Genomic DNA, 144,179 nt, shown 5'->3' with positions numbered 1-144,179 from the left:
ATTTATTTTTCACAGTGATCTGGTTGAGACCCCGGTAGTCGATACAAGGACGCAGGGAACCATCCTTTTTCTTGACGAAGAAGAACCCGGCTCCTTCCAGGGAGGAAGACTTCCATATGAAGCCCCTCTCCAAGTTCTCTTTAACATAGGCGGACATGGACAGAGTCTCTGGCAAGGAGAGAGGATATACCCTACCACGGGGAAGCGATGCACCAGGAATCAGCTCGATAGGACAGTCATACACCCGGTGTGGGGGCAGCGTCTCTGCTTCCCTCTTGCTGAAGACGTCCGAAAATACAGCATAATGACCAGGCAATCCTGCCAATGACCGAGGCAGGGGAGGCTGAGCCGAACAAATCTGTACCAGGCAACGGTGCTGACACTTGGGGCCCCACTGGAGAACCTCTCCAGACTTCCAGTCCAGGACTGCGGCATGTAGTAGAAGCCAAGGCAGACCCAGCACCACCAGGTTAACGGCCTTGGAAAAGACAAAGAACGAGAGAAGCTCGGAGTGCAGAGCTCCTACTTGGAGCCTAAGTGGCTTGGTCACAGCTATAACTGAGTCTGGCCGAAGTAGTCCATTTACAGATGCAACCATCAACGGCCTCTCCAGAGGGGTAGTGGGTAATTGGAGAAGATCCACCAGGTCTATATGAATGAAAGTAGCAGCGGATCCAGAGTCCATATACGCAGAGACCCGATGCCTTTTCTCACCAGACGCTACGGTCACGGGGATGGACAATTTAGACAAAAGTCCTTCTTTTCCCAAGGTTGTCTCTCCTACCAACCCTAGGCTTTGGGGCTTTTGGGGACATAGATGCACAAGATGGCCTCAGAGGCCGCAATATAGACAGTCCCAAAGTGTGTCTGCGTTGTCTCTCCTGGGTAGATAAATTAAACTGGTCCATCCTCACAGACTCCTTAGGAGGGTCGGCATCTGAGGACAGCAGGGGCTGCTGCAAAGTAGGCACCGGACTAGGAAGGACTCCCCCATGACGAGCTTCTTGGAGCCGTTCTCGGATCCTTATATAAATCCAGGCGGCCAGAAGGATGAGGTCATCCAGGGTAGATGGTAGATCTCGAGCGGCAAGCTTGTCCTTAATTTTAGGAGACAGTCCCTGCCAGAATGTAGCCATCAGGGCCTCATTGTTACACAGCAGTTCTCCCTCCAGGGTGCGGAAGTGGATGGCGTACTCGCCCACGGAGGTGTCTACTTGGCGTAGGATTAGTAAGGAGGCCGCTGCAGACGAGACTCGTCCAGGCTCCTCAAACACCGTGCAAAATTTCCGGAGGAACCCCCGGAAGTCACGGGTCTCTGGTCCTTGTCTCTCCCAGATCAGATTCGCCCATGCAAGGGCCCTGCCAGTGAGGAGAGAGATAATGAAAGCAACCCTTGCGCCATCAGACGAAAATGCCTTTGCATACAGGCTGAAGTGGATCTGGCATTGGTTCAAAAATCCACCACAGATCCCTGCGTCTCTATCATAGCGGTCAGGAAATGGCAAAGAAAATCGGGGATCAACACTGCCAGAAGGTGTAGTCTGAGGATCAACACTGCCAGGAGCTGTAGTAGGAGGAACGGCAGCTTAAACCTCCTGCCGACGTGCGATAATGTTCAAGGCCTGGAGGAGTTGGTCCTGTCGAGACCGGAGGTCTAGCATATCTGTCCAGATCTCTTGTGACGTCATCTTGGTCTTGGATCGACTAGCGGGGTCCATGGCCTGAGCGTACTGTCACGTTGAGTACGTGGACCCACTGGGCCGTACCGCCTTGACGGTATGGCAGCTCTGGAGTAAAATACAGGATATAACTCAGGATCAGTACAGGATAATAATGTAATGTATGTACACAATAACTCCACCAGCAGAATAGTGAGTGCAGCTCTGGAGTATAATACAGGATGCAACTCAGGATCAGTGCAGGATAAGTAATGTAATCTATGTACACAGTGACTCCACTATCAGAATAGTGAGTGCAGCTCTGGAGTATAATAGAGGATATAACTCAGGATCAGTACAGGATAATAATGTAATGTATGTACACACTAACTCCACCAGCAGAATAGTTAGTGTAAAGGACCTTTAACACTGGGCGATTATCGTGCAGACGAGCGTTCGTATAACGCTCTTTGCCAATAATTGCCCTGTGTTAAAGGGCCTTTACACTAACGTTTCTGCTGGTGGAGTTACTGTGTACATACATTACATTATTGCTCGATCATCTGCTGATTGTATAGTTTTAAAAAAGTTAAATATTATCGTTGTCAGCATCGTGTCTCCCTGTATAAGGGACTAGCGCTGCCAACATGATGATAATGTATGGGGAAGAGCAATCAGAGTAACGACCGCTCGTCCCCATCCATAGCTCCGTGTGACAGAAGTAAACAAACGCCGATCAACGATGTCTCGTTGATCGGCGTTCGCTGCACTGGCCAATTGTCGGCTGGTGTAAAAGGCCTTAAAGTCTGGAGTTTAACACAGGATGTATCTCAGGATCAGTACAGGATAAGTCATGTAATGTATGTACACAGTGACTCCACTAGCAGAATAGTGAGTGCAGCTCTGGAGTATAAAACAAGATGTAACTCAGGATCCCTACAGGATAAGTAATGTGTTAAAGGGTTGGTATAGTGGTTGGATTCACTATTCACCTAGTCGTGTCACCCACTATTACTACCTCCTTTATAATCAGGGTCACTAGGGTTATGCCTAGTTCCCGAACCTTTTTCTTGTATTAACGTTAGTCTACTTGCTTTGCTACTAAGTAAGCTTATACGATTGCATTGTAAATAAAGGGTAATATTTATTAACATACAGTAATCACACTTACATATATAAAATACACCAAACACAGAACACAGAAACTGATCACCGTATAGTATCAGTATACCCCAATACATATAACAAGTTAATATATACTGAGTATACTCATACTATACATAGTACAGTATAAACACGGTATCACAATACGTATATGTAATGTATGTACACATTGACACTGTCACGAAGGGTCTGTGGACCCACTGGGCTGCACCGCCTTGGCGGTAAGGCAGCTGGCCAACAGGGAGCAGGTGAAGGTCTATAGTTCGTATAGGTACCTGTCGCAGCTCAGACAGCAGCAGGGCAGGCTCGGCTGGGACTAGGGAGAAGGTAGACGTCAGGTGAGGTGGAGGAGGTCAGACGTGGATACAGCACGACACGACTTTGGCACAGCACAGTGCTCGACCAGGATGGTATGGAATGCAAGGAACAGGAATAGGAACTGGAACAGGTACAGGAACAGGAACTGGAACAGGTACAGGTACAGGAGCAGGAAACACCCTAGGAGGCCAGCACATAGACAAACTAGGAAACAACAACAACGCTCAGGCATAGAAGCAGGTCTAGTTTAGAAAAAATCTTGGTACCACGTATACGATCAAACAGTTCAGAGATCAGTGGCAATGGATATTTATTCTTCACTGTGATCAGGTTGAGACCTTGGTAGTCGATACAAGGACAAAGAGAGACATCTTTCTTTTGACGAAGAAGAACCCGGCTCCTGCTGGGGAGGAAGACTTTCGTATGAAGCCCCTCTCCAAGTTCTCTTTCACATAGGCGGACATGGACATAGTTTCTGGCAAGGAGAGAGTATATACCCTACCACGGGGAAGGGATGCACCAGGAATCAGTTCGATAGGGCAGTCATACGCCCGATGTGGAGGCAATGTCTCTGCCTCCCTCTTGCTGATTACGTCCGAAAATGCAGCATAATGACTCGGCAATCCTGACAATGACCGAGGCAGCGAAGGCTGAGCCGAATGAATCTGCACCAGGCAATGGCCTTGACACTCAGGGCCCCACTGGAGAACCTCTCCATAATTCCAGTCCAGAACTGGGGCATGCAGTCAGAGCCAAGGCAGGCCCAGCAACACAGGGTTAACAGCTTTGGATAGCACATAGAAAGGCAGAAGTTCGGAGTGAAGGGCTCCTACTTGGAGCCTCAGCGGCTTGGTCACAGCTATAACTGGGTCTGGCAGAGGTAGTCCCTTCACTGAAGCAACTGTCAACGGGTTCTCCAGAGGGGTGGTGGGTAATTGCAGAAGGTCCACCAGGTCTCTACGGATGAAATTAGCAGCGGATCCAGAGTCTAGATATGCAGAGACCTGATGCATTTTCTCGCCAGACACTTTGGTCACAGGTATGGACAATCTAGACGGAAGTTCATTCTTACCCAAGGTTGTCACTCCTAGCAACTCTAGCTTTTGGGATCTTTGTGGACACAGGCGCACAAGATTGCTACCGAGGCCGCAATAAAGACAGAATCCAGATGTGCGTCTGCGTTGTGGATAACTTACACTGGTCCATAATCACAGACTCCTTTGGAGGATCGACATCAGAGAACAGCTCGCTTTGCTGCTAAGTAGGAGCCAAACTGGGAAGGACTCCCTCCCGTCGAACCTCTTGGAGGCGTTCTCGGATCCGTATATCAATCCGGGCAGACAGAAGGATGAGATCGTCCAGGGTAGACGGCAGATCTTGAGCGGCAAGTACGACCTCAATTCTAGAAGCAAGACCATGCCAGAACGCCACCACCAGAGCCTCATTGTTCCATAACAGTTCTCCCTCCAGGGTGGGGAAGTGGATTGCGTACTCACTCACGGATGTGTCTCCTTGGCGTAGGTTAATCAAAGACGCCGCTGCAGATGAGACCCGTCCAGGCTCCTCAAACACCATGCGAAAAGTCCGGAGGAAGGCTGGGAAGTCACGGGTCTCTGGTCCTTCTCTCTCCCAGATTGGGTTCGCCCATGCAAGAGCCTTGCCGGTGAGGAGAGAGATGATGAAAGCGACCCTTGCGCCATCAGACGAAAATGTCCTACAATATAGGCTGAAGTGGATCTGACATTGATTAAGAAATCTACGACAGGTACTTGCTTCTTCATCATAGCGGTCAGGAAGTGGCAAAGAAACACGCGGGTCAACACTGCCAAGAGGTGTAGTCTGAGGATCAACATTGCCAGGAGGTGTAGTATTAGGAACAGCAGCTTGTGCCTCCTGCCGACGTGCAAGGATGTTCAACGCCTGGAGGTGTTGGTCCTGTCAAGACCGGAGGTCCAGCATATCTGCTTGCATCTCCTGTGACGTCGTCATGGTCTTGAGTCGACCAGCGAGTCAATGGCCTGAGCGTACTGTCACGAAGGGTCTGTGGACCCACTGGGCCGTACCACCTTGGCGGTAATGCAGCTGGTCAAAAGGGCACAGGTGAATGTCTATAGTTTGTATAGGTACCTGTGGCAGCACAGACAGCAGCAGGGCAGGCTCGGCTGGGACTAGACAGCACGTAGACGTCAGACGAGGTGAAGCAGGTCAGATGTGGATACAGCACGACACGACTTTGGCACAGCACAGTGAACCCTACGGGATCCAGCTGAGGTGAGTGGACGCGAGCACTGGTGTCTACTGAGGAGGAGGCTGGGGCCAGCGCTTGCCGACTCGTGGCTGCGGCTGTCAGGAGGGGATTGGAGCTGACAGCCCGCAGTGACAGACATTACAGACACCACTAGCAGAATAGTTAGTGCAGCTCTAGAGTATAATACAGGATATAACTCAGGATCAGTAAAGGATAAGTAATGTAATGTATGTACTCAGTAATTACACCAGCAGAATAGTGAGTGCAGCTCTGAAGTTTAATACAGGATTTAACTCAGGATCAGTACAGGATAAGCAATGTATGTACACATTGACTCCACCAGCAGAATAGTGAGTGCAGCTCTGGAGTTCGATACAGGATATAATTTAGGATTAGAACAGGATAAGTAATGTAATGTATGTACACACCGACTCCACCAGCAGAATAGTGAGTGCAGCTCTGGAGTGTAATACAGGATGTAATTTAGGATGAGAACAGGATAAGTAATGTATGTACACAGTGACTCCACCAGCAGAATACTGAGCACAGCTCTTGAGTATAATACAGGATGTAACTCAGGATCATTACAAGATAAGTAATGTAATGTATGTAAACAGTGACTACACCAGCAGAATAGTGAGTGCAGCTCTGGAGTATAATACAGGATGTAACTCAGGATCAGTACAAGATAAGTAATGTAATGTATGTACACAGTGACTACACCAGCAGAATAGTGAGTCCAGCTGTGGCGTATAATACACAATGTAATTCAGAATCAGTAGAGGATAAGTAATGTAATGTATGTACACATTGACTCCAACAGCAGAATAGTGAGTGCAGCTCTGGAGTATAATACAGGATATAACTCAGGATCAGTAAAGTATAAGCAATGTAATATATGTACACAGTGTCTCTTGTTGATGAATTTTATATGTGAACATTTGAAGTTGGACATAAGTGAGATTGTCACCACTTTTGACCCCTCCCCCCAAACCGCTAACACCACTAGTTAGAAAGTTGAGTGATGACTTATGGATCGCACTGCGTATGATGCCAAGTCCCCTTAGAGCCATCAATCAACAGCAAAGGGGAGGGGTTGGGGCAGGTTTTCAACACAGAGTGTCGGACAGTTCTCGGTTCAGTGGAAACTAGCCAGTTTATGTGCATACATTATATTGGCAAATAACACTACTCTCTACCAGTTATGTAAGGAATGGCCTATTTGTACATTCAGGGACAAACCAATTGAAGAGCTGATAGCCAAAAACAATTGGTTTAAATGAGAACCAAGTAATGAACTTGGTGCATTGACCTATGAAATCATAAGTCTATCCTATAGAGAGAGGTCAATTAACACACAGTATATTAGAAACATGAAACAACTTTATTGCACATAAATACACAGAATATATCCATAAAAATTAGAACCATGCAATGCAAAAACGTGTCCTGCAGGTAGAAGCAAACTACGGGGAGACATGATGACATATAATATAAAAACCAGGGAAATATGCTATATATATGATAAATATGTTAACCTGAAATGATAGTATTACCATATAGCTACCTGGAATAATTGTATGTAAATCCGATAATACAAGCTAAGGCCAAAATGTATGGCCATGTATCAGCTTACCCATGTGTAGTTGCTCCTGCTACCTGCAGAGACACCGAACCCGACGCGCGTTTCGGCAGGAATGCCTTCGTCCGGGGGTGGTGTCTCTCCAGCGGAACAGGATATTTAAAGGGCGGTGATCCAATGCAGGAGCGAGGGCACATAAGGAGGAATAATTAATCAAAAGATCAGTCACTAAAGAGCGACATGCGTGGGGTACAGAGCAGACTCGTGACGCACTTCCGGTCCCGCGTCATCAGAGAGGTCGGAGCAATGGTGCACTAGGCAACCATGCTCCGCCCCTCCAAACATAGACACGGAGACGAAAGACGCCCGAGACACTCCCCCCCGACGTAAGCGCTGGGCTGATCAAATCCACAGTGTATTAACTATATATACTCCGCCCTCCACTGGATCCATACAACGCCTGAAAGGACAGGAAAACGAGAGATCAAATGTGGAACGCAGATGAGACATCGACTTATGTAAAATATGTAAGGATAAGATCCGCATTGTAGGTATATTTACACTGCTTTCCACGTGACATAACTAGTGGTGTTAAAGGCCCAAATGTCAAATAATCACATTTCTGATACTGAAAGTGAAACATTTAAAGGCAAGTTAAAGTGTATGTTCACAAATGCCAGAAGTCTAGCAAGCAAAATGGGGGAGCTGGAGGCCTTGATACTGGAAGAAGATATAGATATAGTTGGTGTTGCTGAAACATGGCTGGACTCTTCACATGACTGGGCTGTAAATCTACAGGGTTTTACACTGTTTCGGAAAGACAGGGCAAATAGGAAAGGCGGTGGTGTATGTCTGTATGTGAGAAGCGATATGAAGGTGAGTGTAAATGAGACATTAGAGGGTGAAGATTGTGAGGAGGTTGAAACCTTGTGGGTGGATTTACAAAGGGAGGTAAACACTGAAAAAATTACTTTTGGTGTAATCTATAGACCCCCCAATATAACTGAAGAGATAGAAGGTCAAATATATAAACAGATGGAGCGGGCTGCACAGGCGGGTACTGTAGTGATAATGGGAGATTTTAATTATCGGGATATTAATTGGTGTCATGGTTCGGCTTCAACTGCAAAGGGGAGACATTTCCTCAACCTGTTGCAGGAAAATTTTATGGGCCAGTTTGTGGAAGACCCGACTAGAGGTGAAGCTCTGTTGGATCTGGTCATTTCTAATAATGCAGAGCTTGTTGGGAATGTCAATGTTTGTGAAAACCTCGGTAACAGTGATCACAATATAGTTATATTTTACCTATACTGTAAAAAACAAACACAGGCTGGGAGGGCAAAAACACTTAATTTTAAGAAAGCCAATTTCCCCAGGATGAGGGCTGCAATTTAGGATATAGACTGGGAAGAACTAATGTCAAATAATGGGACAAATGATAAATGGGAGATTTTCAAATCTACTTTGGGTAATTATAGTGCAAAATTTATTCCTACAGGTAACAAGTATAAACGACTAAAATTAAACCCCACATGGCTTACACCTTCTGTAAAAAGGGCAATAAATGACAAAAAAAGGGCATTTAAAAAATACAAATCTGAGGGTACAGCTGTAGCCTTTGTAAAATATAAAGAGCTTAATAAAATCTGTAAAAAGGTAATAAAATCAGCAAAAATACAAAATGAAAGGCAGGTGGCCAAGGATAGTAAAACAAATCCTAAAAAATTCTTCAAGCATATAAATGCAAAAAAGCCCAGGTCTGAACATGTAGGACCCTTAGGGTATGTTCACACGACAGCGTCCGTAACGGCTGAAATTACGGGGATGTTTCTGCCTGAAAACATCCCCATAATTTCAGCCGTAACGGCATGTGCAGGCGCTTGAACGCCGCGTCCATTACGGACGTAATAGGCGCTGCTATTCATTGGAGTCAATGAATAACGGCTCCAATTATGGCCAAAGAAGTGACAGGTCACTTCTTTGACGCGGGCGTCTATTTACGCGCCGTCATTTGACAGCGGCGCGTAAATATACGCCTCGTGTGAACAGACAAACGTCTGCCCATTGCTTTCAATGGGCAGATGTTTGTCAACGCTATTGAGGCGCTATTTTCGGACGTAATTCGGGGCAAAAATGCCCGAATTACGTCCGTAATTAGTGCGTGTGAACATACCCTTAGATAGTGGTAATGGGGAGTTGGTCACAGGGGATCAAGAGAAGGCAGAGTTACTAAATGGGTTCTTCCGCTCTGTATATACAACAGAAGAAAGAGCAGCTGATGTAGCCGCTGCCGGTGCTGTTAATATATCAGTTGATATACTGAATTGGATGAATGTAGAGATGGTCCAAGCTAAATTAAATAAAATAAATGTACACAAGGCCCCGGGACCAGATGGGTTACACCCTAGAGTTCTTAAGGAGCTTTGTTCAGTTATTTCTGTCCCCCTTTTCATAATATTCAGAGAATCTCTAGTGACTGGTATAGTGCCAAGGGACTGGCGCAGGGCAAATGTAGTGCCTATTTTCAAAAAGGGCTCTAGGTCTTTGCCAGGTAATTATAGACCAGTAAGCTTAACATCAATTGTGGGGAAAATGTTTGAGGGGCTATTGAGGGACTATATACAGAATTATGTTTCAATAAATAGTATTATAAGTGACAGCCAGCATGGTTTTACAAAGGACAGAAGCTGTCAAACCAACCTGATTTGTTTTTATGAAGAGGTAAGCAGAAGCCTAGACAGAGGGGCCGCTGTGGATATAGTGTTTTTGGACTTTGCAAAGGCATTTGACACTGTCCCTCATAGACATCTAATGGGTAAATTAAGGACTATATGTTTAGAAAGTATAGTTTGTAATTGGATTGAGAATTGGCTCAAGGACCGTATCCAGAAAGTTGTGGTCAATGATTCCTACTCTGAATGGTCCCCGGTAATAAGTGGTGTACCCCAGGGTTCAGTGCTGGGACCACTATTATTCAACTTATTTATTAATGATATAGAGGATGGGATTAATAGCACTATTTATATTTTTTCAGATGACACCAAGCTATGTAATATAGTTCAGACTATGGAAGATGTTTGTGAATTGCAGGCAGATTTAAACAAACTAAGTGTTTGGGCGTCCACTTGGCAAATGAAGTTTAATGTAGATAAATGTAAAGTTATGCATCTGGGTACCAACAACCTGCATGCATCATATGTCCTAGGGGGAGCTACACTGGGGGAGTCACTTGTTGAGAAGGATCTGGGTGTACTTGTAAATCATAAACTAAATAACAGCATGCAGTGTCAATCAGCTGCTTCAAAGGCCAGCAAAATATTGTCGTGTATCAAAAGAGGCATGGACTCGCGGGACAGGGATGTAATATTACCACTTTACAAAGCATTAGAGAGGCCTCATCTAGAATATGCAGTCCAGTTCTGGGCTACTGTACATAGAAAGGCTGCCCTGGAGTTGGAAAAAATACAAAGAAGAGCAACGAAGCTAATAAGGGGCATGGAGAATCTAAGTTATGAGGAAAGATTAAAAGAACTAAACCTATTTAGCCTTGAGAAAAGACGACTAAGGGGGGACATGATTAACTTATATAAATATATGAATGGCACATACAAAAAATATGGTGAAATCCTGTTCCATGTAAAACCCTCTCAAAAAACAAAGGGGCGCTCCCTCCGTCTGGAGAAAAAAGGTTCAACCTGCAGAGGCGACAAGCCATCTTTACTGTGAGAACGGTGAATTTATGGAATAGCCTACCGCAGGAGCCGTCACAGCAGGGACAGTAGATGGCTTTAAAAAAGGCTTAGATAATTTCCTAGGACAAAAAAATATTAACTCCTATGTGTAGAAATTTTTACTTCCCCTTTCCCATCACTTGGTTGAACTTGATGGACATGTGTTTTTTTTCAACCGTACAAACTATGTAACTATGTAACTATGTAACGGTTGTGGGGTGTCCAAAATAGTGACAGATTGTTTGTAACTATTGTATAAGGTTCATGTTTGCATAGAGGGAAGTTCTCTTCATCTTCTCTCTCTTCTGCCCTGCAGGGACATTCAGAAACAGTATGCTTATTTTGTTACGTTTACTAATACAGAATGCAACATAGATTTACAAACTAAGGATTTTGATGAAATACTGATAATAGACAAAGGTGTTAAAAAAAACCCAGAAAGAAATCTATGAGGGAAATCGGATGGTGGCTGCATCCTTCTTGAGCAAAGGAGAAATCAATATACACTCAGAATTTTGTCTGTTGACCCCTGATTCTTCATCCCCCATCAGCAAACTACTAGCAAAATCCCCCCCCAGCTGGTTGTGTTTTTCTCTGTGAACTCCCCCTGTGTCCTGACCTGTACTGATCCCACGGGCGAGTACAACATCATTGACAAACTTACAAAGTCAACCTTCCCGAGTCCAAGAACCGATCCTTCGCTTACACCAAGGTGTTTGACAAAGATAAGTTGAAGCCAGAGGCTGACGTGTGGAAAACTGGGAAGCACTTAACACAGAAATGACTTTATTTCGCTGCCCTGAGAAAAACTGCATTAAATGCTTTACTAATGGGGTCAAAGATGAAAAGTGATTTATGGATTAATCCAGATTATCAGATTCAATTTCTGCTTTGCTTTTTAGTATATAAAAAAAACATGTAGCAAAAAGTCATAACAATCAAACCTTTGCTTTGACATTTTTAGTTTTGCAAATATGTTCATAAATAAAATGCAGACCCTTCCTGACAATGATTGTGATAGTCGCGAGGGACGGTCATATCTGATGTAACACTCAATATTTACAGGTTTCTAAGAATATGTGATCCAAGCCTAATAAATAAAATTGCTGGAATTAAAATGTTCAAATCTCTATGTTTTACGTCCATGAATGTAACGCAAAGTTATTGAAAGATTAAAAGAATTACATTTATTTAGTCTCGAGAAGAGAAGTCTAAGGGGCCACATGATAAATCTATATAAGCAGGAAAATAGCCAAATAAAAATATGGTGAAAAGTGTTTCCATGTAAAATCCCCTCAAAAGACAAGAGGGCACTCCGTCCATCTGGAGGAAAATTGACGGAATAGTCACCTCAGGAGCCGGTCACAGCAGGAACAGGAGATGCTCCAAGACCGGACCAGATAATGTCTTATAACAAAGTAACGTCAGCGCTTATGTCAATGTGCAGAAGTCTTGTAGGAATGAGGATCCAGTCTGATTTCCTCTTTCGATCAGGAATAATTTTTTGCTCTTTTAGGGTCAATGGACTCATTCCTTATGGGTTTAATTTCTTCCTTGGATTAATAGGGGGAAACAAAGTTTAAGGATTCAGCCCTCCCTTTTGCTTTATCCATATTCTATCCCCTCCCTTGTGTAAACCTGATGGAGATGTTCTGTCCTACAGTAACTATGTGTCTATGTAACTATACAGACGTGTGCATGTCATCAGAAATAAGTGGCTGCAGATCAGCTTCAAATAAGATTGTCTTCCGATGGACCTTCATTGTGTCAGAACTTGGGCCCACCGGAGGATGCTCTGGTAATCTGGTGACCAGTCCGAGGACTGACTTGAGATAACTGTCTGCTGATCTGGTGTCCTTTCCTTCTTCTCCATAAATATGGGATTGACCAAGCATATTTGTTTCAGTAGGGACCGCGGGATAAGCAGCTGCCAGATAAAGGCTTGGGTTTACTCGGCAGTAACAGATAGTTGCAGGGTGTAACATACATGGCCGAGGACTGTCAGGATTACTCACCCCTCGATGGCCGCAGCCATGTCTGGTAAGCGTTGGTCCGCAACTATGTGCAGCATAGGTTCCCACCTCATAGAGGTAGCCTTTTCGTGGCAGGTGGTCTCATACAATTTGATCAAAATGTACACTAAGAACTTCCCTATTGTAAGTAGATTTAGCAGTAATGCATATTTATTTATATTTAGTGGCTTAGGTGACATTAGTGTCCGCAGTGTGCTGTCGCCGTTTTCTTGTGTGCTGTATAAATTTGCAGTGACAGGCGTTCTTGCACCTGTATACACATGATTGTGGTGTCTTATATTTACATCATTCCTTCACTATTAGATATCCATTCGGCTCAGGGTAGATCTAAAGCTTTCTCCACCTGCGCTTCGCACCTCACTGTGGTAATTATATTTTATGGAACAAGTATGACCATGTACATGGGACAAGCAAGATTTTCTTCTCATCTGAAATACATATCTCTAAGTTATGTTGTTGTTACTCCTGTATTAAATCCTTTGATCTACAGCTTGACAAATAATGAAGTGAAAAAGAAAATATTGACCACATTTTCTGTAATATAACCGCCGATTGGCTGCTCACCAGCGAACCCTTAATTAAATGGGCAGATTTTACGACACCCCAGTTGTTCTCTCTACTTATTGGCTGGTTTGAGCTGTGACACGGTTACTGGCGGGGATTACTGGCGCTTTAGCCGCAGACAGCAACTCACAACCATGCTCACGCATCAGCTGACTGAAATGTCCCTGTTGACTGACTGCAGTACACAAAAAATGGTGAAGAAACATGTAGGGCTTTGTTAGGGTTAGACTGTGAGTTTAATTATTAACTAGAAAGCCTTGTTAAAAATAATAGACTTTTAGTTCTTCAGTGGAGGCTGCTAGATCCATGGTTGTGCTAGGTCAGAATTTGCCCCAATTAGTGACCAATTGTCAATTTTAATTTATATTTCTGGAAAAAAAACATATCCTTAGGACTCATGGATAAAAACATCTAGAAAAATGTGAGAAGTTCTTTATACGTTCCCATCGACAGTTCACAATTTTTCATGGACAAACAAAAATGTAGAAATTATAATTAGTGACCGCCCATAGGGGTTTTAACCGTGTCCACTAACAGGCTTTATTCTGATGCATTGGCCTTTTATATAGCGCTGCATCAAAATAAATAAGCTGCGCCAGGAGCAGTTAAATCTACCGGAGGTAGCTGAGGGCTGGAAGCAGACCTGCTCGAGCTGGCATGATCAAAATCAGTATTAATCCTGCCTGTTTAACCCCTCATATACGGTTGTCAATAGCGACCACCGCATCTTAGTGGTTTTAGAGGGAAGCAGCTTTCTCTCTCAACCCCCGGCACCCCGTGATGCGATCGTGGGGTGCACTTGACTTCTATGGCAGCAGGGGGCCTAACAAAGGCCCCCAAGTCTGCCTTTAGTTAATGCCTGTTAGGCCATGCCAGAGGCATGACCCAACACATGCCTGTCCGTTTTACACTGACAGAAAGTAATACATTGCAATACAGATGTATTACAATGTATTATAAAAGTAATCAAAAAATTGCATAGTAAAGTTCACTAGTGGAACTTAAAAGAAGTTAAAAAAAAATGTAATAAAGTCTCTAACAAATAAAAATCCAAAGTAAAAAAAAAACTAAAAACCCAATTTTTCCCTTTATACAATGCTTTATTATAAAAAAAAGTTAAGAAATTACACATATTTGGTATCACCACAGCCATAATGACCCCAACTATAAAGTTATTACATTATCTAACCCACATGGTGAACGCTGTAAAAAAATAAAATAAAAAAAGTATGCGAGAATTGCTGTTTTCTGCTCATCATGCCTTCAATAATTTTTGATAAAAAGTGATCAAAAAGTCACATGTACTCCAAAATGGTACCAATAAAAACTAGATCCCGCAGAAATAAAAGCTCTCATATAGCTGCATCGGCAAAAAAATAAAAAAGTTATGACTCCTAAAATATGACGACACAAAAACAAATAATTTTGAAAAAAAAAGTGTTTTTACTGCGTAAAACAGTAAAACATAAGGAAACTTTATAAATGTTGTATTATCGCAATCGTAACGACCTGCTGAATAAAGTTACTATGTTATTTATACCACACGGTAAACTGTGTAAATTTAGGATGCAAAAAAGAGTGTATGTTCCTAAACTGGTGCTTTTAAAAAAATACAACTTGTCCTGCAAAAAACAAGACCTTATACAGCTATGTCGACGCAAGAATAAAAAAGTTATAGCTCTTTGAATGTGACAATGTAAAAACTTAAAACATAGCTTTGTCATTAAGGCCTAACATAGGCTGGTAATATGGGATTAATATAACTTATTTGCAAACAGTTATATACAACTATTGGATCCATGAGATTTATCCAAATAAATTCACATCGGCCTTGTGACTTCTGGTTTTTAATGGAAGCCATGAAGCTCTGGTGAATTTCTTGTGTAATGGATATCAAAAGGTACCTGGATATTGAAGGGGATGTGTCACCTATATTTTTGTTTACTAATACTGAAACATTATTTTTTTCTATTTCTGTTTTTTTATTATCAAATTGTAGATTTATTTTATTTTCCGTACATGATTCGGGGGCAGCCATGTTGTCTGAGCTGCTGTTAGCAGCATTTAGAGATATGCTTTACAGCAGCAAAGACATGTAAAATAAGAAAATGTTTACTGGAGATGTCCATCGATTTCTATGGGAGAGTTTTTTAGGCATGCTCTGTAACGTGTGGAGAGGTAACTGTGTAGGAAGGGGGAGGGAGCTGCGTCCGTTACTTATTGTCAAATGTGGATCTTGTGTTATCTATATATAGATGTTACCTATCAGTATAATCCTGCCTTTGATGATAATAAATTGACGGCTGAGAAGTGATCTCTACAGAACAGGGAGGGTCAGCCTATTATTAATGGTAAATCCTGTGTTATCTATATATAGGTGTTACCTTTCAGTGTTATCCTGCCTGTGATGATAATGAGATGACTGCTGAGAAGTGATCTCTATAGAACAGGAAGGGTCAGTCTATTATGAATGGTGAATCCTGTGTTATCTATATATAAATGTTACCTGTCAGTGTAATCCTGTTTGTGATGATAATGAAATGACTGTTGAGTAGTGATCTCTACAAAACAGAAAGGATCGGTCTGTTATAAATGGTGAATTCTGTTTTCTATATATAGGTGTTACCTGTCAGTGTAATCCTGCCTGTGATGATAAAGAGATGATGCTGAGAGGTGATCTCTACAGAACAGGAAGGGTCAGTCTGTTATAGATGGTGGATCGTATGCTATCTATATATAGGTTTTACCCCTCAGTAATATCTTTGACTGCTGAGAAGTGATCTCTACAGAACAGGAAGGGTCAGTCTAATATGGATGGTGGATCGTGTGTTATCTATATATGTTTTTGACTGCCGCTATTATCTATAGTATTATTTACAGAAGAGGAAGGGTTAGTCTATTATAAATGGCGGTCGTGTGTTATCTATATAAATAGGTATTACCTGTCAGTGTTATCCTGCCTGTGATGATAAAGAGATGAATGCTGAGAAGTGATCTCTACAGAACACAAAGGGTCAGTCTATTATGGATGGTGGATCCTGTGTTATCTATATATAGGTTTTACCTGTCAGTGTATTCCTGCCTGTGATTATAATGGAATGACTTTTGTGAAGCAATCTCTGCAGAACAGGAAGGGTCAGTATATAATGAATGGTGGTCGTGTGTTATCTATATATAGGTTTTCTCTACAGAATAGGAAGGGTCAGTCTATTATGAATGGCGGATTCTGTGTTATCTATATACAGGTTTTAGCTGTCAGTGTTATTCTTCCTGTGATGATAATGAGATTACTGCTGAGAAGTGATCTCTACAGAACAGGGAGGGTCTGTGTAAAGGATCTGCCAGGCACTTCTGTGTATACGCCCATGGGTAATCAGTCTGCACCAGGTTCTATGTCTCTGAGACTGACTCCATCTTCCACCACTCAGGATGGCAGGCTTAGGAGTGGGAGAGCCTATCGCAGCCTGGCCAGACGGAGCTAGTTCCGCCCTCTGTCTATTTATACCTGCCTTTCCTGTTCCTCCTTTGCTTGTGATTCTTCTTGTGTGGTTTCCTGGCCTTGCTGCAGCTCCTAGCTATTTGACCTTGCTTCATACTGACCCCGGATTTCTGACTACTCTCCTGCTCTGCGTTTGGTACCTCGTACATTCCTGCTTTGACTCGGCTCGTTCACCTCTCTTGTTGCTCACGGTGTTGCTGTGGGCAACTGCCCCATTTCCCTTTGCTTGTGTCCCCTTGTCCGTTTGTCTGTCGTGCACCTACTGAGCGTAGGGACCGTCGCCCAGTTGTACCCCGTCGCCTAGGGCGGGTCGTTGCAAGTAGGCAGGGACTGAGTGGTGGGTAGATTAGGGCTCACTGTCTGTTTCCCTACCCCCCTGTCATTACATAATCACAAACCCATATACATAGGCTACCCTGGTCCCTCACTCTATTATGGACCCCCTTGAGACCCTGGCTCAGCAAATGCAGGGTCTCTCCCTACAGGTCCAGGCCCTGGATCAGAGGGTCAAGCAGCCTGACGCTGCCATGGTTGTACCTCTCACCTCACCTCTTGAACTCCACCTCAAGTTGCCTGACCGGTTCTCAGGGGACCGGAGGATTTTCTCTCCTTTCGGGAGAGTTGTAAGCTCTACTTTCGCTTAAAGCCCCACTCCTCAGGTTCTGAGAGCCATTGGGTGGGTATAATTATGTCCCGGCTCAAGGAAGGGCCCCAAGAATGGGCCTTCTCCCTGGCCCCTGACGCCCCTGAACTTTCCTCCGTTGACCGTTTCTTTTCTGCTCTCGGACTCATTTATGACGAGACTGACAGGACAGCCTTTGCCGAGAGTCAGCTGGTGACCTTACGTCAGGGTAAGAGACCTGTGGAGGAGTATTGCTCTGACTTTAGGAAGTGGTGCGTAGCTTCTCGGTGGAATGACCCTGCCTTAAGGTGCCAGTTTAGGTTGGGTCTGTCAAACGCCCTAAAAGACCTGCTAGTTAGCTATCCCTGTTCTGACTCCTTAGACCAGGTTATGGCTTTAGCGGTACGACTTGACCGACGTCTCAGGGAACGACAACTTGAACGGTTTTGTGTTTTCCCCTCTGACTCCCACATGATGCCTCCCGAGGTCCCGTTGCCTCGCTCTTCCACGGAAGACTCGGAGATACCTATGCAACTCGGGGCATCCGTGTCCCCCCATCAACGTAGAGAGTTCCGCAGGAAGAATGGTCTCTGCTTCTATTGTGGGGATGACAAACATCAAGTGAACACCTGTCCTAGGCATAAGAATAAGCAGCCGGAAAAAATCCGCGCCTAAGTGATCATCGGGGAGGTCACTTGGGCGCACAGGTATTTCCCGTAAATATGAAACGTAATAAAATCTTGCTTCCCTTTCAGGTCTCTTTTTGTGGTAGGTCTGCTACCGGCAGTGCCTTCGTGGATTCAGGGTCTTCTGCTAATATCATGTCTGTGGAATTTGCTATGTCTCTAGCTATGCCTTTGATTGATTTGCTTAAACCTGTCCCGGTAGTGGGTATCGACTCCACTCCCCTTGCTAATGGTTATTTTACTCAGCATACCCCTGTTTTTGAACTCCTTGTTGGCTCCATGCATTTGGAGCAGTGCTCTGTACTGTTGATGCAGGGATTATCATCCGATTTGGTTTTAGGCCTTCCCTGGTTGCAGTTGCATAATCCCACGTTTGACTGGAATACTGGGGAGCTTACCAAATGGGGTAATGAATGCTTGACGTCATGTTTTTCTGTTAATTCTATTTCTCCCCCTGAGGAGGTGAACACGTTACCTGAGTTTGTTCAGGACTTCGCCGATGTTTTCTCTAAGGAGGCCTCCGAAGTGTTACCTCCTCATAGAGAATACGATTGCGCTATCGATTTGGTAACAGGAGCTAAGCGCCCTAAGGGTAGGATATTTAACCTTTCTTGTCCCGAACGTGAAGCCATGAGAGAGTATATCCATGAATGCCTGGCCAAGGGTTACATTCGCCCCTCTACTTCTCCGGTAGGTGCTGGCTTCTTCTTCGTAGGGAAGAAGGATGGTGGTCTTAGGCCATGCATTGACTACCGTAACTTGAATAAGGTCACTGTAAGGAACCAGTATCCCCTTCCTTTGATTCCTGATCTCTTTAATCAAGTCCAGGGGGCCCAATGGTTCTCTAAGTTTGATCTACGGGAGGCGCATAACCTTATCCGCATCAAAGAGGGGGATGAGTGGAAGACTGCGTTTAACACGCCCAAAGGTCATTTCGAATACCTCGTCATGCCCTTTGGGTTGTGTAATGCCCCCGCGGTCTTCCAGAATTTCATAAATGAGATTTTAAGAGATTACCTGGGGGTATTTCTTGTAGTGTACCTTGATGACATACTTGTGTTTTCCAAGGACTGGTCCTCCCACATTGAGCATGTCAGGTAGGTGCTCCAGGTCCTTCAGGAAAACAAACTGTTTGCTAAGACCGAAAAATGTGTGTTTGGGGTGCAAGAGATACCATTTTTGGGTCAAATCCTCACTCCTCATGAATTCCGCATGGACCCCGCCAAGGTCCAGGCTGTGGCAGAACGGGTCCAACCTGCATCCCTGAAGGGTTACAGTGTTTCTTGGGGTTCGCTAATTATTACAGGAGATTTATTGCTAACTTCTCGGTCATCGCTAAGCCTCTTACGGACCTCACTTGCAAAGGTGCTGATCTCCTCCACTGGCCTCCTGAGGCTGTCCAGGCTTTTGAGGTCCTTAAGAAGTGCTTTATCTCGGCCCCGGTGCTGGTCCAGCCCAACCAAATGGAGCCATTTATCGTGGAGGTTGACGCTTCCGAGGTGGGAGTGGTGGCTGTCTTGTCCCAGGGTACCAGGTCCCTCACCCATCTCCGTCCCTGTGCCTACTTCTCCAGGAAGTTTTCGCCCACTGAGAGTAACTATGATATTGGCAACCGGAAACTCTTAGCCATTAAATGGGCATTTGAAGAGTGGCGCCACTTCCTGGAGGGGGCTAGGCACCAGGTAACGGTCCTTACCGACCACAAGAATCTGGTTTTCCTAGAATCTGCCCGGAGGCTAAACCCGAGACAAGCTCGATGGGCGCTATTTTTTACCAGATTAAACTTTTTGGTTACCTATAGGGCTGGGTCTAAAAATATTAAGGCCGATGCACTGTCGCGTAGCTTCATGGCCAGCCCTCCTTCGGAGGAAGATCCTGCTTGTATTTTGCCTCCTGGTATAGTCGTTTCTTCTATTGATTCTGATTTAGTCTCTGAAATTGCGGCTGATCAGGGTTCATCTCCCGGGAACCTTCCTGAGAACAAGCTGTTTGTTCCCCTGCAACTCCGGCTAAGGGTACTTAGGGAAAATCATGACTCCGCACTATCTGGTCATCCAGGCATCCTGGGTACCAAACACCTCATTGCCAGAAACTATTGGTGGCCTGGGTTGCCTAAAGACGTTAAGGCCTACATCGCCGCTTGTGAGGTTTGTGCCAGGTCCAAGACTCCCAGGTCCCGACCAGCGGGCTTACTACGTTCTTTGCCCATTCCCCAGAGACCTTGGACCTATATCTCCATGGATTTTATCACCGATTTGCCTCCATCTCAAGGCAAGTCGGTGGTGTGGGTGGTAGTAGACCGCTTCAGTAAGATGTGCCACTTTGTGCCCCTCAAGAAACTACCCAATGCTAAGACGTTAGCTACCTTTTTTGTCAAACACATCCTGCGTCTCCATGGTGTACCTGTCAATATTGTTTCGGACAGAGGGGTACAATTTGTTTCATTGTTTTGGAGAGCCTTCTGTAAAAAGTTGGAGATTGATCTGTCCTTCTCCTCTGCCTTCCATCCTGAAACTAATGGCCAAACTGAGAGGACTAATCAGTCTCTAGAACAATATTTAAGGTGTTTTATCTCTGACTGTCAATATGATTGGGTCTCATTCATTCCCCTCGCCGAATTTTCCCTTAATAACCGGGTCAGTAACTCGTCAGGGGTCTCCCCCTTTTTCTGTAATTTTGGGTTTAATCCACGGTTCTCCTCCGTTTCACCTGGTAGTTCCAACAATCCCGAGGTAGAGGTCGTTCATCGGGAACTGTGCACAGTCTGGGCCCAGGTTCAGAAGAACCTAGAGGCGTCCCAGAGTATACAAAAAACTCAGGCTGATATAAGACGTTCTGCTAACCCCTTGTTTATGGTCGGGGATCTGGTGTGGTTATCATCTAAGAACTTGGCCTTAAGGTCCCGTCCAAGAAGTTTGCTCCCCGGTTTATAGGGCCGTATAAGGTCATCGAAGTCCTCAATCCTGTCTCCTTCCGACTGGAGTTGCCCCCATCTTTTCATATACACGACGTGTTTCATGCCTCCCTCCTTAAACGCTGCTCCCTGTCCTGGGCTCCCTCGAGGAAACCTCCTGTTCCCGTTCTCACCCCTGAGGGGGTGGAATTCGAGGTGGCCAAGATTGTGGACAGCAAGATGGTCCAAGGCTCCCTCCAGTACCTGGTCCATTGGAGAGGATACGGGCCTGAGGAGAGGACTTGGGTACCCGCCCGGGATGTTCACGCTGGGGTATTGGTCAGGAAGTTCCACCTTCGTTTCCCCAATAAACCAGGTCCACTTAGAAAGGGTCCGGTGGCCCCTCATAAAAGGGGGGGGGGTACTGTAAAGGATCTGCCAGGCACTTCTGTGTATATGCCCATGGGTAATCAGTCTGCACCTGGTTCTATGTCTCTGAGACTGACTCCATCTTCCACCACTCAGGATGGCAGGCTTAGGTGTGGGAGAGCCTATCGCAGCCTGGCCAGACGGAGCTAGTTCCGCCCTCTGTCTATTTATACCTGCATTTCCTGTTCCTCCTTTGCTTGTGATTCTTCTTGTGTGGTTTCCTGGCCTTGCTGCAGCTCCTAGCTATTTGACCTTGCTTCATACTGACCCCGGCTTTCTGACTACTCTCCTGCTCTGCGTTTGGTACCTCGTACATTCCTGGTTTGACTCGGCTCGTTCACCTCGCTTGTTGCTCACGGTGTTGCCGTGGGCAGCTGCCCCATTTCCCTTTGCTTGTGTCCCCTTGTCCGTTTGTCTGTCGTGCACCTACTGAGCGTAGGGACCGTCGCCCAGTTGTACCCCGTCGCCTAGGGCGGGTCGTTGCAAGTAGGCAGGGACTGAGTGGTGGGAAGATTAGGGCTCACTGTCTGTTTCCCTACCCCCCTGTCATTACAGTCAGTCTATTATGGATGGTGGATTGTGTGTTATCTATATATAGGTTTTACCTGCCAGTGTTATCAACAGTGTTATCTACAGAACAGGAAGGGTCAGTCAATTATGAGTGGCAGTTGTGAGTTATCTATGTATAGGTGATACCTGTCAGTGTTGTCCTGCCTGTGATGATAATGAAATGACTGCTGAGAAGTGATCTCTACAGAACAGGAAGGTTCAGTCTATTATGAATGGTGAGTCCTGTGTTATCTATTTATAAATGTTACCTGTCAGTGTAATCCTGCCTGTGATAATAATTAGATGACTGATGAGAAGTGATCTCTAAAGAACAGGAAGGGTCAGTCTATTATGAATGGTGGATATTGTGTTATCTGTACACAGGTTTTCCCTGTCAGTTTTATCCAGCCTGTGATGATAATGAGATGACTGCTAAGTAGTAATCTCTGCAGAACTTAAATGGTCAGTCTATTATGGATGGTGGATCGTGTGTTATCTATATATAGGTTTTACCTGTCAGTGTAATCCTGCCTGTGATGATAATGAGATAACTGCTGAGAAGTGATCTCTACAGAACATGAAGAGTTAGTCTATTATGGTTGGTGGACAGTGGCGGATTAAATAGACCATGGGCCCTGGGCTGTTACCCAAACTTGGGCCCCCCTTCCTCACCGCCGCCCTGCCGCGCCGTAACTATTTTTAACACTACCTTTTTGGGCAAGCATTAACAGTGTTACGATTTCCCTTGTCACAGGGCTGTGTCCCTACATACTGACAGTATCACACTGTGCAGGGACACATCCTCCTGACAAGGGGAATTGTCTATCAGTCCTGGACTGCAGAAAGACTTTTTGTGAAATACAAGGATTTCCTATAATAAACACGTCAGGAGAGGTGACAGATTCTCTATAAATCTAGTGACTCACAGGTGACGACGTCTCAGATTCTAGTAGTTATTTTCCTCTTTTCTTCTCCATTCGGTCCAGCGCTCATGACGACTTCTCCCGGCCATGACTCATTTCTGCAGAATTTGCCACTCAGACGTCTCCTCACTTTTCCAACATTTCGACACCTATAAACGAAAATAAAGTTATCATGGTACCACATACTGTACCCCTAAATATAACAGCACCAAACACTGCGCGCCTGAATATAATAATACCACACACTGTAAAACACCACATACACACAGCCCCCTGTACATAGTGACACACACAGCCCCTGTATATATCACACACCCCCATAGATATCGCCATACACAGCCCCTTCTATATATCACACATCCCCCCCGTAGAGAGCGTTACACACAGCCCCCTATAGATAGTGCCATACAGCCCCCTGTAGAGAGCACCACACAGCCCTCCCCCTATTGTAAATAGCATCAAAAAGCCCCCCCCTATATAGAGCGCCACAGACATACCACTGTGGATAGCACTACACAGCCCCCCCTTGTATATAGTGCCACACAGTGCTCCCCTTGTATATAGTGCCTCACAGCGCTCCCCCTTGTATATAGTGCCACAAGGTTATGTACACATTTAAAAACTTTATATTATAATTATTTATATATGATTTTCTTAAAAAATATTTTTACTTTTTGAGATACAGCTGCTTTTACCCTAAAATAGACCTTTTATTTGTAATCGTCATTCTTTACCGTAAATTTTAATATATTACATGTCTATATTAGGGTATTTGGGTCAGCGCCAGCGTTACAAACAGTGATTGGCGGGGGGGAACGTTTTTTTTGGGGTGGGTATTTTATGTGTATTTATTATTTAAATTTTTTTTGCACTTTACTTTATTCTTTTTTTATTACTATGGTCTGTCCCCCAAAGGTCAAAAAAGACCTTTGGGGAACTTTATATATTTTTTTTCTTTCTTTTACACCATGCTTTTCCACTGTAACTGGAGCTGCACAGCAGCCCCAGTTACAGGGGAAATCAGCCCGCACATAGTGACGATTGTCACTAATATGGCTGTGCTGGGTCTAGTAAGACCCAGCAGCAGTCCGTCAGTAACGGCACCCGGCGATCATGTGACCAGTCACATGATCACCGGGAGGAATAGAGACAGCGTCGCTGCAGCTGCCTCTATTCCTATACACAGCATTCATTGAGCGCTGTGTAAAAGAGATCGGAGAAGATAGAAGCAGCAAAAGCTGCTTCTATCCTCTCCTCAGGGTCCCCGGCAGTCACTGACAGCCGGAGACCCGACATTCAGCTGCCCGATCGCGCGGGCAGCAAGTTAAAACCCGAGCCGTAAAAAGTCTATGGCTCGGGTTTTAAGGACCCGTCCCTGACCGCTGGCCGTAAAAATACAGCCAGCAGGCGGGAACCAGTTGGGCAGGAGGATAAGCCAATACTAACCTCAGCGACGGTGACCGCCCGCCTGGCACTTCTCTTCCAGCTTTGGAGTAACAGAACAGCCGTCCGCCACTGTTCTGTTACTCAATGGCGGCGCCCGCACTGTCAGGGAGGCGTGTCCTAAGCACTAGCAGACGTGCTTTACGCCTGCTACCTACCCCTATCCCGGCCAATTCCCTGCTCCTCCCCATCTTCATAGCGGCAGTTAGCAGCGCTAGCGCGCTGAATAGTTTTATAAAACGATGTGCGGTTCGGGCTGCCATGGGCCCCCTGGGAGCCTCGGGTCCCGGGCGGCCACCCGAACCGCCCATATGATAATCCGCCACTGTTGGTGGATCATGTGTTATCTATATATAGGTTTTACCTATCAGTGTAATCCTGCCTGTTATGATAATGAGATGACTTCTAAGAAGTGATCTCTACAGAACAGGAATGGCCAGTCTATTATGAATGTTGGATCCCGTGTTATCTTTATATAGGTTTTACCTGTCAGTGTAATCCTGCTTGTAATGATAATTACTGCTGAGAAGTGATATCTATAGAACAGGAAGGTTCCGTCAATTTGTTTATTATGAGTGGTGGATCCTGTGATATCTATATATAGGTGATACCCTTCACTGTATTCCTGCCTGTGATGATATTGAGATGAATGTTTAGAAATGATCTCTACAGAACAGGAAGAGTCAGTCTTTTATAAGTGGTGGTCGTGTGTTATCTATATATCGGTGTTCTCTACAGAATAGGAAGGGTCAGTATATTATGAATGGCGGATTCTGTGTTACCTATTAACAGGTTTAACCTTTTTTATTGTTATCCTGCCTGTGATTATAATGAGATGATTGCTGAGAATTGATCTCTACAGAACAGGAAGGGTCAGTCTATTATTCTGTTATGAGTGTTTGATCCTGTGATATCTATATATAGGTGATACCTTTTACTCTATTCCTGTGATGACTGCTGAAAAAAGTGATCCATACAGAACACAAAGGGTCAGTCTATTATGGATGTTGGATCCTGTGTTATCTATATATAAGAGTTATCTGTCAGTGTAATTCTGCCTGTGATGATAATGAAATAACCGCTGAGTAGTGATGTCTACAAAACAGAAAGGGTCAGTCTATTATAAATGGTGGATTATGTGTTAACTAAATATAGGTGTTACCTGTCAGTGTAATCCTGCCTGTGATGATAATGAGATGACTGATAAGAAGTGATTTCTACAGAACAGGAATGGTCAGTGTATTATGAATGATGAATCCTGTGTTATCTATATATAAATGTTATCTGTCAGTGTAATCCTGTTTGTGATGATAGTGAAATAACCGCTGAGTAGTGATCTCTACAAAACAGAAATAATCAGTCTGTTATAAATGGTCGATTATGTGTTATCTATATATAGGTGTCACCTGTCAGTGTAATCCTGCCTGTGTTGATAATGAGATGACTACTAAGAAGTGATCTCTACAGTACAGGAATGGTAAGTCTATTATGAATGGTGGATCCCTAAATTGTCAGGAGACGCCAAGGCACTTCTGGATTCTCCACTTACGTTGGAGGAACTGGAAGAAGCGGTAAAACAGATGGCTAATGATAAGGCACCAGGGGCAGATGGGCTACCAGTTGAAATTTATAAAAAATACTCTGAGGTGCTCCTGCCCATATTACTAGAAGTGTTTCATTATTCACTGAACTATGGTTCTTTGCCGGCGTCCATGCAAGAAGCCATTATTGTGGTCTTGACGAAACCCGGGAAAGACCCTCAATTAGCTGATTCCTATCGACCGATTTCATTATTAACAACTGACGTCAAGATACCTGTAGGATGTGTCGAACATTTTAAATATTTAGGGATAAATATTTCGACCAATGCTTCTGAATATGTTGCTCTCAATTTGCAACCCCTTCTGGTCAAATTCAAAATGAAAATAACGGCCTGGTGTAAACTATATCTGACAGTTGTGGGTAGGGTTAATCTTATTAAGATGATCCTAATGCCTCAATTATTGTATATTTTACATAACTCCCCCGTATGGATTCCATTACGTGACTTTTATTATATTAACACACTTTTTAGGGACCTAATATGGCGGAAGGGTCATCCAAGACTTAAATTAGAAATTCTACAACGTGCAAAGCATGATGGTGGTTTGGCCCTACCCAACCCTTGGATATATTTTCTTGCCTCCCAATGTCAGCACTTTAAGGGGTGGGGGGAAACTATACCAAAGGGATCCAATGGCTCAACTGTTGGTGCAATAGTAAGAAAATGGAAGACATACAAAATGACTGTCAATCGACATCGATCTGGGGCTCCATGCAAAATAACACCTCGTGGGGTATCCTTGATCCTGAGGAAGGTGAGAGCTCAGCCGAAAACTACACGGGGGGAACTTGTTAATGATCTCAGGCAGCTGGGACCACAGTGACCAAGAAAACCATTGGTAACACATTACGCCGTAATGGATTAAAATCCTGCAGTGCCCGCAAGGTCCCCCTGCTCAAGAAGGCACATGTACAGGCCCGTCTGAAGTTTGCAAATGAACATCTGGATGATTCTGAGAGTGATAGGGAGAAGGTGCTGTGGTCAGATGTAGAGATGAGCGAACCGGGACAACCGAACCCGGTTTCGGTCCGAACTTCCGGTAAAGTTCGGTTCGCAGCGAATCCGAACTTCACCGGGTTCGGCCGAACCCGTTTTGACCGAACCCGGTCAAAAACATTATACAAATCGGCAGCCACTTATCTCTATCAATCACTGATAGAGAAAAGAGGCTGCTGATTAAAAATAAAATAAAAAGCATTTCATACGTACCCGGTCGTTGTCTTGGTGACGAGTCCCTCTTCTTCCTCCAGTCCGACCTTTTCCGACGCGGCAGCCTGTGATTGGCTGCAGAGGCCTCTGCAGCCTGTGATTGGCTGCAGAGCCCGCGGCAGCCTGTGATTGGCTGCAGCGCTCACATGGGCTGCATCGTCATCAAGGAATGTCGGGCCGGATGTCGAGAGGGACGCGTCACCAAGGCAACGGCCAGGAGACCGGACTGGAGGAAACAGAAAGTTCTCGGTAAGTATGAACGTCTTTTTTTTTACAGGTACTGTGATCGGTAGTCACTGTCCAGGGTACTGAAACAGTTACTGCCGATCAGTTAACTCTTTCAACACCCTGGACAGTGACTATTTAGGGTATGTGCACACACACTAATTACGTCCGTAAATGACGGACGTATTTCGGCCGCAAGTACCGGACCGAACACAGTGCAGGGAGCCGGGCTCCTAGCATCATAGTTATGTACGATGCTAGGAGTCCCTGCCTCTCTGCAGGACAACTGTCCCGTACTGTAATCATGTTTTCAGTACGGGACAGTAGTTCCACGGAGAGGCAGGGACTCCTAGCATCGTACATAAATATGATGCTAGGAGCCCGGCTCCCTGCAGGGTGTTCGGTCCGGTACTTGCGGCCGAAATACGTCCGTCAATTACGGACGTAATTAGTGTGTGTGCACATACCCTTACTGACGTCGCCTAGCAACGCTGCCGTAATGACGGGTGCACACATGTAGCCACCCGTCATTACGGGGCCTCATGCACACGACCATTAAAACACCCGTTATCACGGGTTGTAATTACGACCCGAAATAGCGGGCCCATAGACTTCTGTTAGCCACGGGTACCTTCCCGTTTTCTCACGGGAAGGTGCCCGTGCCGTTAAAAAGATAGAACATGTTCTATTTTTTTATTTTACGGGCCGTGCTCGTAATTACGACTCGTAACTACGAGCACGGCCGGCCGGCCACGGGCAGCCGGCCGCTTTTGTGAACCGTGCTGTCATTATAATTATAGCAGCACGGCCCGTAAAATAGAAAAATAGAACATGTTCTATTTTTTTAACGGCACGGGCACCTTCCCGTGAGAATACGGAAAGGTACCCGTGGGTAACAGAAGTCTATGAGCCCGTTATTGCGGGTCGTAATTACGACCCGCAATAACAGGTGTTTTTACGGTCGTGTGCATGATGGGAGCACGGCTCGGAAAAACGAACGGCTGCCCGTGCTCATCTCCTGAAATACTCTGTGCTGCCTTAAACTCTGTGGACAGGTCAGGATCCTGTTTCTTTTAAATGCTGCTAGGGAACCCGCTCGATCCACTATATAAGGCTACGCTACAGTGCAGCATTTAAAAGAAACAGGATCCTGACCTGTCCACAGAGTTTAAGGCAGCACAGAGTATTTCAGGAGATGAGCGTGCAGATTCAGTGCTGTTGTGAACTCTGCTCTTACCATTACGTAGCTCTCAGTCTGTTATCTCTCCTCCACTCCTGTCCTCAAGAACACCTTCACATGATTGGCAAGTCACCACGTAATGGTAAGAGCAGAGTTCACAGCAGCACAGAGTATTTCAGGAGATGAGCGTGCGGATCTTGTGCGTGGTGGTGACTTGCCAATCATGTGAACGTGTTATAGAGGACAGGAGTGGAGGAGATGTAACAGACTGAGCTACGTAATGGTAAGAACAGAGTTCACAGCAGCACAGAGTATTTCAGGAGAGGAGCGTGCAGATTCAGTGCTGCTGTGAACTCTGCTCTTACCATTACGTAGCTCAGTCTGTTACCTCTCCTCCACTCCTGTCCTCAATAACACCTTCACATGATTGGCAAGTCACCACCCCGCACAAGATCCGCACGCTCATCTCCTGAAATACTCTGTGCTGCTGTGAACTCTGCTCTTACCATTACGTGGTGACTTGCCAATCATGTGAAGGTGTTCTGGAGGACAGGAGTGGAGGAGAGGTAACAGACTGAGAGCTACGTAATGGTAAGAGCAGAGTTCGCAGCAGCACTGAATCTGCACGCTCATCTCCTGAAATACTCTGTGCTGCCTTAAACTCTATGGACAGGTCAGGATCCTGTTTCTTTTAAATGCTGCACTGTAGCGCAGCCTTATATAGTGGATCGAGCGGGTTCCCCAGCAGCATTTAAAAGAAACCGTGTTTGTGTATGTGTGTGTTTGTGTATATATGTGTGTTTGGGTATGTGACTTTGTCTGTTTTTGTTTTTATATGTGTGTTTGTGTATATATGGGTGTGTTTGTGTATATGTGTTTTGTGTATATGTTTGTGTATATATGGGTGTATTTGTGTATATGTTTGTGTGTAGATGTTTGTGTGTGTTTTTGTATGTGTGTATATGGGTGTGTGTTTGTGTATATGTGTTTGTGTATATGTGTGTTTGGGTATGTGTGTTTTTGTTTGTATATGTGTTTGTGTATATGTGTTCGTGTATGTGTGTATAACTGTGTGTGTGCGTGTGTTTGGATATGTGTGTTTTTGTTTGTATATGTGTGAGTTCGTGTATATGTGTGTGTTTGTCTGTTTATGTGTGTGTGTATATCTTGTTGTGTTTGTGTATATATGTGTGTGTCTGTGTATGGTTGTTTGTTTGTGTGTGCGTGTATATATGTGTGTAGGTGAGTAGAAGTATTGGTATTGTTCACATTGATAACTGTTTTTTTTTATGTTGTTGCAGATTTTGATGTACCGATTGGACTACATCTTCGATTCGTTGGACTACTGCGTAGATCTGCGTTTTTTCAAATTTTAATAAAATGGTTAACGAGGGTTTTGTTGGGGATTTCTTATTTCAATAAAAAAGAATTGTCTTTGTGTTTTTTTTTTCAAACTTTATTAGTGCCTAGATAATGGCAGTTGGCTGATTGACAGCGTTCATTATTAAGGCGGTACTTAGTGTTAGCCGGTGCAGAGGCTAGCACTAACCACCCATTATTACCCCGGTACCCACCACCACCAGGGGTGCCGGGAAGAGCTTGGTACGATCCAGTACCCGACCATCTGTTGTGATGGTCGGGTACTGGGGCGGCCGTAGGCTGGTATTATGAGGCTGGGAAGGGCCCAAATCAGTGGACCTTCCCACCCTTGTAATGCTAGGCTGCTGCTGCTGTGTTGTATCGGGCTGGTTATAAAAATGGGGGGGGACCCCCACGTCGTTTTTTTTTTGGAATTTAACAAATTTAGCAATAGACGGGTCCCCCACATTTTTAATAACCAGCCATATACAAGGCCGCAGCAGTCTGGCATTACATGGGTGGGAAGGGCCACTGGTTTTATCCATTCCCAGGCTAATAACACTGTGTTGTATGTGGCTGGTTATGATAAATTGGGTGGAACCCCATGTCTTTTTAAAAAAAAAAAATGTAAATAAATAAATAATTTAAAAAAATGACGTGGGGTCCCCCCCACTTTTATAACCAGCCAGATACAACACAGCAGCAGCAGCCTAGCATTACAAGGGTGGGAAGGTCCACTGTTTTTGGCCCTTCCCAGCCTCATAATACCAGCCTGCGGCCGCCCCAGGGCCCGACCATCACAACAGATGGTCGGGTACTGGATCGTACCTGGCTCTTCCCGGCACCCCTGGTGGTTTTGGGTACCGGGGTAATAATGGTGGTTAGTGTTAGCCTCTGCACCGGCTAACACTAAGCCTCGCATTAGTAATGGATGTTGTCACTCAGACAGCGGCCATTACTAAAGTGGTAATAATAAAATTTGAAAAGAAAAAGACAAAGATATAGATAAAATATTTTATTGAAATAAAGCACCCCCAACACAACCCTCATTAACCATTTTATTGTAGAAAAAAAAAACGTCATCTAAGTAGTCCTCGAAACCGACGTAGTCCAAACACCAAACCTGTAAAAAAAAATAATTATGAAATAAAACATGTCGTAGGCTTAGATTCAGTTTAATGTGTGATACTGACTGTTATACCATGTATAGAAGCCTGCCGTGAAGTTGACTTAGATACAGGGCGCCAGCAGACAGTATCATACATGGCCATACATACATATATACAAATATACATACATACATATATACAAACATACATACATATATACAAGCATGCACATATATACATGCAAATATACATACATGCAAACATACACACATATATACATGCAAACTATCATACATACATGCATACACACACACATGAAAACATACATACATACAAACAAACAAACATGCAAAGATACATATATACAAGCATGCACAAATATACATGCAAACATAAATACATGCAAACATAATTACATACATGCACATATATATAAACATACATGCAAACATACATGCAAAAATAAAAACATGCAAACATACATACATGCACATATATACATACATACATGACAACATACATACAAACATACATGACAACATACATACATACATGCAAACATACATACATACATGCAAACATACATACATGCAAACATAGATACACACATGCAAACATATATACATGCAAATATACATACAAACATGCACATGTATACATACATGCCAACATACATGCAAACATACATGCACATATATACATACATACATGACAACATACATACATGCAAATATACATACATACACACATGCACATATATACATACATGCACATATATACATACATGACAACATACATACATACATGACAACATACATACATATATATATATATATACACACATGCAAATATACATACAAACATGCATACATACATGCAAACATACATTCATGCAAACACACATACATGCAAACATACATACATACAAATATACATACACACATGCACATATATACATACATGACAACATACATACATACATGACAACATACATGCAAAAATACATACATGCAAACATACATACATACATGCAAATATATACATGCAAATATACATACAAACATGCACATATATACATACATGCCAACATACATGCACAGATATACATACATACATACATGACAACATACATACATGCCAACATACATACATGCCAACATACATACATACATACATACATACATACATACATACATGCCAACATACATACATGCCCCAAAAAAATAATAATACGTTCATACTTACTTTCCTCCTGTCCGGCCTCCAGCGATGACGTTTCATTCATGTCGCCGCTGCAGCCTGTGATTGGCTGCAGAGGCGGTCACGTGGGATGAAGCGTCATCCTGACGTGCGTGACCGCCACTACAGCCTGTGATTGGCTGCAGCGGCGAAAGGGATGAAACGTCATCGCTGGAGGCCGGACAGGAGGAAAGTAAGTACGAACGTATAATTTTTATTTTTTTATTACATTTATGGTATTTTCCGCGCGCCGAGCATGTACTGTGAAGGTTGCTGAAAGAGTTAGTGCAGCCCATTAACTCTATCAGCACCCTGGACAGTAGCATGCTCGGCGCACGTAAGTGACAGGTTCGGTCAGAACTAGTTCGGTCCGAACCGAACTTTTTTGTGAAATTCGGCGAACTAGCCGAACCGAACTTTTGATAAGTTCGCTCATCTCTAGTCAGATGAGACTAAAATTGAGCTCTTTGGCATTAACTCAACTCGCCGTTTTTGGAGGAAGAGAAATGCTGCCTATGACCCAAAGAACACCGTCCCCACTGTCAAGCATGGAGGTGGAAACATTATGTTTTGGGGGTGTTTCTCTGCTAAGGGCACAGGACTACTTCACCGCATCAATGGGAGAATGGATGGAGCCATGTACCGTCAAATCCTGAGTGACAACCTCCTTCCCTCCACCAGGACATTAAAAATGGCTCGTGGCTGGGTCTTCCAGCACGACAATGACCCGAAACATACAGCCAAGGCAACAAAGGAGTGGCTCAAAAAGAAGCACATTAAGGTCATGGAGTGGCCTAGCCAGTCTCCAGACCTTAATCCCATCGAAAACTTATGGAGGGAGCTGAAGATCCGAGTTGCCAAGCGACAGCCTCGAAATCGTAATGATTTACAGATGATCTGCAAAGAGGAGTGGGACAAAATTCCATCTAACATGTGTGCAAACCTCATCATCAGCTACTAATAATGTCTGACTGCTGTGCTTGCCAACAAGGGTTTTGCCACCAAGTATTAAGTCTTGTTTGCCAAAGGGATCAAATACTTATTTCTCTGTGCACAATGCAAATAAATATATATAATTTTGACAATGTTATTTTTTTTTTTTTTTTTTTTTATATAATCTATCTCTCACTGGTAAAATTAACCTAGCCTAAAAATTCTAGACTGTTCATGACTTTGACAGTGGGCAAACTTACAAAATCAGCAAGGGATCAAATACTTATTTCCTCCACTGTACATATGTTGTGGTCCTGCCCGCAGGTAACCACGTATTGGACGGATGTACTGAAGGTGATTCAGGATGCCTATGGACCTATGCTGCAGGGGACTCCTTTGGAGTGTGTTTTGGGGTGTATTAGGAACACCCTATCCTATATCCTAGAGCGGGTAGCTATTGCAATGCTGCTATTTATAGCTAGAAAACTAATTGCACTACATTGGATACAAGGCGCCCCGCCGACTAGGAATGAATTTATTTCTAAAGTGAATAAAATGATCATATTGGAAAAGGCTGTCTACGCAAAGCATAGAAAGCTTAAAAAATTTGAATCTATATGGGGACCATGGGTAGGTGTAATGGAACTTGTATTATAAAATATATTCAGGAACTCTGTATGATTGTTAATCAATACACGGTATTGGGATTATATATATCGTTTTGGGATAAGGAGAAGGGGGGAACTATTGAGGATTTTATACTTGCCCTACTTCTGTTTTGTATTGTATATGCTTGTAGATAATTAAATTACCTGATATTGAGATATGATTCATCCCATGTATCTTGTATTGGTGTTTAATGCACTTGATATCTGGAACAAGTTTTACCTCATATACTATGTAATTTGGTATTTTGTGATGGTGCCTGGGGGGAGGGGTAGGGAAAGGATTTGTTTAATGTGTCTTGTAATATATAATTTTGAAACGTTAATAAAAATTATCTGATTTTAATAAAAGGATGTTAAAGACTATGTCTCCACATGTTCCATATGTTTCCGAAACAATGTATCCAACGCTAAACTAGCTGCTTTTTGTCTGCCTTTTACAGTCCCTGATTCCCTGTGTCTACACATCGCTATGGATTTAGTGACTAATGTGCCTCTGTCAGCCGGCTGCAATACTATCTGGGCAGTTGTGGATCGATTCGCCACGATGGCACACTTTGTCCCCTTGCCTGGTCTCCCTTCTGCTTCTCATCTTGCCAGTCTCTTTTTACAACATATTTTCCATCTGCCTGGTCTGACTCTCCATATAGTCTTGGATCGCGGTGTACAATATGATTCACCTCAAGGTTTTGGAGAGCTCTTTGTGGTCTTCTGGATGTCAAGCTAGACTTCTCTTCTGTATATCATCCTCAGTCTAATGGTTAAGTAGAGCAGGTCAACCAGGTTCTGGAAAATTTTCTTCGTTATTTAGTTTCTGCCCAATGTAACAACTGGGTGAGTCTTCTACCTTGGATCAAATTCTTCTATAACAATCAATCCAGAGTATCTACGGGCTCTTCTCCATTTTTTTTATATACAGTTAGCATCCTCAAATACGTCTTCCCGTGCCAGCATCCTCTGAGGTTCCTGCTGCCAACACCACTTGTGGGAGTTTTTTGCACATCTGGCAGCCAACTAAATCTGCCATAGTTCAAGCTGTACCACCTCTTCTATTGCGGGGTTCGGAGGGGGCGCAGCGGTTGATGAGGGGGCTGCATGAATTGTTTATGCACTGTGGGACAGGGGTAGGCAATTCCCCGATGGGTGTGTGGGATGGCGGGCAGTCAGGCATTAGGGGAGTAGTGCCTGGGTTGGGAATTTTGAGTCCAGCTGCTGCAGTTACAGGAACGACGGTTTCGACGGTGGCGAGAAAGGGTGAGTCCGGGGCAGGGATGTCAGGTAAAATGCAAGATGAGGTGCAGTTGGCGGGTGCGGTTGGCGGATGTGGTGCGTGGGGAAGTATATGTTTGCTTTGAAGGTCCGCTGGGGGAACATTAGAAGCCGGAAGTTAGGGAGAAGATTTGGAAGAGTGTATACATCGAGAAACGTTCGCTATTCTTGCCAGCATTGTGGGGGAGAAGTCGCCAGAGAATTGCTCTGCCCTATTTTGTTATCTGGATGCTAAAGCGAGGCCTATAGGGTTTATGGGGGCATTGCATGGCTCAGATACGATGAGCAGTTTTGTCAGAGGAAAGCTATACATCCTTTCATTAGATTAGATCACAAGGACATTAGTTTGTGGATGTGATTGATGGTAGCGTTTCGTGAACCTGGTCAGCCCCTTCGAGGGGCAGCTGCCAGTTCCGGGTCGTCAACGGAGCAGTTGGCGGCTGCAGGAAAGGGATGATGCTGTCAGTTTAATCATGGGCAGTATAAGTTTGGCCCCCACTGTCCCTATAAGCACAAATTTTCCGGGTGCGGAGTGGCCCATGGTCGCTCGCGATGTTTTATACAAGGAAAAGGTAAGTCGGAAGAAGCTGAGCAGAAAAGGGGCGACCAGTGAAAGTGGTCAGGATGCAGCCGTGTCTTGATGCGTATCCAAATAGGATGCCGGCTGCCCTCTTGCTTAGTGTTTTTTTTTCATTTCCTGTTGTTTCCTGATATTTCCTGTTTTTCTCAACCTCCGGTTAGGTTGTCTCAGAGTTTAAAGTCGGCTTTGGTTCGGCCAGATATGGTCATGGATAAGTTTAGGAAATAAGTATCGTTGGGTCGTATGGCGGGCCCGTTTGATGTTGTCCTTATAGCAGATTTGCGCGTGTCACCATTATGTTTAGCGCCAAAAAAGAAACCTAATAAGTTCAGGATGATCCCATCATTTATCGCATTCGGTTGGAGAATCAATCAATGATGGAATTGATCCGGGGTTGTGCACGGTATCTTATACGTCGTTCAATGCGGCGGTTGTGTGGGTGCGAAAATACGGTCGGGGTTTGTTGTTGCCAAAAAACTATGTGGAAGCACCATTTTGTTTGTTGCCCATACATCCTGACATTTGCTTTCATTTGCTGGGGTGTTGCTGGCAGGGTCAGAATTTTGTTGTCTGCTGTCTCCCAATAGGTTGCTCTATTTCTTGCGCCTATTTTGAGACATTCAGTAGACTTTTGGCGTGGCATTATTTTGATGAGTTCTAGTTTGTTGGTCGTTCGGGTAATAGAGTGTGTGCGGTTTTGTTGCATACTATGGAGGATATTCCTCGTAGCTTCGGCATTCCCTTGGCTCCGAATAAGACTGAAAGACCTGCTACGGTTGTTAAATTTTTGGGCATGGTGATTGATTCAGAGCTTATGGAATGTCGGTTGTCAGAGGATAAGTTGAATGAGTTAAAAGTGGCTGTCGATCGGGCTTTGCGCTTGATAAAACTGACATTGGGAGATCTTCAGTCGTTGTTGGGCAGGTTTAATTTTGCCTGTAGAATCATGCCAATGGGTAGAGTGTTTTGTAGAAAATTGGCGATGGCTACTGTCGGGCTGCTTCGGCCGCATCATTACATATGATTAATCGGCCGTTTGCGGGAGGATTTGCCGGTCTGGAGAGAATATCTGATGCAATACAATTGTAGGAGCATGTTTTTGGAGCAGTCGGTGTCTAATGTTGAGATGGAGTTGTTTACTGATGCTTCTGGGGCTATTGGCTTTGGGGCGTATTTTCAATTGGTGTGCTGGTTGTTGGCCTGCAGTTTGGAGGGAAATTGGATTAGTGTAAAATCTGGTGTTTTTGGAGTTGTTCCCTATCATTGTGGCTGTTGAGATTTGGGGGGACCGATTGATGAATAAAAGGGTAAAATTTTACTGCGATAATCTGGGTGTAGTGCAGGTGGTGAACGCACAGACAGATTATTCCCATCCGGTACTTTGTTTGTTGAGGTGGTTGGTGTTAAAGGGTTTGCTGTTAAATGCTAATTTTTTTGCTGTGCATGTGCCTGGTGTGACAATTTCTATAGCAGAGTTGCATTCTCGTCAACAGTGGGACAGATTTGTTGGCTCCGCAAGCAGACAATCTGGGGATCCTTTGTCAAGACTGGCTTTGAAAGTTGGTTTAAGCATGGCCGTGGGGTTGGTGCGGCGGTCAGTGAGTGATACGACGTGGTCTGGATATCATCAATTTTGGAGTGAATGGGAGGAATTGGTGGCTGATGTGGGGGCTGGTGTAGGTGAAAGGGAAATATATTTGTTGTATTTTTTCGGTCGGCAATGTGGCCGGGGAATATCCCCATCTGGCATGGGCCATAGGCTGTAGGATTTTGCTTTTTGGTTTAAAAGTGAAAATGAGTGTGATGTTACGAAATCCTTTATAGTCCGGCAGGCAATGAAGGGCTTTCGGAAAGGCAGCGTGGTTTAGGATTTGAGGAGACCTGTGTCATTTCCAATATTGTTGCGTTTGTGTACTCAAGTCTGGGATATATGTAATTCGAGGTTCGAGGCCTTATTGTTTCATTTGGCTTTTGCTTTAGCCTTTTTTTGGGGGCTTTTCATGTGTTGGAGTTGGTAGTAGGCTGACAAAAGTTGAGGGTTTATTGTATTCAAATGTTGTACTGGGCAATTGGGGGTTGGAATGTTTTTTGCAGCGATCAAAGACGAATCAGAGGTGTATGGGTGCGGTTATCCATCTGGGGGCCATGGAAGGCTCTGACGTGTGCCGGCGTGGTGCCTTTGGGAATATGCGGCGGTTCGGCTGGGTGCAGGGGCGTAGCTAGAGGCTCATGGGCCCCGATGCAAAAATTCTTACTGGGCCCCCCCCCCCCCCCCGCAAACTTCTCATGGCCGACGGTCCACTTTCAGCTGCATCGCTGGGTCTCCTAAATGACCCAACAATGCAGCACTAGCAGCCGGGGGCGTCACTAAGGCTGGGTTCACACACACTATTTACGGATGTAATTAGGGCGTTTTAGCATTGAATTACGTCCGAAAATGCGGCTCAAAAGCGTCGGCAAACATCTGCCCATTCATTTGAACGGGTCTTACGATGTTCTGTGCCGACGGTCATTTTTTTTTACGCGTCGCTGTCAAAAGGCGGCGCGTAAAAAAGTGCCTGTCACTTCTTCAGACGTAAATGGAGCCGTTTTCCATGGACTCCATGGAAAACCAGCTTCAGTTACTTCCGTAATGGACGCAGCAAAAGACGCCTCCACATGCCATTACGGCTGAAATTACGGTGCTGTTTTCTCCTGAAAACAGCACAGTAATTTCAGCCGTAACGGACGCTGCCGTGTGAACATACCCTCAGGGCTTAAAATGTCTGGGAAATAGCCCCAATACATATGTGTGCGCCCCCAAAAAAAGTGTGTATATGAGACAGCATAGCATATCTATAGCACTACGACCCTATAAACTATGGATAGGATTAGATACAGTGGCTGAGCAGACAGTATCACACATGATAGCATTAGATACAGTGGCTCAGAAGGTAGTATCACACATGATAGGATTAGATACACAGCTCAGCAGACAGTATCACACATGATAGGATTAGATACAGTGGCTCAGCAGACAGTATCACACATGATAGGATTAGATACAGTGGCTCAGCAGACAGTACCACACATGATAGGATTAGATACAGTGGCTCAGCAGACAGTATCACACATGATAGGATTAGATACAGTGGCTCAGCAGACAGTATCACACATGATCGGATTAGATATAGGGCCCAGCAGACAGTATCATACATGATTGGATTAGATACACAGCTCAGCAGACTGTATCACACATGATAGGATTAGATACAGGGCCCAGCTCGCTGACAATGCGGCTCCAGCGCTGGACCCAGGATAGGTAAGAATAATAATTTTGCTTCTTTATGTGTTACTGATTATTTTTGTGTTTGTGTTTTTTTTACAGGTTCGGTTGTTGGACTTCGGATTTGAGGACTTCAATGACGGCGTTTTTTTTATTCTCAATAAAATGGTTAATGAGGGTTGTGTTTTTTTATTTCAATAAAATATTTTTTCTATGTGCTTGTATCTTTTTAAACTTTATTACTACCGCCTTAGTAATGGCCGCTGGCTGATTGACAACCTCCATTACTAAGGCGAGGCTTAATGTCAGCTGGTGCAGAGGCTACACTAACCCCCATTATTACCCCGGTACCCACCGCCACCAGGGGTACTGGGAAGAGCCGGGTACAAACCAGTACCCGACCATCTGTAGTGACGGGCAGGCACCGGGGTGGCCGCAGGCTGGTAGTATTAGGCTGGGGAAGGCCAAAAACAGTGGCCCTCCCACCCTTGTAATGCTGCCTGCTGCTGCTGTGTTGTATCTGGCTGGTTATGAAAATTGGGGGGGACCCGACATCATTCTTTCCAATTATTTTTTTTTAAATGACGTGGGGTCCCCCCCATTTTCATAACCAGCCAGATACAATAAAGCAGCAACAGCCTAGCATTACCAGGATGGGAAGGGCCACTGTTTTCGACCTTTCCCCTCCTGATAATACCAGCCTGCGGCCACCCCAGTGGCCAACCATCACTACAGATGGTCAAGTACTGGATGGTACCCGGCTCTTCCCAGCACCCCTGGTGGTGGTGGGTAACGGGGTAATAATGGGGGTTAGTGTTAGCCTCTGTACCTGCTAACACTAAGCCCCGCCTTAGCAATGGATGCTGTCAATCAGCCGGCGGCCATTACTAAGGCGGTAGTAATATAGTTTAAAAAAAAAACACAAAGACATAGAAAAAATATTTTATTGAAATAAAAAAAAAACCCACACAGTCCTCATTAACCATTTTATTAATAAAAAAAAAAGCTGTCATCGAAGTAGTCCTGGAATCCGCCGTAGTCCAACGACCGAACCTGTAAGAAAACACACAAAAAATGATTAGTAACACATGTGTTAGGGTATGTGCACACACACTAATTACGTCCGTAATTGACGGACGTATTTCGGCCGCAAGTACTGGACCAAACACAGTGCAGGGAGCCGGGCTCCTAGCATCATACTTATGTACGACGCTAGGAGTCCCTGCCTCGCTGCCGGACAACTGTCCCCTACTGTAATCATGTTTACAGTATTGGACAGTTGTCCTGCAGCGAGCCAGGGACTCCTAGCATCGTACATAACTATAATGCTAGGAGCCCGGCTCCCTGCACTGTGTTCGGTCCGGTACTTGCGGCCGAAATACGTCCGTCAATTACGGACGTCATTAGTGTCTGTGCACATAACCTAAGGGTATGTGCACACACACTAATTACGTCCGTAATTGACGGACGTATTTCGGCCGCAAGTCCCGGACCGAACACAGTGCAGGGAGCCGGGCTCCTAGCATCATACTTATGTACGATGCTAGGAGTCCCTGCCTCGCTGCAAGACAACTGTCTCGTACTGAAAACATGATTACAGTACGGGACAGTTGTCCTGCAGCGAGGCAGGGACTCCTAGCATCGTACATAAGTATGATGCTAGGAGCCCGGCTCCCTGCACTGTGTTCGGTCCGGGACTTGCGGCCGAAATACGTCCGTCAATTACGGACGTAATTAGTGTGTGTGCACATACCCTAAGGCTTAGATACAGGGCCCATGTGTGATACTGTCTGTGGGACCCTGTAACTAAGCCTACCACAAGGTAGGCTTAGATACAGGGTCCAGCAGACAGTAATCTTATACAGTATAAGATTAGTGTGTGCTGGGGCCCTGTATCTAAACCTACAGTGTGGTAGGCTTAGATACAGGGCCCAGCAGACAGGATCACGCATGGGCCATGTATCTAAGCCTACCATGTGATTGGCTTAGATACAGGGCCCAGGAGACAGGATCACACAATCTGTGATCCTGTCTCATGGGCCCCCTAAGCCTGATACATCGTAGGCTTAGGGGTTGTGCAGTCCCTAAACATTGATGGCCTATCCACAGGATAGGCCATCAATAGCTGATGTGTCGCCCGGGACCCGCCAATCAGCTGTTTTGAAGGGGCCGCAGCACTCGTACGAGAGCTGCTTCCCCTTCATTTCACTACTCGCTCACACTGTGAATCGCCGACACCGATTCACAGTGTGACCGGAATGAAGTGACAGGAATGAAGGGGAGCAGCTCTCGTACGAGTGCTGCGGCCCCTTCAAAACAGCTGATTGGCGGGTCCCGGGAGTCAGACCCCGCCAGTCAGGGCTAACCTTACCTTCCTCTTCGGCCGCGGCGGGAGTTCTGTAGTCTCGATGCTGTGCGCGGCGGCATAGCACTGTGACGTCATGCGCTGCGCACAGCGCTTGACGTCAGGACCTCCGCTGCGATCCGGAACCAGGAAGGTAAGTAAAGTATGTTACTATAGTAACAGGGGCCCGCGGCCCGAGTTACTATAGTAACTTTTTATTGATGTGGTGCGGGGGGCCGTGGGCCCCCCTGGCTTCGGGGCCCGGTCGCAATTGCGACCGCTGCGACCCCTATAGCTACGCCAGTGGCTGGGTGTACAGGTACCATTGTTAGTCCACGCGGATGGTCGTTATCTATCTAGGTTTCAGTTTGGGATTCCCATGTGGGAATTCCGCTCCTTCAGGGAGCTACAGTGGCGCGATCTACAGGAAGGGGGGATGCGTGCTATCTACAAGGGGGCTGTGTGGCACTACCTACAAGGGGGCTGTGTGGAACTACCTACAAGTGGGCTGTGTGGCACTACCAACAAGGGGTTGTGTGGCACTACCTACAAGGGGGTTGTGTGGCACTACCTACAGGGGGCTGTGTTTCACTACCTACAAGGGGGCTGTGGAGCACTATCTACAGTGGGAATCTGTGAGTGGCAGGCTGATGGTCATTTTAGTAAGAGTAGCGGGCTGATGGTTATTTTATTGTAAGTGGGGGGCTGATGGTCTTCAAGTGGTTTCCACCTCTGACCTCGAATTAAAAAACCTGCGGCGCATGTTTGGTGCTTTTTTGCCTGCGTCTTTTGCATTAGCTTCAACGGCTAAAAAAAAACGCAAAAAAAGTCAAATAATGCTGTAAATTCAAAATCTGCCTCAAAAATTGTTACTGAAGGAATTTTGAGCCAGATTTTTTCTGCCCTACAAAAAAATGCTGTGTGAACATACCCTAAGAGTGTAGCGCTTGTTTTTACATGTTTTCTGTCTTTTTAGAAACAATTTTTGGTAGAGGTGCCCTGAGGAAATGTTTTTTTGTCCAGGGGTGCATCTTGTCTGAAAAGGTTGGGAAACTCTGTACTAGGCTACAGGATCACGCCGGCCTACGCAAGGATCCCGTCGTGGAGCAGCTCAGTTTGTCGTGGGATCAGGGCCTAGGTGAGTCCAATTTTTTTTTGTTTGGGGGCACTGCCTACAAGGGGGAGGTGGGGGGCTGGTATGGCACTGTCTACATGGCACAATCTACAAGGGGGTCTGTGTGTGGCAGCCAGGGGAGGGGGCATTATACAGTGTGGATGCCACTAAGCGGACATTATACTGTATAGGGGCACTTAGGGGGCATAATACTGTGTGGGCACAATTAGAGGACAAAATACTATGTCCTTGAAGGGGTTATAATATATTATATTATATTATTATTATATTGTATGGGGTGCACTAAAGGGGCATTATACTGTGTGGGGAGACATCTGGATGACGTAGAATGGAGGCAGAAGTGATGATATTGTTATCTCTGTGAAGCTGATTCAGCATCCGGGGTCCAATTCTTTGCGTTTCCCACCTTTTTGGTGAAGGGCAGAGATGGGAGCAGTAAGCGGATGCCACTAAGCGGACATTATACTGTATAGGGGCACTTAGGGGGCATAATACTGTGTGGGCACAATTAGAGGACAAAATACTATGTCCTTGAAGGATTTATAATATATTATATTATATTATTATTATATTGTATGGGGTGCACTAAAGGGGCATTATACTGTGTGGGGGCACTATATTGAGCATTATACTGTGGGGGCATTATACTTTTTTATGGGGCGTTTTATTTATGATGGAGGTGGGGCACAGAAAGAAAATTTTCATGGGGCGCCATCTATCCTAAGGCCGGAAATGTGCCGAACTCTCCAACAGATGTTTCCTCTCTTCTAGAGCCGGCTTGATGTCTAGGCGCTCACGATCACCAATGGAATAGTTTCTCTTCGCAGCAGAGAAGCGTTTGGAGAAAAAAACACAGGGGACAGCTTTTCCCTTAGAGTCTCTTTGGGAGGGAAGTGCTCCAGCACCAATGGGCGAGGCATCAACCTCCAACGAGAACTTACGGGGGACATCTGGATGACGTAGAATGGAGGCAGAAGTGATGATATTGTTATCTCTGTGAAGCTGATTCAGCATCCGGGGTCCAATTCTTTGCGTTTCCCACCTTTTTGGTGAAGGGCAGAGATGGGAGCAGTAAGCGGAAAAAAATTAGGGCTGAACTGACGGTAATTTACGAGATCATAAACCTTTGTATAGCACAGAGAGGACAAGGCCAATCAGGACTTTACAGATTTTACTTATTGTGGATCCATCAGGAGTCTATGATCCGAAACTATATAACCGAGGAAAAGTAAGGACTTATTTTCAAAGGTGCATTTTCATAGTTTGGCAAAAAGGTTGATCCCCCTTAAATTGCGAACATGATCCCCCTTGGCGAACATGCTTTCAGTGTGTCATCAGATCGGATAAGTAGCTCAAGATGTCATCCAGATAAACCACCATGCCGACATACAATAGATCCTGGAATATGTCATTTACGAATTCCTGGAACACAGCTGGAGCATTACATAATCTTAAGGGCATCGAAAGACAATCATAGTCTCTGGTGTTGAATTCAGTCTTCCACTCGTCACCTGTACGGATATGTATCAAGTTATAAGCCCCACCAAGATCCAGCTTAGAGAAAATCTTGGCTCCGCAAATCCGGTTAAAGAGCTCAGAGATCAATGGAAAGGGGTACTTGTTTTTAACCGTGATTTTATTCAAATCACGATAGTCTATGCAAGGCCAGAGGGATCCATCTTTTTTCTCAACAAAGATAAATCCGGCTCTGGCAGGAGCGGTTGATTTAGTAATAAACCCCTCTCGAGGTTCTCCTTGACATAAGCCGACATGGCAAGGGTTTCGGGTAGAGAGAGAGGATATACCCGCCCAAGAGGAGGTGAAGTTCCAGAAAGTAACTCGACCAGACAGTCATAGAGTCTCAGCCTTCTTGCTGAACACGTCTGCATAGCAGGTATACAGTGGAGGTAGACCAGGAAGAGATTGAGAGACTGGAGGTCAGGCTGGAGGAACCAAAAGCAGACAGTTGAAGTGACAGCGAGGTACCCACTGAAGATTCTCACCAGAATCCCAATCAAGCACAAAGAGTGTGTTTGCAAAGCCAGGGTAATTCCAAAAAAAATTGAAATAATAGCCGCGGGCAAGATATAGAAGGCTATTTGTTCAGAGTGTAGAGCACCCACTTGTAACTTCAACGGTTTAGTGATGAACAGGCTTCGGTCTGGGAACGGGTGGCCATATACAGAAGCCACCGCTAGAGGTTTCTTTGGAGGAGTCGTGGGCAAGTATAGACGGTCTACTAAAACCTGGGGAGTGTAGTTCCCAGCCGCTCCAGAATCCAAATAGGCCGAGACAGAATGTGAGACCTCACCAGCGAAGATAGAGACTGTAATCAAGAGTTTAGGAGATAATTTTACAGATGGCACATTTTCACCCAGTGAAGTCTCTCCTATCAAACCTAGGTGCTGGAGTTTCCCGGCTTCAGAGGACACTGTCGCACAAAATGACCCGTTCTTCCACAGTACAGGCAAAGGTTAGCCGCGCGTCTCTGTTGCTGCTCTTGGTCCGATAATCTGATCCGATGAACCTGTATCGGTTCTTCAGAGATAGTAGAGGCAGGAAGTAGCAGGGGTCTCTGAAAATTAGGCGCCAGTCTAGAGGGCTTTCTCTCGGAGGACTTCCTGAGAGCGTTCTTGGAACCTCAGGTCTATGTTGGTAGCCAAGCGAATTAGGGCATCCAGAGTGGAAGGGAGATCACTACCTGCCAGCTCATCTTTATTCCTACTGGCTAATCCTTGCCAGAAGGTTGCTACTAGAACCTTATTGTTAAAAGCAATTTCTGTTGCGAGAGTCCAAAATCGTATGACATATTCTCCAGCCAACAAACCTTCTTGACGAAGGGACAGAAGGGAAGATGTACGACTTAGTTCCTTGAAGATGGTGCGGAATGTGTCCAGGAAGCACTGAAGATTAATGAACTCTGGTCCTTCACTTTCCCAAAGGGGATTCGCCAATGTTAAGGCATTGCCAGACAACAGGGAGATGATAAATACTATTTTTGTCTGGTCTGATGGAAAAAGATGAAAATGCAGTTGAAAATGGAACTTACATGGATGGAGGAATCCTCAACAGATTTTGAGGTCCCCATCATAGCGGGGTGAAAGTGGCAATTGAATTCCAGCTCTGGAGCTGACTAGAACTATGGCCGGCTGAGGAGTAGCTGGGGCTACCACTTGTGGAGCTGCCGGGGTAGGAACAGGAGCAATGTCCAGGCGACTGGCGATGGACACCGATACTGAAATCGTCACAGAAACTGGACTTGAAATGGACACCAGATACAGGAAACAGGAGACAGGATACAGGATACCGGATACAGGATACAGGATACAGGATACAGGATAACACTATGGAACCTTTGCAGACTAACACAGGGTTAGACACAAAATTGCTCAGGCAATGAGGAAGTGGGTAGAGTTCCTTTTAAAGTCCAGGGTGTTCTGGGATTGGCCCCTTAAGAATGGAGACGAGCAGTGCATATTTTGCAGTGTGCACCGGCGTCCCAGAGCAGGGAGAAGTAGGTGCAGAGGACTGGCAAGCTGGCGGCCGCTGGGGTGAGTGAACCGCACGGCTGCCGGCGCTACAGGATGGCTATAATTACCATCTTTAAGTGCTCACCATATCGGCAATATATTTTTCTTTTACAATTCTATGCCTATGTTCAAGTGTTATACCCTATAACTTAATAAAAATGGATTAATAAAAACAAAAAAAACAACAGTCAATTTAGGATTGGACTTTCACACATATTTTAGGTGGAAGTCCATGTTACAAAATTTGCACTGAGGCCCAAAGATTTGTTTCTGTGTAATCTTTAAACAGTAAAAGTGATAAAATGTCACTAGAGTTAACTCTGAGTACACAGAAAAACAGAACAATTTATAGATTTGTTTTTATTTTACAGATTCAGCTTTTTTCGGCATCATAAGAATCACCAGCGGATTGTATCATCATGAGATCTTCCTAAATAACTTTCTGCATGTGTGAAGAGATGACAAAAATAAATTCAAAAGAACTCAACCTCCGGAGGTTTCCAGACAGGCTGAGTCTCCACATTAAGGCTGGGTTCACACGACCTATTTTCAGACGTAAACGAGGCGTATTATGCCTCGTTTTACGTCTGAAAATAGGGCTACAATACGTCGGCAAACATCTGCCCATTCATTTGAATGGGTTTGCCGACGTACTGTGCAGACGACCTGTAATTTACGCGTCGTCGTTTGACAGCTGTCAAACGACAACGCGTAAATTGACTGCCTCGGCAAAGAAGTGCAGGACACTTCTTTGCTACGTAATTTGAGTCGTTCTCCATTGAAGTCAATGAAGAGCAGCTCAAGATTTACGAGCGTCAAAGACGCCTCACATAATGCGAGGAGCTTTTACGTCTGAAACTACGCAGCTATTTTCTCCTGAAAACAGTCTGTCTTTTCAGACGTAAAAGGCACTTCTCGTGTGCACATACATTAACAAGTAAGTGACAAGAGCCAGACACAAGCTTCATGTACTAACACACAGGAGGATGAGGGATTGTGTGATGTGTCCTCATGATGTGTGATGTGTGTGACATTACTGTGAGCTGTGATGTCTTCATACAATACACTGAGCTTATCATTCTGGATGTGTGGTCTCCAGTCATTACCACTCCTGATATCTGTGTTGTATATGATCCTCACTGTTGTCTTGTTGTTGCTGTGTATGGAGTGTGAGGTTCTTGATCTGCTGTCATTCTGTATGTGAGGTCTCCAGTCATTACCACTCCTGATATCTGTGTTGTATATGATCCTCACTGTTGTCTTGTTATTGCGGTGTGTGGAGTGTGAGGATCTGGATCTGCTGTTATACTGGATGTGTGGTCTCCAGTCATTACCACTTCTGATGTCTGTGTTGTATGTGATCCTCACTGTTGTCTTGTTATTGGTGTGTGTGGAGTGTGAGGATCTGGATCTGCTGATCATTCTGGATGTGGGGTCTCCAGTCATTACCACTTCTGATGTCTGTGTTGTATATGATCCTCACTGTTGTTTTGTTATTACTGTGTGTGGAGTGTGAGGTTCTGGATCTGCTGTCATTCTGGATGTGTGGTCTCCAGTCATTACCACTTCTGATGTCTGTGTGTTGTATGTGAACCTCACTGTTGTCTTGTTATTGCTGTGTGTGGAGTGTGAGGTTCTGGATCTGCTGTCATTCTGGATGTGTGGTCTCCAGTCATTACCACTTCTGATGTCTGTGTTGTATATGATCCTCACTGTTGTCTTGTTATTGGTGTGTGTGGAGTGTGAGGTTCTGGATCTGCTGTCATTCTGTATGTGTGGTCTCCAGTCATTACCACTTCTGATGTCTGTGTTGTATATGATCCTCACTGTTGTCTTGTTATTGGTGTGTGTGGAATGTGAGGTTCTGGATCTGCTGTCATTCTGGATGTGTGGTCTCCAGTCATTACCACTTCTGATGTCTGTGTTGTATATGATCCTCACTGTTATCTTGTTATTGCTCTGTGTGGAGTGTGAGGTTCTGGATCTTCTCTCATTCTGGATGTGGGGTCTCCAGTCATTACCACTTCTGATGTCTGTGTGTTGTATATGATCCTCACTGTTGTCTTGTTATTGCTGCGTGGATTGTGAGGTTCTGGATCTGCTCTCATTCTGGATGTGTGGTCTCCAGTCATTACCACTTCTGATGTCTGTGTTGTATATGATCCTCACTGTTGTCTGGTTATTGCTGTGTGTGGAGTGTGAGGTTCTGGATCTGCTCTCATTCTGGATGTGTGGTCTCCAGTCATTACCACTTCTGATGTCTGTGTTGTATATGATCCTCACTGTTGTCTGGTTATTGCTGTGTGTGGAGTGTGAGGTTCTGGATCTGCTGTCATTCTGGATGTGGTCTCCAGTCATTACCACTTCTGATGTCTGTGTTGTATATGATACTCACTGTTGTGTTGTTATTGCTGTGTGTGGAGTGTGAGGTTCTGGATCTGCTGTTATTCTGGATGTGTGGTCTCCAGTCATTACCACTCCTGATATCTGTGTTGTATATGATCCTCACTGTTGTCTTGTTATTGGTGTGTGTGGAGTGTGAGGTTCTGGATCTGCTGTCATTCTGGATGTGAGGTCTCCAGTCATTACCACTTCTGATATCTGTGTGTTGTATATGATCCCCACTGTTGTCTTGTTATTGCTGCGTGGAGTGTGAGGATCTGGATCTGCTGTTATACTGGATGTGTGGTCTCCAGTCATTACCACTTCTGATGTCTGTGTTGTATGTGATCCTCACTGTTGTCTTGTTATTGGTGTGTGTGGAGTGTGAGGATCTGGATCTGCTGATCATTCTGGATGTGGGGTCTCCAGTCATTACCACTTCTGATGTCTGTGTTGTATATGATCCTCACTGTTGTTTTGTTATTACTGTGTGTGGAGTGTGAGGTTCTGGATCTGCTGTCATTCTGGATGTGTGGTCTCCAGTCATTACCACTTCTGATGTCTGTGTGTTGTATGTGATCCTCACTGTTGTCTTGTTATTGGTGTGTGTGGAATGTGAGCTTCTGGATCTGCTGTCATTCTGGATGTGTGGTCTCCAGTCATTACCACTTCTGATGTCTGTGTTGTATATGATCCTCACTGTTATCTTGTTATTGCTCTGTGTGGAGTGTGAGGTTCTGGATCTTCTCTCATTCTGGATGTGGGGTCTCCAGTCATTACCACTTCTGATGTCTGTGTGTTGTATATGATCCTCACTGTTGTCTTGTTATTGCTGCGTGGATTGTGAGGTTCTGGATCTGCTCTCATTCTGGATGTGTGGTCTCCAGTCATTACCACTTCTGATGTCTGTGTTGTATATGATCCTCACTGTTGTCTGGTTATTGCTGTGTGTGGAGTGTGAGGTTCTGGATCTGCTCTCATTCTGGATGTGTGGTCTCCAGTCATTACCACTTCTGATGTCTGTGTTGTATATGATCCTCACTGTTGTCTGGTTATTGCTGTGTGTGGAGTGTGAGGTTCTGGATCTGCTGTCATTCTGGATGTGGTCTCCAGTCATTACCACTTCTGATGTCTGTGTTGTATATGATACTCACTGTTGTGTTGTTATTGCTGTGTGTGGAGTGTGAGGTTCTGGATCTGCTGTCATTCTGGATGTGAGGTCTCCAGTCATTACCACTTCTGATATCTGTGTGTTGTATATGATCCCCACTGTTGTCTTGTTATTGCTGCGTGGAGTGTGAGGTTATGTATCTGCTGTCATTCTGGATGTGTGGTCTCCAGTCATTACCACTTCTGATGTCTGTGTTGTATATGATCCCCACTGTTGTCTTGTTATTGCTGCGTGGAGTGTGAGGTTCTGGATCTGCTGTCACTCTGTATGTGAGGTCTCCAGTCATTACCACTTCTGATGTCTGTGTTGTATATGATCCTCACTGTTGTCTTGTTATTGTTGTGTGTGGAGTGTGAGGTTCTGGATCTGCTGATCATTCTGGATGTGGGGTCTCCAGTCATTACCACTTCTGATGTCTGTGTGTTGTATGTGAACCTCACTGTTGTCTTGTTATTGCTGTGTGTGGAGTGTGAGGTTCTGGATCTGCTGTCATTCTGGATGTGTGGTCTCCAGTCATTACCACTTCTGATGTCTGTGTTGTATATGATCCTCACTGTTGTCTTGTTATTGGTGTGTGTGGAGTGTGAGGTTCTGGATCTGCTGTCATTCTGGATGTGTGGTCTCCAGTCATTACCACTTCTGATGTCTGTGTGTTGTATGTGAACCTCACTGTTGTCTTGTTATTGCTGTGTGTGGAGTGTGAGGTTCTGGATCTGCTGTCATTCTGGATGTGTGGTCTCCAGTCATTACCACTTCTGATGTCTGTGTTGTATATGATCCTCACTGTTGTCTTGTTATTGGTGTGTGTGGAGTGTGAGGTTCTGGATCTGCTGTCATTCTGTATGTGTGGTCTCCAGTCATTACCACTTCTGATGTCTGTGTTGTATATGATCCTCACTGTTGTCTTGTTATTGCTCTGTGTGGAGTGTTAGGTTCTGGATCTTCTCTCATTCTGGATGTGGGGTCTCCAGTCATTACCACTTCTGACGTCTGTGTGTTGTATATGATCCTCACTGTTGTCTTGTTATTGCTGCGTGGATTGTGAGGTTCTGGATCTGCTCTCATTCTGGATGTGTGGTCTCCAGTCATTACCACTTCTGATGTCTGTGTGTTGTATATGATCCTCACTGTTGTCTTGTTATTGGTATGTGTGGAGTGTGAGGTTCTGGATCTGCTGTCATTCTGGATGTGGGGTCTCCAGTCATTACCTCTTCTGATGTCTGTGTTGTATATGATCCTCACTGTTGTGTTGTTATTGCTGTGTGTGGAGTGTGAGGTTCTGGATCTGCTGTCATTCTGGATGTGTGGTCTCCAGTCATTACCACTTCTGAGGTCTGTGTGTTGTATATGATCCTCACTGTTGTGTTGTTATTGCTGTGTGTGGAGTGTGAGGTTCTGGATCTGCTGTCATTCTGGATGTGAGTTCTCCAGTCATTACCACTTCTGATGTCTTTGTGTTGTATATGATACTCACTGTTGTCTTGTTATTGCTGTGTGTGGAGTGTGAGGTTCTGGATCTGCTCTCATTCTGGATGTGTGGTCTCCAGTCATTACCACTTCTGATGTCTGTGTGTTGTATATGATCCTCACTGTTGTCTTGTTATTGGTATGTGTGGAGTGTGAGGTTCTGGATCTGCTGTCATTCTGGATGTGGGGTCTTCAGTCATTACCACTTCTGATGTCTGTGTTGTATATGGTCCTCACTGTTGTATTGTTATTGCTGTGTGTGGAGTGTGAGGTTCTGGATCTGCTCTCATTCTGGATGTGTGATGTCTAGTCATTATGGTTTTTTTACTTAATTATTGTTTTTTAAGTAATTTCTAGCTTTTTTATTAGTTCTTTTGGTGGCTTTTTTTTTTTGAACACATTGTGCAGGCATTTTTTTTATTTCAAATTCCATAGCAACTCCACTAACTCCAAAAGAGGTACAAAAGCAACAAAATAAATAAAATGCTATAGATGTAAACTTTTTAATATTTTTCTATAGACTTCAAAGATTGTAGCATGAAGTCATTTGTGCACAGTAAAATTGTAATGCAAAATGGAACTGAAAATGTCACAAAAAATGCATTAAGACCCTGTGTTTACATCCGGCCTAATACTTATCCTTAAATTGTTCTCTAATAACTTGGGGTTCTTTTAATTTGGTTTCCTTGTCTATCATGCAGGAATGTAATCCTCTGTTTGTCCGGTTTTTTGTTTTTTTTTAGATTTTTGGCCTAATAATCAGATTTATAATATGTTAACATGCCGAGACATAAGAGTAGACAAGAGTTGATTTATAAGGATTTTATGTTCTTTCTGCATTATAAACAAAAGTTTTTTAATGTTTAAAATCAATAGAAAAACAGGAAAAATAAAACATGTTGTATTCAGGATAATAATATACCCAAACATACACAGAAATTACACTCACCCCACTCACAATCCCCATCTCAACCCACCCAAAATAAGAGAAAAGGATGAAGAACAAAATATTGTATCCTTTCCCTTCTTTACTGAATCTTCAAAGTTCTGACATTTGTTTTATGTATAAAATCTTTTATTCTTAACCACTTTTTTTTTTTTTTTTTTTTTATATTTTGGATTATACTCCACTCCTCTTATCCCTTCATTTTGGTTGGGGCTTCTACCACTTTACATTTGTTTTTGCAATTAATAATCCCGTCAGTTATTATATTATGGCATGAGTAAGGGATTGGAGTTTTTTTAAACTTCTTTTTTTTACACTTCACAAAATGTATATTACTGGGTCCAACTTTATAAAAGAGTTAAATACTTCATTTCTATATTCTGCAATATCTGTCCAGTATCGGAACAATTTAGGACATCACCAAAATAAATGTAATAAACCATCAGCTTCTCTTTACATAAGCCTCAATTGTTTTCAAAAATAGTTGGGTTTAATACATTAATACAGCCGGTGTATAAGAAAACGGCAGAACCTTGTGTAAAGCCTTCAGAGATGTTTGGAGCCTCCTCTTAATCACCTTCTTACTTGTTTCTTCTAAAACCCCAACACTGTAATATAATATATTTTTTGTCCACTACCTAACATGGAACTTTACACCCTAAATATTAACCCTTTAAACTCGTCAAATAAACAGAACATTTTTCTCTGTACATTAATAAAATTTCTTAATTCTATGCATTTTAAAAAGTCTGATTATGGGAAACCAAATTCCCCTGATAGTGTCTGAAATCTTTCTACACTGCACCCACAAAAAGTGTTCAACATAACATATTCCCCTTTTTTCCCAACGCACATATTATGTCATTACTCAACTTCCATAAAATTAATATTATTTCCTAAGCATATAACGTCCAGGTGTCCTTTTAGGCTCTGGCGCTTTTAAATTTAACTCCAGAACTTATTTATCAAGTGATTTATCTCATTTTTTAGGTGAATTGTTTTTTTTTAGATCTCCTATTATAATGTCTAAAGTTTAAAAACAAAATCCCGGAAGCCGAATTGGGGAGTTTTAAAAAATAAACATAATTAGTGGGGATTTTTTATTTATTTATTAAACTCATATGAGCACTACGTAAGAAGCGCAGCGTAATATAGAAGCCATAAAATGATCCCATCTTCAAGTTCCCTTATGGGATTAATAAATATTGTACAAAAAAAAAGAACTAAAAAAAAACAAAGGAAAAAAGAATTCGCCCTTTTTAGAATAATAAATTCTTTAATAGGAAAGAAAAGTAAAAACCATATAAAATGAATATTGCTGCATTTATAATGACCAGTACAATACAATTATGACTTTATTTATCCGGCAAGATGAACGTACAAATTTCAGCCCCAAAAAAAGAAAGAATTCCTGTTTTTTGTTCATTCCGCCTCCCAAAAACAAAATAAAAATGTATCAAGAAGTTTCATGTTTACAGGAATGTTATGAATGAAAACGACAGGTTGTCCGGCAAAAGACAAACCCTCGTGACGCTCTAATGACGAAAAAATAAAAATGTTCTGGGAATCTGAATGCGGCGTCACAAAAACATTATTTATTTATATTTTTAATGTGTTTTTTTTTGTGTAAAAGAAGCAAAACATAAAAGAACAATAAATGTATCTCTGTAATTATACTGAGCCGCAGAATAAAGTCCATCTATCATTTATACCACACGGTGAACGCCCTAAACACAAAACACCAAGAATGATGGCAGAATTTCTGTTTTTTATCTACCTCATCCCAAAAAAATAAACATTTTATCAAAATTCTACAATACATGAAATGTTCCCCAAAATAAAACTCATCTAGCAAAACAACAAAAAGGTCATTTTTACATTATTACACACTAGAGCCTCATTGAGATCAGTACTGCTCCGTCTTCTCTATGTAAACTATTCATTATAATATGCAGTGTGTGTGTATATGTGTGTTAGTGTGTGTGTATATATGTGTGTGTGTTGTATGTGTGTGTGTTAGTGTGCTTGTATATGTGTGTTAGTGTGTGTATATATGTGTGTGTGTTGTATGTGTGTATGTTAGTTTGCTTGTATATGTGTGTTAGTGTGCGAGTATATGTGTGTTAGTGTGTGAGTATATGTGTGTTAGTGTGCGAGTATATGTGTGCGAGTGTGTGTGTATTTGTGTCTTAGTGTGCGAGTATGTGTGTTTTAGTGTGTGTGCATGTATGTGTGTTGGTGTATATGTGTGTTAGTGTGCGAGTATATGTGTATTAGTGTGTGTGTGTGTGTATATGTGTGTTAGTGTGCGAGTATATGTGTGTGTGTGTGTGTGTGTGTGTGTGTGTGTGTGTGTGTGTGTGTATAAATGTGTAATAGATTGTGTAGGATTGCCACCCAAAAACTCTGAAATGTTCAGGATGTATTTGCAGGTGCTGGTTTTTTGGCATCTTTTGTTGTGAGTTTACACAAATTTCAACAACAAAAAAACCACCACAGACCCGGCATGTGTATATACTCCCCAGCATGGGTGTGGTTTTAGGGCATTGAGTTTGGTTTGACACTGAGGTCCGGGAGCCTCGGACAGACAATGACTCCCTGTAACTCAATCAGTATCATGTCTCCAGGTCTCCTGTGTCATGGAGGAGCAGAGGTTTGTGCACAGGATTTAGGCCGGGAGAACATGGAGCTGACAATTCGGCCACTTTCACATGGACAAACAGCGGATAATTTATCAAAACGGCCTAAGCAAATTGCGACTTTTGGCCTTTTTGCTCCACACTCAACACTATTTATGAAAGGGGCCGTGGCTTTGGGGAAATTGTGGCACGTGGCCCGGCCTAAAGATGCAACACGTCAATTAAGAGGCCATTGACTATTAATAAATGGTTCAGAGTTTACTTCAACTTTTTATTCTATTAAGGCTGGCGTATGAAACGACAGGCTTAATAAATTGCCCCCACAGTATCTCGGTCAGTATTTTCCATCAGTATTTGGAAGCCAAAATCAGAAGTGGAACCGAAACGCGGCAGCAAAACTTCCCATTACACTTTTTCTCTCTTTATTTTTCTCTTCTGGCTTTTTATTAGAAATACGTCCATGTGAAAGTGACCTACGAGATGAGCTGCAGAGGGGAGAACTGCTGAGGGATCCATCATACAGGTGACATTGTGGTGAGAAATACTGATATTACTGCAGTACTCACATATGACGGCTAATCCTGAATATTCACCTGGAATGATTCCTACACTTTAGTAAGACTTTACCCATTTTCTTTCCTGAGGTCTCGATGTCACATCTTATATACAAAATCTTTCTGATCTTTGCTGCTTTTATTGATGGACAAGGTTTTATGGACTCCGCATGCAGATTAGAATTGACGGGAGAATTACAGCATGTTGCACAGTCTGGGGACCTGATGCTTGGAGGAATCCTACAACTTTCTTCCAGTTCCCTTTATGATAAAGCATTCAAGTTTTTAGAGAACAATGAAAAAATATTATGTGATTTGTAAGTATAAAAAAACTCTTGTTTTCATGGTGTAAAGACGAGGTATAGACAAGGCATATCTGATAGAAGCCGAGATACCGTATGATACAAACAAATAGACAGTTTACTGACAGGATATACAGGAACATCTCACAGATGACAGACTCTTCCAATGGGTGTAATGCAGTCAAATCGGCACTGGTGGCTCGCCATTCAACTCCTCCCTGACACTAGGCTAGCGGCCTCTTTATCTCCAGGCCTTTTCTCTCTCTGGCCCTTTTAAATCTCTCTTACTGGTAGGCTCCCTGGCAACACCACCTGCTAATATCAGACCCAGTCTATCTGCCAGGTCTCTTCTTCTCCTCATTCTTGTTAGCACTACAACATTCTGCTGCCCCCAAGTCTGTAGGCCACGCACCGCACCCCGTTTTGGCAGAACTGCTGCCTCTAATCACTTTAGAGCTGCCCAGTGCGAGGCACACAGTGTCCCAATGCTGGATACGACCTCACACTGCTGTTTGCATAGCAAAAATATCGTGTAATAGTAAATGTCATCTCTACTGGTGCCCCATTCCATCATGTCATATACAAAGGACAAAGCAAGCCTCCATTACCTGCAATAAAAAGCATATTATAGAGAAGCAGAGTCCCCACAAACACCTACAAAACAACACTGGCAACAGTCCTTTTCCAGGATCTTTACCTGTGGAGAAAAACAAGTTAAACATACACAACTTCATACATATAAATAAACAATAAACAAATCTCCACCAGGACGAGGCTACTCCAGACCCTTACAATGGTGGTTAGTATTTTTGGTTGTGTTATGCCTGACAAAGGATCCAATGCAGAAAATGTGTTGGAGTTGAATGAAGGTGGTACATGATCTAGTGCAGGGGTCTCAAGCACGCGACCCGTGGGCCGCATGCGGCCCCTGATGTTGTCATCTGCGGCCCACGGGACACAGAGCGGAGTCCCGGGCAGAGCGCTAGTATCGGCTCTGCTCCGAATTCCCTGTCATCGCTGCCCATATATGGACAGTGTGTCAGGGTCTTCCACAGAGCGGAGTCCCGGGCAGAGCGCTATTATCGGCTCTGCTCCGGGACTCTGGGGAAGCCTCTGACATCGCTATCCATACATCGACAATGATGTCAGGGGCTTCCCAAGAGTCCCAGTGATGTCAGGAGCACAGCTGGAGTCCCAGGAAGAGCTTACTAGCGCTCTGCCCGGGACTCCAGCTCTGGGGTTGCCCCTGACATCTCTGTCCATATATGGACAGTGATGTCAGGAGCAGAGCTGTAATCCCAGGCAGAGTGCCAGAAGCGGCTCTGCTCCGGGACTCCAGCTCTGGGCAAGCCCCTGACATCACTGTGGTAGCATCTGCGGAGGGCACTGTGGCAGCATCTGCGGAGGGCACTGTGGCAGCATCTGCGAAGGGCACTGTGGCAGCATCTGCAGAGGGCACTGTGGCAGCATCTAGAGAGGGCACAGCGGCAGCATCCACAGAGGGCACTGCGGCAGCATCCACAGAGGGCACTGCGGCAGCATCCACAGAGGGCACTGCGGCAGCATCCACAGAGGACACTGCGGCAGCATCCACAGAGGGCACTGCGGCAGCATCCACCGAGGGCACTGTGGCACTATCTAAAAAGGGGCTACTCAATCTTGACATGTGTGCTAACTGAGCCGCTGGACTGCATTTAGCGACACTTAAACTGGAAAGCTGGATTGTTGAAATAAGCACGTGGAGAAATATCTAAAATTTTAAACCTAGCGGTATTATTATAGTAATGTAGTATTATTATTATAGTAATATAGTGTTATAGTAGTTCAAATAACTAATTGATTAACAATAATTTAGTATTGTATCAAACTTGAAAGTAATGCGGCCCGACCACTTTTCTATATGCGGCCCACTTACCCGGCCGAGTTTGAGACCCCTGATCTAGTGTATGGTCTAAGGCCCCATTCATAGGATCATAAGGGTTTTTACTGTCCGCAAATACAAATTTGACGGTTATGGATTCAATTGCGGAAAATAATAGAACATGTTCTTTACTTTGTGGATAATTTCTATGGCGGGGGCACACAACCGTAAATATGCGGAAAGGTGTCTGTGGCCAATGGAAATGAATAGGTCCGCAACTTCATCCGTAATTACAAATGAAAACTAGGGTCGTGTGCATTAGTCCCAGGACACCCTGGACTTTTTAAGGAACCCTGCCCATTAGTTCAGTGCCTGAGAAATGTTGTTGCTAACATTGAGATAGTCTGCAAAGGTTTTATGGTCTGTTCCTGTATCCAGTGTCTGTGACGACTTCAGTATCCGTGTTCGATGTCCGTCTCAAGTTCAGTGTCCGTGACCAATTCAGTATCCATGTCCGTGTCAAGTCTAGTGTCCGTGACACCCTTAGTATCTGTGTCTGTGTCAAGTCCAGTGTCTGTGATGACTTCAGTATCCGTGTCCGGTGTCCGTGTTAAGTCCAGTGTCCGAGACAACTTCAGCAGCCATGTCTGGTGTCTGTGTCAAGGCCAGGTTCCGTGATGACGTCAGGATCCTTGTCCTGTGTCCGTGTCAAATCCTGTGTCCCTGACAACTTCAGTATTTGTGTCCAGTGTCTATGTCAAGTCCAGTGTCTGTGTCGACTTCAGTATCCGTGTCTGGTGTTCATGTCAAGTCCAGTGTATGTGACGACGTCAGTATCCATGTCTGGTATCTGTGTCAAGTCCACTGTCCATGACGACTTCAGTATCCGTGTACAGTACAGTATCCGTGACAAGTCCGATAATCCAGCGCGAGCCTGCTCCTAATAATCTGGCACAAACCTGCAATCTGCAGCTGTTCTTAGAAACTTTTTGCACAGTGTTTGAGGAACCGGGCCGTATGTCTTTAGCCGCTGCTTTACCTCTGACACTCTGCCAAGGAGAGTCAATGGTAGGAGTACGCCATACAGTTCCGCATTTTGGCAACAAAACTCCCTTGGAGCAACGAGGTCTTGGTGGCAAAATTCTGGCAGGGATTAGCCAGTAAAAACAAAGATATACTGGCGGGTCATGAACTCAATTCTTCCCTGAATGCCCAGAATCTTCTGGCTACACGTATCGACATGGGGTTCCGAAAGCGCACCCAGGAAGAAAGAAGGTCCTAGAGACTGGCGCCTAAGTTCCAGAAGAGCCTAAGCCGGTGGACAGAGTCAGAATTCAGTATCTGTGTCTGGTGACCGTATCATGATAAGTGTTCGTGATGACTTCTGTATCCATGTCCAGTATCCGTGAGCAAACGGTCCAATAGAGGGTGCATATTGTAGCAGTAGTGGTCCTGTGTGGTAGTTAGTTCCATCCATGAGGATCGTGGTGTGCCGGTAGGCGGTGCAGGCTTGGACATCAGGAGCAGTAGTAGACTGAGGACTAGGTGCTCCTTGTTTACTGAGGAGACAGTCAGTAGGCTGCAGGCTGGGAGATGTGATGGAAGGCCTTTGTGGAGCTGAGTAGAGGGGTCGTCTGCCAAAGGGTGAGCGAGTCTCCGAGTAGGTGGGAAAATTGCTGCTTTACCCAGCAAGGATTGGAGCATGTGTCAGTAGTATTAACCATAGCTGTAGGTCAGGGCAGGTGGCAGAGATTCAGCACAGTATAACGTAGCGATAGGTCTGGGCGGGCGGCAGAGGATTAACACGGTGAATGTAGCAATAGGTCAATAGGTCATGATAGGTGTAATACAGAAATACAGAGGCAGGTAAACTAGAAAAGCAAGGAGCTAAACAGGGGCGTAGCTAAAGGCTCATGGGCCCCGATGCAAAAATTCTTACTGCCCCCCCCCCCGCAAACTTCTCATGGCCGACGGTCCGCAGCTTTCAGCTGCATCGCTGGGTCTCCTAAGTGACCCAACAATGCAGCACTAGCAGCCAGGGGCGTCACTATGGCTGGGTTCACACACCCTATTTACGGACGTAATTCGGGCGTTTTAGCATTGAATTACGTCCGAAAATGCGGCTCAAAAGCGTTGGCAAACATCTGCCCATTCATTTGAATGGGTCTTACGATGTTCTGTGACGACGGGTCATTTTTTTTTACGCGCCGCTGTCAAAAGGCGGCGCGTAAAAAAGACGCCCGCGTCAAAGAAGTGCCTGTCACTTCTTCAGACGTAAATGGAGCCGTTTTCCATGGACTACATGGAAAAACAGCTCCAATTACGTCCGTAATGGACGCAGTGAAAGACGTCTGCACATGCCATTACGGCTGAAATTACGGTGCTGTTTTCTCCTGAAAACAGCACCGTAATTTCAGCCGTAACAGACGCTGCCGTTTGAACATACCCTAAGGGCTTAAAATGTCAGGGGAAATAGCCCCAATACATATGTGTCCGCCCCAAAAAAAGTGTGTATATGAGACAGCATAGCATATCTATAGCACTACGACCCTATAAACTATGGATAGGATTAGACACAGTGGCTCAGCAGACAGTATCACACATGATAGGATTAGATACAGTGGCCCAGCAGACAGTATCACACATGATAGGATTAGATACAGTGGCTCAGCAGACAGTACCACACATGATCGGATTAGCTATAGCGCCCAGCAGACAGTATCACACATGATAGGATTAGATACACAGCTCAGCAGACAGTATCACACATGATTGGATTAGATACAGGACTCAGCTCGCTGACATTGCGGCTCCAGCGCTGGACCCAGGATAGGTAAGAATAATAATTTTGCTTCTTTATGTGTTACTGATTATTTTTGTGTGTTTGTGTTTTTTTACAGGTTCGGTTGTTGGACTTCGGATTCGAGGACTTCAATGACGGCGTTTTTTTTTATTCTCAATAAAATGGTTAATGAGGGTTGTGTTTTTTTATTTCAATAAAATATTTTTTCTATGTGCTTGTATCTTTTTAAACTTTATTATCACCGCCTTAGTAATGGCCGCTGGCTGATTGACAACCTCCATTACTAAGGCGAGGCTTAATGTTAGCCGGTGCAGAGGCCAACACTGACCCCCATTATTACCCCGGTACCCACCGCCACCAGGGGTACTGGGAAGAGCCGAGTACGAACCAGTACCCGTCCATCTGTAGTGACGGGCAGGAACCGGGGTGGCCGCAGGCTGGTAGTATTAGGCTGGGGAAGGCCAAAAACAGTGGCCCTTCCCACCCTTGTAATGCTGCCTGCTGCTGCTGTGTTGTATCTGGCTGGTTATGAAAATTGGGAGGGACCCCACATCGTTTTTTCCAATTATTATTATTTTTTTTTAAAATGACGTGGGGTCCCCCCCATTTTTCATAACCAGCCAGATACAATAAAGCAGCAGCAGCCTAGCATCACCAGGGTGGGAAGGGCCACTGTTTTTGGCCTTTCCCCTCCTGTTACTACCAGCCTGCGGCCACCCCAATGGCCGACCATCACTACAGATGGTCAGGTACTGGATGGTACCCGGCTCTTCCCAGCACCCCTGGTGGCGGTGGGTACCGGGATAATAAAGGGGCTTATTGTTCGCCTCTGCACCGGCTAACACTAAGCCCCGCCTTAGCAATGGACGCTGTCAATCAGCCGGCGGCCATTACTAAGGCAGTAGTAATATAGTTTAAAAAAAAAACACAAAGACATAGAAAAAATATTTTATTGAAATAAAAAAAAAAAACACACAGCCCTCATTAACCATTTTATTGATAATTTAAAAAAAGCTGTCATCGAAGTAGTCCTGGAATCCGACGTAGTCCAACGACCGAACCTGTAAGAAAACACACAAGAAAAATGATTAAGAACACGTGTGTTAGGCTTAGATACAGGGCCCATGTGTGATACTGTCTGTGGGACCCTGTATCTAAGCCTACCACAACGTAGACTTAGTTACAGGGTCCAGCAGACAGTAATCTTATACAGTATAAGATTACTGTGTGCTGGGGCCCTGTATCTAAACCTACAGTGTGGTAGGCTTATATACAGGGCCCATCAGACAGGATCACGCATGGGCCATGTATCTAAGCCTACCATGTGATTGGCTTAGATACAGGGCCCAGCAGACAGGATCACACAATCTGTGATCCTGTCTCATGGGCCCCCTAAGCCCGATACATCGTAGGCTTAGGGGTTGTACAGTCCCTAAACATTGATGGCCTATGCACAGGATAGGCCATCAATAGCTGATGTGTCGCCCGGGACCCGCAAATCAGCAGTTTTGAAGGGGCCGCAGCACTCGTACGAGAGCTGCTTCCCCTTCATTTCACTACTTGCTCACACTGTGAATCGCCGACACGGATTCACAGTGTGACCGGAATGAAGTGACAGGAATGAAGGGGAGCAGCTCTCGTACGAGTGCTGCGGCCCCTTCAAAAAAGCTGATTGGCGGGTCCCGGGAGTCGGACCCCGCCAGTCAGGGCTAACCTTACCTTCCTCTTCGGCCGCGGCGGGAGTTCTGTCGCCTCGATGCCGTGCGCGGCGCATAGCGCTGTGACGTCATGCGCTGCGCACAGCGCTTGACGTCAGGACCTCCGCTGCGATCCGGAACCAGGAAGGTAAGTAAAGTATGTTACTATAGTAACAGGGGCCCGCGGCCCGAGTTAATATAGTAACTTTTTATTGATGTGGTACGAGGGGCTGTGGGCCCCCCTGGCTTCGGGGCCTTGTCGCAATTGCGACCACTGCGACCCCTATAGCTACGCCAGTGGAGCTAAAGGAACTCTGAAATTGCTCTGACAATTTATATCAGATCAGGTACGGATGTAGCCATCTTTATCTTGACTCTGGTAACTTGCTGCAGAGTGATATCACAGAACAAAAGCCAATGAAATGTCATTGAAAAACTCCAGATAAAGGATCTTGCCACTGTGTATTTAATTCATTAAAAGTCAAGGTAAAGACGGCTACATCTGTATTAATTAGAAATTTGGCATGCGGTTGTAATGCTGCAGGATTACCTGTAAGCCAGCAGCGAGAGCCATCCCCGATGTATGCAGCAGTCTGGAGGAAGCCGGGTCCCAGAGGGGAGATGTAGTCATGTGCAGTTGGATTTAAATCAGCAGATCAGGACGGCGTGAAAAGAGCTGTTTCTCAACTGACAGTGCAACCGGCCCCAGACACAGGGGAAAGTGGGATTAGGAAATCCATGGGAGACAACGTCTGGGAATAGAGTGAGACTCTCTCCCCACAGGCAGGCCACTGAAGACAGGGTTATTCTTAAATTGTTACTACACGCTACATTCTGCTGTTCATAGTTATATATCAGTGTTTCCTACAAGTTCCACAGTAAAGCTTCTTTTATCATAAAGTCAGAATCGTTCAAATTCTTCTGTACGTGTCACACACTTTACACGCTGGCCCTTTGAGAATGCCAGGCACAGCACGTGCACACATGCTAGGACCCAGTTGAGCCAAATAGTAATGCCATGATATCCCAGGTATCACTGGTGCAGAACAGTATGTTGGCGACAAAAAATGTGGGTTCCGGATAATCCCCCGGAGGCACTGGTTGGTACACTAGAGTGATCACATAATAAATTCAACATATGTTGGTGATTTTATTATATTTTTCGATCTTCTACTCTTCTTCGGTCTCTTCTTTCTCCTTCTTTTATCCTTCTCCTCATAACCCCTTCAGGACTGAGCCTGTTTTGGCCTTGTGAACACAGATGATTTTTTCAAATCTGACATGTGTTACTTTATGTGGTAATAACTTTGGAACGCTTTTATCTATCCAAGCGATTCTGAGATTGTTTTCTCATGACACATTGTACTTTATGTTAGTGAAAAAAAATTGCAAAAATTAGCATTTTTCTAAATATAAATGTGTCTGTTTGTAAAACAGATAGTAATGCCACAGAAAATAGTTACTATTTCACATATCCCATATGTCTATTTTAGATTGGCATCGTTTTTGAACATCCTTTTATTTTTCTAGGACGTTACAAGGCTTAGAACTTTACCAGCAAAGTCTCAGATTTTCAAGAAAATTTCAATAGCCTATTTTTTTTATGGACCAGTGGCTTTGAGGGTTCTGAAGTGGCTTTGAGGGTCTTACATATTAGCAAGTCCCCATAAATCACCCCATTTAAAAAAAACAACTGCACCCCTAAAAAGTATTCAAAACAGCATTCAGAAAGTTTCTTAACCCTTAAGGTGTTTCACAGGAATTAAAGCAAAGTAGAAGTGAAATTTACAAATTTAATTATTTTTTGCCAAGTACAGTAAAAAATAGTGTAGTACCGTGTTGGCCAGAGACAATATGAAATGTTAAATACTTTTGTATCAAAAAAGACAAAAATATAGTAGGTATGATACCTTTATTGGCTAACCATAAAAGTTCTATATGCAAGCTTTCAGAGCACACAGGCTCCTTCTTCAGGCGCGTTAACATTTATTTTTTGCCTAAATTTATTTTAAATAAAAAAAAATCTGTACCACAGAAGGTTTTACCAAATAAACACAACTCAATATTTATTGCCCAGATTCTGTGGTTTTTAGAAATATCTCAAATGTTGCCCTAGTGTGGTAATCGACTGAAACACAGGCTTCCTTTTTATTACTATATATTTTAGGCACCATGTCAGGTTTGAAGAGGTCTTGTGATGCAAAAACAGTGGAACTGAACCCTTCAAGTAAATTATCTAGCTGTATAGTGAGCATTTTGACTGCACAGGTTTTTTGCTGAATTTATTGGAATTAGGCCATTAAAATTAAAATCTACATTTTTTTATGAAAAAAACATAGAAGTTTTTTATTTTTACAAAGAATAAAGAATAAAAAGCACCCCAGCATTTGTAAAGAAAATTCTCCCGAATACAGGAAAACCATATGTGGTCATAAACTGCTGTTTGGAACCATGGCAGGGCTCAGAAGGGAAGGAGCGCCATTTGGATTTTGGAGTGCAGATTTTATTGGAATGGTTTTTGGGTGCCATGTGACATTTGCAACGCCATGGAGGTAGCAAAACAGTGGAAACCCCCAAAAATTACCCCATTTTGGAAACTATTCCCCTCAAGGAACTTGTCTAGGGGTATAGTGAGCATTTTGACCCCACAGGTTTTATGAAAAATTTATTGGAATTAGGCCGCAAAAATGAAAATCTACATTTTTTTCTGAAAAAACATAGAAATTTTACATTTTTACAAGGAATAAAAGACAAAAAACACTGCAACATTTGTAAAGCTAATTTTTCTGATTGCAGGTATACCCCATATGTGGTAATAAATTGCTGTTTATACCCACTGTAGGGCTTAGAAGGTCAGGAGTGCCATTTGGATTTTGCACAGATGGATTTTGGGTGTCATGTCACATTTACAGAGACCCTGATGTACCAGTACAGTGCAAACCCCAAAGAAGTGACCCCATTTTGGAAACTACACCCTCAATGAATTTATTCATGGTTGTAGTTAGTAGTTTGAACCTACATTTTGTTGGAGGAATTAATGCAGAGCCGTTGTAAAAATAAAATGTAGATTTATTTTTTTTCCCACAAATGTGTCATCTATTGGACATTTTTCTTCGTATTCAGTACATGAAACGAAGGAAATGTACCCCAATGTTTATTTCTCTGTTTCTCTTGTTCAAAATTACCCCCACTTAGGCCGAAATCTGATCTTTGTCAACATGGTAGGGCCCAAAAGCAAAGGAATACCCTGTATATTTCAGAATATAGCTTCAACTTACAGAGGGGTTAAGCTGGCAGAACAATGTAACACCTCCAGAAGTGACCCCATTTTTAAAACTAGATCCTGAAAGTATTAATTTAGGGGTACAGTGATTATGTTGACCATGTATCTTTAACTGGAATTATGGGAGAGCATTAAAATAAAGTGTCTTGTGGCATTTTGGGCCAAGTGAGATAAATTCCAGGCATAATTTGTTTGCAGATTTTCTGAAGTGACAGAGCAGATAACACCATCCTCCAGTATTCATCCAGGGGAATAATGAAAGTGTTTGTTTTATTTGAGGTATAATTCCAACTTTTAAGTGGGCACAAATGTAATGGAAATAGGGGTAAAATATCTGTACGTCTATATGAAAAGAGCAAAAGGGGTTAAAACAAAATCAGAGAATTAACTAAATTAATACTTTAGAGAAGAATGATAAGAACAAAAACATTCTTTGATGCACAACCCCGGCTTATCGGGACAAGTGTGGCATTGATAACCCGTGTCTGTTCTAACTCCATTTTTATAACAATCGCAATATTTTTCGTTGGGCCGTCTCTTTTTTTCAGTGGGCGGAATTTCGGCTGGGAAGTGCTGTCCCGGTACAACTCTGCTGGCCTGACTTCGATGGGATGTGCTTGCAGCCTCTTCTGCCCAGTCTTTGAACAGTAATTACCTAATTACTTTTTCATGGCATACAAGACACCGGGCATTTCCTCCTGCCTTGCGGTATATTATAAAGGAATTACACAGTGCTGTTTGAATTAAGTGCCTTGAAATATTTTTATAACAGACCCGTGACTTCCGCATCGCGTTGTACGACTGTAATAATTGGTCAGCCAGGTCCACCCCTCCCATGTGTTGGCTGTGCTTTCGAATGCACACAGGCTTGAGGGCTGTGGTGTTACTGTCTCTTACAGGAACAGGGGTGCTGATGTCCGCATGAATAGACGTGAGGATGAAGATGTCTTATTTGTCCCTAAATTTAGTCAGTATAATGTTTGCATTACACAAGGACCTACTTTTGCAAGGTCTCAATTTTTGATCCATCAGTTTTTGGGGAGGCTTCTTTGATTCCTCCTTACTCTACCACAGGCCACTGTCCCTTTTCGAAACAGACACTTGACTTGACCATTGTAGACGTAAAGCTGATATCCTTTACCTAGCAGTGGGTATAAAAGGTCCTACACAATTTTGGCACTTATGTTGAGGACGGTGGGGCATTCTGATGGACACATCTTGGTATATTTTACCTTAAAGATACGGAATCTGTGTACCCACGCTCACTCTCACGGAGATTGTACATTTTAATTCCGTATCTTGCTGTCATGGGTATGTGGACCCACTGGGCCGTACCGCTGTAGCGGTATAGCAGCTGGCCAAACATGATACAAAGTCAATGTCTTAGGTTCAGATAAAGAACCTGTGGCAATTCAGACAGTAGCGATGGTTTAGGCTCGGATGGAACTCTCGCAGCAAGCAGACAACAGGTGCGGTGAAACACAGCGGGTGTAGCAGGCGACACAACAGAACTCCAACTCTGTACAGCACAGGAACACGATAGCATGGGATACAGGATAAAGATAGCAGGAATGGGAACACTGGGTACTGGAGGACACTCAAGGGACAATTTGCAAAGACTGACACGGGAAGGTACAAACAACGCTCAGGTAATAAAGGAAGGGACAGGGCCCTTCTTATAGTCTAGGGTGATCTGGGAGAAATCAGCTCAATCTCACACATGTGTGCGCTCTGGCTCTTTAAGGCTGGATTGAGCTTGCGCACGCACCCTAGTTGTCAGTGTTGTCACTGCGGCACAGCATGGCCGCATGTGCTGGCATCACTGGAGAGAAGGGCGTTGGCAGGATGAGAAGAGTTAGTTGTCAGCGACCACGGACGTTACACTTGCACATTTGCTTAGCAAATATTGCCGGAATCCCAACCTCCGCTTGAACAGCAGGAGTGAATCGGCCATGTCAATATTTTTTTGTGGGGTTTATGTCTCTGAAAATGTCTCATTAAAAGGAGTCAGTAGTGGCCTCATTTTAAATAGTTTGTCATGGATAGGCACACTAGGGGCAGGGCACTGGCTGTTATGGGTGTAATGAAGAGATATTAACATTGCTTCAAATCGTGTTCTCATCATTACAGCTCTGTACGTTGGTGTATTATATAAAACGTCAGTGGAACAATAGGACCGTATTCAGGAAAAATCTGCCAAAATGCTCACATTTCTGTGGCATCAGTGATATGCCACATCTGGCTTCTTGCATAGTAAGAGGTGGGGTGACTTGCAAGAAATTGAGATGTATACAGATTTGTTTGTGTAACCATGAGGTTCACTAACTCTTCTGTGAAGTTTTTTTGTTAATAAAATCTAGTTCGCTGTACCTGGTGGTGTCAATTTTTATACCCGGGGCAGAAATTAATTCTGGAATTTGGGGAGAAAACATTATTGGGGGCATTATGGTCCCATAGAACTGAATTGTAGTTGCGGAAACAGCATAGCTTGCATGCTGCGCTGCTTTGGTAACTGCCATTCACTAGTATAGGAGTTTCCGGAAACAGTATAGCTATCATGATGGGTCTGTGGACCCACTGGGCCGTACCGCCTTGGCGGTAAGGCAGCTGGCCAACAGGGCACAGGTCAGAGTCTATAATATATAGGGTACCTGTGGCAGCACGGACAGTAGCTTGGCAGGAACTAGGCAGCGGGTGGATGTCAGGCGTGGAGAAGCAGACAGGCATGGTTTCCAGCACAGCACGACTACAGCTAAGCACGGCACTAGATCAGGATACAGGTACAGGAACAGGAAACACTGGGAGCAGGAAATACTAAGGGAACATTTGCATACACAAACTATAGGGAACACAACAATGCTCAGGCAGAGAACTAGGGGGCTGGACCCCTCTTATAGTCCAGGGTACTCACGGGTCAAAGTTCGTCCATGAGGTCCGGTTCACACACTGCCCCTTTAAGAGTGGGCACGAGCATGCGCGCGCACCCTACAGGATCCGGCAGAGGTGAGTGGATGCGAGCGCTGGTGTCTCCTGAGGAGGCTGGGGCCAGTGCTTGTCGACTCGTGGCTGGGGCTGTCAGGGGGAGGTTGGAGCTGACAGCCTGCAGCCACGGACATTACTGTATCCCCCCTCTTACACCCTCTCTTCTTGGGACCAGAGCGAGAGAGAAACCTCTTCAGAAAAGTAGGGGCATTGAGGTTCTCCTCTGGCTCCCAGGACCTCTCTTCAGGGCCGAACCCCCTCCAATCCACCAAATAAAAAGTCTTTCCTCTCACTCTCTTGGTGTCCAAGAACTCCTTGACCACAAAGATGTCCGAGGGGCCGCTGGAGGCAACCGCAGGGCTGGGAGTCTTGGAATAGCGGTTCAGGATCACTGGTTTCAGGAGGGAGACATGGAAGGAGTTGGGAATCCTGAGGGTAGGAGGCAGCTGAAGCTTGTAGGTGACAGGGTTGATCTGCTGCAGGACCTCAAATGGTCAGAGGAACCTGGCAAATTTACATGACGGTACCTTCAGTCGGATATTCCTAGACGACAGCCAGACCTTAGTGCCAGGAAGAAATCGAGGAGGCTCTCTTCTCCTTGTGTCAGCCTTCCTTTTCATGCGGTCCACTGCCATTAGGATGGAGGATCGAGTCTGCTGCCAGATCTGCAAAAAGTCTTTAAACGTGGAGTCAGCTGCAAGTACCTCGGAAGTATCAGGCACCAGAAGAGGAATTTGTGGGTTCTGGCCGTAGACAATGCAGAACAGAATGTTTCTAATAGACTCGCTGGTGTGATTATTGTAGGAGAACTCCGCCCATGGGAGCAGCTGCACCCGGTCATCATGCTGTTTGGAGATGAAGTGGCGTAGGAAGTTCTCCAAAATCTGGTTGATCCTCTCGACCTGACCATTAGACTATGGATGGTAGGCAGAAGAAAAGTCCAACTTCACGCCAAGAAGTCCTCAGAGGGCTCTCCAGAACCTCGAGGTGAACTGAACCCCCCGATCAGACACAATATGCTGTGGCAAGCAATGCAGGCGGGAGATGTGTTGAATAAACAACTTGGCCAACTGAGGAGCAGAAGGAAAACCGGTCAGAGGAACGAAGTGGGCCATCTTCAAAAATTGGTCCACCACCACCCAGACAGCACTGCAACCAGCAGAGAGAGGCAGGTCCGTGATAAAGTCCATCGCTATATGCTGCCAGGGAGCATTGGGCACAAGCAATGGCTGGAGCAGACCAGCAGGTCTGGAGTGGGTGGCCTTGTTGGCTGCACATACAGCACAGGAAGAAACAAAGTCCACAATATCCTTGGGCAGAGTGGGCCACCAGAAATGACGAGCAATCAAATCCCGGGTCTTAAGTAATGAAGGCAACAAGTCTTCTTTACTGTGAGAATGGTGAATTTATGGTATAGTATACCGCAGGAGCTGGTCACAGCAGGGACAGTAGATGGTTTTAAAAAAGGCTTAGATAATTTCCTAGAAAAAAAAAAATATTAGCTCCTATGTGTAGAAATTTTATACTTCCCCTTTCCCATCCCTTGGTTGAACTTGATGGACATGTGTCTTTTTTCAACCGTACAAACTATGTAACTGTGTAACTATATGTAACCCCGCGTGACCTGCCAGTCTAGAGGAGTGTCCCCAGCGGAGGATTCTTCCACGATCAGCCAGGCGCACAAAAGTCCTCTCTGGAGGAATGTCCACAATTTGCAGGGGATTGACCGAGACAATGCAAGATGGATCGATAATGTTCTGTGGACTCTCAATGGTGTCTTCTGTCTCGAAAGACCTGGACAAGGCATCGGCCCTCACATTCTTGTCGGCCAGGCGATAATGAAGCTCAAACTGAAACCTTGCAAAGAACAGTGACCACCTGGCCTGACGAGGGTTCAGCCGTTGGGCTGTCTGGAGGTAGGTCAGATTCTTGTAGTCTGTAAAAATCAAGATCGGATGAGCTGCGCCCTCTAGTAGATGTCTCCACTCTTCCAGAGCCAATTTGATGGCCAGTAACTTCCGATCCCCAATTGAGTAGTTGCGTTCTGTGGAAAAGAAGAGCTTGGAAAAGTATCCACATACCCTTGACTCGCCCTTGGGACCTCTCTGGAACAGGAGTGCACCAGCACCGACAGAGGATGCGTCCACCTCCAACGAGAACTGCAGAGAGACATCCGGATGATGGAGGATAGAAGCAGACGTGAAGGAACACTTCAGGCTATTGAATGTGGACTCTGCCTCGGGAGTCCACACCTTGGCGTTCATACCCTTCTTAGTAAGTTGAGAGATGGGAGAAGTCAGTGAGGAGAAGTTCGGAATAAACTGCCTGTAAAAGTTAGCAAATCCTAAAAAGCGCTGTATGGCCCTCAAGCCTTGAGGACATGGCCACTCCAGGACAGATTTTACCTTCTCAGGGTCCATCTTGAGACCTCGATTCGAGACGATGTAGCCCAGGAAGGGTAGAGCATCCTTGTCAAATATGCACTTCTCCAACTTGGCGTACAGACGATTCTCCCTTAACCGTAGCAGAACCTGACGGACATATCTCTGGTGCGTCATAGTACTGGGGAGAAAATCAAGATGTCATCAAGGTAGACTACAACATAAACATGGAGGAGCTCACAGAAAATGTCATTCACAAACTCCTGGAAGACCGCGGGAGCATTACACAGGCCGAAGGGCATTACTAGATACTCATAGCGTCCATCACGGGTGTTAAATGCAGTCTTCCATTCATCACCCTGGCGAATCCGGACTAGGTTGTAAGCCCCACGCAGGTCTAGTTTAGAAAAAAAAATTGCACCACGTATACGATCAAACAGTTCGGAGATCAGTGGCAACGGATATTTATTCTTCACCGTAATCTGGTTGAGACCTCAGTAGTCGATGCAAGGACGAAGAGAGCCATCTTTGTTTTTGACGATGAAGAACCCGGCTTCTGTCGGGGAGGAAGACTTTCGTATAAAGCCCCTTTCTAAGTTCTCTTTTACATAGGAGGACATGGACAGAGTCTCTGGCAAGGAGAGAGGATATACCCTACCATGGGGAAGGGATGCACCAGGAATCAGTTCAATAGGGCAGTCATACGCCCGATGTGGAGGCAATGTCTCCGACTCCCTCTTGCACACACAGTACCAACACACATACTCTCAGTACATAAATATACAGCACCAGAGCCAAGCTCAGTACATGAATACAGTTACAGAACCAAGCTCAGTACATAAATACAGCACCGGAACAAAGCTTAATACATATATACAACACCAGAACCAAGCTCAATAAATAAATACACCACCAGAACAAAGCTCAGTACATATATACAGCATCAGAACCAAGCCCAGTACATATATACAGCACCAGAACAAAGACAAGTGCATATATACAGCACCAGAACAAAGACAAGTACATAAATACACCACCAGAACCAAGCTCAGTACATTTATACAACACCAGAAACACTCATTGGTGAGTGGTCCTGCAGTGCCCGCCCCTAACACAACTGCTGAATTTTAGATAATGTGGTTATTATGTACTTCTTGCTATTTAAGTTTGTTTATTTTGATAATCACCAATTATATGTTGTCACGTATATATTCTCTGTATCAATTTTATGCTATTTGACACCTCATGCACTGTTTGTAAAATATAATTAGACAAGAAGTCTCACAGGGCATATAAGCATCAAGGTGGGAGACAAATCTCAACCACCCAATCAGATAATTAGAGATAAAGACTCTAACAATAGATAATATAAACTAGAGAAAAAAGAGTCCATACATATCAAAGTATGAAAAAATTAAACATCTTTATTAATGACATCAAATACAAAAAAATAACAAAAACGGAGAATCTAAAATAAATCCTTGTCTGGATCACCAATATATACATTGATCAGAGTGTATAAATACCTTTGGTGTATGGTATAAAAGATTTATTTAATTCAATGTAACTCCAACACAGGGTGCATCTATATTGATATTTTCAAGTACAAGTGGTACAAAAAACAGAGTATGCAGAGCTCAAAAGTAAAAGCCTGTATTTACTTAAAGTGACTAGTGCCTTTGAAAGACGGCATAAAGCCAGAATAGGTCTAACAGATGCACTTACCCATGTTGAGGAGATTAGTGTGACCCAAGGTGTAGAAGTGCGCCCCGATGCGCGTTTCGCCTGTACCTTTCTCAAGGGGTGCCGGTGTTGTGTCAGTGCCCAGTTTTAAATAGGAATCATGAAGTCCTCTGGTCTGTCTATGCCAATCAGGCGCCGGTATAAGCGGCGCCTGACTATGACAAGCGCGGTGACGCAAAAAATACCGCCGACGAACGTCAATGTCCTACTGCGCCTGCGCGAATCCCGGGACGCGTCACCAGGGAAACAGCGCAGGCGCAGAGAGCCAGAAAGACGGCCCGGCAGCGGGAGTCCGCGCCCCACGTAACTATTCATACATATCCCACATACTGATCCAGGAATGTAAGTATATATACAAAATACGATTTTTAAAGAAAAGCCCAACCGTAACTCTCCATGTATATCTAGTTTATACAATTATAGAGTTAAAAATTGTTTACTGCGGTGTATCGCTGTAAACTAGTGCCATCTAGTGGTTGCATTTGAGAATAAAAAATAACTAATTAGAAAGGAATTATATATGTAACACATTGTGAACAGGGTGTTAATGTGAATTAAAGGAATGGAGTTATAGCAAAGCTAAGAATATTATGAATTGTGTACAGTGTAAATAAATAAACAATATTATAAATATGCATATACATTAAATATTCATAGAAAAATAAAAAGTGAATATTACAACAAGAATATAATCATCAGATTCATAAATCAGACAATGTAGCTACAAGGATCAAATGACATTATATAAAAACAAAGTGATTAAGGCAGTACAAAGTATGCAGGAAAGGGGGGAAAGAACAACGTGTAAGAGTGCATATTAAAGCACATACAAAATAAAAATAAAATGTTAAAATATAAAATAACATAACAAATGTCCCAAAATAATAATAAAAAACACCCAATGATATAATTTACATACATCCAAAAAAGGGGAGGGGATACTATACAGATACAAGGAAAGTATTAGGGTAAAAGGGAGAGTATTGGTAGAGCATTCGCTTTGTCTGTCCGCGACTAATCCCAGAATCCATGTTGGTGGCATATACGTTGGACAGAAATATCAGACTTTAATAGATGATCAGATCGGGGCACAATCAAAAATAAAACAAAAAGCACTTTATTATCATATTAAAACGTTAAAAGGATAAAAACCGGTAGAGATATCACAGAAAAGCTGCAAAACTCACATTTTCATTTAAACCTAAAGGAGTCATGGTGTTCAAAACTGCGATCCATCTGCATTCTTTTTGGGCCAACAAAGTCTTCGCATCTCCACCTCTGACACCACAATGTACCCGGTCAATCCCCCTGACCTTAAAACTCTTGGGGTCTCCCCCATGGCAGAGCTTAAAATGTTTGGGGATAGTTTTAAGTGTTGTTAGGTCCTCAATTTCTCTTGCTGCTACTATGTCCCTAACGTGTTCTCTGACTCGAATTTTAAGTTGTCTAGTGGTCAGACCCACATAGATTTTAGGACAACCACACGTGGCATAATAAACCACATAGCTAGTGTTACATGATACGTAATCTAAGATTTTAAAGGTTCGTTCACCACCTGTAGATGTGAATGTAGTTGATCGAACTACATTAACACAAGCCACGCAGTCACCACATGGGTTACAGCCCTGAATAGGGCCTCTGGTTGAAAAAGGATGTAATTGTTTGGGCACATAATGACTTTTAATGAGAATATCCTTAAGGTTCTTAGACCTCCTTGCCGTCATCTGAGGGTTTTTTGGCAGCGAGGTCAAAAAGGCTTTTTCAGTCTGCAATACAGGCCAGTGTTTCTTTAGGATTGACCGCATCAGTTCCCATTGGTTGTTGAAGGTTGAAATAAATCTAACCACATTATTGTCCTTTGTCCCAACCTTAGCAGGGTGTAGTAATATCCTCCTGTCAGTATTTTTAGCCCGCCTGTAGCCGTTTTTGATACATCTATTACTATACCCTCTTTCCTGGAATCGTGATTTTAAGTCTCTCGCCTGGTTCTCAAAACTGGCCTCTGAAGAGCAAATCCGCCTCATCCTAAGGAACTGACCAACCGGGACAGCCTTAACAGTGGAATGTACGTGTGCTGATGTGGCATGTAGTAAAGAGTTCGTAGATGTCTCTTTTATGAACACATCCGTCTACAGCAACCCATGGGCGACAGCCTCGATGGATATGTCCAGAAAATTGACTTTATGTGCATCGGCCACGTACGTCAATTTTATATTGCGGTCATTGACATTCAATTCCTGCATGAACTGGAGAAGTAATGCCTCCGTCCCTTGCCAGATGAATAGTATATCGTCAATATAGCGCAACCAGCACTGCACATAGTCCACGGCATGGGCGCCGCCACCATGCAAAACCTGCCTCTCCCAAGCTCCGAGAAACAGGTTGGCGTATGACGGCGCGCACGCCGCCCCCATGGCAGTGCCCTGTTTCTGTAAGTAAAATACATCCTTGAATACAAATAAATTGTGAGTCAGGATGTATTCCAATAATTCCACAATCAAGTCACAGGTTTGGCTGTTCCAGTTACTCATCCCCAGGAAGAGGCAGACAGCCTCGATTCCATCCTCGTGTCTAATGGAGGTATAGAGGGATTCTACATCAGCCGTTACTAGGATCATATCGGGTTCTAGAGTGATCTCGTCCAGATGAGTAAGTACGTCTGTGGTATCCCTCACATACGAGGGCAGACATTCGACCAACGGTTTTAGGTAATAGTCGACAAACTTACAAATCGGTTCGCAGAGTCCTCCAATTCCTGACACAATCGGTCTTCCGGGGGGATTTGTCAGATTTTTGTGGACCTTGGGCAATAGTTAGAAGGTCGGGATTTTGGGGTAAATCACAGTTAAACCTTCAAGGATATACTATTCATCTGGCAAGGGACGGAGGCATTACTTCTCCAGTTCATGCAGGAATTGAATGTCAATGACCGCAATATAAAATTGACGTACGTGGCCGATGCACATAAAGTCAATTTTCTGGACATATCCATCGAGGCTGACACCCATAGGGTGCTGTAGACCCCGATATGATCCTAGTAACGGCTGATGTAGAATCCCTCTATACCTCCATTAGACACGAGGATGGAATCGAGGCTGTCTGCCTCTTCCTGGGGATGAGTAACTGGAACAGCCAAACCTGTGACTTGATTGTGGAATTATTGGAATACATCCTGACTCACAATTTATTTGTATTCAAGGATGTATTTTAATTACAGAAACAGGGCACTGCCATGGGGGCGGCGTGCGCGCCGTCATACGCCAACCTGTTTCTCGGAGCTTGGGAGAGGCAGGTTTTACATGGTGGCGGCGCCCATGCCGTGGACTATGTGCAGTGCTGGTTGCGCTATATTGACGATATACTATTCATCTGGCAAGGGACGGAGGCATTACTTCTCCAGTTCATGCAGGAATTGAATGTCAATGACCGCAATATAAAATTGACGTACGTGGCCGATGCACATAAAGTCAATTTTCTGGACATATCCATCGAGGCTGACACCCATGGGTTGCTGTAGACGGATGTGTTCATAAAAGAGACATCTACGAACTCTTTACTACATGCCACATCGGCACACGTACATTCCACTGTTAAGGCTGTCCCGGTTGGTCAGTTCCTTAGGATGAGGCGGATTTGCTCTTCAGAGGCCAGTTTTGAGAACCAGGCGAGAGACTTAAAATCACGATTCCAGGAAAGAGGGTATAGTAATAGATGTATCAAAAACGGCTACAGGCGGGCTAAAAATACTGACAGGAGGATATTACTACACCCTGCTAAGGTTGGGACAAAGGACAATAATGTGGTTAGATTTATTTCAACCTTCAACAACCAATGGGAACTGATGCGGTCAATCCTAAAGAAACACTGGCCTGTATTGCAGACTGAAAAAGCCTTTTTGACCTCGCTGCCAAAAAACCCTCAGATGACGGCAAGGAGGTCTAAGAACCTCAAGGATATTCTCATTAAAAGTCATTATGTGCCCAAACAATTACATCCTTTTTCAACCAGAGGCCCTATTCAGGGCTGTAACCCATGTGGTGACTGCGTGGCTTGTGTTAATGTAGTTCGATCAACTACATTCACATCTACAGGTGGTGAACGAACCTATAAAATCTTAGATTACGTATCATGTAACACTAGCTATGTGGTTTATTATGCCACGTGTGGTTGTCCTAAAATCTATGTGGGTCTGACCACTAGACAACTTAAAATTCGAGTCAGAGAACACGTTAGGGACATAGTAGCAGCAAGAGAAATTGAGGACCTAACAACACTTAAAACTATCCCCAAACATTTTAAGCTCTGCCATGGGGGAGACCCCAAGAGTTTTAAGGTCAGGGGGATTGACCGGGTACATTGTGGTGTCAGAGGTGGAGATGCGAAGACTTTGTTGGCCCAAAAAGAATGCAGATGGATCGCAGTTTTGAACACCATGACTCCTTTAGGTTTAAATGAAAATGTGAGTTTTGCAGCTTTTCTGTGATATCTCTACCGGTTTTTATCCTTTTAACGTTTTAATATGATAATAAAGTGCTTTTTGTTTTATTTTTGATTGTGCCCCGATCTGATCATCTATTAAAGTCTGATATTTCTGTCCAACGTATATGCCACCAACATGGATTCTGGGATTAGTCGCGGACAGACAAAGCGAATGCTCTACCAATACTCTCCCTTTTACCCTAATACTTTCCTTGTATCTGTATAGTATCCCCTCCCCTTTTTTGGATGTATGTAAATTATATCATTGGGTGTTTTTTATTATTATTTTGGGACATTTGTTATGTTATTTTATATTTTAACATTTTATTTTTATTTTGTATGTGCTTTAATATGCACTCTTACACGTTGTTCTTTCCCCCCTTTCCTGCATACTTTGTACTGCCTTAATCACTTTGTTTTTATATAATGTCATTTGATCCTTGTAGCTACATTGTCTGATTTATGAATCTGATGATTATATTCTTGTTGTAATATTCACTTTTTATTTTTCGATGAATATTTAATGTATATGCATATTTATAATATTTTTTATTTATTTACACTGTACACAATTCATAATATTCTTAGCTTTGCTATAACTCCATTCCTTTAATTCACATTAACACCCTGTTCACAATGTGTTACATATATAATTCCTTTCTAATTAGTTATTTTTTATTCTCAAATTCAACCACTAGATGGCACTAGTTTACAGCGATACACCGCAGTAAACAATTTTTAACTCTATAATTGTATAAACTAGATATACATGGAGAGTTACGGTTGGGCTTTTCTTTAAAAATCGTATTTTGTATATATACTTACATTCCTGGATCAGTATGTGGGATATGTATGAATAGTTACGTGGGGCGCGGACTCCCGCCGCCGGGCCGTCTTTCTGGCTCTCTGCGCCTGCGCTGTTTCCCTGGTGACGCGTCCCGGGATTCGCGCATGCGCAGTAGGACATTGACGTTCGTCGGCGGTATTTTTTGCGTCACCGCGCTTGTCATAGTCAGGCGCCGCTTATACCGGCGCCTGATTGGCATAGACAGACCAGAGGACTTCATGATTCCTATTTAAAACTGGTCACTGACACAACACCGGCACCCCTTGAGAAAGCTACAGGCGAAACGCGCGTCGGGGCGCACTTCTACACCTTGGGTCACACTAATCTCCTCAACATGGGTAAGTGCATCTGTTAGACCTATTCTGGCTTTATGCCGTCTTTCAAAGGCACTAGTCACTTTAAGTAAATACAGGCTTTTACTTTTGAGCTCTGCATACTCTGTTTTTTGTACCACTTGTACTTGCAATTATCAATATAGATGCACCCTGTGTTGGAGTTACATTGAATTAAATAAATCTTTTATACCATACACCAAAGGTATTTATACACTCTGATCAATGTATATATTGGTGATCCAGACAAGGATTTATTTTAGATTCTCCGTTTTTGTTATTTTTTGTATTTGATGTCATTAATAAAGATGTTTAATTTTTTCATACTTTGATATGTATGGACTCTTTTTTTTCTCTAGTTTATATTGTTTGTAAAATATGTAAATCACTCTGATATATTTGAATGAAGTTGATTATGCTAATCATACACATGCTTTATAACCCATGGCGTGTCTTGTATCACCATGCTTGAGAAAGATCCCAATGTGGTATTGAAACGTTGCATCTTTATGATGTTGTCTGAATAAACCACAGTTCTGTACTTTGAACTTGGAGCGCTGGAAGATCTTCTGTGTAGCGGCACCCCAGTTGGGAACCACTGGATTAGAGGCATAATAATCATTTACATTGACCTCTATGATGACTTCTGTCGTCCACGGCCCATATCTGCAGTTTGCCACTCAGATCTCTTCAGCTTCTCACTTTTGAAACATTTCCGTACCTATAAACGAAAGACAATAATTTTCTCATAGTGCCTCTAAATATAATAGCGCCACTCACTGCACCTCTAATTATAATAGCATTTATACACTGTGTACCTGATTATAACAGCACCACACACAGTGTCCCATACACACGCATTGTACCCCCCTGTAGATAGTGCCCCCTGTAGATATTGCCCCCCATAAAGCTGCCTGTATATAGTGCCCCTCATAGAGCCCCTTGTAGATAGTGCTACCCCATAGATCCCCCTGTAGATAGTGCCCTACATAGAGCCCCCTGTAAATAGTGCTCCCATACATAGTGCTCCCTATAGAGCCTCCTGTAGATAGTGTCCCCCATAGAGCCCCCTGGAGATAGTGCCCTACATAGATCTCCCTGTAGATAGTGGCCCCAATAGACACCCTGTAGAAAGTGCCGAACATACAGCCCCTTGTAGATAGTTCCCCCATAGGGCTACCTGTAGATACTGCCACCCAGAGTCCCGTGTAGATAGAGTCCCGTGTAGATAGAGTCCCGTGTAGATAGAGTCCCGTGTAGATAGAGTCCCGTGTAGATAGAGTCCCGTGTAGATAGAGTCCCGTGTAGATAGAGTCCCGTGTAGATAGAGTCCCGTGTAGATAGAGTCCCGTGTAGATAGAGTCCCGTGTAGATAGAGTCCCGTGTAGATAGAGTCCCGTGTAGATAGAGTCCCGTGTAGATAGAGCCATACACACTGTTAACTGAAAAAAAACTATAAAACTTTACATGCTCACCTGATCCTGTTCCCGTGCCACCCTCTAGCAACGAGGGCTGGTCTCTTCTAACCAAGTCTGCTGGAGTTGAAAGATGCAAGCAGCGTGAGGACGTCATCGTGCCACTTGTGTCATTGAAAAGTGTTGAATGGCAGGGCAAGGAACTAATGTTCCTTGCCGTGACATTCAGCGCCTTTCAATGATGCAAGCAGTGCAATGATGTGATTGTTCCTTACCCTTCCATTTAGTGCCTTTCAATTACAAAAGTGGCGCGATTACATCATTGCGCCTCTTGCGTCATTGAAAGCCTCTGAATGACACGGCTAGAAACAAATGTTTCTTGCCCTGCCAATGCTAGAGATAAATTTTATTATACCTGCGTCCTATAGACGCAGATATAATATTTGTGCTTTTGGGCCCCTCTTTGCAGCCTTAGGCTCTGGGCACTTGACCAGATTGCCCTCATTATAATTCACCCCGATAGGGCAGCATTGGGTGTGGTACTTACTCAGTCTAGGTGCCAAAGTGAAGCCATGTTCACCTCCCTGGAAGTGATGTTGGCACTTTCAGGAGATTCAGGCTATCGGAAAGACTACTTCCAGAGATTACCCCCAGAGTCCTGCATTGCATTAAAATCCCAAGTAGGGAAACACTGGCTGTGACCTGCACTGGCAATTCTCAGGGCTCTTAGGGGAGGTGGGGACAGGGCACAACCAACGCCTTGCCCTAGTCGGTGGCCCAGAAGAGTTGCTATTGCGTCGCTGGTACAAAGCAGCGGGCACACTCTCCAACAACATGGCCTGCAGCAGTTGGTCCATCAGGAGGAGTGGTTGACAGGGTCACCCATGGGGTTGGCATGTGAGAGAAGGATATTGTGTTGTTAACACCAGAAATAAGTTGGCTGAGGAACGGAAGGACTCCTTTGAGAAGGAACCGACCCCAGCATTCCACGTGGATGGTAGAAGGGGGTCCCCAATGAGCAGCATGAAATACGGAAAATATCCAGGAAAAGACCCTTTCTCCCTGCAACCAGATGAGTGTTTGCTGGACCTTGTAGGGCTTGCCTGGTCTCTATCACCACCAGAGGACATCCCACGGTTACAGAAAAAAGCTGGACTACACTTTTGCAGCTGTTGAGCAGTTGGCCAAGGGACAGCCTGGCGAGTGCACCTCAATACAAAGGTCTGCGTATGCTATCAGGAGCGGTGATGGGGGATGGATGAGGAGAAGCGTCTTACTGGCAGTGATTTAGGATTTGTTGTCTAGATTTTGGAGCAGTGCTGGGATATGATCTCAAGTGGATGTATAGGCAGGGTAGTCCACAAGGAAGGGTCTCTTGGTACCGCCCTCGGTAAGGGGAGAGGTAACGGGGCAGGCCATGACGGCCATTGACATATCTCCTAGGGTCCAAAGATGGGACCGCAGCTGTGGAGATTACTGATAAAGTGGAGTGATCTGATTAAACAACGGCAGTCAAATCGAAACAGGTTAAGAACGTTCCTTTAGCCAGTTCAGTAAGGGGTGAGGTATATGCATGTTTTGAGGCTCCCCTGTGCATACAATTTACATTGGAGAAAGAAAAAATCTGAAAGGATAAGTACATAGATATTTTTTTTTATTGTTGCAAGAATGAAACCAGATGAAACCAGATGAAACCAGATGAAAGTAAAAAGGACAAGGAGGAAAAGTGATGCTATTGTTGATTCATCTAGCTTTTTCTAATTGACTACAGGCTTTCACCATTTTGGCCAGTATTGTTCTCGAGAAGGCGCCTGAGAATTGTTCCACATTATTTTGTTACACGGACTCGATCTGGAGAGCTTACAGGGTCGATGGGGGGTTGGCGTGGCTGTGTCATGATAAACAGTTCCGCAAGCAGATGTTCGCTCAAAGGGGTAGTTTGCAGTCCTTTCCTAAGGCAGTCCACATTTCCTCAGTAGCAGGGCAGCTGGTGCCAGAAAAGGATGCTGTTGGCATTTAAACTAAGGGTTATCTATGTTTACCACTCATTATTCCAGATATAGGGATCTTCACGTCCTGTCTCATTGCTTCAGGAAAGGTAAGGGCCATGGTCTGATCCTGCAAAAAAGAGGGGTGAGGCTGGTGAGATTAGCGGAGATGCTGCCATTACTAAGGGTATAACAAGATAGAGAAATAACGGACCTTCTGAGGGCAAGGTTTGCAGAAGGATTCCACATCCATTGCTAGTCAGCTGTATATTTTTCCAAAGGATCCAAGATGAGAAAGGTATTGACCAGAAATCTAATATTTCTGTTAGTAAAGGGAGGTAATTTGATTGATATAGGGATTTTTATTTGGAAGAAATATTGATTCCTAAATATTTGAAAACATTTGTGTACCAGTCAAAGGGGGATGTACTCTTTTGTCTGGGAGTGTAATGTTCAGGAGCTGTGACTTAGACATGTTAACTTTAAAACCTGATATAAATCCGAATGATTGAAAGGGAGACTGCACGAGTGGTGAAGCTGAATGTGAATTGTTGATGATAATTAATAAATCATCAGAAAACGCTGCCACTTTATGTTTCCTCCCTACAAAGCACAGTCCCTTAATTCAGACACAGTTAGACAGGACCCTTGCTTTTATTTTTGTGACCGGGCCCATGTGGCAGTGCCAGTATTGCCCTGATGATGGCCCTGATACTAATTGATCTGGATTCCGGTTGTAATTATGTGGGGGTTTTGTTCTTGGAAATTTAGTTCAGCTTTTATTACATTGGTGTCATCATGGTTGGAAAAAGTGGGCTGTCACCGGAATTATGCACCTGGCTATTACGTTTTTTAAATAATATAACGGTTGTCACCGGTTTGTTCGTGGATCCTGGTTGTCGTCTGGGAGATGGTGCGTGGAACCCAGGCAACGCTTGGCACAGCGGGTAGAGGCGGTCGGATGAATAGGCAGAAGTCAGGACAGGCAGCAGATGCCGTAACGGGTATGGCAGCAATAGGTCAAGGCAGTCTGCAGAACCTAACTCAGCAGGACTTCCTACTCCATACAAAAGCTTCTCGGATGTCTTCTGCAAACAACAAGCTGAATTGCTGCCTCCTCACAGGCCATACGACTGTGCCATAGACCTGGTCCCCAACGCCATGCCTCCCAGACGTAGAGTCTACCCTTTGTCTTTGCCCGAGACTGAGGCCATGTCTAGATATGTCCAAGAAAATCTGGAGAGAGGATTCATTCGTAAGTCCTCCTCTCCTGCTGGCAAAGGGTTTTTCTTTGTAGGAAAAAAAAGACAGCTCCTTGCGTCCTTGTATTGATTACCGAGGATTAAACAATATCACGTTAAAGAACAAGTACCCGTTACCATTGATCTCAGAACTCTTTCACCGTCTACAGGGGGTGAAAATCTTCACTAAACTAGACCTACGTGGAGCTTATAATCTCATCCGTATCCACAAGGGAGATGAATGGAAAACCGCCTTCAATACTCGTGATGGGCATTTTGAATGCCTCGTCATGCCCTTTGGACTTTGTAATGCTCCTGCGGTTTTTCAGGCCTTTGTTAATGACATTTTTCGAGATCTGTTGTACAGCTGTGTGGTGGTATACCTGGATGACATTTTAATCTTCTCTCCCAATATTCAAACCCATCGTGTTCATGTGCGCCAAGTGTTACAACGTCTGCGAGAGAACTCTCTGTTTGCCAAGCTAGAAAACGCCTCTTCGAGAGAACCAGCCTGCCTTTCTTGGGGTATGTAATTTGCGACCAGGGTCTTCAAATGGATCCAGCCAAGCTGTCATCAATTCTCAACTGGCCTCGTCCGCAAGGACTCAAAGTGGTCCAACGCCTGCTAGGATTCTGCTCTGACCAGAAAAAGGGTTAATGCTAAAGACTGGACCGCGGAGGCCGAAGCCGCATTCCAAGCTCTTAAAGTTGCCTTCTCTTCTGCCTCAGTCCTACATAGACCGGATTCCACCAAACCATTTGTTCTGGAGGTCGATGCTTCTTCTGTGGGAGTTGGAGCTATTCTGTCCCAAAAGACTTGTAGAGGGAGACTGGTGGCCTGCGTTTTTTTCTCCATATCGTTCACATCCGCTGAAAAAAATTATGGAATCGGAGATAAAGAACTTTTAGCTTTTAAATTCGCCCTGGAGGAAAGGAGACATCTGCTTGAGGGTGCACGGCACCCCATCATCATTTACACAGACCATAAAAACCTCCTACACTTACAAACTGCTCAGCGCCTAAATTCTCGTCAAGCTCGGTGGGCATTATTATTCTCCAGATTCGATTTTCAGCTTCATTACAGACCTGCTGGAAAGAATACCAAGGCTGACGCCTTATCTAGCTGTTTTGACCCCACAGACCAAGAGCCCAGCCCCCAGTTTATTATAGATCCGAAACTTATTGTGATCGTTGCTCCTGCTGAAGAGATACACATTCCCCGAGGAAAGACCTACGTAACCCCGAAACAAAGGGATTGTGATCTGCATTGGGGTCATGCCTCCAGGGTTTCTTGGCACCCTGGCATCAAAAGTACTCTCGATTTCCTATAACGGTTCTCACCGGTGTGTTCGTGGATCCTCGTTGTCGTCTGGGAGATGGTGCGTGGAACCCAGGCAACGCTTGGCACAGCGCATAGAGGCGGTCGGATGAATAGGCAGAAGTCAAGACAGGCAGCAGACGTCATAACGGTTATGGCAGCAATAGGTCAAGGCAGACGGCAGACGTCGTAACGGGTATGGCAGGAATAGGTCAAGGCAGGCGGCAGACAAGGATAGTCAAGTTCAAGCAGAGGTCAGTAACGGGAAATCCAGACAAAAGGCAGAAGGAACGGAAACAGGGTACTAGGGCACAGGGAACTCACGGGGAACTTGGTTGAACAAGCAGGGATGGAAGGGAGGAGGAACCTTAAATAGTAAGTTCTGGGAATTAAGGCGCGCGCAGGCCCTTTAAGGCAGGACGAGTCAGCACGCGCGCCCTCTAGTGACTGCAGCCGCACATCGAGGATGCCGACCGCGGAAGGAGGTAATGGCTGCACTCACCTGATGCCGTCCAGGGCCAGCAGAGCGTTCGGACTGGGAAAGTGGAGCTCGGGACGAGGGAGGGCTCCGGAACCGGAGCAGAAGCCGTGGGAACGGTGGGGAACGGCGCGACAGCCGTTACAAATAATAGAAATTAGGTCGTTAGGGTTGGCAATTTATTATCGTCAGCAAAAAGGTCACCCTTAGGGGTAGCACAGGAGTGTTGGATGAGTCCTATTTTTTCCCATTACACCTCGGAATGTGAAACCTGCCATATTGGGACCATTCTACTAAAATATGCAGATGACATGACGCTGATTGACCTGATAACTGGTGAGAAGGAAACCTTATTTAGATCTGATATTCAGCATCTGGAGAGGTGGTCTAGGAAGAGTAATATAGTCATGAATGTGGAATAGAAATTAAGAAATTATTATCGATTTTAGGAAAAATATCCAAGTACAGTCCAAGATGACCATAAGTGGGAACAAGGGGAATTCAATAAAGGAGTATAAGCTCTTAGGAACAGGAAGCCTAGCACATGTGCAGGGAACAGAATTTTCAAGGTCCAGTCACTTCCATTTCACGGTCTGTTTGAATTGTTACCATCAGGCCGTGTGATTAGGGCACCTATAAATAGGTTTAGAGAAAGTTTTAACCAACTGCAGTGCATCTTTTAAATAGTCTATGTGCAGGGGTGTAGCTACGGGGGACAGGCGGGGCATGTGCCCCGGGCACAACTTAGAGGGGGGCGCCAGCGCCACCTCTTCCTGTTCTATGATTGTACCTGTGTCTATAGGACACAGGTACAATTAGAAGCAATGAATGGCCAGGTACGTTTCATGCCCGGCTATTCAGCTCTTTTGTACCAGTGAAGCGGTATCGCGCTTCCGTCGATGAAAGGCGCTGACTGACAGGGAAAGTCATCCTGCCCAGCGAATCAGCGCCTTTCATAGATGCTTCGATCAACCCCCAGGAGACCTGCGCAGAAGAGAGCAAGTCTCCCTTGCTTCTGGCCGGCGTGGGAGCGGGATTAAGGTGAGTTTGAATAGTTTGTTATTTTATTGTAATAAAAAGGTGTGTGGCTTTATCTACGGGGGGGGGGGGGCTTTATCTACAGGGGGGGCTTTATCTACAGGGGGCTTTATCTATAGGGGGGCTTTATATATGTGGGGGGGCTTTATCTACAGGGGGCTTTATCTATGGGGGGCTATATCTACGGGGGTGGGCTATATCTACAGTGGGGCTATATACAGGCGTGGGCTATCCATGGAGCACTATATACAAGGGTGGGCTATATCTACAGGGGGCTATATACAGGGGTGGGCTATCTATGGAGCACCATATACAGGGGTGGGCTATATCTACAGGGGGGGCTATATACAGGGGTGGGCTACCTATGGAGCACTATATACTGGGGTGGGCTTTATCTACAGGGGGCTATATACTGTGGTGGGCTATCTATGGAGCACCATATACAGGGGTGGGCTATATCTACAGGGGGGCTATATACAGGGGTGGGCTATATGTGGAGCACCATATACAGGGGTGAGCAATATCTACAGGGGGGCTTTATACAGGGTGGGGCTATCTATGGAGCACTATATACAGGGGTGGGCTCTATCTGCAGGGGGGGCTATATACTGGGGTGGGCTATCTAGGGAGCACCATATACAGGGGTGGGCTATATCTACAGGGGGGGCTATATATAGGTGTGGGCTATATGTGGAGCACCATATACAGGGGTGAGCAATATCTACAGGGGGGCTATATACAGGGGTGGACTATATGTGGAGCACTATATACAGGGGTGGGCTATATCTACAGGGGGCTATATACAGGGGTGGGCTATCTGTGGAGCACTATATACAGGGGTGGGCTATCTGTAGAGCATTATATACAGGGGTGGACTATATGTAGAGCACTATATACAGGGGTGGGCTATATCTACAGGGGGGCTATCTACAGGCGTGGGCTATCTGTGGAGCACTGATCTGCAGCGAGATGATGGGTGGTGTGATTATGATATGATTTATTTTTTGTGAAACAGCAACTCCCAGCATATCCTTACCATTGCTCGGGCCATGCTGGGAGTTGTAGTTTTACGCCGTACAAACCTATATGGCAGGGGTTGCACTAAATTGAGTTGTATTTCTGTTGTTGTTGTATTTATGTACTGAGCTTGGTTCTGGTGCTGTATATATGTACTGAGCTTGGTTCTTGTTCTGTATATATGTACTGAGCTTAGTTCTGGTGCTGTATATATGTACTGAGCTTTGTTCTGGTGCTGTATATATGTACTGAGCTTTGTTCTGGTGCTGTATATATGTACTGAGCTGGTGTTGTGTATAGAACTATATTGCTTGTAAAATATGCAAACGTTTTTATGCTCGAGTTACATAAAAAGAAATGTGGAAAAGAAATGACACTTCATTGATTGGTAGAGAAAACAAACACGGCGAGGGGGAAGGCGATGTCGGGAAAGAGGTTGGGGGGGGGGGTCGCCAAACGGAATCTTTCCCTCGGGCGCTGGAGAACCTAGCTACGCCTCTGTCTATGTGATTGTATGTATGATATGTTGTATATGTGATAATCCTATAATTTTTTTAATATGGGGATTGCAATTTGTAAAATGTTTATATCTGACAGTAAATTACTTGTCTTCTACCCTATGTCACCTTTCTCCAAAGATCGACCGCTGTTTAACGAAGGTTCATTTCACCACTTCTGATGGCGAGTTGATTTACTTTAACAATAATGGAAACTCACCTGTGAGATTTGATATTTTAAACTATTTTATGTTGAACACAACGAGAGAAACAAGACAAGTTGGATATTTTCATGATGTGGACGGTCATCAGCAATTTATAATAAATGACAGCGATATTCACTGGGATCCAAAATGTATCCAGGTAGATTTCTTATATACATTCCAACATATACATTATTTTATCTTCTTGGTAGGACAACTTATTCTGCGACACTGTCCACATGTAATCACTCACATCGGTCCCTTTCCCACCTCGCTCGTAATCTAATCTCTCTATCCTACTATTTTTTATTTTTTTACATTGCAGGTACAAAACAGCGGCCAAACTAGTAAAATATTAGGATTAAGCCAAACTCTCCCTGAAGATCCCTGAATGCAGGATAAAACCTGTTGGAGAGGCTAGGTCTGACTGAGTAATGTCCGCAGGGATGTGTTAGGGTTCGACAGCAGTTAGAACGCTCTGGTGAGAGTGATATAGACATCTGAGATCAGGCTGTTTAAAGGGACAGTGGATAGGACTAGGTCTACATGGAAGCAGCACACAATAGATGGCTATTAGGGTGCTCAAGCAGTAACAGTCCACACATAACAGTGACCTACATCTGATGAGGCTGCCGAACAGGGAGTAGGACCAGATATGCACAAAAGGTGCACGCATTAGATGACTACAATGGTGCTCTATAAGTACTAGTCCACCTGTAAGGCTCTGTTCATACAGAGTTTTTTTGCAGGTAGAAAAATCCAGATGGAATTTTGAGGCAGATTTGACCTGCCTGCACGCCGTTTGCCGCGTTTGTCGTGGCATTTCTCACAGAGGTTTTCGGCCACGGCCATTGAGCGGCAGGGGCAAAAAAGGCGGTAAAAATAGCTTTCTCTGCCTCCCATTGATGTCAATGGGAGGTCAGAGACAAAAATGCCCGAAGAAGGGGCATGCTGCTTCTTTTTCCTGCGAGCCTTTTTTTTCCGCTCGTGGGAAAAAACACTTCCGCCTACCATTGAAATCAATTGGAGGCGATTTCAGTCGTTTTTTTCCGCGGTTTCAGACGCGGTTTTGTGGAAAAGACCACGACAAAAAGCTTAATGTAAACAGTTATCTATACCTAACCTACCCAATTTTGTGGAAATTGGGACTATGAGTTAATCCCATCTCTCTGGGATCTAATCCATCAAAGTGTGTACTATATTTTTTGGACACTTTTTTCATTATTTTAACATATATCAAATAAAAGTGATTTATTAGTATTAGTGGATACCCTTTTACAGTGATAGATTTTTTGCATTCCCCTCAAATTAGTTTTTTTTAAAAAAAAAAAAAGCTAATTAAAAAATGTTATGTACCCCAAAATGGTGCCATTGGAAAATAGAACTTGTACTGCAAAAATCAATCTCTTATACAGCTATATCGAAGGGAAAAAATAAAATAGGTATGGCTCTTGGAATGTGATGAGAAAAAGACGGTTCTTAAGGCGCAAAATAGGCTGGACCTTAATGGGTTAAGGTAACTGCTACAGAAGAAGGTTTGAGGGTTCTTTATAAAGCAGCCAGAAAATAAAGGTGTACCTTAACTATTTTATTAATAGTCAAATATATCAACTATAACTGACAACAGTAATGGGGCAATACCCAATTTATACAGCGGTTTCAGACTTTATAAACCTTCTTCTCTTTCCAGCCTCCACAATCTGTCTGCACTCCAAACTGTCTACAGTGATATAGGAATGTCCTCCATGAAGGACGCCAGAGTTGCTGCTACTATTGTGTCCCCTGTCCACAGGGTGAAATCTCCAACCAGACCGGTAATATTTTCCTACAGGTGATGTGGGTTGAACTTGATAGACATGTGTCTTTATTTAACCTAAATACGTCACTGCCGGCCGCTGACGGCCGCGGACAGGCACCTGCATTTGCCGGCCGTGTTCCCATATAAATTATTAAAGCGCGGTCCGTAAAAAGCAAAAAAATAGGACATGTCCTATCTTTTGAGGAGACTTTCTACGGCAAGGACTCCTTCCAGTAAATATACGGGAAGGTGTGCGTGGGCAATAGAAATGAATGGGTCTGTAATTACGGATGAATTCTACATCGTGTGCCTGGGACCTAAATATGTAACACTTAAAATACACAATTTCTTCACTTGTTGATAAACTTCTCATATAAGTTCTCACCAACTGAATTGTAACTTTTGTGGTTGATGTCCCAGATGTCTATCAGCCATTTTACTCTTTAATTTCTTCTTATTTTCTTAAAATTAACATGGATAATATAGAACATATTTTTACCTAAATATCCTCCTCCTTCTCCTCCTGAAAAAAAAATCTCTGTTCAAAGCAACCAACTAATCTGTTACCCTAAAGCTTTCCTATAGAACTGAGTCAATCTGTAATCATTTTCTTTATTAGGGTTTTTTTGGTTGGCAAATATTCTATTCCTACATACTTTAATACAGATCCATATTTCAGCCCCTATTTTCTTACGTGGTGGAAATATGTCATAGAAATTGGAAACTCTGCCATCTTATTTTCTAAATCCATTTCAGTTCGAATAAGTCTGAGAGTCAAACAGGGCGATTGGGCACTTGTGATTCCACAAACAAATACTCACCGCCTCCCCTGGTCTTCCAAACACAGGCTGCAGTAGACACATAGGACAGCTATGTCATGATGTCGTATTTTTCCCATGTGACCACTGAAGCCTGTGATTTGCTGCATTGATCACACGTGACAGACACGTCATCTCACCTTCCGGCAGGGACACGTCACTACGGTAGAGCAGAGGAGGTGGTGGGTATGGTATTTTTTATTTTAATCGCCTCATCTCCTCTTTTTTTCCTCATAATCTGCAAAATTGTAACATTTTGTGTGCCGCAAAGCCAAAAAGTTCTGGATTTCAGCGAATCTGAACCTTTTGGGTAATTCAGACTTAATTCAATTTGTGCCAAATCGGTTCACTCATCTCTAGCAACAATGACTAAATAATTTTTCCCCTGGCCTCCGATACATAGTCATTATAGATTGAGAGCTGGCCTGTCGTTAACAGTAGCGGTTATATTTTTTCATGTCACAAAATCATACCAAAAGTAGGCAAAAAAATTATATTAATCAATATTAATCAATGCCATCTTAAAATTCTAGAAACTGGATCGCCTGACTCATCCCCCCACCTACGGTAACTCTTTCTCATTCCTCATGAAGGTAATGATCCTCCCCCTTTACTTCTTAAATGTTGTACATTCCTATGATCAGGACACTTACTCATTTCCTACATCTTGTATTCACCTCTCATTCCTTATAGATTGTAAGTACCCTTGTGCAGGGCTCATAATCATTTCCATCTCTACAATCCACCCTTATAGATTATATACTCCTATGAACAAGGACCTTACCCCCTGACCACCTCTTAAATCTTTTGTATTGATTAAAAGCTCCGATAGACCCATTTCTTACTCATTATTCACCTCTTCTGCCTACTACTTATTATAGATTGTAAGATTTAATGTTCAGGGCTCTTCGTCACTTCCCTCCTCTGGTATCGCCCTCTTATTTTATATAGATTTCAAGCTCCTCTTGTTTGGTTATTTGGCTAAAAAGCCACATACATTTTGAAAAATTATTTTATGGATTTTAGAATGTCAAGAAAAACTAGATTTACTAAATATTAATAAAAATAAAAAAACTAAAACCCTAATAAGAAAATAGAGAAAATCAGAAAGGAGAAAGAAAAAAAATCAATATAATGGTTTATTATTTTGTAAGAACTCATTAATATGTCACATACATTTTCACCTTCATAGATATGGAAAGTTGTGTGAAGTGTTCTGAGGATCAATGGTCGAATGAGAGAAGAGACACCTGCATCCCAAGAATCATCAAGTTCCTGTCTTATGAGGACACCCTGGGATTCTCTCTTGTAGTGATCGCTGGGGTCTTCTGTCTTCTGACTGCTGTTATATTGGGAATATTCATCAAATACAAGGACACAGCGATTGTAAAAGCCAATAACCAGAACCTCAGCTTTCTACTTCTTCTCTCACTCATTTTATCCTTCCTCTGCCCATTGTTATTCATTGGACGTCCAACCAAGATGTCCTGCCTCCTCCGACAAGTGGCTTTTGGGAACATTTTTACCGTTGCTATTTCTTCAATTTTGGCAAAACAATCACCGTGGTCTTGGCCTTTAAAGCCACAAAACCAGATACCACAATGAAGAGGTGGCTCGGGAGACAATTCTCCAAAAGTCTTCTGATTATCTGCTCATCCATCGAGGTTTTCATCTGTGTCTTCTGGTTGTCCTTCTCTCCGCCATTCCCATATCATGATACAGAGGTAGAAGTGGGGAAGATAATATTACAGTGTAATGAAGGATCTGTCACTGCTTTCTACATCTCTTTAGGTTATATGGGATTTCTGGCTGTCTTAAGCCTCGTTGTAGCATTTTTGGCCAGGAAACTTCCGGACACCTTCAATGAGGCTCAGTACATTACCTTCAGCATGCTGGTCTTCTGTAGTGTGTGGGTCTCCTTCATCCCAGCCTATCTCAGCACCAAGGGAAAATACATGGTGGCCGTGGAGGTCTTCGCCATTGAAGTTTCAAGTGCTGGACTTCTGAACTGCATCTTCATTACTAAATGTTTCATTATTCTACTGAGGCCAAAACTAAATGTAAAAGGCAATTTAATCATTCAGAAGAAACACAAGACTATTATATAAAACATAGTATACAACGTTGTAAGATTTATTATCATTTGAATTGAAAAAAATCCTAAATCTGTATACGGTACTAGGCAAGGGCATTGCTAGGGTCTTAAAAGACAAGCAGCACAAGCCCCAATACATATGTATGCCCCCGAAAAATATTATATATAAATGTATCTCAGAGACAGCATATCTATAAGACTGCAACCCTTATGGCTACAACACTGGTAAGAATTAGACATGTTCTCTGCAGACAGTATCACACATGATAAGATTAGATATAGCAGTACAAAAAACAATATCACACGATAGGCTTAGATGCAGCAGCTCAGCAGACCGTATCAAACATGATAGCCTAATATACAGTGGCTCAGCAGGCAATATCATACATGATAGGCTTAGATACATCTGCTTAGCAGACAGTATCACATATGATAGGCTTAGATACAACGTTCAGCAGAAAATATCACACGTGATAGACTTAGATACAGGGCCCCAGCCGTCAGTATCACACATGATAGGCTTAGATACAGGGCACCAGCAGTCGGTATTACACATAATAGGCTTAGATACAGGCTTTCAGTAGTGAGTATCATTATACTTTCCCTCAGGGGCAGCTTTGGCATATCTGGGGCCCCAAGCAAAGTTATTTCTGGTGGCCCTAATCAGACAGTTGCAGAGAGTGCCCCACACATTTCTCCCTGTAAATATTGTCACCCCATCCTGTGTAGTGTCACACAGAGTTCCCTTATATATAGTACAACACACATTGTCCCCTGTAGATAGTGCCACACACATTGCCCCTTGATAATAATGCCACACAATCCCTTGTAGATAGTGCTACACACTCCCGTACATAGTGACATAGTGTCCACTGTAGAGAGTGCCACTTAACCCCCTGTAGATAGTGCCACACACATCCCGGTAGATAGTGCCACAGCATACCCCCTGTAGATAATGCCACACAGTGCCCCCTGTAGATCATGCCACACAGCCCTGTAGATAGTGCCACAGTACTCCCTGTAGCTAGTTACATAATTCATACGGTTGAAAAAAGACACATGTCCATCAAGTTCAACGAAGGGTTGGGGGAAGTAAAAAAAAAAATTCTACACATAAGAGCTTATACCAGCTCCTGCGGTAGGCTATTCCATAGATTCACAGTTCTCACAGTAAAGAAGGTTTGTCGCCTCTGCAGGTTGAACCTTTTTTTCTCCAGAGGGAGGGAGCGCCCCCTTGTTTTTTGAGGCGGTTTTACATTAAAAAGGATTTCACGTGTCATTAATATATTTATATAAGTTAATCATGTCCCCCCTTAGTCGTCTTTTTTCAAGGCTAAATAGGTTTATAACAAAAGAAAAAAGCATATCCTATTTATATGACCCAAAAAGTGCAATTGTTATTGCACGGTGCCGTCCAATATAATAATATAGCAAAAAGGAAAAGAAAAAAAACTATTGAACAAAACCAGCACACTTTGGGTAGGAAATAAGTGCAAAGTACAAAGTTGTTTAACAAAATACAAAATTATTTAATTATTAAAATATTAAGCAATTATCAATAAATATGAAAATACAATAAACATGATAATATATAATTGACATTATACGGGCGCTATTCCAATATACCGAACAATAGGTGCATGCATCCAAGAAAATCTTTAAGCAGTATATAATTCCGGAGAAACAGTCATCCACATATCATCCATATGTAGCTGGAGATGGCCAAATAGTAAAGGCATGTGCCAAGAGAAAAAGCAAACTATTTTGCTAAATAGGTTTAGTTCTTTTAATCTTTCCTCATAACTTAGATTCTCCGCGCCCCTTATTAGCTTCGTTGCTCTTCTTTGTATTTTTTTCTATGAACTGGAGCCCAGAACTGAACTGCATCTTCTAGATGAGGCCTCACTAATGCTTTGTAAAGTGGTAATATTACATCCCTGTCCCGCGAGTCCATGCCTCTTTTAATACACGACAATATCCTGCTGGCCTTTGTAGCAGCTGATTGACACTGCACGCTGTTATTGAGTTTATGATTTACAAGTACAGCCAGATCCTTCTCAACAAGTGACTCCCCAAGTGTAGCGCCCCCTAGGACATATGATTCTGCAGATTATTACACCCAGATCCTTCTCAACAAGTGACTCCCCCAGTGTAGCGCCCCCTAGGACATATGATGCCTGCAGATTATTACACCCAGATCCTTCTCTACAAGTGACTCCCCCAGTGTAGCTCCCCTAGGACATATGATGCTGCAGATTATTACACCCAGATCCTTCTCTACAAGTGACTCCCCCAGTGTAGCTCCCCCTAGGACATATGATGCTGCAGATTATTACACCCAGATCCTTCTCCACAAGTGACTCCCCCAGTGTAGCGCCCCCTAGGACATATGACGCCTGCAGATTATTACACCCAGATCCTTCTCAACAAGTGACTCCCCCAGTGTAGCGCCCCCTAGGACATAAGATGCTGCAGATTATTACACCCAGATCCTTCTCAACAAGTGACTCCCCCAGTGTAGCTCCCCCTAAGACATATGATGCTGCAGATTATTACACCCAGATCCTTCTCCACAAGTGACTCCCCCAGTGTACCTCCCCCTAGGACATATGATGCTGCAGATTATTACACCCAGATCCTTCTCAACAAGTGACTCCCCCAGTGTACCTCCCCCTAGGACATATGATTCTGCAGATTATTACACCCAGATCCTTCTCAACAAGTGACTCTCCCAGTGTAGCCCCCCCCCCTAGGACATATGATGCCTGCAGATTATTACACCCAGATCCTTCTCAACAAGTGACTCTCCCAGTGTAGCCCCCCTAGGACATATGATGCCTGCAGATTATTACACCCAGATCCTTCTCAACAAGTGACTCTCCCAGTGTATCTCCCCCTAGGACATATGATGCTGCAGATTATTACACCCAGATCCTTCTGAACAAGTGACTCCCCCAGTTTAGCTCCCCCTAGGACATATGATGCTGCAGATTATTACACCCAGATCCTTCTCAACAAGTGACTCCCCCAGTGTAGCGCCCCCTAGGACATATGATGCTGCAGATTATTACACCCAGATCCTTCTCTACAAGTGAATCCTCCAGTGTAGCTCCCCTAGGACATATGATGCATGCAGGTTGTACCCAGATGCATAACTTTGCATTTATCTACATTAAACCTCATTTGCCAAGTGGACGCCCAAACACTTAGTTTGTTTAAATCCGCTTGCAATTTACGAACATCTTCCATAGTCTGAACTATATTGCATAGCTTGGTGTCATCTGCAAAAATAGGAATAGTGCTATTAATCCCATCCTCTATATCATTAATAAATAAGTTGAATAATAGGGGTCCCAGCACTGAACCCTGGGGTCACCACTTATAACCGGGGACTATTCAGAGAAGGAATCATTGACCACAACTCTCTGGATACGGTCCTTGAGCTAATTCTCAATCCAATTACAAACTATACGTACTAAATCGCTAGTCCTTAATTTACCCATTAGACGTCTAAGAGGGACAGTGTCAAATGACTTTGCAAAGTCCAAAAACACTATATCCACAGCGGCCCCTCTGTCTAGGCTTCTGCTCACCTCTTCATAAAAATAAATCAGTACCAGATGAAGAAGGGTATACATATGGATAAGTTAGATATAGAGCGTACACCGGAGGCCAAAGCTTCCAAATTTTTCCAGAAATGGAAGATCTTTATCTGCAAACACTATCAACAAAGCAAGATTGTGGAATTGATGGCACCATTTCATTACACGTCCTGGTATTTGACCAGAGCGGTTGCGGGGACGCTAGGTAACTTGAGGCCTCAGTGAAGGTCTACTGCAAGGAGAGGTGGTACACGAAGCTTGAACATGTAGTAACATATGACTATTAGATCTGATGTCCTATTTTCGTCTATTGGTTTCTATTGGAGATTAATTGAAAACTGATGGGCCCTTGAGCTATGGTGGGGGGGGGGGGGGGTTACGCTTGATTGTTTAGTTACTTTGTTCTAATGTTATTTGTAACAACAAGTATCTCAATGCACATTTGTGATACTGTGAATGTTGTAGAATACTGTATACTCTGTCATCTCCTATGCAATATGTTGCTGTTATTGTACATCTCCTTTTCTCATGTATTAATTTTGATATACTACATTTGGTTTTTTGTAATAATGCTATAAAACTCAATAAAATTTGTTTACAAAAAAAAAAATCAGGTTGATTTGACAACTTCTGTCCTTAGTAAAACAGTGCTGGCTGTCACTTATAATACTATTTATTGTCACATAATTCTGTATATAGTCCCTCAATAGCCCCTCAAACATTTTCCCCACTATGGATGTTAAGCTTACTAGTCTATAATTACCCGGGGAAGACCTAGAGCCCTTTTTGAAAATAGGCACCACATTTGCCCTGCGCCAATCCCTTGGCACTATACCAGTCACTAGAGAATCTCTAAATATTATGAAGAGGCGGACAGATCTAACTGAACTAAGCTCTTTAAGAACTCTAGGGTGTAACCCATCTGGTTCCAGGGCCTTGTGTACATTTATTTTGTTTAATTTAGCTTGGACCATCTCTACATTCATCCAATTCAGTATATCAACTGATATATTAACAACACTGGCAGCAACTACATCAGCTGCTCTTTCTTCTGTTGTATATACAGAGCGGAAGAACCCATTTAGTAACTCTGCCTTCTCTTGATCCCCTGTGACCAACTCCCCATTACCACTATCTAGGGCTAGTGCCTCACAACCCTCTGTAGATAGTGCCACAAACTAAAGAATCTAAGAAACTTATGAAGGAGGCCTCCAAGTGCCAGACATGCTAAGACGTGCTGAAGACCAAAACCCAGATGATCCATATTAGGAGAGTTTTAATTGGAAAACTTCTAAGGTTGTAAGTAGGGAAATTAGTAATTGTTTTGCTAAGAAGAGAAGTTTTGAAGTTTGTGTCTAGTGATAAGTCAGATCTAAAGTAGATACTATTTAGTACAGTTTGTATGCAAAATGTGAAATAAAAATTAAGAAAATAGTAATAAGAAAATTTATTCTACACGATTTGAATTTGGATCAACTTTCCCAAAAGTTTTGCATTCTACTACTTTAGAAACATTTTGGGTCTGCTGAGCACAAATCAATGGATGCCATTTTACAGATTAGAAAAAGGATCACTTGACCTTGGATGAGCTTCCCTATAATGGCTTGCAGAGAGCCTTCCCAAAATGCACTTCGATTATCATTCTCTTTACCCATATAAGATGTAGTCACTTTGACATTACTATTGGTGGCTTGACTTTAAAGGCTTAACTCTACTAAGCCAAATCAACAAGCCTTGACAAAGATTGAGGAATTGAGGAATCTTTAACCATGAACAAAATCCATACATTGCAGGAGTAAAAACAAACGTAATCTTATCCACCCCTTTAATTTACTAGAACTGGAACAAGTACTTAACCCCATTCATGCAGAAAAAAGCCCAGACAACATCTGTCCACGCAGGTGCTAGAGGCATTTATTACTATTTTGCCGAAAGGGGGGAAAAACCCCAGTTGTTGTGGGAGTTATCGCCCCATTTCCATGCTGAACTCAGGTCTAAAGTAGTGGGCCAAATTGTTGGCGAACTGTTTGAGACCCTTGTTTAAATACCTTCTGGGCCCTGAACAGTCCAGTTTTAAACCAAACAGAGAAGGTAATAACTGTCATGATCTGTGGGTATGTGCAACCACTGGGCCATACCGCCGTGGCAGGATAGTAGCTGGCCAACAAAGTACAAAGTCAATATGTAAATAGTCCAAGGACGAAGGTACCTCTAGTGGTTCAGACTGTAGCAATGGATAGGCATAGATGGGAACTTGACAGCAGACACCAGACGTGGTGTAACACAGCAGGCGGAGCCGGTGGCTCAATACGACTCCAAACAAATGGCTAGGGATTCAGGGTACAGGGCAAGGGAACAACTGAACAGGATAACACTAAGGGACCATTTGCAAGACTAACATAGAAAAACACTTCTTATAGTCCAGGGTGATCATAGGCTAATTAATGATAATTCCCATGTGCACGCACTGGCTCTTTCAGGCCAGGCATGAGCTTGCGCTCGCGCACACTACGGGACACAGCGGACTGGAGCGGAAGTGAGCGCTAGCATCTCCTGGGGAGTAGATGCGGGCCAGCGCTCGCAGATCCATGGCTGCGGCCGTCGGGGGGGGGGGGGGTGAGTAATCCCGACGGTTGGCGGCCATGGAAGTATCCCCCCTCTTACGCCCCTCTTTTTGGGGCCAGAGTGAGAGAGGAACTTCTTAATGGGGCAGGGGCATTGAGGTTATCTTCTGACTCCCAGGACCTCTCCTCTGGACCAAACCCCTTCCAATCCACCACATAAAAAGTTCTTCCTCCTACTTTTTTGAAGTCCAGGATCTCCTTAACCTCAAATACATCGGAAGAACCGCTGGGAGCAACTGCAGAGCTAGGAATTTTTGTGTAGCCGTTTAGGACCACCGGCTTCCGGAGGGACACATGAAAGGAGTTGGGGATCCTGAGGGTAGGAGGCAGCCGTAGAAGACAGGGTTTATTTGCTGTAGGATCTCAAAGCGTTCGAGGAACCTGGGAGCAAACTCGTATGAAGGTACCTTTAAACGGAAATTCCTTGAGGACAGCCAGACTTTGATACCCAGAAGGTACTCCTGTCTGCCAGGCGCACAAAAGTCCTCTCCAGAGGGATGTCTCTAACTTGCAGAGATTTTGAAAATTTGAAAAATTGTTGCTAAAGTTAAAAGCCTTGTAACGTTCTAGAAAAATAAATGGATGTTCAAAAAATAATGCCAACATAAAGTAGACATATGGGAAATGTTAACTATTAATTATCTTGAGTGGTATGACTATCTGTCTTACAAGCAGAATAATACAAGTTTTGAAAATTGCTAACTTTTCTACATTTTCAGTATATATTGAATTTTTTAAAATAAATAAACGCAAAGCGTAATGTCAAAAATTTACCACCAACACAAAGTACAATGTGTCATGAAAATCTCAGAACCACTTGAACAGGGATATGCGTTCAAAAGTTATTTGAAAAATAGGGCTCTGTCATTTAGGCAAAAACTGGCAGTGATGACAAGGGGTTAAAATGGCTAACTCTGTTAAATATAAAAGTACAATCAATATGAATAATAACAGAACAATCTTACCAAATCACTTCTGATGTTTTAGATACAAGGGCATTATATGTGGTCCAACATGGTTGTCTGTATACAGGGGGACGTGTCCAGTGTCCTTATTTAATCCTGAAAAAATGTATCTGCCAGGGTCCTTGGAGCCTTTACGGAGCAACCACCCAGAAAAGGATGAACCCATCTGGAACCTGCCCCAGACTAAAAATACCCTAAATAAGTCCCCACATACTTCTCTATGTATTTTGTCTAAAGGTACAGTTGATAAAGAAAAATAAGCAATATAGCTTTTGCTGATAATTAGTTGCCGTTTTTATACAGTATGCTTATGCTACATATATGTATACTTTGCCTCTGAAATGTATTTTATATAATCCTGTTTGCTAAGGTTTGTTCTTAAACATTATTCTCTGAATATGAGACTGCTGGCCTCCTTACCAGGCCTTCACGGCCATTCTAATATAAGACTGCCAAGTTTATTGGAGACAGACGATATTCTAGACAACATAAATCTTTTACATAGAATGATGTGTTATTAGTTCACATTTCTTGTTTGACAAATCTTGCAAGGCAGTTCCATGATGGCAGTTACACAGAAAAGGCCTTTAACAGGTAAAACTAGAAGTCAGTCCTTAGGTCTTCTGTCTAACTTTTAAGAGGATCTCCGTGGCAATGTTTTTCTTATTTCTTACTTCTCTATCTCTCATCATTTTAACTTTTCTTTCTTTATAAAGGATTATTTTATTTTTACTGTGAGACAAGAGAGTTTGTTCAAGATTTCCTCATGACAATATAGACTCAGGGAACCTTTATCAAGACGTGACCAATTAGTTATGCCCAGTATAATCACGGTGTATCTGGTAAGGGAGGACGCTGCCAAGTCCTCTCTTATACACAGAAGATGATTATGGTGCTTGTTCACATATCAGTTGTTAAGTGTGTGATGGGAACATCGGGGTGGTACCTGCTGTTGGGAAACGTCAAGGAGGCTGTGAAATGGATTAACTCTTTCCCTGTCTATGCATGTTTTACTGATAAGTATGTAAATAAGAGGCCTAATATCTTGTTATCATGACCCCCTTGTATGTTCCTCTGACCTGAATACAATATTGTGCAACTCCTCACCTGGAATTCCTAAGTACATAATATGTATACATGGTAATCAACGAGAAACTGAATCAATATAAATGTTAATAGATGTGTGTCTTTTTATTGATTTTTTTTATTAACACACTACTAGAGAATAACATTTTAAGATAATTAAATGCTGAAGCAATTGGATACATGCTCACAGATCCTCAACCTGTAATCCTGGTGGCTCAATAGCAGATATTTGCCATGCTCCCTTCTTTTTTTTAGTCTGTAAATGAGAAATTGCTCCTTCCTGAGATATTTGGGATTTTTAGAGACCTTGTTTTATTTGCTTTGTATTTAGAGCTTAAAGGGTTTTTTTTGGTTTGGAAATGACCCAACAGGACATTCTGAGTTAACACAAAGAATACTGCACAAGCAAGCCTATTATTATTTCATTTCCACTACTGCATCAAAGTAAGGGGAATGACTACCAGCTCTGGAGTATTCAACTGATAATGAATCAACACATATCCCTTGGTACCTTAAACAGATATCAATATCTTTACTTTTAAAATGATAAAAATCTAACATTGTTGTATTCTTTTTTTATATTGTAATCTTGTGTTTCTTTTGAATTATTGAATTGCATTTTACATTCAGTTTGGGTCTCAGTAAAATAATGTAACATTTAGTAATGAAGATGCAGTTCAGAAGTCCAGCACTTGAAACAATAATGGTGAAGACCTCCACGGCCACCATGTATTTCCCCTTGGTGCTGAGATAGGCTGGGATGAAGGAGATCCACACACTACAGAAGACCAGCATGCTGAAGGTAATGTACTGAGCCTCATTAAATATATCTGGAAGCCTTCTGGCCAAAAAGGCTACAACAAGGCTCAAGACAGCCAGAAATCCCATATAACCTAAAGAGATGTAGAAAGCAGTGACAGATCCTTCATTACATTGTAATATTATCTTCCCCACTTCTACCTCTGTATCATGATATGGGAATGGCGGAGAGAAGGACAACCAGAGGACACAGATGAAAACCTCGATGGATGAGCAGATAATCAGAAGACTTTTGGAGAATTGTCTCCCGAGCCACCTCTTCATTGTGGTATCTGGTTTTGTGGCTTTAAAGGCCAAGACCACGGTGATTGTTTTGGCCAAAATTGAAGAAATAGCAACGGTAAAAATGTTCCCAAAAGCCACTTGTCGGAGGAGGCAGGACATCTTGGTTGGACGTCCAATGAATAACAATGGGCAGAGAAAGGATAAAATGAGTGAGAGAAGAAGTAGAAAGCTGAGGTTCTGGTTATTGGCTTTTACAATCGCTGTGTCCTTGTGTTTGATGAATATTCCCAATATAACTGCAGTCAGAAGACAGAAGACCCCAGCGATCACTACAAGAGAGAATCCAAGGGTGTCCTCATAAGACAGGAACTCGATGGTTCTTGGGATGCAGGTGTCTCTTCTCTCATTCGACCATTGATCCTCAGAACACTTCAGACAACTTTCCATATCTATGAAGGTGAAAACGTATGTGAAATATTAATGATTTTTTTTCTTCTTTCTGATTTTCTCTTTTTTTCTTATTAGGTTTTTATTTTTTTTTAAAAAAGTTAATATTTAGTAAATCTAATTTTTCTTGACATTATAAAATACATAAAATAATATTTAGCTTCCATAAAATATACAAAATATATCTGTTTTTTTACCAACTAGCTAAGCCAGAGGAGCTAAAATTCTATATAAAAAATGGGGGATACGAGAGCAGGTAAGTGACTAAGAGCCCTGAACATTAAAGCTTACAATCTATAATAAATAAGTAGTCGGCAGAAGAGGTGAGTAATGAGTAAGAAATGTGTCTGCTGGAGCTTTTAATCAATATAAAAGATTTAAGAAGTGGTCAGGGGGTAAGGTCCCTGTTCATCGGAATATATAATTTATCAGGGTAGATTGTAGAGATGGAGATGATTATGAGCCCTGCACAAAAGAATTTACAATCTATAAGGAATGAGAGGTGAATACAAGACGTATTAAATGAGTAAGTGTCCTGAACATTGGAATGTACAACATGTAAGAAGTAAAGGGGGGGATTCAAGAGGTGGGGGAGGAAAAGGATCATTACCTCTATGAGGAATGAGAAAGAGTTACCGTAGGTGGGGGGATGAGTCAGGCGATCCATTTTCTAGAATTTTTAGATGCCATTGATTAATACTGATTAATATTTTTTTTTTTGCCAACTTTTGGTATGATTTTGTGACATGAAAAAATATAGCCGCTACTGTTAATGACAGGCCAGCTCACAATCTATAATGACTATGTACCGGAGGTTAGGGAAAAAATTATTTAGTCATTGTTGCTAAAGATGAGTGAACCGATTTGGCACAAATCGAATTTGGGCTGAATTACCCAAAAGATTCAGATTCCCTGTAATCCAGGACTTTTAGGGTTCGCGGAGCACAAAATGTTACAATTTTACAGATTATGAGAAAAAAAGAGGAGATAAGGAGATTAAAATAAAAAATACTAAACCCACCACCTCCTCTGCTCTACCATAGTGACGTGTCCCTGCCAGAAGGTGAGATGACGTGTCTGTCACGTGTGATCAATGCAACAAATCACAGGTTTCAGTGGTCACATGGGATGACATAGCTGTCCTTTGTGACTACTGCAGCCTGTGTTTGGAAGACCAGTGGAGGCGGTGAGTATGTTTCTTTTTCTTTTTGTGGAATCACAAGTGCCCAATGGCCCTGTTTGACTCTCTGAGAATTATTCAGACCGAAACGGATTTAGAATATAACATGGTAGAGTTTCAAATTTCTATGACATATTTCCACATGTATTAAAGTATGTAGCAATAGAACATTTGCCAACCCAAAAAATCCTGATAAAGAAAATGCTGAAAAGATTTAGGATGAGATTAGTTGGAGGATATTTGGAGAATGAGGAGGATATTTAGATAAAAATATATTTAAGATTCATATTATCCATGTTTATTTTGAGAAAACAAGAAGAAATTAAAGAGTAAGATGGCTGAGACATTTGGGACATCAACCACAAAAGTTACAGTTGAGTTGGTCAAAACATATATGAGAAGTTAAACAAGTGAAGAAATTGTGTATTTTAAATGTTACATAGTTAGGCCCCAGGCACACTACCATAGAATTCATCCGCAATTACGTTCCGGACCCATTCATTTCTATTGCCCACGGACAACTTTTCGTATCTTTACGGGAAGCTGTCCGTGCCCTAGAAAGGGTCCACAAAAGATAGGACTTGTCCTATTTTTTGCTTTTTACAGACCGTGCTCCCATACTTTATATGGGAGCACGGCCCGCAAATGTGGGTTGCTGTCTGCGGCCGTCAGTGCCGTATTTAGGTTAAATAAAGATACGTCTGTCAATTTCAACCCACATCACCTGTAGGAAAATATTACCTGTCTTGTTGACGATTTCACCCTGTGGACAGGGGACACAATAGAAGCAGCAACTCTGGCGTCCTTCATGGAGGACTTTCCTATATCCCTGTAGACAGTTTGGAGTGCAGACAGATTGTGGAGGCTGGAAAGAGAAGCAGGTTTATAAAAAGTCTGAAACTGCTGTATAACATTGTGTATTGTCCCATTACTGTCGTCAGTTTAGGGGTCTTCTCTTTATATGTTATGGTCATTGTACATTGGGCTATGACATTATTGTGCCTGCTGGGTGATTTTAATACATTGACAAACCCTCATGAAAAGGGACATGAAGAGCTCTCCTTCTCTGGCAGACTGACTGGTGCTAGATCTCTATGGAGCGTACTGGAGCATAGAGGGGTGGCAGATTGGTTGGTACTGGGGCTCTATGCTGTATAGAACGTGGGCAGTTATTTATGTGCTGGACTGGTAAGCAGAATGGTGGTTCGTTCTAATCCGGCTAAGGAAATGTTAAAAAAGGACAGAGAACGTATATTGTTAGTTTTTTTCATGTTTTGGAAGGAGCCAGCATCTGCTGCTGTGGTCAGATCCTGGAGTCACAGTGAATATGACTGGAGACGGGGATCTTCTCCTGTGATGGGTGTGATGGCCACCTGGTCAGAGAGCAATGTTGGGGCCATCCCCCGGGATATAGTTGATATATTTGACTATTAATAAAATAGTTAAGGTACACCTGGATTTTCTGGCTGCTTTATATAGAACCCTCAAACCTTCTTCGGTAGCAGTAACCTTAACCCCTTAAAGATGCTTTGTCACCAGATTATAAGTGCCCTGTCTCCTACATAATCTGATTGGCGCTGTAATGTAGATAACAGCAGTGGTTTTTATTTTGAAAAACGATCATTTTTGAGCAAGTTATGAGCTAGTTTAGATTTATGCTAATGAGTTTCTCAATGGACAACTGGGCGTGTTTTTACTTTTTACCAACTGGGTGTTGTACAGAGAAGTGTATGAGGCTGACCAATCAGTGACTAATCAGTGTCATACACTTCTCATTGTTCCAGCCCAGTGTGATTGTGCAGTGAAAGAAGCTGGGCTGGAACAATGAGAAGTGTATGACACTGATTAGTCACTGATTGGTCAGCGTCATACACTCCTCTGTACAACACCCCGTTGGTAAAAAGTAAAAACACGCCCAGTTGTCCATTGAGAAACTCATTAGCATAAATCTAAACTAGCTCATAACTTGCTCAAAAATGATTGTTTTTCAAAATACAATTTTGCATTACAGCGCCAATCAGATTATGTAGGAGACCGGGCACTTATAATCTGGTGACAGAGCCTCTTTAAGGTCCAGCCTATTAAGACCCGTCTTTTTCTCATCACATTCCAAGAGCCATACATATTTTATTTTTTCCCTTCGATATAGCTGTATGAGAAATTGATTTTTGCAGTACAAGTTCTATTATCCAATGGCCCCATTTTGGTGTACATACAATTTTTTAATTAGCTTTTTTAAAAACAACAAAATTGAAGGGAATGCAAAAAATCGATCACTGGAAAAGGGTATGCACTAATACTAATAAATAACTTATATCTAATATACCTTAAAATAATGAAAAAAGTGGTTAAAAAATATAGTACACACTTGGTTGGATTAGATCCCAGATAGATGGGATTAACTCATAGTCACAATTCCCACACTAATGGGTAGGTTAGGTTTAGGTAAATGATAGGCCTTGTTCACTCTAAGTTTTTGCCGAAATCGCCTCTCGTTGATTACTCGTGGGAAACAAAAGCAACATGCCCTTTCTTCGGGCGTTTCCATTTCTGACCTCTCATTGACATCAATGGGAGGCAGCGAAAGTGTTTTTCGCTGCATTTTTGTACGTGGCGCTCAATGGCCATGGTCGAAAAACGCAGCGAAAACGCAGCGAAAAATGCGACAAAAGACAAAATCGGCCTCAAAATTCCATACGGAATTCTGCCTGCAAATAACTCAGTGCGAACAGTACCTTACAGGTGGACTAGTACTTATAGAGCAGCATTGTAATCATCTAATGCGCGCTCCTTTTTTGCATATCTGGTCCTGCCCCCTGCTCCTTTTCGGCAGCCTGATCAGATGTAGGTGACTGTTATGTGTGGACTGTTACTGCTTGAGCACCCTAATAGTCATCTATTGCGTGCTGCTTCCATGTAGACCTAGTCCTATCCACTGTCCCTTTAAACACAGCCTGATCTCAGATGTCTATATCACTCTCACCAGAGCATTCTAACTGCTGTCGAACCCTAACACATCCCTGCGGACATTACTCAGTCAGACCTAGCCTCTCCAACAGGTTTTATCCTGCATTCAGGGATCTTCAGGGAGAGTTTGGCTTAATCCTAATATTTTACTAGTTTGGCCGCTGCTTTGTACCTGCAATGTAACAAAATCGGAAATAGTAGGATACAGAAATTATATTACGAGCGAGGTGGGAAAGGGACTGATGTGAGTGATTACATGTGGACAGTGTCGCAGAATAAGTTGTCCTACCAAGAAGGTAATATAAAATAATGTATATGTATATGAAATCTACCTGGATAAATTTTGGATCCCAGTGAATATCGCTGTCATTTATTATAAATTGCTGATGACCGTCCACATCATGAAAATATCCAACTTGTCTTGTTTCTCTCGTTGTGTTCAACATAAAATAGTTTAAAATATCAAATCTCACAGGTGAGTTTCCTTTATTGTTAAAGTAAATCAACTCGCCATCAGAAGTGGTGAAATGAACCTTCGTTAAACAGCGGTCGATCTTTGGAGAAAGGTGACATAGGGTAGAAGACAAGTAATTTACAGTCAGATATGAACATTTTATAAAATGCAATCCTTATATTAAAAAATGTATGGGATTATCACATATACAACATATCATACATACAATCACATAGACTATTTAAAAGACGCACTGCAGTTGGTTAAAACTTTCTCTAATCCTATCCATAGGTGCCCTAATCACACGGCCTGATGGTAACAATTCAAACAGACCGTGACTGGAAGTGACTGGTCCTTGAAAATTCTGTTCCCTGCACATGTGCTAGGCTTCCTGTTCCTAAGAGCTTATACTCCTTTATTGACTTCTCCTTGTTCCCACTTATGGTCGTCTTGGAATGTACTCGTATATTCTTAGAAAAATCGATAATCATTTCTTCATTTCTTTTCCACATTCATGACTAGATTACTCTCCCTAGACCACCTCTCCAGATGCTGAATCTCAGATCAAAATAAGGTTTTCTCCTCACAGGTCAATCAGCGTCATGTCGTCTGCATATTTTAGTAGAATGGTCCCCTTATGGCAGGTTTCACAATCCGAGGTGTAATGGGAAAAAAAGTAGGACTCATCCAACACTCCTGTGCTACCCCTAAGGGTGACCTTTTTGCTGACGATAATAAATTGCCAACCCTAACGACCCGATTTCTTTTATTTAAAAAACTTAATAGCCAGTTGCATAATTCCGGTGACATCCTACTTTTTCCAAGCTTACTGTGATGACACCAATGTAATAAAAGCTGAGCTAAAATCCAGGTACAAAACCCCCAAATAATTACAACCGGAATGCAGATCAATTACTATCAGGGCCATCATCAGGACAATACCAGTGGCACTGCCGTATGGGCCCGGCCACAAAAAAAAAAAAAAAAAGGGTCCCGTCTAACAGTTTCTGAATTAAGGGTCTGTGCTTTGGAGGGAGGGAACATAAAGTGGCAGTGTTCTCTGATTATTTATTAATTATCATCAACAATTCACATTCAGCTTCACCACTCATGCAGTCTCTTTTTCAATCTTTTGGATTTATATCAGGTTTTAAAGTTAACATGTCTAAGTCACAGCTCCTGAACATTACACTCCCAGACAAAACAAAGGATAACCTGAAGATTACATCTACCTTTGACTGGTCCAAAAATGTTTTCAACTATTTAGGAATCAACATTTCTTCCATTTAAAAATCCCTATATCAATTAAATTACCTCCCTTTACTAACCCAAATATTAGATTCCTGGTCAATACCTTTCTCATCTTGGATCTGTTGGAAAAATATACAGCTGACTAGCAATGGATGTGGAATCCATCTGCAAACCTTGCCCTCAGAAAGTTCTTTATTTTTTCTATCATGTTATACCCTTAGTAATGGCAGCATCTCCGCTAATCTCACCAGCGTTACCCCTTTCCTGAAACAATGACACAGGACGTGATGGTCCCTAGATCTGGAACAATGAGTGGTAAACTTACAGAACCCCAACTTCATCCTTTTCTGGCACCAGCTGCCCTGCTACTGAGGAAATGTGGACTGCTCTAGGAAAGGACTGCAAACTACCCCTTGGAGTGAACATCTGCTTACGGAACTGTTTGTCATGACACAGCCACACCAACCCCCCATCTACCCTGTGAGCTCTCCAGATACCGGTACCAAGAGACCCCTCCTTGTAGACTACCCTGCCCATACACCCACTTGAGATCATTTCCCAGCACTGCTCCAAAATCTAGACAATAAATCCTAAATCACTGCTATTAAAACTTGCATATGTGTCACATTAGGTACGTGGACCCACTGGGCCGTACCGCCTAAACGGTATGGCAGCAGACCAACAGGACACAGGTCATAGTCTATAGTTCGTATAGGTGTAACTGTGGTAGCTTCAGACAGTAGCGAGGCAGGCTCGGAAGGGACTTTGGCAGCAGGTGGACACCAGGTGTGTTGTAGCAGGAGAGGCATTGTACACAGTGCAGCACGACTCCAACTCAATACAGTACTTGACCAGGATAGCACGGGATACAGGTTAAAGGAACGGGAAACACTGGGAACTGGAAGACACTAGGAGACTATTTGCAGAGACAAACTAAGGTAACGACAACAAAGCTCAGACAAGGCAGGAAGGGGCTGCACTCTTTTTATAGTCCAGGATGCTCATGGGCTAATTTGGCACTTAAACTCAGGTGCGTGCGCTGGCCCTGTAAGAGCGGGCACGAATGTGCGTGCACACCCTAAGGGACCCGGCCAGGGGAAGCGGAAATTAGCGCTGGCGTCTCCTGAGGAGGAGATGGGGGCCAGCGCTCACAGGTCCATGGCTGCGGCCGTCAGGAGGGGAGTGAGCCTGACGGCCGCGGCCATGTGCATGACAGCATCCCCTCTCTTACACCCCTTCCTCTTGGGGCCAGAGAGAGACAGAAACTTCTTCAGAAGGGTAGGAGCATTGACGTTCACCTCTGGCTCCCAGGACCTCTCTTCAGGACCAAACCCCCTCCAATCCACCAAATAAAAGGTTCTTCGACCTACTCTCTTGGTGTCCAGGATCTCCTTAACCTCAAAAGTATCTGATAAAGTGCTGGGAGCCACTGCAGGACTAGGAATCTTGGAGTAGCGGTTCAGGACCACAGGTTTCAGAAGGGAGACATGGAAGGAGTTGGGGATCTTGAGGGTAGGAAGCTTGTAGAAGACAGGATTGATTTGTTGCAAATCTCCAAGGGTCCGAGGAGCCTGGGAGCAAACTTGTATGATGGCACCCTCAGCCGGATATTCTTAGAGGACAGCCAGACCTTAGTGCCTTGAAGAAACTGGGGAGACTCTCGTCTTCTTGTGTCTGCCTTTCTTTTTATGCGGTCGACCGCAAGCAGAATAGAAGATCGGGTCTGCTGCTAAATTTGTAAAAAGTACCTGGATGTAGAGTCAGTTGCAGGTATCTGGGACTTAGTGGGAACAGGGAGAGACATTTGTGGGTGTTGGCTGTAGACAATGAAGAATTGGCTGGAGCCGGTGGACTCACTAGTGTGGTTGTTGTAGGAGAACTCAGCCCAAGGAAGCAGCTGCACCCAGTCATCATGCTGTCTGGAGATAAAGTGTCGTAGATAGTTCTCCATAATATGATTTATTCTCTCGACTTGACCAATGGGCTGGGGATGGTAGGTTGAGGAAAAGTCCAACTTCAGACCGAGGAGTCTGCAGAGGGCTCTCCAGAACTTTGAGGTGAAATGAACCCCCCGATCCGACACAATATGCAGAGGCAAGCCGTGCAGATGGAAGATGTGTTGGATGAAGAGATTGGCCAGTCGGGAAGCAGACGGTCGGCGGTCAGTGAAACAAAATGAGCCATCTTGGAGAATGTACTGCATCCAGCAGAGGGAGGCTGGTCTGTGACAAAGTCCAAAGCAAAATGTTGCCAGGGGGCTTTGGGCACAGGCAGCGGCTGGAGCAGGCCAGCCGGTTTAGGATGAACAACTTGATTTACTGCGCACACCGTGCAGGAGGAGACAAAGTCTGTGATGTCTTTGGGCAGCGTGGGCCACCAAAACTGATGAGCAATCAGGTCTCGGGTCTTACGGGCACCCGCGTGACCTGCCAGTTTGGAACTGTGTCCCCAGTGGAGGATTCTTCTTCTGTCTGCCAGACACACAAAAGTCCTCCCCGGGGGAAGGTCTCTAACTTGCAGAGGGTTGACAGGCATTCTGCAGGACGTATCAATGATATTCTGTGAAGACTCCATAGTGTCCTCTGACTCGAATGACCTGGACAAGGCATCGGCTCTCACATTCATGTTGGCCGGACAGTAGTGGAGCTCAAACTGGAACCGGGCAAAGAACAGCGACCACCTGGCCTGAAGGGGATTCAGTCGTTGGGCCGTTTGGAGATAGGTGAGGTTCTTGTGGTCCATGAATATCAAGATGGGATGAACTGCGCCCTCTAGTAGATGTCTCCACTCCTCCAGAGCCAATTTGATGGCCAGTAACTCCCGATCCCCAATCGAGTAGTTGCGTTCTGTGGAAGAGAAGAGTTTAGAGTAATAGCCACATACCATTGTCTTGCCCTTGGAACCTATCTTGAACAGGAATGCGGATGCACCGACAGAGGAGGCGTCCAGCTCCAACGAGACTCAAGCCTTGAGGGCATTGCCGTTCCAGGACGGCCATTACCTTCTCATGATCCATCTTGAGGCCTTGATCCAAGATGTTGTAGCCCAGGAAGGGTAGGGCATCTTTCTCAAACACGCACTTCTCCAGCTTGGCGTACTGGCGATTCTCCCTTAACCGCAGCAAAACTTGATGGACAAGTCTCTAATGAGTCATTGGATCTGGAGAAAAAATCAAGACGTTATCAAGATAGACCACAACACAGACATAGAGGAGGTCATCGAAAATGTCATTAACAAACTCTTGATAGACCCCGGGAGCATTACACAGGCCAAAGGGCATTACTAGATATTCATAGTGTCTGTCACGGGTGTTAAATGCCGTCTTACATTCGTCACCCCGGCGAATCCGGATAAGGTTGTAAGCCTCATGCATGTCTAGCTTCGAAAAAATCTTGGCTCCTCTTATACAATCAAACAGTTCAGAAATCAATGGCAACGGATATTTCTTTTTTACCGTGATCTGGTTAAGACCCCGGTAGTCGATGCAAGGATGCAGGGAACCATCCTTTTTCTTGACGAAGAAGAACCTGTCTCCTGCCGGGAAGGAAGACTTCCATATGAAGCCCCCTCCAAGTTCTCCTTAACATAGTCCGACATGGACAGAGTCTCTGGCAAGGAGAGAGGATATACCCTACAAAGGGGCAGGGATGCACCAGAAACCAGCTTGATAGGACAATCATATGCCTGGTGTGGGGGCAGTGTCTCCACCTCTTTCTTGCTGAAGACATACGAGAATGTAGAATAATGACAAGGCAATCCTGCCAAGGACTGAGGCAGAGGAGGCAGAGCCAGACTAACCTGTACCAGGCAGCGGTTGAGACAGTCGGAACCCCACTGGAGGACCTCTCCAGATTTCCAGTCCAGGACTGGGGCATGTAGTCGGATCCAGGGATGGTACAGCAGCACAGGGTTGACGGCTTTAGCCAGGACAAAGAACGAGAGGAGCTCGGAATGGAGGGCTCCCACTTGGAGTATCAGCGGCTTGGTCACAGCTACAACCAGGTCTGGCAGAGGTAGTCCGTTCACAGATGCAACCATCAAAGGCCTCTCCAGAGGGGTTGTGGGCAACTGGAGAAGCTCCACCAGGTCTCTTCGAATGAAATTAGCAGCGGATCCAGAGTCCAGATAAGCAAAGACCTGATGCGTTTTTTCGCCAGACGCTATGGTCAAGGGAATGGACAATTTAGACAAAAGTCCTTTTTTACCCAGGGTTTTCTCTCCCACCAACCCTAGGCTCTGGGGCTTTTGGGGGCACAGACACACAAAATGGCCTCCAAGGCCGCAATATGGACAGAGTCCCGAAGTGCGCGTCTGCGTTGTCTCTCCAGGGTACACAGCTTAAACTCTTCCGTCCTTACAGACTCCTTTGGAGAATCAGCATCTGAGGACAGCAGGGGTTGCTGCAAAGTAGTAACCGGGCTAGGGAGTCTTCCCTCCCGTCGAGCTTCTTGGAACCGTTCTCGGATCCTTATATCAATCCGGGTGGCCAGAAGGATAAGGTCATCCAGGGTAGACGGCAGATCTCAGGCAGCAAGCTCGTCCTTAATCTCAGGAGACAGTCCCTGCCAGAATAGAGCCACCAGGGCCGCATTGTTCCACAATAATTCTCCTGCCAGGGTGCGGAAGTGGATGTCGTAATCGCCCATGGAAGTGTCTCCCCGGCGAAGGTTCAGCAAGGAGGCGGCTGCAGACGAGACTCGTCCAGGCTCCTCAAACACAATGCAAAATGTCCGTAGGAACCACTGGAAGTCACGGGTCTCTGGTCCTTGTCTTTCCCAGATAGGGTTCGACCATGCAAGGGCCCTGCCAATGAGGGGAGAGACGATGAAAGCGACCATTGCGCCATCAGTCGAAAATGCCCTTGCATACAAGCTATAGTGGATCTGGCACTGGTTCAAAAATCCCCTGCAGGTCTTCACGTCTCCATCATAGCGGTGAGGTATTGGCAAAGAAAATCAGGGACTGTAAGGAGGTGTAGTCGGAGAATCTGTACTGCTAGGAGGTGTAGGAGGAGTAACGATAGTTCGCACATCCAGATGATATGACATAATGTTTAATGCATGGAGGAGTTGGTCCTGTCGAGACCGGAGGTCTAGCGTATTCGCCCGCATCTCTTGTGACGTTATCATGGTCTTGGATTGACCAGCGGGGTCCATGGCCTGAGCTTACTATCACTTTGGGTACGTGGACCCACTGGGCCGTACCGCCTTAACGGTACAGCAGCCAGCCAACAGGACACAGATCAAAGTCTAGAGTTTGTATACGTGTCCCTGTGGTAGTTTTAGACAGTAGCGAGGCAAGCTTGGAAGGGACTTTAGCAGCAGGCGGACACCAGGCGTGGTGTAGCAGGATAGGCATGGTAGACAGTGCAGCACGACTCCAACTCAATACGGTACTTGACCAGGATAGCACGCAGGGGCATAGATAAAGGCTCATGGGCCCCAATGCAAAAGTTATTAGTGCCCCCCCCCCTGCAAACTCCTCATGGCCGACGGTCCGCAGCTTTCAGCAATGCAGCACTATCAGCCGGGGCGTCACTTAGGCTGGGTTCACACACCCTATTTACGGACGTATTGCATTGAATTACGTCCGAAAATGCGGCTCAAAAGCGTTGGCAAACATCTGCCCATTCATTTGAATGGGTTTTACGATGTTCTGTGCCGACGGTCATTTTTTTTACGCGCCGCTGTCAAAAGGCGGCGTGTAAAAAAGACGCCCGCGTCAAAGAAGTGCCTGTCACTTCTTCAGACGTAAATGGAGCCGTTTTCCATGGACTCCATAGAAAAACAGCTCCATTTAACATCCGTAATGGACGCAGCGAAAGACGCATGCACATGCCTTTACGGCTGAAATTACGGTGCTGTTTTCTCCTGAAAACAGCCCCGTAATTTCAGCCGTTACGGACGCTGCCATGTGAACATACCCTCAGGGCTTAAAATATCAGGGGAAATAGCCCCAATACATATGTGTCCGCCCCCAAAAAAAAGTGTGTATAGGAGACAGCATATCTATAGCACTACGACCCTATAAACTATGGCTAGGATTAGATACATTGGCTCAGCACACAGTATCACACATGATAGGATTAGATACAGTGGCTCAGCAGACAGTATCACACATGATAGGATTAGATACAGTGGCTGAGCAGACAGTATCACACATGATAGGATTAGATGCAGTGGCCCAGCAGACAGTATCACACATGATAGGATTAGATACAATGACTCAGCAGACAATATCACACATGATAGGATTAGATACAGTGGCTCAGCAGACAGTACCACACATGATAGGATTAGATACAGTGGCTGAGCAGACAGTATCACACATGATCGGATTAGATACAGTGGTTCGGAAGACAGTATCACACATGATAGGATTAGATACAGCGGCTCAGCAGACAGTATCACACATGATAGGATTAGATACCAGGCTCAGCAGACAGTATCACACATGATAGGATTAGAGATAGGGCCCAGCAGACAGTATCACACATGATTGAATTAGATATAGGGCCCAGCAGACAGTATCACACATGATAGGATTAGATACAGTGGCTCAGCAGACAGTATCACACATGATTGGATTAGATATAGGGCCCAGCAGATAGTATCACACATGATAGGATTAGATACAGTGGCTCAGCAGACAGTATCACACATGATAGGATTAGATATAGGGCCCAGCAGACAGTATCACACATGATAGGATTAGATACAGTGGCTCAGGAGACAGTATCACACATGATAGGATTAGATACAGTGGCTCAGCAGACAGTATCACACATGATAGGATTAGATATAGGGCCCAGCAGACAGTATCACACATGATAGGATTAGATACAGGGCCCAGCAGACAGTATCACACATGATAGGATTAGATACAGGGCTCAGCAGACAGTATCACACATGATTGGATTAGATACAGGGCTCAGCTCGCTGACATTGCGGCTCCAGCGCTGGACCCAGGAAAGGTAAGAATAATAATTTTGCTTCTTTATGTGTTACTGATTATTTTTGTGTGTTTGTGTTTCTTTACAGGTTCGGTTGTTGGACTTCGGATTTGAGGACTTCAATGACGGCGTTTTTTTTTTATTCTCAATAAAATGGTTAATGAGGGTTGTTTTTTTATTTCAATAAAATATTTTTTCTATGTGCTTGTATCTTTTTAAACTTTATTATCACCGCCTTAGTAATGGCCGCTGGCTGATTGACAACCTCCATTACTAAGGCGGGGCTTAATGTTAGCAGGTGCAGAGGCCAAAACTAACCCCCATTATTACCCCGGTACCCACCGCCACCAGGGGTGCTGGGAAGAGCCGGGTACGAACCAGTACCCGACCATCTGTAGTGACGGGCAGGTACCAGGGCGGCCGCAGGCTGGTAGTATTAGGCTGGGGAAGGCCAAAAACAGTGGCCCTTCTCACCCTGGTAATGCTGCCTGCTGCTGCTGTGTTGTATCTGGCTGGTTATGAAAATTAGGGGGGACCACACATCGTTCTTTCCAATTATTATAATTTTTTTTTTAAATGACGTGGGGTCCCCCCCATTTTTCATAACCAGCCAGATACAATAAAGCAGCAGCAGCCTAGCATTACCAGGGTGGGAAGGGCCACTGTATCTGGCCTTTCCCCTCCTGATACTACCAGCCTGCGGCCGCCCCAGTGGCCGACCATCACTACAGATGGTCAGGTACTGGATTGTACCCGGCTCTTCCCAGCACCCCCGGTGGCGGTGGGTAACGGGGTAATAAAGGGGGTTAGTGTTAGCCTCTGCACCGGCTAACACTAAGCCCCGCCTTAGCAATGGATGCTGTCAATCAGCCGGCGGCCATTACTAAGGCGGTAGTAATATAGTTAAAAAAAAACACAAAGACAGAAAAAATATTTTATTGAAATAAAAAAAAAAACCCACACAACCCTCATTAACCATTTTATTGATAATAAAAAAAAAGCCGTCATCGAAGTAGTCCTGGAATCCGCCGTAGTCCAACGACCGAACCTGTAAGAAAACACACAAAAAAAAAACGATTAGTAACACGTGTATTAGGCTTAGATACAGGGCCCATGTGTGATACTGTCTGTGGGACCCTGTATCTAAGAGCCTACCACAACGTAGGCTTAGATACAGGGTCCAGCAGACAGTAATCTTATACAGTATAAGCTTACTGTGTGCTGGGGCCCTGTATCTAAACCTACAGTGTGGTAGTCTTATATACAGGGCCCATCAGACAGGATCACACATGGGCCATGTATCTAAGCCTACCATGTGATTGGCTTAGATACAGGGCCCAGCAGACAGGATCACACAGTCTGTGATCCTGTCTCATGGGCCCTCTAAGCCTGCTACATCGTAGGCTTTTGTGCAGTCCCTAAACATTGATGGCCTATCCACAGGATAGGCCATCAATAGCTGATGTGTCCGGGGTCCGTCCTCCGGGACCCGCCAATCAGCTGTTTTGAAGGGGCCGCAGCACTCGTACGAGAGCTGCTTCCCCTTCATTTCACTTCTCGCTCACACTGTAAATCGCCGACACCGATTCACAGTGTGACCGGAATGAAGTGACCGGTATGAAGGGGAGCAGCTCTCGTACGAGTGCTGCGGCCCCTTCAAAACAGCTGATTGGTGGGTCCCGGGAGTCGGGACCCCGCCAGTCAGGGCTAATCTTACCTTCCTCTTCAGTCGTGGCGGTAGTTCTGTCGTCTCGATGCTGTGCGCGGCGCATAACGCTGTAACGTCATGCGCTGCACACAGCGCTTGACGTCAGGACCTCCGCTGCGATCCAGAACCAGGGAGGTAAGTACAGTCTGTTACTATACTAACAGGGGCCCGCGGCCCGAGTTGCTATAGTAACTTTTTATTGATGTGTTGCGGGGGGGCTGTGGGCCCCCCCGGCTTCGGGGCCCGGTCGCAATTGCGACCGCTGCGACCCCTATAGCTACGCCTAGTGATAGCACGGGATACAGTTTACAGGTAGCAGGAACGGGAAACACTGGGAGCTGGAAGACACTAGGAGACCATTGGCAAACTAGGGTAACAAAAACAAAGCTCAGACAAGGCAGGGAGGGGCTAGGCCCTTCTTATAGTCCAGGGTGCTTATGGGCTAATTTGGCACTTAAACTCAGGTGCGCGCACTGGCCCTTTAAGAGCCCTTTAAGAGCTACAGGACCCGGCTGAGGAAGCGGAAGTGAGCGTTGGCATCTCCTAAGGAGGAGATGCGGGCCATCACTCACAGATCCATGGCTGCGACCGTCAGGATGTAAGTGAACCTGACGCCCGCGGCCATGCGCATGTGAATATGTGAATCCACACTCAGACAGGATGGCCTGGCCAGTGAGACGATTCCCCTCATCCATCCCCCATCCCTGTGCCTGATAGCATACGCAGACCTTTGTGTCGAGGTGCACTCGCCAGGCCGTCCCTTGGCCAACTTCCCAACAGCTTCAATGGTGTAGTCCAGCTTTTCTCTGTCACCGTGGGATGTCCTCTGGTGGTGATAGAGACCAGGCGAGCCCTAGAAGGTCCAGCGAACACTCGTCTGGTCGCAGGGAGAATGTTTTTGTACCTTTCATGCAACTCATTGGGTACCTCCTTCTACCATCCACGTGGAAGGCCGGGGTTGGGTCCTTCTCAAAGAAACCTTTCTGCACCTCAGCCACTGTGACAAACTTTTCACAAAAATATACTCCCTATTATAGAGAGAATTAAGCAATCTGTACAATTATTAAATACCAATTTATGCAGGTAATATTTATGTTTTTTACATAGAGTTTGTAATGCTCCAAATTGTTTCAATACATTCGGATAAATGTTTTTCCCAGAAAATGGATATTGGTATGTATGGGGTTATGAAACCCCCCTACCCGTTCTGTGGTGTAGCAGAGTCCGTACTATTCCTCCGACTGGGGACTGGTATACCTAATTATCCCTTTTTGTGTCTGGGCAATCGATTTTTGCCTTCTCCCGAAGCATTTCTTTGTGACCGAAATTCTTCAGGCCCATTCAACTGGAGGCTCAGCAAATTATGTTGAGGCAGTATAGAATACAGTTCTTCTGCAGTGGCAGAGATTTCTAACTACACATGTTCCTACAGTGCCGGAATGTGCGCCTATCTCAGCGTCTGACGTCATCGCCCAAATGTGCTTCGATAATCGATACATTTTATAGAGGCATTACCCTCTTATACTAAAGATACCATGAATCTACTACTAAAAAGCAATGATGTCACGGTGGACCATAACAGGATCCTGGCCAGTATCGGTGTAGAGACGCTATAATCCTCAATCCCACATGTAATGGGTTTAAAGGTGGTCGAGTATTTCCTAAACACAAGGTGGATTCACCTACAGCGGCACAATGCCTTCATCATAGAGCAATTGCAATTTGTATTGACAAAAAACAACTTTCTCTTTAATGGTCGCATCTACCACCAACTCAGGGGCACAGCCATGGGTAACTCGTGTGCACCGACATATGCCAACTTGCTCCTGGGTTGGTGGGAGGAGACCATGCTATTTACGGATGAATGCCAACATTTGAACCTTCCGATTCTAATGTGGGCTCGGTACATAGATGACGTGTTCGTCCTATGGAGGGGACCAGAAAGAGAGTTTGTAAACTATGCTAATGCATTAAATGATAATGTCATTGGCCTGAGGTTTACATCTGAATTTGACAACAAAAGTTCACCCTTCTTGGATGTGTGCATCTCCAAGAATGACGGAAGGAAGGCTTGATATCAACTGTATATACCAACCTTCACAAAAAGCCTACTAAGATGGGAGAGTCACCCACTAAAGAAGGGTATAGCGAAGGGGCAGTACTTCAGGCTTAGACGTAATTGTTCTAACAAACAAGAATTTAGGGAAGAAGCAAGGGATCTAAAAACTCCTCGATTCCCCGAGAGAGGTTATCCATTAAAAACCCTTAAAGAGGTCTACGAACATGCAAAAGAAAAGGGAAGAACTCCTTGTCATAAAGAAAAAATAACAGGTTAAGCAACCATTAAGACTAATTGGCACTTTTGACAGATCCAACCAAATAATTAAAGGGATACTCAGAAAACATTGGGGTAGCCTGCAAATGGACCCAGATTTGAAAGAAGCCATATCCCCATGGGCACAGGTCATCTATAGACAAGGAAGAAGTATTGGAGATAGGGTGACACATAGCCAACTGAAAAGTCCCCAAAAAGATCCCTGCTGGTTAGACTATGGCAAAATTAACGGGTGTTACAAGTGCGGACATTGAGAGACCTGTATGGTTGTACAGAATAATAAACAATTCATGAGCTCATATACAGGAAACAATTACAAAATCAAGGACTTTATTAACTGTAGTTCCAAAAATGTAGTTTACAAAATCACATGTAGTTGCCCCTTACACTACACACCACTAGGGAATGGAGAACGGGGTCCTAGAACATTTAGTGGACATTGTGAATGATAGGGACAAACCGGTGGCCAGACATGTACATCTAAATCATGGGGGGGGGGATGCAAAATGGCTCAAATTCACAGCTATCAAATTAATTCACCCATCAACAAGGGGAGGAGACATAGATACAGTGGTTCTCAAAAGAGAGTTTAGATGGATATTTAAATTGGGCTCCTCAGTACCCTACGGAGTAAACGAACAATGAAATTATTGTTGCTTCATCTACATTTTTTTCCGTAGTTTAGAAGATGTACAAAATTGACATAAATGAACAACCCTCGATCGTAGTTTCATATAACTCATTTCAATAATTTTAAAATATTGCGTATCAAAGTGCCATAAATAATTTAAATAATCACCTTATAGGTTAAAATTTACTTCCTTTGCAAAGCCCAAAATCTAAATAAAAAGGTCTTTGTATATAAGGTTTAGAACCACCTGAATAGATACACACTGGGTGGTTACTGCCAAAAAATATCCAATTAAAAATCTATATAAAAATCTATATAAAATAAACAAGACCCATCTGTATGGCCAAAATTAAAAGACTACAAACTAGTTTTTGGTGTAGTCCTCTGACTCTGGTAGAGGGCAATTATGTAGTCACAAGCTGTGTGCAGCATCACATGGTACCTGCTGCCCATGCATGAAACAGACAGGGAAAGCATGATCACAGCAATCTATTAACCCCTAGTAGTTACAAGACTACAAACGCTCATTTGGAGTGCTTTTTTTTTGCCTGTGTTTTTGCATTAGCTTTAACGGCTTAAAAAAATGCAAGGAAAAAAAAGCGTTAAGAAAACACTGTCAAATCAAAATTTGAAAATCAGAAAACAGGCAGATTTTTTCTGCATTACAAAAAAACGCTCTGTGAACAAATACTAATAGTGTAGTGCTTGTTTTTAGCCATTTTTTTTTTCTTTTTCTCAACAATTTTTAGTAGGGGTTCCCTAAGGATTTTTTTTCCAGGTGTACCTCGAGTCAGAAAAGGTTGGGAAACTTTGCACTAATCAGTACTGTAGTCACTGGATGATCTGCAGCGAAATGATGGGTGGCTTAATTTGTATTTTTTTTTTGTAATACAGCAACTCCCAGCATATCCTTACCACTGTTCGGACCATGCTGTATTTATGTACTGAGCTTGGTTCTGGTGTTGTATTTATGTACTGAGCTTTGTTCTGGTGCTGTATTTATGTACTGAGCTTTATTATGGTGCTGTATTTATGTACTGAGCATGGTTCTGGTGCTGTATATATTTTCCTTATCCTTAGGTAAATGTAGATTTAAACAACAGAGACTACTGTTTTTTTTAAGGTTACATTCAAACAAAGCAGATTTTTTTCCCCTGAAAACCACATATAATATAAAGCTCCTGGCCTGGCATTCTGCTTTCTCTTTTCTTTATGGCTCATTCTTTTTTTACAGCAAATTCAAAACCATGCCAAATCTGTTGTCACCTAAACAAAACTCTGTAAATGTATGATATGGTGTCTTCAGAGTTCGGGGGGGGGGGGGGGCACATTTTGTAAACTGCCCGGGGCCCATGGTACCCTAATTCCCCTCTGCCTATTTTCCTTCTGCTTGAAAGTACCTACAATAATTTGTGCTAAACTGCTACGCTGCTCCCGCCCTAGTCTATGTCACGCACCGCTACAGCTGTGCCCATCTATTCTGCTCTAAGGAACATGTACCAATCATGTACTTAATTATCTTAGAAGCCAATGAAAATCTGTTTTTAGTGTAAAGTGAAAAAAATATTCTAATTTCTCTCGTTGCTATTTTGAAAGGTTTATTGGCACTGGAATTCCCCTTTAAATAAATACTGTATGGGACCTTCATGTGTGCACTGATTAAGGGAATTAATTTAACACTACATAATGCAAATATTGAGCCCTCTTTGGAGGTGTTTACTGAGCACTTTATGGTGATATTTAGCACTGTATTGGGTTTCTAAGTGGGCATTGCATTTTTTTTGTGATGACTACAGTTTCATTCTTGACTGCAGAGGTGAGCCAACATATTGACTGATAAGTATCATCAACTTTCTATTCTTCCCCCTTTCTACTCTATTTCATTATTGGTGAACACAGACATGGTGGTACTTGTATTACATTTCTTCAGCTTAGAAAGGCAGAAAAACACGGTCACAGACCGCCCAGCATGTGCCCATTTATCCTGACACTGCACTTGACCATCAGTGGTGTTTACTATAACCCCTTCACTAGCATAGATCACCCAGGGTCAAGTTCACTGTTTGCCTCAGGAAGCAGAAAGACTAGGTGCTCCCCTGTCAACACCAGATGACAACGACAAATATGTTGCGGCACCACACACAATCTGTGTTTAAGAAATGTATTTATTTTGTCTATTAGAGCATAAAAAGGGAAATTAATAAAAGTAAGAAGAAAAAATCACAAAGAGAAAATAAAGAAAGTAAAATAAAAATTCTGTAGAGACGGTTTAATTACTGAGAACAGAAAGAACAATCTAGGAGTAGAATAAGTAGTATACATGTTCAGTACTAGGTATTAGTCGTATTTCTGCCTTTTTCGGAATATTTACCTTTGTTAACATTCGGGAACTGTTTTCGGCCAATAACTTAGGATTTCCTTCTCGTAATGATAAATCATGTAATGCAGAAGCCACAGCATAGACGGCAGAGTACACACTAAGGGCGGGTTCACACATGGCGGAATTGCACTTAAATTCCGCTGTGGACACTCCGCAGCGTTAATCCGCAGCGGAGCCGTTTCTACATTGACTTTCACTTTAATTTAGCAGTGTTCGTTTACACGATGCGTACAATTCCGCTGCGGAGCATAGGCTGCGGAGCGGAATTTGGTGTCCGCAGCATGCTCTGTCTGTTGCGGAGCAGTGGCGGACTCATGGCGGAATTTCTCCATTGACTTCAATGGAGATTCAAAGTTCCGCAATGAAGTCCGCAGCTGTCATGCACATGTCATGTGTGCTGCGGATGCGTCTTGCTTTTTTTACTTGACATTTCTTCATTCTGGCTGGACCTATGTATTTCTAGGTCTACAGCCAGACTGAGGAAGTCAATGGGGCTCCCGTAATGACGGGAGCGTTGCTAGGAGACGTCAGTAAATAGTCACTGTCCAGGGTGCTGAAAGAGTTAAGCGATCGGCAGTAACTGTTTCTGCACCCGGGACAGTGACTACCGATCCCAATATACATGTATCTGTAAAAAAAAATGAAGTTCGTACTTACCGAGAACTCCCTGTTTCTGTCTCCAGTCCGGCCTCCCAGGATGACGTTTCAGTGTAAGTGACGGCTGCAGCCAATCACAGGCCAAGCACAGGCTGCAGCGGTCACATGGACTGGCGCGTCATCCAGGGAGGTCGGGCTGGATGCCGAAGGAGGGACGCGTCATAAAGACAACGGGCGGTAAGTATGAATTTCTTTTACTTTCACTAGGGAAAGTGCTGTCCCTTCTCTCTATCCTGCACTGATAGGGAGAAGGGAAGCACTTTTCCCGCAGTCCGCAGCAGCTAGTCCGCATCAATTTTCTGCACATTTTGTGCAGATCCGCAGCCGTAATCCGCAACCCGGATTAGGTGCGGCATTGATGCGGACAGTTGCGGAGGAATTCCGCCATGTGTGGTCATGCCCTAAAGGTATAGCGGTAATTTATGGTATCATACTCAGAAGGATCCATATTACTTAACTTATTTGTAGCATTACATAATCTGCATGTATATATACCAGAAGATTCTTCACAACAAGAAAGATATTCACTCCATATATCAGACATTATTGTGGATTCTGGATGTTTGTAAGGACCAACACTGAGTAAGTAATCCTTCAGTCCTGGAATATTTCTTCTATGTAGAGAAATCTGGAGAGATCCGACCCATTCATGACCATGTTTTCTATTCCCTGTAGTAAATGATGATGATAAAATGGAAACTCTTCTGTTTTTATAGGGGCCATGCAGTTTGAACTGAACAATCGTTAATTGTATGGAGTCTCCGATAAATATAAGAACATCACATTTGGTTTTCAGTATCTGATATATGACCTTGTTTGATAAAAACATTGATTTTGTATGTTTTTCATACATAACGTATTGAAAAGCGACACATATCCCATTCTGTGTCATTGCTGTGCTCAGCTCAATGCCGGCTCGTTGGCTGCTCACATCATCGGCTCTTACAATTCCCACCCAACTCCATCCAAAATGCTTCAATAAGAGAACAATGGCGTCATACTGAGCCCTCTCATCAGGAACTGTGCGGTAAAAGGAAGGGAACAGGAGCTTGTTGTTAAATATGGAATCCATAGCTCCATAGCTGATCTGGAAGGAAAAATAATCAAAACTACGGTTCAACAGTGTTCCTGATGTCTATGTCCGCCTTCATGTAACGTTAACATACTGCATTCAATCTAATATCTAAAAATGTGAATTAAGCCTAGATAATAAAACATGACAGTACAAGTTCTGATATCTCAGATTAAATAAATTCAAATATGTACATTTCAGAAAGTAGGACTGAAGAATTATTTTACCTGTGGGAATCCATATATCCCAGTAATCTCCGCTATGGACAGACTGGAGGAAGACATCAAGTGTCCAATAAAAGCCACCACTTTGTTCTTCTGGCCACAGCTGTAGTTGGGGACGGCTTCTTCTCTCCCGGACAATATACTCAGTACACTCTGTACAGCTTTATGTTCTAGCACACAGGAGTCATAGATCTTGTATCCCAGAGTAATATTAGGTAAGATGTCAGATCTTCTGTTAATTTCTTCTATGGCAAATATGAAGACCAGGAGATGTCTCCAGAAATGGAGGCGTGGCCTAGAAACATATACATTATATAAATTATATATTACCAATATACATCTACGCAGCTGTAGTATGCATTACATTACAGACAACTAGTTCTATAAAGTTTTACTATTACTGCTATGAATATGTAAAGACATAAAGGATTAAAGGGATTTTCCAAATCAGAGACATTTATGACATATCCACATGATATCTCATAAATGTCAGAGAGATGCAGTCCCACCCTAAACCCCTTTCTACCGCTCTGTGTTGTGGCTGAAGCATGTGATTTCCGACCATGAATTACGGAAACAGCGTAGCTCGCTGAGCTATGCTATTTCCGTAACTCCTATACTAGTGAATGGCAGTTACCAAAGCAAAATAGTGTAACTTGATCAAATTGTTTACGTTCCGTTAAATTGTATATTCACTGCCTGGATAGAACGATTAAAATGAATTTTATTAAATATTTGTTAAAAATGGGCTCTTGAAGCCAAATTTAAACAGGCTCAGTCAGATGGTCAGCAGCAGGGACAGGTCTATTGCAGTGATATGGATTGTTCACCCTTAGACCAGTCTCTCCTCTTATTATATAATCGCTGATACCAGCTTGCTGAATGAAACTTGCGCTAATCCAACGCGTTTCTGCACCTCTGGTGACGTGCCTGCGGCCTGCCGCCAATCCTGGTCAGACACGTCACTCATGACCTGTCAGGGTTGCGGCGAGCCCCCTTGTCTAGGCAGCCAATCAGGGACAATTCGGACGCACAGCGTCCCTGGTAACCTTGGAGATCCGGAAAGCGGATATACAGATACTACGGGGATATAGTACTGTGGACTTGGACAACTTACAAATAGAGAATCACTGCTATGGAGCATAGTAGAGTATTGGATGCTATTCAGATCAAATTAGGTCGGTCGGTTAGCAGTACTATATCCCCGTAGTATCTGTATATCCGCTTTCCGGATCTCCAAGGTTACCAGGGACTCTTTGCGTCTGAATTGTCCCTCATTGGCTGCCTAGACAAGGGGGCTCGCCGCAACCCTGACAGGTCATGAGTGACGTGTCTGACCAGGATTGGCGGCAGGCCGCAGGCACGTCACCAGAGGATCAGGGCTTAAGCCTGTTAAAAGATCGGCACCTCTCCGGCTCGTGTGTGACCATTATATCTCAGTTGTGCACGGGCCAGGAGGTTGACTAAGCACAAAACCGTGCGAGCTGGCAGAAACAGTTTAAACAACAATAATCCCTGATGATGCACCACAGATATCAGTGGTGCAGAAACGCGTTGGATTAGCGCAAGTTCCATTCAGCAAGCTGGTATCAGCGATTATATAATAAGAGGATAGACTGGTCTAAGGGTGAACAATCCATATCACTGCAATAGACCTGTCCCTGCTGCTGACCATCTGACTGAGCCTGTTTGAATTTGGCTTCAAGAGCCCATTTTTAACAAGTATTTAATAAAATTCATTTTAATCGTTCTATCCAGGCAGCAGTTACCAAAGCAGCGCAGCATGCAAGATATGCTTTTTCCATAACTACAATTCAGTTCTATGGGACCATAATGCACCCAAATATGTTTTCTCCCCAAATTCCAGAATTAATTTCTGAATAAAAAATTACACCGCCGGGTACAGCGAACTGGATTTTCTTAAAAAAAAAGTTCACAGCAGAGTTAGTGAACCTCATGGTTACACAAATAAATCTGTACACATTTCAATTTCTTGCAAGTCACCCCACCTCTTACTATGCAGGAAGCCAGATGTGGCGTCTCACTGATGCCACAGAAAAGTGAAAATTTTGTCAGTTTTTTTCTGAATACAGTCCTATTGGTCCACCGACGTTTTATATGATGCGCCAACGTACAGAGCTGTAATGATGAGAACACGATTTGAAGCGATGTTAAAATCTTTTCATTACACTAATAACAGCCAGTGCCCTGCCCCTAGTGTGCCTATCCATGATAGACTATTTAAAATCAGGCCACTACTGACTCCTTTTAATGAGAAATTTTCAGAGGCATAAACCCCACAAAAAAAATATTGACATTGACGAGTCACTCATGCTGTTCAAGGGGAGGTTGGTATTCCGGCAATATTTGTCAAGCAAATGTGCAAGTGAAACGTCCACGGTCGGTGACAACGAACTCTTCTCGTCCTGCCGACGGCCTTCTCTCCAGTAATGCCAGCACATGTGGCCGTCCTGTCCCGCAGTGACCACAGTGACCACTAGGTTTCACGTGCGAGCTCAGTCCAGCCTTAAAGAGCCTTAAGAGTCAGAGCGCACACATTTGTGAGATTGAGCTGATTGCTCGTTGCTTGTACCTTCCCGTGTCTGTCTTTGCAAATCGTCCCTTGAGTGTTCTCCAGTTCCCAGTGTTCCCATTCCTGCTATCTTTATCCTGTATCCCATGCTATCGTGTTCCTGTGCTGTACAGAGTTGGAGTCGTGTTGTGTCGCCTGCTACACCCGCTGTGTTTCTCCGCAGCTGTTGTCTGCTTGCTTCCAGAGTACCATCCGAGCCTAAACCATCGCTACTGCCTGAATTGCTACAGGTCCCTTATCCGAACTATAGACATTGACTTTGTACCCTGTTTGGCCAGCTGCTATAACGCTATGGCGGTACGGCCCAGTGGGTCCACATACCCACAGATCGTGACAGCAAGATACGGAATCAAAATGTACAAGCTCCGTGAGAGTGAGAGTGGGTACACAGATTCCGTATCTATGAGGTAAAAGATTCCAAGATGTGTCCATCAGAATGCCCCACCGTCCTCAACATAAGTGCCAAAATTGTCTGGGACCTTTTATATCCCCTGCTAGGTAAAGGATATCAGCTTTACGTCGACAACTGTCAAGTCAAGTGTCTATTTGACAAAGGCACAGTGGCCTGTGGTAGAGTAAGGAGGAATCAAAGAGGCCTCCTCAAAAACTGGTGGATCAAAAATTGAGACCTTGCGAAAGCAGGTCCCTGTGTAATGAAAAAATTATTCTGATTAAATTTAGGGACAAACAAGACGTCTTCATCCTCACGTCTATTCATGTAAACAGCAGCACCCCTGTTCCTGTAAGAGTCAGTAACACCACAGCCCTCAAGCCTGTGTGCATACAAGAGTACAGCCAACACATGGTAGGGGTGGAAGTAACGTGTCTGGTATAAAAATGTTGCAGGGCACTTAATTCAAACAGCACTGTGTAATTCCTTTATATTATACCACAAGGCAGGAAGAAGTGCATGGTATGTAGAATAACAAGAAGAACAAGTAATTAAGTAATTAGAAGAGCGTGCAAGCACATGCCGTGGAAGTCAGGCCAGCAGAGTTGTACCGGGACAGCACTTCCCAGCCGAAATTCCCCCACAAAATAAAAGAGACGGCCCTACAAAAAATATTGCGTTTGTTATAAAAATTGAGTTAGAACAGACACGGGTTATCAATGCCACACTTGTTCCGATAAGCCGAGGTTGTGCATCCAAAAATGTTTTTGTTCTTATCATTCTTCTCTAAAGTATTAACTTAGTTAATTCCCTAATTTTGTTTTAACCCCTTTTGCTCTTTTCATATAGACGTACAGATATTTTACCCCTATTTCCATTACATTTGTGCCCACTTAAAAGTGGGAATTATACCTCAAATAAAACAAACAATTTCATTATTCCCCTAGATGAATACTGGAGGACGGTGTTTTCTGCTCTGTCACTTCAGAACATCTGCAAAAAAATTGTGCTTGGAATTTATCTAACTAGGCCCAAAAAGCCACAAGACACTTTATTTTAATGCTTTCCCATAATTCCAGCTAAAAATACATTGTCAACATAATCACTGTACCCCTTAATGAATAATTTCAGGATCTAGTTATAATAATGGGGTCACTTCTGGAGGTGTTACATTGTTCTGCCAGCTTAAACCCTCTGTAAGTGGAAGCTATATTCTGAAATATACAGGGTATTCCTTTACTTTTGGGCCCTACCATGTTGACAAAGACCAGATTTCGGTCTAAGGGGGAGTAATTTTGAACAAGAGAAACAGAGAAATAAACATTGGGGTACATTTCCTTAGTTTCATGTACTGAACACGAAGAAAAATGTCCTATAGATGACACATTTGTGAGGAAAAAAAAGAAATTTATTTTTTTTTTTTTTACACTGGTTACGCATTAATTCCTCCAACAAGATGTAGGCTCAAACTACCCACTACAACCATTAATAAATTCCTTGAGGGTGTAGTTTCCAAAATGGGGTCACTTCTTTGGGGTTTCCACTGTACTGGTACATCAGGGTCTCTGCAAATGTGACATGACACCCCAAAACCATCTGTGCAAAATCCAAAATCCAAATGGCACTCCTGACCTTCTAAGCCCTGTAGTGCGTAGAAACAGCAATTTATAACCACACATGGGGTACTCCTGCAATCAGAGAAATTTAACTTTACAAATGTTGCGGTGCTTTTTCTCCTTTATTCCTTGTAAAAATGTAAAATTTCTATGTTTTTTCAGAAAAAATTTAGATTTTTATTTTCATGGCGTAATTCCAATAAATTCTGCATAAAACCTGTGGGGTCAAAATGCTCACTATACCCCTAGACAAATTTCTTGAGGGGTATAGTTTCCAAAATGTGGTAATTTTTAGGGGTTTCCACACCCCAAAACCATTCCAACAAAATCTGCGCTCCCAAATCCAAATGGCGCTCCTTCCCTTCTGAGCCCTGCTGTGGGTCCAAACAGCAATTTATTACCACGTATGGTATTCCTGTAATCGGGAGAATTTTCTTTACAAATTCTGGGGTGCTTTTTATTCTTCATTCCTTGTAAAAATTAAAAACTTCTATGTTTTTTTCAGAAACATTTTTAGATTTGAATTTTAATGGCCTAATTCCAAAAATTACGAAAGAAAAACCTGTGCGGTCAAAATGCTCACTATACCCCTGGATACTTTACTTGTGAGGGGTTCAGTTCCTCGGTTTTTGCACCACAAGACCTTTTCAAACCTGATATGGTGCCTAAAATATATGGTGCCTAAAAAGGAGGCCCAAAATCCTCTAGGTGCTCCTTTGCTTCTGAGGCCTGTGTTTCAGTCGATTAGCACACTAGGGCAACGTGTGAGATATTTATAAAAACCACAGAATCTGGGCAATAAATATTGAGTTGTGTTTATCTGGTAAAACCTACTGTGTTACAGAATTTTTTTTATTACAAATGAATTTTCGGCAAAAAAAATGACATTTCTACATTTCTCCACTTTGCTTTAATTCCTGTGAAACACCTTAAAGGTTAACAAACTTTCCGAATGCTGTTTTGAATACTTTTTAGGGGTGCATTTTTTTTTAAATGGGGTGATTTTTGGGGACTTTCTAATATATAAGACCGTCAAAGCCACTTCAGAACTGAACTGGTCAATAAAAAAATAGGCTATTGAAATTTTCTTGAAAATGTGAGAAATTGCTGATAAAGCCTTGTAACGTACTAGAAAAATAAAATAATGTTCAAAAAACACTGCAAACATAAAGTAGACATATGGGATATGTTAATTAGTGACTATTTTGTGTAGTAGTATTATCTGTTTTACAAACAGACACATTTATATTTAGAAAAATGCTAATTTTTTCTTTTTTTTCACTAACATAAAGTACAATGTGTCATGAGAAAACAATCTCAGAATCGCTTGTATAGATAAAAGCATTCCAAAGTTATTACCACATAAAGTAACACATGTCAGATTTGAAAAAATCATCTGTGTTCACAAGGCCAAAACAGGCTCAGTCCTGAAGGGGTTAAGAGGAGAAGGATAAAAGAAGGAGAAAGAAGAGACCGAAGAAGAGTAGAAGCTCGAAAAGTATAATAAAATCACCAACATATGTTGAATTTATTATGTGATCACTCGAGTGTTCCCCGGACCTCAACCAATGCCTCCGGGGGATTATCCGGAACCCACATTTTTTGTCGCCAACATACTGTGCTGCACCAGTGACACCTGGGATATCATGGCATTACTATTTGGCTCAACTGTGTCCTAGCATGTGTGCACATGCTGCGCCTGGCATTCTCAAAGGGCCAGCGTGTAAAGTGTGCGACAGGTACAGAAGAATTTGAATGATTCTGACTTTATGATAAAAGAAGCTTTACTGTGGAACTTGTAGGAAACACTGATATATAACTATGAACAGCAGAATGTAGCGTGAAGTAACAATTTAAGAATAACCCTGTCTTCAGCGGCCTGCCTGTGGGGAGGGAGTCTCATTCTCCTCCCACACGTTGTCTCCCATGGCCTGTAGGGGGATTTCCTAATCCCACTTTCCCCTGTGTCTGGGGCCGGTTGCACTGTCAGTTGAGAAACAGCTCTTTTCACGCCGTCCTGATCTGCTGATTTAAATCCAACTGCACATGACTACATCTCCCCTCTGGGACCCGGCTTCCTCCAGACTGCTGGATACATCGGGGACGGCTCCCGCTGCTGGCTTGGAGGTAATTCTGCAGAATTACAAGCGCATGCCAAATTTGAAATTAATACAGATGTAGCTGTCTTTACCTTGACTTTTAACACATTAAATACACAGTCGCAAGATCCTTTATCTGTAGTTTTTTAATGACTTTTCAATGGCTTTTGATATCACGCTGCAGCTATGTAAAGGATTTGCCTGACACAGCTTCTGTGTCGACGCCCAGTGGTTAATCAGCCTGCATCTGTGCCTAGGTCTGTTAGAGTGACTCGATCTGCTACCACTCAGGCTGGGAGGCTGAGGAGTGGGAAAACCTATCACAGCCTGGCCAGACGGAGCTAGCTCCCGCCCTCGGTCTATTTATACCTTCATTTCCTGCTCCTCTTTGCCTGTGATTCTGTCTGGTTTCCTGGCTCTGCTGCTCCTGCTAGTACTATTAACCTCTGCTTCAAATTGACCCTGGCTTTACTGAGTACTCTCCTGCTCTGCGTTTGGTACCTAGTACACTCTTGGTTTGACTCGGCTCGTTAACTACTCTTGTTGCTCACGGTGTTGCCATGGGCAACTGCCCCATTTCCCTTAGCTTCTGTGTACCCTTGTCTGTTTGTCTGTCGTGCATTTAGTGAGCGTAGGGACCGTCGCCCAGTTGTACGCCGTCGCCTAGGACGGGCCGTGCAAGTAGGCAGGGACTGAGTTGCGGGTAGATTAGGGCTCACCTGTCTGTCTCCCTACCCCATCATTACAAGTTAGTTATCACAGTCAAGATATAGATGGCTACATCTGTACCTGATCTGATATAAAAGCTCCTCCTGCTCTGGTAGTCATTGTTTTTCCAGTTTACCTGCCTCTGTATTTCTTTATTTTACCTAGCCTGACCTATTGCTACATTCACTGTGTTTATCCTCTGCCGTCCGCTCAGACTTAACTCTACGTTATACTGTGCTGAATCTCTACCGCCTGCCCTGACCTACAGCTATGGTTAATACTACTGACACATGCTCCAATCCTTGCTGGGTAAAGCACCCATGTTGCCCCCTATTTGGAGACTCGCTCACCCTTTGGCAGACGACCCCTCTACTCAGCTCCGCAAAGGCCTTCCATCATATCTCCCAGCCTGCAGTCCACTGACAATCTCCTCAGTAGACAAGGCGACAAGGCGCACCTAGTCTTCAGTTCACTACTGCTCCTGATGTCCAAGCCTGCGCCGCCTACCTGCACACCACAATCCTCACGTATGGAACAAACTATAAAACAGGACCACTACAGCTACAATATGCACCCTCTATTGGACCGTTTGCTCTCAACCCCTACTGGCGTGTTGGACTCGTCACGTATACTAGACATGGATACTGAAGTTGTCACTAACACTGGACTTGACACGGACACCGGACACAGATACTCAAGTCACCGTGGACGCTAGACTTGATACGGACAGCAGACACGGATACTGAAGTCTGACTCTGTCCACCTGCTTAGGCTCTTCTGGAACTTAGGTGTCAGTCTGTAGGACTTTCTTTCTTGGTGGACTTCCTGGGCGCACTTTCAGAACCCCATATCGATACGTGTAACCAGAAGATTCGTGGCATCCTCGGTAGAAGTGACATCATGACTCGCCAGTTTATCTTTTGACTTTACTGTCTAATCCCTGCCAGAAGGTTGCCACCAAGGCCTCGTTGCTTCAAGGGAGTTTGGCTGCCAAAATACAGAACTGTATGGCGTACTCCTACCGTCGACTCTCCTTGGCAGAGTGTCAGAGGTGAAGCAGCGGCTAAAGACGTACGGCCCGGTTGCTCAAACACTGTGCAAAAAGTTTCTAAGAACAGCAGATTGCAGATTTCTGCCAGATAATCGGGAGCAGGCTCGCGCCATATTATCTGACTTTATCTGAGTTTTTCAATGACTTTTCAATGGCTTTTGATATCACGCTGCAGCTAGTTATCACAGTCAAGATAAAGATGGCTACATCTGTACCTAATCTGATATAAAATCTCCTCCTGCTCTGATAGTCATTGCTAGAGCAATTTGGTTGCAAGAGTTCCTTTAGCTCCTTGTTTTTTCAGTTTACCTGCCTCTGTTACATAGTTACATAGTTAGTACGGCTGAAAAAAGACACATGTATTTCTGTATTTCACCTACCCTGACCTATTGACCTATTGACCTATTGCTACATTCATCGTGTGTTTATCCTCTGCCGCCCGCCCAGACTTAACTCTACGTTATACTGTGCTGAATCTCTGCCGCCTGCCCTGACCTACAGCTACGGTTATTACTACTGACACATGCTCCAATCCTTGCTGGGTAAAGCAGCCATGCTGCCCCCTTTTTGGAGAATCGCTCACCCTTTGGCAGACGACCACTCTACTCAGTCCGCAAAGGCCTTCCATCACATCTTCCAGCCTGCAGCCCACTCACTATCTCCTCAGTAGACAACGCGACAAGGCGCACCTAGTCTTCAGTCCACTACTGCTCCTGATGTTCAAGCCTGCACCGCCTACCGGCACACCACAATCCTCATGGATGGAACTAACTACAACACAGGCCCACTACAGGTCCAATATGCACCCTCTATTGGCTCGTTTGCTCTGAACCCCTACTGGCGTGCCGGACTTGTCACGGATACTAGACATAAATACTGAAGTGGTCACGAACACTGGAGTTGACACGGACACCGGACACAGATACTGAAGTCACCGTGGACACTAGACTTGATACGGACACCAGAAACGGATACTGAAGTCTGACTCTGTCCACCTGCTTAGGCTCTTCTGGACCTTCTTTCTCGATGGACTTCCTGGGCGCTCTTTCGGAACCCCATGTCGATACGTGTAGCCAGAAGATTCCTGGCATCCTCGGTAGAAGTGACATCATGCCTCGTCAGTTTATCTTTGACTTTACTGGCTACTCCCTGCCAGAAGGTTGCCACCAAGGACTCGTTGCTCCAAGGGAGTTTGGCTGCCAAAATGCAGAACTGTATGGCGTACTCCTACCGTCGACTCTCCTTGGCGGAGTGTCAGAGGTGAAGCAGCGGCTAAAGACGTACGGCCTGGCTCCTCAAACACTGTGCAAAAAGTTTCTAACCACAGCAGATTGCAGATTTATGCCAGATAATCGGGAGCAGGCTCACGCCGTATTATCTGACTTTATCTGAATTTTTCAATGACTTTTCAATGGCTTTTCATATCACGCTGCAGCTAGTTATCACAGTCAAGATAAAGATGGCTACATCCATACCTAATCTGATATAAAAGCTCCTCCTGCTCTGATAGTCATTGCGAGAGCAATTTGATTGCAAGAGTTCCTTTAGCTCCTTGTTTTTTCAGTTTACCTGTCTCTGTATTTCACCTACCCTGACCTATTGACCTATTGCTACATTCACCGTGTGTTTATCCTCTGCCGCCCGCCCACACTGTGCAAAAAGTTTCTAAGAACAGCAGATTACAGATTTGTGCCAGATTATCAGGAGCAGGCTCGTGCCGGATTATCTGACTTGTCACAGTTACTGTACACGGATACAGAAGTCATCACTGACAGTGGACTTGACACAGATACCAGACATGGATACTGAAATCATCATGGACACTGGACTTGACACGGACACCGGACATGGAAACTAACGTCATCACGGACACTGGACTTGATACGGACATCGGACATGGATACTGAATTGGTCATGGATACTGGAGATGACATGGACAACGGACACGGATACTGAAATCGATACAGACACTGGACTTGACACGGACACCGATACTGAAGTTGTCAGGGACACTGGAATTGACATGGGCACTGGACAAGGATACTGACGTCATCACCGACACTGGACTTGACACGGACACAAGACATGGATACTAAAGTCGTCGTGGACACTGGATTGACACAGACACCGGACACGGATGCTGAATTCATCACAGACACTGGACTTGACACAGACACAGATACTGAGGGTTTCATGGACACTAGACTTGACATGGACACGGATACTGAATTGGTCACGGACACTGTACTTGACACGGACATCAGACATGGATGCTGAAGTCGTCACGGACACTGGATACAGGAACAGACCATATAACCTTTGCAGACTAACTCAAGGTTAGCAACAACATTGCTCAGGCACCGGACTGATGGGCAGGGTTTCTTAAATAGTCCAGGGTGTCCAGGGACTATTGCACATGACGTAGTTTTCATCCATAATTACGGATGAGGTTGCGGACCTATTCATTTCCATTGGCCACAGACACCTTTTCATATATTTACAGATGTGTGCCCGGGACGTATAAATGATCCACAAAATATAGAAAATTTCCTATTCTTGTCCGCAATTGCTTCTATAACCGTCACATTCGTATTTGCGGACAGTAAAAACCGTTACGGTCCTATGAATGGGGCCTTAGACAATATACTAGATCATATACCACCTTCTATCGACTCCAACACATTTCTGCATTGGATCCTTTGTCAGGCATAACACAACCAAAAATACTAACCACCATTGTAAGGGTCTGGAGCAGCCTCATCCCGGTGGAGATTGGCTTACTGTTTATTTATATGTATGAAGTTGTGTATGTTTTACTTGTTTTTCTCCACAGGTAAAGATCCTGGAAAAGGACTGTTGCCAGTGTTGCTCACCCTTTGGCAGACGACCACTCTACTTAGTCCACAAAAAGGCCTTCCATCACATCTTCCAGCCTGCAGCCCACTGACTATCTCCTCAGTAGACAACGCGACAAGGCGCACATAGTTTTCAGTCCACTACTGCTCCTGATGTTCAAGCCTGCACCGCCTACCGGCACACCACAATCCTCATGGATGGAACTAACTATAACACAGGCCCACTACAGGTCCAATATGCACCCTCTATTGGCTCGTTTGCTCTGAACTCCTACTGGCGTGCCGGACATGTCATGGATACTAGACATAAATACTGAAGTGGTCACGAACACTGGAGTTGACACGGACACCGGACACAGATACTGAAGTCACCGTGGACACTAGACTTGATACGGACACCAGAAACGGATACTGAAGTCTGACTCTGTCCACCTGCTTAGGCTCTTCTGGAACTTAGGCACCAGTGTGTAGGACCTTCTTTCTCGATGGACTTCCTGGGCGCGCTTTCGGAACCCCATGTCGATACGTGTAGCCAGAAGATTCCTGGCATCCTCGGTAGAAGTGACATCATGCCTCGCCAGTTTATCTTTGACTTTACTGGCTACTCCCTGCCAGAAGGTTGCCACCAAGGACTCGTTGCTCCAAGGGAGTTTGGCTGCCAAAATGCAGAACTGTATGGCGTACTCCTACCGTCGACTCTCCTTGGCGGAGTGTCAGAGATGAAGCAGCGGCTAAAGACGTACGGCCTGGCTCCTCAAACACTGTGCAAAAAGTTTCTAACAACAGCAGATTGCAGATTTCTGCCAGATAATCGGGAGCAGGCTCACGCTGTATTATCTGACTTTATCGGAATTTTTCAATTACTTTTCAATGGCTTTTGATATCACGCTGCAGCTAATTATCACAGTCAAGATAAAGATGGCTACATCCATACCTAATCTGATATAAAAGCTCCTCCTGCTCTGGTAGTCATAGCAAGAGCAATTTAATTGCAAGAGTTCCTTTAGCTCCTTGTTTTTTCAGTTTACCTGTCTCTGTATTTCACCTAACCTGACCTATTGACCTATTGCTACATTCACCGTGTGTTTATCCTCTGCCGCCCGTCCACACTGTGCAAAAAGTTTCTAAGAACAGCAGATTGCAGATTTGTGCCAGATTATCAGGAGCAGGCTCGCGCTGGATTATCTGACTTGTCACGGATACTGTACATGGATACAGAAGTCGTCACGGACAGTGGACTTGACACAGATACCAGACATGGATACTGAAATCATCATGGACACTGGACTTGACACGGACACCGGACATGGAAACTAACGTCATCACGGACACTGGACTTGATACGGACATCGGACATGGATACTGAATTGGTCATGGACACTGGAGTTGACATGGACAACGGATACTGAAATCGACACAGACACTGGACTTGACATGGACTGAAGTTGTCAGGGACACTGGAATTGACATGGGCACTGGACAAGGATACTGACGTCATCACCGACACTGGACTTGACACGAACACAAGACATGGATACTAAAGTCGTCATGGACACTGGATTGACACAGACACCGGACACGGATGCTGAATTCATCACGGACACTGGACTTGACACAGACACAGATACTGAGGGTTTCATGGACACTAGACTTGACATGGACACGGATACTGAATTGGTCACGGACACTGGACTTGACATGGACATCGGACATGGATGCTGAAGTCGTCACGGACACTGGATACAGGAACAGACCATATAACCTTTGCAGACTAACTCAAGGTTAGCAACAACATTGCTCAGGCACTGAACTAATGGGCAGGGTTTCTTAAATAGTCCAGGGTGTCCAGGGACTATTGCACATGACGTAGTTTTCATCCGTAATTACGGATGAGGTTGCGGACCTGTTCATTTCCATTGGCCACAGACACCTTTTCATATATTTACAGATGTGTGCCCGGGCCGTATAAATGATCCACAAAATATAGAAAATTTCCTATTCTTGTCCGCAATTGCTTCTATAACCGTCACATTCGTATTTGCGGACAGTAAAAACCGTTACGGTCCTATGAATGGGGCCTTAGACCATATACTAGATCATATACCACCTTCTATCGACTCCAACACATTTTCTGCATTGGATCCTTTGTCAGGCATAACGCAACCAAAAATACTAACCGCCGTTGTAAGGGTCTGGAGCAGCCTCGCCCTGGTGGAGATTTGCTTACTGTTTATTTATATGTATGAAGTTGTGTATGTTTTACTTGTTTTTCTCCACAGGTAAAGATCCTGGAAAAGGACTGTTGCCAGTGTTGTTTTGTATGTGCTTGTGGGGACTCTGTTTCTCTATAACATACTTTATATTGCAGGTAATGGAGGCTCACTTTGTCCTTTGTATATGACATGATGGAATGGGGCATCGGGAGAGATGACCCGGATGACATTTACTATTACACTATTTTTTTTGCTATGCAAACAGCAGTGTGAGGTCGTATCCAGCGTTGGGACACTTCGTGCCTCACACTGGGCAGCTCTAAAGTGATTAGAGGCAGCTGTTCTGCCAAAACGGGGTGGGGTGTGTGGCCTACGGACTTGGGGGCAGCAGAATTTTGTAGTGCTAACAAGAAAGAGTAGAAGGAGAAACCGGGCAGATAGAGTGGGTCTGATATAAGCGGGTGGAGTTGCCAGGGAGCCTACCAGTAAGAGAGATTTAAAAGGGCCAGAGAGAGAAAAGGTCTGAAGATAAAAAGGCCGCTAGCCTAGTGTCAGGGAGGAGTTGTAAGAGTCTGCCACCTGTAAGATGTTATTTATATCTCTTGTGGATGTTTCTATGTATCCCATCAGTAAACTGACTTTTTGTTTGTATCATACGGTATCTCGGCTTCTGCCAGATATGCCTTGTCTATACCTCGTCTTTACACCATGAAAACAAGAGTTTTTTATACTTACGAATTACATAATATTTTTTCATTGTTCTCTAAAAACTTGAATGCAGTGTCATAAAGGGGATTGGTAGAAAGTTGTAGGATTCCTCCAAGTATCAGGTCCCCAGACTGTGCAACATGCTGTAATTCTCCCGTCAATTCTAATCTGCAGGCGGAGTCCATAAAACCTTGTCCATCAATGAACGCAGCGAAGATCAGAAAGATTTTGTATATAAGATGCGACATCGAGACCTCAGGAAAGAAAATGGGTAAAGTCTTACTAAAGTGTAGGAATCATTCCAGGTGAATATTCAGGATTAGCCGTCATATGTGAGTACTGCAGTAATATCAGTATTTCTCACCACAATGTCACCTGTATGATGGATCCCTCAGCAGTTCTCCCCTCTGCAGCTCATCTCGTAGGTCACTTTCACATGGACGTATTTTGGTCAGTATTTCTAATCCAAAGCCAGAAGAGAAAAAAAATAAAGAGAGAAAAAGTGTAATGGGAAGTGTTGCTCCTCTGCCGCGTTTTGGTTCCACTTCTGATTTTGGCTTCCAAATACTGATGGAAAATACTGACCGAGATACTGTGGGGGCAATTTATTAAGCCTGACGTTTCATACGCTAGCCTTAATAGAATAAAAAGTTGGAGTAAACATTTATTAAGAGGCAATGGCCTCTTAATTGACGTGTTGCATCTTTCAGCCGGGCCACGTGCCACAATTGTGGGGCAATGACCGCGGCCATGAGACGTGCATTCCCCCCAGGTCACCAATAAAATAAAACACAATCTCAGCAGCATCAGGGCCTTATATGCGACGCAACACTTCAACGTCATCAGCGAAGCGTCGCACACAACGTCCTGACACCGCCCGCCGACATTAGGTTGTATATGCTGCGCTGGGCTGATGAGGGAGCTGGAGGGGAGAAGAGGGGCGGTGAGGTGAGCATCATTCAGGTTTTGTTTTTTAAATTTAAATTGTATTTTTTATTTAACTGTCCAATTAAGGGCGGGTTCACACATGGCGGAATTCCACTTAAATTCCGCTGCGGACACTCCGCAGCGTTAATCCGCAGCGGAGCCGTTTCTCCATTGACTTTCACTTTAATTTAGCAGTGTTCGTTTACATGATGCGTACAATTCCGCTGCGGAGCAGAGGCTGCGGAGCGGAATTTGGTGTCCGCAGCATGCTCTGTCTGTTGCGGAGCAGTGGCGGACTCATGGCGGAATTTCTCCATTGACTTCAATGGAGATTCTAAGTTCCGCAATGAAGTCCGCAGCTGTCATGCACATGTTATGTGTGCTGCGGATGCGTCTTGCTTTTTTAACTTGACATTTCTTCATTCTGGCTGGACCTAGGTATTTCTAGGTCTACAGCCAGACTGAGGAAGTCAATGGGGCTCCCGTAATGACGGGAGCGTTGCTAGGAGACGTCTGTAAATAGTCACTGTCCAGGGTGCTGAAAGAGTTACGCGATCGGCAGTAACTGTTTCTGCACCCGGGACAGTGACTACCGATCCCAATATACATGTATCTGTAAAAAAACATATAAGTTCATACTTACCGAGAACTCCCTGCGTCTGTCTCCAGTCCGGCCTCCCAGGATGACGTTTCAGTGTAAGTGACGGCTGCAGCCAATCACAGGCCAAGCACAGGCTGCAGCGGTCACATGGACTGGCGCGTCATCCAGGGAGGTCGGGCTGGATGCCGAAAGAGGGACGCGTCACCAAGACAACGGCCGGTAAGTATGAAAATCGTTTACTTTCACTAGGGAAAGTGCTGTCCCTTCTCTCTATCCTGCACTGATAGGGAGAAGGGAAGCACTTTTCCCGCAGTCCGCAGCAGCTAGTCCGCATCAATGTACTGCACATTTTGTGCAGATCCGCTGCAGAATCTGCAACGCAGATTCTGTGCGGCATCGATGCGGACAGTTGCGGAGGAATTCCGCCATGTGTGGTCATGCCCTAAGGGGTAAAGCTCTGACTGTGGGAGCAAGGTACCCATAGAGCATGCCAGCATGCCCCATAGAGGGAAATCTATGGAAACTGGGAGCTGCCATAAGTTTCCTTTATAATTTACGCCAGTTTTCTGGCGTAAATTAGAAGAAATGTGTCTGGTCGCTGCGGTCAATTTCCCCAAAGCCATAACCCCTTTCATCAATAGTGTTGAGTGTGGAGCAAAAAGGCCAAAAGTCGCAATTTGCTTGGGCCGTTTTGATAAATTATCCGTTGTATGTCCATGTGAAAGTGGCCGAATTGTCAGCTCCATGTTCTCCCGGCCTAAACCCTGTGCACAAACCTCTGCTCCTCCATGACACAGGAGACCTGGAGACATGATACTGATTGAGTTACAGGGAGTCATCGTCTGTCCGAGGCTCCCGGACCTCAGTGTCAAACCAAACTCAATGCCCTAAAACCACACCCATGCTGGGGAGTATATACACATGCCGGGTCTGTGGTGCTTTTTTGTTGTTGAAATTTGTGTAAACTCACGACAAAAGATGCCACAAAACCAGCACCTGTAACTACATCCTGAACATGGGCAGAGATTTTGGGTGGCAATCCTACACACACTAATACACATATACACACACACACACGCACACACACACACACACACACACACACACACACACACACACACACTAATACACATATACTCGCACACTAACACACAAATACACACACACTAGCACATATATACACGCACACTAACACACAGATACACGCACACTAACACACACACATACAACACACACATACACACTAACACACATATACAAGGACACTAACACACACACATACAACACACAATAACACACATATACAAGGACACTAACACACACACATACAACACACAATAACACACATATACATACAACACACACACTGACACAGAGACACATATATACACACACTAACACACATATACACACACACTGCATATTATAATGAATAGTTTACATAGAGAAGACGGAGCAGTACTGATCTCAATGAGGCTCTAGTGTGTAATAATGTAAAAATGACCTTTTTGTTGTTTTGCTGGATGAGTTTTATTTTGGTGAACATTTCATGTATTGTAGAATTTTGATAAAATGTTTATTTTTTTGGGATGAGGTAGATAAAAACCTGAAATTCTGCCATCGTTCTTGGTGTTTTGTGTTTAGGGCGTTCACCGTGTGGTATAAATGATAGATGGACTTTATTCTGCGGCTCAGTATAATTACAGAGATACATTTATTGTTCTTTTATGTTTTGCTTCTTTTACACAAAAAAAACACTTTAAAAATATAAATAAATAATGTTTTTGTGACGCCGCATTCAGATTCCCAGAACATTTTTATTTTTTCGTCATTAGAGCGTCACGAGGGTTTGTCTTTTGCCGGACAACCTGTCGTTTTCATTCGTAACATTTCTGTAAACATAAAACTTCTTGATACATTTTTATTTTGTTTTTGGGAGGCGGAATGAACAAAAAACGGGAATTCTTTCATTTTTTTTTTTTAATTTTGTACGTTCATCTTGCCGGATAAATCAAGTCATAATTGTATTGTACTGGTCATTATGAATGCAGCAATATTCATTTTATATGTTTTTTTCTTTTCTTTCCTATTAAAGCATTTATTCTAAAAAGGGCACATTTTTTTTTCCTTCGTTTTTTTTTGTTTTTTTTTTAAATAATATTTATTAGTCCCATAAGGGAACTTGAAGATGGGATCACTTTATGGCTCCTATAATACGCTGCACTTTTTACGTAGTGTCGTGTATTATTCCTGCCGTTCACTATTTTACTAATAGGCTGACATACATGGCGGACATGGGGGCCTTTGTTACACCTGGACTGGCAGGCAGCTGGGGCGACCATAGGGGCCTCCTCTCCCTGATTAACCTCTTTGATGCCTCTAAGAGACAGCTAAGGGGTTAAATGGCCCAGAATCTGATCCATCGATGTGATGTACAGCTGACGTCCTCTGCTGATGGTGCAGGCACAGTTACTGTGCCCGTCCTATCCTGGCATTATACATTTAGGTGTAAATGTATGGCACGGGGAGTGAAGGTATTTATGGGTAGAGATGAATAAGCCATTGCCAGAGATGAATAAGCCATTGCCAGTCTCACGTGGGTACAAAGGTTTGGGCATATTGAAAGCCAATCTGTCTGCTGGCAGAGGAGAGTCAGGAGACGTCATCCACATTAGATCAGACTCTCTGGCAGCTTAGTATTATAATTACACCCCGTGCTGGGTAGGAACCTGTTGTTCATGTCCATACTATTAGATTAGACGGGCTGCCACCTACCTCCTAATTACACCCCACAAAGCTCTCCACCCCATTCCCCCCAATCACAAGGTCATAATTCTGTAATCTGTAGAAATAATCATAATGACTTCATATCATTGAAATAAAGAGGCCGCGCTGATAGAAGGACCGGTTATAATCCCAGCAGACACACATACAGACACCTCTACAGAGACATGTCTACACACAGGATATATATGTATACAGGTTTATGTGTCTGTATGTGAGCGTGTGTTTACACCAGTGTGCATATATTATCACAGCCGTATTTATAGATATGTTGTGGTTTTATTTACGTGTACAGTTTGGTGGGCAAACACAATTTGATCAAAATGCGCGCTAAGAACCTCCCTATTATAAGTAGATTTAGCAGTAATGAATATTTATTTATGTTTAGTGGCTTAGGTGGCATTAGTGTTCACAGTGTGCTGTCGCCACTTTTTTGTGTGTGCTATATATGTATATTTATATATATACACATATATATATATATATATATATATATATATATATATATATATATATATACACAAAACTAGAATCCAGCAGCACAGGGGAGGGGATGCAAGTCTTAGGAAACTGACCACGGTCCCTCTAGACAAAAGCAGTAAATAGGCAGCACTCACAAAGGCTTATGCTGAAAAAGAGGCTGCTCTATAGACCCCAAAAGTGCCATAAGCCTGTGTTTGTGCTGCCCATTTACCGCTTTATGTGCGCTAAGAACCACCCTATTGGAAGTAGATTTAGCAGTAATGCATATATATTTATATTTGGCGGCTTAGGTGGCTTTAGTGTTCACAGTGTGCGGTCCCCATTTTCTTGTGTGCTGTATAAATTTGCAGTCACAGGCGTTCTTGCACTTGTATACAGGTTTTGTTTAATTTGTTGGAATGTGTTGTTCAAACGTTTGTGTTGTTTATGTGATTCATATATGTGGGGTTAGCGACTGCCTCCATTTTTGATCTTGCACTCCTCCCATTCTGCCCTGGGTGATTTTAATTAGTTTAATGCTGGTTCCTACCATCCCCAAGAATTTGTATGTTTAGTCCCAGTTCTGGGTGTATGTGCAGCGTAGGTTCCCACCTCATAGAGGTCGCCTTGTCGTGGCAGGTGGGCTCACACAGTTTGATCAAATTGTGCGCTAAGAACATCCGTATTGTAAGTAGATTCAGCAGCAATGCATATTTATTTATATTTAGTGGCTTAGGTGGCATTAGTGTTCACAGTGTGCTGTCGCCATTTTCTTGTGTACTAGTATATATGGATATATATATATATATATACAAATATATACACACAGTATATGGCAGTGTTATGTATACATGCATTATTTAGAGGTTATATTTATATATACAATACACATAGTGCTTTCCTAGCGGTAATGATACCCACACTGGCCCCTTCACAGTACTAATGCCCCCTAGTGCCTCCCCACATAATAGTGACACTATAACTATCTATGGTATGCTAGGGCATCAATGGACTGATTGTAATATTTATGTGGTATTTATGTAAAGCCTTTGCTAGATTTGGACAAAAATTTATTTGGGTGAAATTATTATATGATAGGATCTACATCACTGCCCTTTACACTTTTTAGGGGCGCTAGGTAGGGCTGTCCCATATCTCCCCTGTTATTTTCCCTAGACTTTGAATTGTCGGCTTCTATTATTAGAACAAATGATGAAACTAAAGATTTCCAATACGATAATCCTACAGAAAACGTGGCTTTATACGCTGATAATGTAATAATGTTCTTGGGGGAGATTATTAAAACCCAGGAAAGTGTAAATTAAGTAATAGAGGAAACATATTTTTTTTTCAGGGTTAATAATTAATTGGGGGAAGTTTCAAATGATGCTGATAAATTATATAGAATTAGAAATGCAATTTGAAATAAAAGCAATTGCACATGGGGATAGTTTGAAATATCTGGAAATTAATATTCTCATTCACATTTGGTATTAGATTGTCACAGGGCCCGTATAGACAGGTGATTGTCACGGGGCCAACAGAGCATGGTGTGCACCCTCTGTGCTGCCAACAGATAAGTCATGGGGCTCAACTGGGCTAAGAGATTGATAGCTTTTCACCCTTTCACCTCCGTATGGGGATTTGAATTTAGAACACTAGAATCCCCAGGTCTCATACTTCCACTGCCATATACTCACCATTGACAACAGCTGATATGGAGAGGTGAGATATAATTACAATATGCAAAGTCTGTACTTAGTGAAGGTCAGGACAGGCGGCCGGTGGTCACTGATGGTTGTGCCCTGGCAGCAGACGGTCGTCACGATA

The 144,179-nt window shown here is 43.9% G+C and overlaps 2 protein-coding genes across 2 annotated transcripts; one reads left to right on the top strand and one right to left on the bottom strand.

The window, feature by feature from the left end:
* The first annotated feature begins 77,858 nt into the window (after nt 1-77,858).
* LOC142759293 (vomeronasal type-2 receptor 26-like) lies at nt 77,859-91,775 on the top strand. Its single transcript, XM_075861320.1, is given in 4 exon segments — nt 77,859-77,862; nt 88,803-88,865; nt 90,860-91,210; nt 91,213-91,775. Coding segments are annotated over 4 exon segments (981 nt in total).
* An 8,840-nt stretch (nt 91,776-100,615) lies between these two features.
* Nucleotides 100,616-136,367, bottom strand: LOC142759285 (vomeronasal type-2 receptor 26-like). The gene is made up of 9 exons (XM_075861299.1): nt 136,193-136,367; nt 133,856-134,090; nt 123,345-123,636; nt 122,992-123,132; nt 116,856-117,070; nt 107,486-107,501; nt 106,010-106,231; nt 103,452-103,575; nt 100,616-101,532 (listed from the first exon to the last, which is right to left on the bottom strand). The coding sequence occupies exons 1-9, from the start codon at nt 136,365-136,367 to the stop codon at nt 100,616-100,618; spliced, it is 2,337 nt and encodes a 778-aa protein (XP_075717414.1).
* Nucleotides 136,368-144,179: the final 7,812 nt, after the last annotated feature.

Source organism: Rhinoderma darwinii, chromosome 4 (assembly GCF_050947455.1).
Source record: "Rhinoderma darwinii isolate aRhiDar2 chromosome 4, aRhiDar2.hap1, whole genome shotgun sequence".
In the NCBI taxonomy this organism is placed as follows: Eukaryota; Metazoa; Chordata; class Amphibia; order Anura; family Rhinodermatidae; genus Rhinoderma; species Rhinoderma darwinii.
This window is presented reverse-complemented; position numbering and strand designations above follow the sequence as displayed.

What these genes read in the sequence shown, in the direction of transcription:
- LOC142759285 (XM_075861299.1), bottom strand. Translation starts at nt 136,367, where the DNA reads ATGTCCGATGTCCATGTCAAGTCCAGTGTCCGTGACCAATTCAGTATC. An exon ending in CAGTGTCCATGACGACTTTA is followed by an intron (nt 134,091 to 136,192) that starts GTATCCATGTCT and finishes TCCTGTATCCAG; the next exon opens with TGTCCGTGACGACTTCAGCA. An exon ending in TGAAATCGTCAACAAGACAG is followed by an intron (nt 101,533 to 103,451) that starts GTAATATTTTCC and finishes TCACCTTCATAG; the next exon opens with ATATGGAAAGTTGTCTGAAG.